The 144,179-nt window shown below is 31.8% G+C and overlaps 5 protein-coding genes across 5 annotated transcripts; all 5 read left to right on the forward strand.

Annotated features, from left to right (window-relative positions):
* Positions 1-4,139: 4,139 nt before the first annotated feature.
* On the forward strand, positions 4,140-10,384 carry LOC134696300 (uncharacterized). The gene is made up of 4 exons (XM_063558014.1): positions 4,140-4,337; positions 5,129-5,295; positions 8,271-8,485; positions 9,451-10,384. Exons 1-4 carry the CDS (start codon positions 4,208-4,210, stop codon positions 9,599-9,601), a joined length of 663 nt encoding a protein of 220 aa, XP_063414084.1. The 5' UTR covers positions 4,140-4,207; the 3' UTR covers positions 9,602-10,384.
* A 4,154-nt stretch (positions 10,385-14,538) lies between these two features.
* On the forward strand, positions 14,539-28,301 carry LOC134697453 (structure-specific endonuclease subunit SLX4-like). Its single transcript, XM_063559731.1, has 13 exons — positions 14,539-14,748; positions 15,623-16,610; positions 17,833-17,984; positions 18,380-18,487; positions 19,029-19,165; positions 19,829-19,900; positions 20,844-20,942; positions 22,928-23,018; positions 23,751-23,834; positions 25,539-25,745; positions 27,289-27,459; positions 27,801-27,959; positions 28,296-28,301. Exons 2-13 carry the CDS (start codon positions 16,010-16,012, stop codon positions 28,299-28,301), a joined length of 1,887 nt encoding a protein of 628 aa, XP_063415801.1. The 5' UTR covers positions 14,539-14,748; positions 15,623-16,009.
* Positions 28,302-28,338: 37 nt separating this feature from the next.
* Positions 28,339-46,786, forward strand: LOC134695903 (uncharacterized). Its single transcript, XM_063557386.1, has 10 exons — positions 28,339-28,471; positions 33,981-36,120; positions 38,200-38,400; positions 38,779-38,898; positions 39,310-39,397; positions 39,916-40,063; positions 40,973-41,030; positions 42,713-42,796; positions 43,928-44,017; positions 45,328-46,786. The coding sequence occupies exons 1-10, from the start codon at positions 28,362-28,364 to the stop codon at positions 45,475-45,477; spliced, it is 3,189 nt and encodes a 1,062-aa protein (XP_063413456.1). The 5' UTR covers positions 28,339-28,361; the 3' UTR covers positions 45,478-46,786.
* Positions 46,787-54,150: 7,364 nt separating this feature from the next.
* Positions 54,151-63,115, forward strand: LOC134695943 (solute carrier family 49 member 4 homolog). Its single transcript, XM_063557433.1, has 12 exons — positions 54,151-54,664; positions 54,904-54,994; positions 56,142-56,305; positions 56,716-56,776; positions 57,308-57,345; positions 57,723-57,773; positions 57,894-58,023; positions 59,834-59,942; positions 60,511-60,578; positions 61,117-61,235; positions 61,792-61,974; positions 62,887-63,115. The coding sequence occupies exons 1-12, from the start codon at positions 54,319-54,321 to the stop codon at positions 63,003-63,005; spliced, it is 1,479 nt and encodes a 492-aa protein (XP_063413503.1). The 5' UTR covers positions 54,151-54,318; the 3' UTR covers positions 63,006-63,115.
* A 5,586-nt stretch (positions 63,116-68,701) lies between these two features.
* Positions 68,702-77,220, forward strand: LOC134696608 (uncharacterized). The gene is made up of 4 exons (XM_063558473.1): positions 68,702-68,895; positions 70,005-70,143; positions 72,397-72,462; positions 73,918-77,220. Exons 1-4 carry the CDS (start codon positions 68,842-68,844, stop codon positions 74,364-74,366), a joined length of 708 nt encoding a protein of 235 aa, XP_063414543.1. The 5' UTR covers positions 68,702-68,841; the 3' UTR covers positions 74,367-77,220.
* The last annotated feature ends 66,959 nt before the right edge of the window (positions 77,221-144,179 follow it).

Below are 144,179 nucleotides of genomic sequence, written 5' to 3' on the forward strand. Positions count from 1 at the left end.
TGAACATGATACACAATAAGTAATACACAAATAATAAATTGATAATATGAGCAATGTAGGATATAATTATGGTAAAAGGCATTGAGTGTAATGAGGCCGATTTAATATTAAAAGAATATGATATAAAGTTTATTAATACGGAAACAAAAAAAAAGTAAACTAAATAGAACTAGGAATATAGTATCTCATTCTGCAGTAGTTCTCCTCATGACCAGTGCACAGCAGTGAGGGACTTTTACATTACAATAATGCAAAGGTCATGAAGGGGAGATCCTCCAGAACTGAGGGCCCTCATGGGGTTTTTGATTATGTGATTACTTGGCCGTTTTTTTTTAATGATTATTTGATTATTAAGCCAAATATTTCATGATTATTTGATTACCTAGGACTGTATTTTTAGTTTATGATTATTTGATTACTAAAGATAAGCAAATATTTAATGATTATGTGATTATATTGGCAAAAAAATGGTGATTATGTGATTACTAGGACCCACCCATGAGGGGCCTCGGAACTAGCTACAGATACATGAAATTACTCCAATAGTAATTATCCTCATGAGTAATGCACATCAGCAACGGTTAACATAGCCACTGGGCAAAATTCATCAAGGGTCGGTTCTCTAGAACTCACTATTATAATAAAGAAAATATAAAGTTCAAATAACAAGTAGTAGAGGGAGATAAACCCCATTAAAACTGTTCATATTTTTTGATGAAAATGCATAATTCTGATAATAAATTCTCATCTTCATTATTCATTAACCATATCAGTTTTTGGTTAGGGTCAAGATTTTTAAAATTCTTGCATCAATTATTTATCATTGTTATCATGTTTTTCCTTTGGTCCGATAAACTATCACAGTTGAAAAGAAAATGTGTTTCATTGTCGACCTCATTATTACAACATCTCTTACATATCTACCTCTCTATATAAGTAAATGGTAAGCAGATATGCGAAATCTTGTTAGACTCCGTCTATCTTCAATTTTTTTTTAACAATATTGAGATATTTTTCACAACCAAAATTTGATTTAAAGGTAACATTTGTACATAGTTTTCCTTCTGAGTGAGTTTTGAGATTTTTCCCCCAATCTTTCAACATGACATTTCTTAGTTTTCTGTTGTCAATTGGTTTAGCCATGTCTGAGGATATTTGATAATTATTGATCAGTGAAAGAAGTTTTTCAGATGACATATACCATGCATACCACGATGGTTTCTTTGACTCGTACAATTTCTTTGATTCTATAAATGCATTATATAACAATGGAAAGTAATTAGTGTCTGATTTTTCTAGTCTGTAATAGTATTTAGTCATTGCTTTAATCATGTTAAAATATATTGGTAGTCTTCCCAACTCAGTTAATACTGCAAAATTGGTGGGTTTTTTTTTTGAGCTCCAAGAATAAATTTACAGAATTTAGTATGAAGTTTTTCAGCAGGTAATCTAGAGTAAATATGGACAAATGAAAAAAAATCCTTTTCTATATTTAAACAACATTGGATTAAAGCAAGGATTCTAGTTCTAACTATACAAATCCTTGATTAAAGGCACCCCATATCTCACAGCTGTATAAAAGGATGGGTTTGATGGTATGATCAAAAACATGCATGCTTGTTTTGACTGAATGATGCAAGGATAAAAAATCTGTAGATAACTTAAAATAGGCTTTTAGTGCCTTTTTATAAATTCATCCTGGGCTACTGTAAAGGAGCCAGATGTACAAAAATGTATACCCAAATATTTATTACATTTAAAGATAAACAGATAGGATCGTTAATTGAATACAAAATCTACAAAAGAAACGAAAAGGATTTGTATTTCCAGTTAAGGGTTCTTATGGACATGTTCATTTGTTAGTGACATTTAAACTTAATTATTGAAGTCGAAAATGAACTGACAACGCCATGGGGAAAAAGACTACTTAGACCAGCAGACAATAAATTTGAGGACAGAAAGACAAGGACTAAGCATACGTCCCGCTTGACAAAGACAACATAACAAACTATGCAGTAGATCTCATTGGGGTCTAAGTGTGGCAAAGGACCCGTATTGCCAATCGATTTTTGTTGTTGTAAGACACGTGAAAAGTCAATTTTTTGTGCCGTGAAAACGGGGAATAAGGTCTATCAGGACACGGGAAACTACCAAAAAAAATGAGATTTGCTTACGTACATAGATCTACATAATGTAAGCGGGATACTATCAGGTCATTCAATCCATCTTGTATGGGAAGGATTTGTATATCGACTGCCTTTTGTCCAATTCCTTTGTTTAAATATATATTTGATATTTGAACAGCATAATATTTTGAATTGTAAATTGAATCATGTGAATTGAACTGTACGTGGCAGATACGTGAATATGACAAAACAGTAGGCGCGCGGGATCCGGGATAAGTACCCCCAATGATACCCCTTAATGACTGATCAACACGAACCCAACAAAGACTAGGAGTTCTCTTAGTTGCACCAGAAGGTTTTAAGCAGATCCTGCTCTGCATGTGGCACCCGTCGTGTTGCTCGTGTTAATACAATTCGGTAATTAGTCTAATTTGGTAGGTCACATTCGGGTAAAATAAACGAAAGAATGGATTTTACTTCACCACTCGAAATACTCAATAAAAACAGTGATAAGTTTTTGTTTAGGTTATTTTGCAATAATTTAAACACTTAAAACATGTAAGATATTAGAAAAAAAAAGATGAATATAATCATACCAAAAGATATTCAAACTCTTAAACGGGCACTAGCTAGCTGTCAAATTCATGTTCACCAATTTGACTCAAATTCTCATATTTTATTTATAACAAGGTAAAAAATATCCAAATTATCAAAAGTTTTAAAAAAAAAAAAATTTACAGGCCATGGTCTCAATAAGATTTAGCTTCGTTTCGTGTGATTTTTTTCCAATGACGCCATCTTATTAAATTTCGAGTTGACATTCTATGACCATATTTATATATAAGCGATGTAAACATAATTTTTTTAAACGTAGATATGAATATATAAAGCAACTCGTGCAGTTAGATTTTTATAAGTCTACTGGCTAAATTTTGATTACAAATTTATGTTTATCGTCGTTTTTTTCCTAATGATAAGAATGATTTTTTGTGGATCGAATCAGTCAATCAAATTATTTACTTTTGTTTCACTTTCAATGTTTATATTCTTTTCCTTTAAATAACCGTACATTAATATTATTTCACTATTAAACTTTCATTAATGATTGAACAAAAAAATCATACTTTAGATGTTTTATATATATCTCGTAGCTAGTGCCTCTTTAATATTGAAAATAGTGTGAACTATTGCGATTAAACCATGTTCATAATATTTATCACTACCATTGTCCTTATTATAAGTATACAAATTTCACAAAGGTGAGACATCTTCATCGTCATTCCACCCGAAATAGTGAATATGTAACTTCTGGGTTCCACCCGTAAAGAGTCAACAAAAACGTATGTGTTTTTATAGCAATTTAAACAACATGTAATTAGGAAAAAGTTTCTCTTGAATTATTATTTTTAATAAAACAAAATTATGATTTCAAAAGTTGTGAAATCAGGAAAAATCTACAGCAAGTAGGAACTAAAGTTGCTTCTCTTGAAATATAGATTGTTTCATATTTAATAAAAAAAAAAAAAAAAAAAAAAAGATTTAAAAAAAAATTTAGCAGTTAGAAGAATCTAAATAATTTAATTTTCTTTGCATCATGCATACAAGGATTTGTATGGTTAGAACTCTACAACTCATACAAATTCATGATGCAACACACAAAACGTTTAATAAAACAGAAAAAAAACAAGTTTTTCCTTTTAACCTGAAAATGTGTACTAAGGCAAACTGGAATTAATTTCATATCGTAATTTTGACAGTCAAGGCGAAATGAGAATAAGCCATACATACATACACATTTGTGTAATAGTTATGAAACATCATTTTACTGCATAATTTACAAATCGCCACAGGACACAAAGATAACAAACAACATTATGTAGATTGTCAATGTACCCAAATATATAGCTGTCATTTGTTGTGATTGTAATTTTGTCTTTGTTTTTTGTTTATTGAGATGACGAAGTAAATGCTAATTAATCAGCATTTAAGGACATAAAACTGTCTGAAAAAACAAATGATTCATTGACACCATATAAAAACTTTCCTCACATGTGTATACCTGTTCACTTCAAAATATCAACATGAAGGCTTTAATTTTACTTTGTTCTTGTTTTGTCGTTTCTAATGCTTCTCTGTGGGATTTACTTACCAAAATAACGGGAACCAAAGGCCAATGCAGTACTGCTCCAAGCTTCAAAGATCCCTTGATTGGTAAGTATTGATTGGTCACATGCAACTTGAAAGGTTGATATGCTGAAAGTTATATATTTAAACGTGAAAAGTTTTAATGCTGAAAGTTATACATTTAAAACTATAACTTGCTTGGGTGGGTCCTCGCGCTAAGAGTGCAGAACGATGCCGGTACCGGACCGGATCAACTAACAGTAGTGGTGCATATGGAGCTTGCTGTTTAAATCCGACTCTGTATCTGTGTATAATACAAAGATTGGTATTTGCATACCTCATTTACATGCTATCGTTCTGAATGCGCATGTAATATTTGCCAATTGGACACTGAACAGTTAAATATCAATACAACTAATATAAGCTACATGTATGTAGAAGATGCTGTCGGAACTTCCTTGGTTTGCTGAAACTAGGCGACAGAGTAATATTTTTTCGATGATACTATACAGACCAAATATTTGGTAATTTAAATAATTTAAATAGTATGTTTTAAGACCCATGGCTAGTGTTATCAAATCATCAAATCACAAATGATAATCGAAATGATTTTCATTGTGGCTACAAACCTTATGTTTGATAATCGAAATAACTGAAATGTTTTCGTTGTTCATAGCTACAAAAATGTCCCTAAAATATATTTTTGAAAAAATGTGTTTTTATATGAAATAATAGCAAAAAAATGCAGGTGACGAATACTTTTGGCCAGGTACTGTATATGCCAAATTTGTGATAATCAAAATTTATGTTTTCTAGGTAGCTATACATGTTTTATATTGAATACGTAATAATCCAAATCGTGTGTTTTAATGTTACAGCTACAGATCCTATGTGTGAGGCCAAAGCAGATTTGGGAGACTGTACTTTCTATGATTGTTTCGAAGACAGATATTCCTGTGGTCTATGTGGCTTTCCTAAAACATATGACCTATACAACTGTGAAAAAATGCATATGCCTTTGTATTTAGATAGTTTTACTCCACAGGTTAGTCAATAGAATTAATTTACAATATTAAAACTTTACTTTAAGAATACTTGGTTGTGTACAATCAAACCAGGCTTAATAGGAAATTATTTGCTTGTTCAATTTTTATTGGCGTTAGATTATTTGAAATTTGCAGTTTTCTTTTTTCATGGATCCGAATCTAATATCTGAGACTACTATAACACATGTGTTATAGTAGTCTCAGCTTATATAGAGACCATTTTAAGCGTACGGAAAATAATTATTTCAGTTTTTAAGAATTTCATCATCCGTGTATTCCTTTTATGGGCAATTAAAAGTCCTTATTTTCAATTAGGTGTCGATTTTTGTCATCATTTTTCGCAAAAGAAATTTGATCTCCTTTTCCAATTACTGTCTGTTTATATTTATAGCGAACCCTATTGAACCTTTCTATAGATTCACCTGCAAGTTACCTGTCCATTTAAATTTTTGTAAGTTCTATTGTCCCATCTAACAAATACAACAGGTATTGTTCTCTGTATAGTTTATTCACCAGGACCTTTAAATTTCTTCTAAGAGAAATATATCACTCATTGATTAATTTACCTGAGTAAACAATTTATCTGCTAAATTAGATGGAAATATACGGACGCGTATTAGCGCCACACATTTTTTTTTTTTTTTTTTCTTCCTATGTTTGCGTTATAACGCAAACCTTTGCGTTATAACGCAAACATTTGCGTTTTAACGCAAACCTTTGCGTTATAACGCAAACCTTTGCGTTATAACGCAAACCTTTTGCGTTATAACGCAAACCTTTGCGATATAACGCAAACCTTTGCGTTATAACGCAAACCTTTTGCGTTATAACGCAAACCTTTGCGATATAACGCAAACCTTTGCGTTATAACGCAAACCTTTGCGATATAACGCAAACCTTTGCGTTATAACGCAAACCTTTGCGTTATAACGCAAACCTTTGCGTTATAACGCAAACCTTTGCGTTATAACGCAAACCTTTGCGTTATAACGCAAACCTTTGCGTTATAACGCAAACATCTTTATTTCAATTATTCATTAAGTTTTGTATATATGTCCGTCTGTCATTCATTTCGGATGTGATTTACTAGTAGATAGAAAAAGAAACATACATACAAGGCCAAATCATTATAATAAATATGCATAGGAATAATGGAATGATTGAAGTGCAATTATACATAAATTAAGACTGATTTGTGCATCAGAAAAGTATATAATTTAACAAGAAAATAGATATAGTATATAGTCATATTAAAATTGAAAGATCAAGAATAATGTCATACAATTGTGAAACCTCCAAGTCAAATAGACAAAATGATCTTTCTGCTTTAAAATGAATTATTAATAAGTTAACATTTTTTTTAAATCTCAGAATATGATCAAGATTCTTTGATAGAAAGTCATTGAATTTTCATTTCAATATAATGAAGTATTTTTAAGATGCTTGGGTAGCAATTTGAATAGAGAGAACATAATTTTATTAATGAAACATCTTCATTCTATACATTTATTGCCAAAGGGTAGCTTGTTTGAATGTAACCTACTTTACACAGTTCTCAAACGAGAGCTTACTTTGGAAGTATATTTATATTCGGTTATAGCTATATTAGCAGGGTTGATTTTTTTCTTAGTTATAACCTCAATTTACTCAATTTTCTTTGTAATATATAAACTAGTAGTAACTTGGATATCGTTTTTGGGGACCTTATAGTTTGTTGTTTAGTGTGAGCCAATGCTCCGTGTTGAAGACCGTAATTCGGCCTATGATGGTTTACTTTTACGAATAGTGACTTAGATGGAGAGTTTTCTTATTGGCACTCATACCACATCTTCTTATATTATTATGCTCATTATTAGTCATTGATATGATCTAATTATTCAAGTAGTTTACTTTGCAATTACTACAAAGGTGATAAATTTTATAATATTTAGCCTCCTCCATTAATAACTACTGTTTCCTTTGAATCTTAAATAAGAAATAAGATAAAACAAATGTTTGCGTTATATCGCAAAGGTTTGCGTTATAACGCAAACATAGGAAGAAAAATAAAAAAAAAAATGTGTGGCGCTAATACGCTTCCGTAGAAATAACATGTGTACTATTTATAAAAAAACTGTATATGAGTTTGAATGTATTATATTTTCAATCTGTTGAATGTAAACACTGATTCAAACATAAATAAAAGTTGATTCCTAAAAAAAATAACATTATTCCTATTTCCAAAAACAAATTGATAAAAAAAAAAACTAAAAATGTTGATGTTTACATATTAAGGCCTTCTTAAAAGTATTCTATAACTAAACAAAAACTAAAAAATGCAAATTTTCATACGAACAATACTTTTTATTTTAAAAACAAACTGCTATTTTGAACATATTGAAAAAAATATTATAAGTGTTTAATAAACACGAAATCACAGGCATTTTTTTTATGTGAAACATGTAATTTCTATCAATTTAGCAGATAAATTTTCTACTGAGGTAGATTAATCAATGAGTGATATATTTCTCTTAGAAGAAATTTAAAGGTCTGAGTGAATAAACTATACAGAGAACAATACCTGTTGTATTTGTTAGATAGGACAATAGAACTGCCAAAAGTTTAAATGGACAAGTAACTTGCAGGTGAATCCATAGAAAGGTTCAATAGGGTTCGCTATAACATCTTAAGATTTTTTAACTCTCGTTGCAAGTTAATATTTTTCCTGGGATAATGAGATGACTGTTTTTCATAAGAAACATAATCTTTTGCGATAGATTTCAAATCAAACTTTTGGTCGTTACTCGTGTCGGTAAGTATATGTCTTATGCGCTAGATCAATATGGGTTACTTGGGTCTACATGTACTAAATGTATGTCAAAGTTTCCTTATACACAAGTAGTTCGTTAAATTTTCTCATGTTGTTTAAAACGATAAAATATTACTGATTTGAAGTTTTGTTGTAAAATCTGTAACATAAAATGTTGTATTTTAGGGACAGCAGTTTGTATTAGACGCTGGTAAATGTCTGACACTATTTATGAAATCTTTATACCGATTGGACAGACTAAGTTGTGATGTGGTCAAACATCAAATGGAGGAAAAAGTAACAGAATGTTTCATCAGCAGTGGTTTTTGTGATATTTTGATGGAGAACAGAAACGCATTGTGGGCTGTCTACAATGTTAAGAAAATCCTCAAAAATCCAAAGTGAGTATGCGTGCACGTATCTTGTCGCGTGTTTGTTTCAAAGTAAATGTTGATTTGCCTGTTACTTTCAAATTTACTGTATTGGAATTTTGTACACAAGTTACATTGGTTATGCACAAGATGGGTTTTTTTTCTGAGGGGACTGTTTGTGACATTAATGTACTAGCATGAGATCTGTTTTTAGGTGTGGATTTAGGATTTTGAAAAAAAGAGGGGACTTGTGAGACATTGTTTTGAGTGGGGACTGGGAATAATTCTATGTATATTTATCATATATTGAGGTCCACATGATGGGACTAACATTAATAGTCTATAATTTTAAGAGTGTATTGAAAAGTTACAAATCGATCAATTGTTATTAAAGCAGTTTTCAGTAAGATGAACTAATGCGCTGTTCGCCTCTCGTTTCGTTTCTATAGTTCCGTTGTCCGTGAATGATGAAGATTCCATTATCCGTGAATGATGAACATGTTTTCTTTTTGTCTTTCTTTCCCATGCTATAGAATTGATGAACTTCACATTGTCCGTAAATGACATCATATGTTCTGTTCGACTTTTATACTATATAGTCCAGCAAGTTTCATTGTCTGTGATTGAGGTTTTTTTATTTGTATCTAACAGAATATCTTCTGTATACAGCTACTATAAAATAAGCTCTCATGCAGCTAGTTATTACTCGGGATAATTATTGTTTATTTAGTATAAACTGAATATTCTATACTTTGTATGTGAGAAAAATCATTTCCAACGACACAAGATAAAAATAAATAACAACAAATGTAATGAGAGTTTTCTGATCTTCATTGAAGACCTTTACTTTAAATACTGGTGAATTATTAAAAGGGAGTGCTTCTTTATGCAGTTTTACTGGGACTCGAAGAAAACTGAGATTATAAGCTATAGCTAACAATAAAGTATTACTTATTTGATCGTATTATAATAATTTATGTTTTTTCTTTTACTAGAATTGTCGGAGAAGTCATGGAAATTTCAAAGAACTGCAGTTCGCAGATTGCCACGTGGGCATTTGGACATGCACAAACTAATCTTACCAAAACACAGACAAATATTAATGCTGGTTTATCTCAATTAATTAATGCATTTGGCAAGAAGTGAATATGTATTTTTTAATTTAATTTTTTAGTATAGTATTATTGTTTTTTTTCCCCATTTTTTTCTAATAAAAATATAAAAGTGGAAAAAAAATATTCTTGAAACATGAATATGTTTTCTTTAAAAAAAATCAGTTGTCTCTAAACGAGAGTTGTTTCGTTGACGCAGGACTGTAAATGGACGTTTTTCAATAAAAGTGTGACTTTCAGACCTAAAAAATGGAAAATCAACTTGTCTAGAATTTTATTTCAAGAGTTATTTTGAATACCTCTGTGTATGTTGGCTCTAACCTTAAGTAAAAATAACATTTATTTCTACCTCTTTTTTTACGATATTTTAGAGTACGAATGTTGAACAGGTGGTCTAGGGACATGCCATTTTGGTTGTTTTGGACCATTCAGGAATATATCTTATTAATCCTCTAAAAAATAAAATAAATGCAAAAAAATATGTTCCATATTCTGCAACCAAGGTATGGTATAAATTACGATTCACAATAAAAAGTTAAAAAAAATGTCGCAAGAATCTGTTAAAAAATGTAAAAATATTTTCTTTAAAACTATATATAAATTATGTAAATTAAAAACTTTTTCTTTTATGGTGACAATTTGAAAACTTTATTAATTGTTGCCATTTAAATGTTAAAAAGATTGGTTTGTGTGTATAAATACATTGTCTTTTGATGTATGAGTGTTTACCGTATATGTGTATTTTGTTTGAGGGCCCAATGGAAATTAGACTAGTTCTAATTGAGTTACCCTCATTAAATAAATAATTTATTATGATTTTATGTTTTTGTTATACTTTGTTTTCATGAGATGAATTTGCCTCGAAAACAATATTATCAAATCGATTTTTCATTCAAATTCTTTTCGAAATGAAATAATTTGTCGCAAGAACGTTTAACAAGCTTTTTTACCATTTTAAACTAGTAACCTGGTATTCATATCTTTTGTAATAATTTGTTCCATTCTCAGCACTTAAATCAAGATCAGCAAAACAAGATTTACAAATTCGTCAATAAGATTGTAATTGTCGAACAACCTTTATTTGAGTTATCTACCCATTAATGACGATCTTCAGCTAATATGGCCCAATGTGCCAAATCTAACCAAACTTGTCCACAATCGAGGATTGGGGTAGCTATATTTTTATGTGTCCAATGACTGTTCCTTCCAACAAACATGGGCACCATGGCTAAAAATATAACAAAGGGATAAAATGCAAGTTTTGTTTATTATCTTGAAAACCGCTATGATTAGTGAAATCTAGAAGGGGCAAGACAAGATCAACAATTAACTTAGCCATAATGGTTGAAACCTTCATTCGACTCGTTATTTGAAGTTTGCCATTTAATGATAATTCTTAAGTATTTTTATGGATTTTAATTTTCGCCTGTTATATTGATAACATGACTGAAATTGTCAGTTACATCTTTGCCATTGTTGAATATGCAGTTGAGCGACACAGGCTCTTTAGAAGATTGGAGCTGTTTATTTTCTTCTTGATAATATTAATGTACGTTTCGGCAATAAAGTTTACCGACAGGTTGTAGGTTTTCCTCAAGATTTCAAGATTCAAAAATTTTATTGTAAAGCAACGCTCAGACACATAAATGTGTAACATGAGGGTCATATATACAATGGTAAACATGATTTATAATACAAAGGTAACATTAAAAAATAAAAAATAATAAAATTAAAAAAAAAAAAAAAAAAAAAAATAAAAAAAAAATAAGACAAATTAATATACATATCACAATAAGTTATTCAGCTTTTTGATAAAGGATGCCACCTGTCTATATAACTTAACATTACAGTAAGATAACAATACAGATAATTTCTGTTTACTTGGATGCTTCGTATAATAACTAGGGATATGTTGTTCTCTAAAAGTAATCAGTTGAGGAGACTTGCATATAAAAAGATAGTGAAATTCGTCTCCTACACTTTCTTTACATATGTGACATTTTCGGTCCCCCGCCGGAATATTGTACCAACGCCCAGTTTCAATGGGAATTTTTATATCTTTTATATATTTTTATCCTATGGGCATCAATTGCACCTCTTTATTTGCAAACTTCATTGTTTTTGTACTATTATAAATCACAGTTTATGACCCGGCAAACTCAGCAAAGACACTTCTTCTTTAAGGTGTGAAGCCGATTTATTGAAGATTATTCGTCAGACGTCGACTATACGATTTGTTTTTAACTTACAAGGAAACTAGAAAAAAGAAACTAAATCAAACATCAAATAATTTATGTTAGTTTGAAAATACAACAACATTTAAATAAAAGTTTTAAATTTTATACATTTAATAACAATAATATAGCTAGGAATAGAAAATAGGGATGCAAGCAGATTCTGAGATCATACTCTTGTACTGCACGACACTATTTGTTATGGCACATGTTTCCAATCCAAAACTGTACGTGGATAAAATGAATATGTATAAGTGTCTTAAGAAGTTTGTTTTTGTCTAAAAAAGTGTAGATTGCTTTGTCTGGTTCAATTGTCTAGTGTGATAATAAGGCAATCTAATCGAAAACCGATCTCTCATCGCTCCCGTTTTCTGATATTGTCTAGTGCGATAATAATGTAAAATGTAGGAACAGCAACAATGCTGTATATAATTTTGTAAAAGAACAAAACAAGTCTGTACCTTAAACGCCTAATTTCAAGTGGGTATCAATTTAAGCCTGTCATCATTTCAGTAACTGAGCATGTGTTATGGAAGCAGTTACATGTGAAGCGGGCTGCTCTTTTGGAACTTTGAATTTGTGAAATTTGATGCGGATCCCAAATAGTTTTTTTTTCTTCAAATGCTTGATATTTAACTATATGTGAGGCTATTTCAAGGTTTCTACGAATAAACCCAAGAGACTGCATGGTGTGTTTAGTTTGATGTCATATTGTCAAGAGTTAAATCGTAATTTTTTGTAGAGTCAACTTTTTCGAGAGAGTGATTGTGTAATTTGTTGGAGAAGTCTAAGAGTTTTCGTTTTTGTATTACACTGAGAATTTGCATTTATTAGGGTAAAAATGCATGAGCCAGTACCGCTCTCATCTGTCGGCCGCTCCCAAGTAAGACTGCTTTTTTAATCGTTACAGCACTGAGCTTTCTTAATATAATATTAAAGTCATATGAAGCGAGTGATCGGTAAAAAATAATTATATTCCAATTCTTGAACCAATGCATACAAACATCATAAACTAAGTAATCTGTGCACAATTTTATCTTTCTTTTTCGAATAAATTTCGTATACAATCGTCAATTTTTTTTTCAATCGGTCAGGATTGTTGTGAAAATATGACAGGTAATTTAAGTTCGTGTTTTGAAGCCGATGTATAACGATTGTCAACTGTTTGTCAACATTCAACAAACAAGCATGGATATCGATCATGTGTTTAACATGTACAATCAAATAATAGTTTATTTTAAGGACATCCATGTGTATTGCGATAACCAGTTTTTTCGAGATGGGTCACACTGAACTAGTCATGTGCCCCCGGGCATAATAAGGACTAGGTAGGTAGGTAGGAGGTCACTTTGCATACGGAAAATATGTCGGGGGAAAATTATATATAAAGTAGAAGAAATTACTAAAAGAAAGTAAACTTCTTCTAAATATGAACAAATTAAAGAAAAAAAGTAATTGTACATAAGTTTTATCAAGGATTTGTATAGTTAGTCTAACTTACAAATCCTTGGTTTTATAATGAAAACTATCCTTTGAGTTATAAAAAAACATATGCATTATTTTTTTTAATTTGAGGTTTCTTATGACTTTTGAATCTACAATTAGACCTCTTATTAAACACCGTGACAATGTCGTAAATATGGTAGATCACTGTTTAACAATACATGGTTTCCATCCACACCCGGCTCTTGTTACAGAAAAAAAATCCTATATATCTTAATATAACAATATATAAAGGTATAAAGGAAAAAAAATTCTGAGACAAGTGCCTGTGTTTCCACCTCATCATCTCAATAGAGTGCTAGGTAGCCCTTCCGGAGGACATGATATCATTCCTAGTTTTTTGTTGGGTTCGTGTTGCTTATACTTTAGTTTTATATGTTGTGTCATGTGTTCTATAATATTGTTTGTCCGTTTGTCTTCTTTCATTTTTAGCCAGGCGTTGTCAGTTTATTTTCGATTTATGAGTTTGACTGTCCCTCTGGTATCTTTCTTCCCTCTTTTAGGTGTATGATATCTTCCCAATCCCATAAAAAATTTCAAAGCCTTAATTATGTTTAGCGGCAGCATTTATGCATGACTGTGACATTCCATAGTACACTAATTGAGGCACCATAGTCAATCACAGACCATACAATTGAATTGATGACAGAGCTTGTTATTTTACAGTCAAAATCTGCCATGAAGTACTTTTTAAGAGAAAGTGTATTTTATACTGACTCGTGATAAGTGTATGATATAATAATATAATGTTGTTTGCTTTTTTGTGTAATTGTTTTTAATATAATAGTGTTTAATTATCCTGTGTGTTTTACAGTCTCTCATCACTCTTTTTACAGTGGCTCTTTTATGAATTATATCTGTTAATCATGTTAATATTTGATTGTGTTTTATATCAAAGGTTTTAAAGATGTGAGACTCTAATAAATTATATGTTGTTGTATCAATCGATTGTCGAATACCATACCTGAATGAGTATTTCAAAGCTATATTATACATACATGTATATGATAAACTTGAAACAAATTGGCGCAAATGACCATATGAGATTTTCAGGTATCCCTCCTTATCAAAATGTCAGAGTCTTTTTATCTTTTAAATTAACATTATAGTTTGTCTTTCTTTACATTTTAACATTTGAGTGTAATGCTTTTATTCATTCCTGAATATTTTAGATGGCCCCAACTCGTAGATAATTTGCTTGAATCTTGAATCAAAGATTGGTCCGAGATGTCGTTGGTCCGAATTGTCTTAATTCCGCAGGTAACGACCTTTCAAAGATGGCAGCCTCCACAAAAACATGAAAATTATAAAATTAGTGCATTGATATGGACGGGCAAGAAATAAAGCGATCAAATTATATGCGGGGGACAGCAGCTTATAAATTTCGAAACAGATTCGTATTCGGACTTGTTGCTTTTGGCCTGGGATTAGGAGCTGTAATGAAGTGAGAAATCAAACATATTCACATCTAAAATTTTAAAAAGATTAGATATCATATGATAGCCATTGCGATAACATAAAGTTTTCCACTAGAGACCAAAACGACAAAGAATTTTTAAACAACTTAAGGTCCCTGTACGTCCTTCAACAATGAACAAAGCCCTAGCGCCTACTCATCTTTAAAAAGTCGTAAATACGGTCATACCCCAACATGGCTGTTCGCCCTAATTACATGTTCGCCCTGGGTACGTTCGCCCTGAGTTTGTTCGCCCAGAGAGTCCGTTCCCCTACTAAAAAATATTGATATTCAGGGCATTGAAGTTGAAAAAACTTATTCAGATATGTCTATGGTATATATTCTTGAAATTTATGGAAACAGGGAAATATTTATAAGTTTATGGCTTGTTTAGGATAGTTAATTGTTCAATGACAAAATAATTCGGATCACTGATTATTGTGATACTTGTCTTTTAATAATTTACTAATAAAAAATCAAACGTTTTGTTTATGATGAAATATTCAGCTTGAAATTAATAAACACAATGATGTACAAACTGTAAATCACGAAACGGATTCCGCTCGACCTTAAACATTTAAAAACATGTTTGGGAAAACTACATCTACATATTTCACATTCCGCTCGACCTTTTAAAACATTTACAGGGAAACTACATGCTACATATTTCACATTCCGCTCGACCTTAAAAACATGTTTGGAAAAACTACATTACATATTTCACATTCCGTTCGACCTTTTAAAACATGTTTTCGGGAAAACTACATGCTACATATTTCACAGGGTTATTGTCTTATATCATCATTTCATTTCTCACTCCCAAAGAATGGTAATGCATTGTAATTATGTTTATCCATTTCAGTTATTTTGTGGATGTAAAAAAATCTAGGCTGTTTGTTCAGATAAAGAAAAACCAGGAATGGAGAGATGAAACACTAAGAAGACAACAACAAATAAGTCAGTTAAAAGCTCTTGAGAAAGCAAGGGATAAAAAAACAATCAAATCTGTTTAAAATCATACAGATATTGTGTTGATTAGTGAACAAACTTTTGACTTACATTTGACTTTCATTATCTATCTATAGAGATTGTAATGGATGATTATATGAATTGTTTTTGTTAGTTTATATTTTGTAGTAGGTGTGGATGATAAGAAAAACATTTAACACTTGTGTGTCTTACTTTTCTTGATATGTGAAATTTTGTTATTTGAAAAAATAAAAATTAGCACACTATCTATCTTTTAACAATGAGTTCCTTTGGTGAAATTTCAAAAAACCAGAAAACCAAACTTTCTCTTCAGAGGAAGGTTATAAAACCATGCACAGATCTTGTAGACATTATAAAACAACCCTCTTTGAATGAAACATGTGAATTCAGATCTGTAGAAAAGATGCAAAAGTTCTTTAGCAGTAGTGAATCTCAAAGTAAGGAAGATGGGATGAGAAAAGGAAAGTCAACTAGGAGAAATTTAATCAATAAAAATTCTTCCAAAGCCCCCAAAAATGAAAAATCTAAAAAGAAAGTTCAGATCAAAACTGAAATGTTAAAAGATACTGAGAGCACTAATGCGGTGCTTTTAAATCAACCTTCTTGTTCAAAGTTAAATAACAAAGGTACAGAGGACTTGGAGGATACTGTAAAAATTGAAAATAAGACTGAGAAAACTAAAAACCAAAATGAGGCTGATGAATCAAATGTAATTGAGATAGATTGTGAAGAGGATGACAAAGCAGGAAGTAAAGGGAAATGTTTGGCGTGTGGTAAAGACGACATAGATTCACTAGAAATGGCTACCCATCTACAGACTTGTCTCAAATCAAGGTTTCAAAGAGGAAAAACTCAAACAGGTACATTATCATGATTATTTAAACTAAGGGTTCAGTGTTGACTAACCATGCTTGTGCATGTATGCATGTTTGACCAATCACACAGGTACATCTAGTGTAAAAACTTAGTTAGTGAGATGGGGAGGTTATACACAAGTTTACAGTACATTCATATAAAAATATTATAGTACATGTACTTCATATATCACATGTACTACATGTAGTAGTTTTGGTGTATATTAAAAGTTGCTTGTCAGAACAGAAAAAAAATATCATCTTTTAAAGCAGTTTAAACAGGCCACTTGTACACTAAATTATATTAATTTAGAAACTGAAACATATAAAAAACTAGAATATAAAATGGAGATTGGAAACTGGGAATGTGTCATAGAGACAACCTGACCAAAGAGCAGATAACAGACAAAGGCCACCAATAAGTATTCAATGCTTCGTGAAAATCCCACAAAAAATAGACGCATGGTTGTATAAATGACTAAATCACTGGTGAAATGCTTTGGAATAGCTGTAATGATGACAATAGCTCATACTCAAAACTTTAAACACATTCAAGTACACTTTAAGAAGGTTTTTTTTTTGGCTTACATTTATTATGTTGCTTATAGCATTCATCAATCTGTTAAAGAGACCATATAACAGGCTATTATTTGAACTTGGAATTATTATCAATTATGGAATTTACATAATTTCTTGGTTTGATATTTTTTCAATAAATTCCATGTTTATTATATACTTTAATGTTCTGTGCTGTGAACAACACTTTCTATTACAAAGAAGATAGTGAATTTTCAATAGAATGTACTGTGCCGTGCACAATACTATCTATACAAAATACATTGTATGGAAAGTGTTATGAACAGCTCAAAACATTATAATACCAAATAAACATGGAATTTATTAAAAATTTCAAGCATTAAAATTTATGCAAATTCCATAATTAAAAATAAATCCAAGTTCAAATGATAACCTGTTATATGCTAGTAATGAGAAAACGTGTGTTTTTAAGTGAAATGTGATAATATTTTGCATTAAAAAAGGTGAATCAAGTTCTATGGATCATCTAGGATTTTAAACAGAATAGCTGTTACAGAATGATTTGATATACTATTAAAGTAAATAATAATTTTTAATAGAAAATATTTATATATAGTTTTGTTATGTTGGTAATTCAGTGATGTTGGAAGGTCTTTATAAAAGATAATAATTTATCTTATTTGCTTTAAAGAATCAGAAAACAAGGTTGCTGGACAGGAAGTAAAACTAGCTGATCCTAAAGTAGAAAAAGTGGAATGTTTCTTTTGTCAGATATGTCAAAAAGATTTGTCTAGGATGAATTCACATAGACGCACCCAGCATCTAAATAGGTGTATTGATAAGGTAAGAAATAACTACATTCATGGGGCAGGGTTTTGACTTGTTTAAGGAGATTAGTTGTAGGTGATATGATATTTAGAGGGGTTTTCAGGGGGCCCAGAGTCTGGACTAGCAAATATGACCGTTTCTGGACCCTTGGCCCAGACCCCTCTTTTCTGGGAAAAAAATGGTTGATTAGATAGGGAATCATGACTGAAGATGGTCCCCTCTGAGGCAGATAGTGGACCCTAATTCTGGATCCGCCACTGGAATTTGATAGACAGCAAAGATTATCTCCCAAAATACTTTCAAAATTTCAAACAAAATTACAGTTGAAGAAAAAAAGTAATTGTAAAACAAGAGAATCACTATTCATACAGTCTGAATATATAGTAAATTTTGTCTATTTTATATTCTAGGATGAAGAGGAACAGAATATAAAAGATTTAGAGAAAAAAGCTTTAGAACATGCTAAAACTGCAGTACTGGATTGTCCTATGTGTGGTAAACCTTGTAAAACTGATAATGTAAGTCTAATGTAAGAGAAAATGAGATGATGGATATTCATACATAGCTATAGTGAAATGAATATGATTTGGTGGTTTATATCCAGTGACAAATATTACATGCATATCAAGACTAAGGACATGTATATGTGATTTAAATATGAATCTTCTTTTTTCTAGTCCTATTTTCCAACAAAAATGAAGATTTGTCATAAATCTCCAACAATCATGTGGACTATCAAACCACTCATTTTCTAAAACCAACAAAATTAGACTGCTTCACAAACACAACTTTATCTTCAGCATTTCTTTTGGAATGTTTTAATTATTCATTTTGGGTATAGTATACACAAATTGATATAATCTGAAGATACATCTCTGGTTTTGAATTTTCAAAATCGGAGGGACAATATCTGAACATGATTGTGAATAGACAATTTCAGTATCAGGTGAACTGTAAGGGTGTACTTTAAAAAAAACTATTCAAAGGATTTTGAATGATGTCATGATTAATTCTGTATATTTATCATGTTTATCTCATGGCGACAATATTTTTCAACAGGCCAGAAAAGTACACGTAAAGAAATGTGGTCAAGAACTGAAAGTATCAACAGATCAGGTGTTAAAACTAATGAAAAAACAAGAGGAGGAACACCAGATGTTAATAGCAGCTGGTATCCTGCCCAAATCTATGCTCAGGTAATTGCTCTATAAGGTGGCTATTAATAACGACACCAGATTTTGAAAGCAGCTGGTATCCTGTTGAAATCTCATCCAATGTAATTCTACTATGAAATTAATGTGGACACCAGATGCTACTATTGACTTGCCATGGTATATTACCTAATGTTAAAATATGAAGAATATGTATAATTGTGAATGAGACAATTATCTGCTAGAGACCAAACCATGTAGATGTAAGCAACTACATGTATACGCTTTCAACATGAGCAAAACCCTTCTCAATAGTAAGCTGTACAAGAACTTCCACACAAAATTGTTAAAATCAAAAAAAAACAAACCCAATGGCCTAAAATGTATGTACAAAAACAATAAAACCAAAAACCAGATATGAGAGACAGCCAAATATGAAAACTAATGAACTCCTGACTTGAAGTTCACTCAGAAATAAATATTAATAGAAGTACCAAGAGGCACTAGATTTTTGTCTCATGAAAACCAACTGTTGATGAGCAAAACAAGGATTCTCATGAATTGCTGATTCCATGTTGCAATCAAATTTTGCATGTTATCTTAATTAAAGAATTAGACTGATGTGGACTAATAATAAACAGATTAATTAGTGACAAACTAATATTTTCAGATACATATAAATAACACACTGTATGTTGTATATTTCAGTAAACTGAAGGGTAAAGAAAGATCAAGTTCAGTTTCAACTAAAACTAAAAAAGCTCCAAAAGAGCCTAAAAGGTATGATTATCATATGATAAGTTTGATGTGGGAAATAATATGTGTTGGACAAGGTTGTTACAGAATTTGATTATAGGGGTTGGTTGCCAGATAGCATATAAATTAACATTTGGTTTACGGTTCTAATTAAAGATAGATAGCCTGAGAAATTGTAACAAATTATCAACCAAAGCTTTTTATGTGACAAGGTAAAAAAAGTGCATAAGATGTCATACATTTATTCCTTGATCAACACTTAGTGTCTTGAGCTGAACCATTTTTTTTTTAATATTACCTTTTAAGGTATTAAAAAAAGACCCAATTATGTCATGAAAAAATGTTCTTTCAAATTGTACTCACAGGTATAACTACAATTATTAAGCAAATGAATTTTAAGAGGCCATCCATACAACAATATTATTTGTTGTTCCAAGTTTATGTTGTTTTTACATACATCCTTGAGAAAATTGTCTGTTTTAATTCTGATTTGTCATTGCACTTCAAAGTTTAAATTTGCATGAGGAAAACTAATATTACATGCATAGGATATGTACTTACTATCCAAAAAGAAAGCAGATTTGCAATTAAGATTTAAGACATTATTTACAGCTTTTGTCAGCTATTATCATTCAACCTAATATGTTTTATCTGGGACAAGTTATGCCATACATACTTCTCAAACATGTCAAAATGAAAATGCTTAACTTTCTATAAAACAAATTATTGAAATTCTAAAATTATTGCAAATTTTACATGAATTATAATGGTTATTGCAAATCACTGATAACTGATAAACATACTAGATCTAATTAATGCAATTGCAACAAATTTGTGAAGAAAAATCATTACTTATATTAGGACTGCTAGTTTCTAATTTAACGGACCTAATACTGTCCCATATTTGGCAATAACAAAAACATCACAATAGTTTTCTTATTGAAAGTTTAACATTTTCTATTTTTAGCCAGTTTGATGCAGACCTACAAATGGCCATGGCTATATCAATATCAGAAAGTAAACCTGTTGACAAACCAGAACCAAAGAAAAGCAAGAAAAAGAAAGGGTTGGTACATATATCATGTTTAGGTTCAAAGCTATTACTGTGGATTCATTTATTTTCATGGGTACCAATTTTTCGTGGATTCATGAAAACTGACATGTTTGGTAGGTATCTGATTTTGTTTTGGCGAATGTCTACATACAAGCTTATTGTAAATTTTCCATTTGTTGAATATTTAATTTCGTGATTCACCTTTATCCATGACATACATGAAAATTGATATCCAATGAGTAATAATGAATCAAAGTAGTTTTATGTCTATAGAAATCCTGTAAAAGTAAAGAACTGCAAGCTATGAAACGTATCATTTAAAACAATTGTAAATGAAATTCTATGAATTATGAAATTTAGGCAAAATTTTTATAATTGTAAAAAAAATGACAGTATATATATATAGGGCCACGGTTTTTTAATTTGTTGGTTTACGGATTTTCTCCATGAAAAAGTCGGGTCGGTCGGCCGGGGAAAAAAAGAAAAAAAAAAGATCTTTCAAGACAGAAAACTGATATGCAAAATAAAAATATATTTCACCTTTCTAATAATATGTTTGTCATACTATTTTGTCATCGTTCTTAAATTTTAGTTTGATGAAATATTATTGCTCAGCTGTAAACATCGCATTACATTGTCTAATAATTTCCCTTAAAAAAAGGGGGGTACACTGACAAAGACGAAATTAAATCGTCATTTCACAAACAAGAAAAACAGATTCACGTCAGTTATTTGACTTAGCTTTTAATCAAAACTTGGTGAAAAATAATAAGCACGAAAACTGATAAAAAAAAGAAGTAAAAACGTCGTACGAAAATAAGTTTCAACACACGTGTCAAAAACGTAATAGACTTGTCCACTGGAAAAGCGAGAATATCAGGTTAAATAATCTGTTGTCATGCATTCCCGTTTTTTATCCAAATGGACGAAATTTTTTTATTATCTATAAAACAAGAAAATATCAAATGATTTGTTAAAATTCAGTATTTTAACTTGATGTCTTGAACTTCCACCTGTCCACATTTGGACAAGTCTATTTATATGAGTACATGCATCTTACGGACTGGTGACAAATAAGGGAAACGAACTTACTGTGTAATTGGTTTTAAACACAGGTTTCGTTCTGCAAAATTATTTGCGCAAACGACATTTCAAGGTCATTAATAATGGATTTGTCTATTTTTAGAAACTGTGGTAAAGTCCAACTAAACGTAAACTGAAAGTTTCATTTTTCACAACAGAAAGTGTCATCACTTCGAGACTGTTAGTGATTAATGCATTTCATTTCATAAAAAAGGATATTTTAATTATTTTTCAGGGATAATGCATTTGTTAGGGTCGGCGAGAATAAAAAAAAGCCTGAAAATTCGATTTTATTTTTATTTTGGAAATCGGCAAAATCGGGTCGGCGGATCCGTAAACCAACAAATTAAAAAATCCTGGCCTAGGCATCACAGGAGGGAAAACATGCATTTTTATACACTAATTAATACTTAGAAATTGTATCAATGCTATGTATATCATGTAGAGGGGTCTTTACAACACAATTCACATAATAGTGCAACAAATTTGTAATTAAAATTGTATGCATATATATATATGGGATCTTGGTGAAAACTGTGCTTTCAAATTCCCACTACTCATTTAATTAATACATGTAATATGGAATATGCCTTCAAAAATAATTTAAATCTTGCCTTTGACATTCAAAAGCCATATATAATAAGTACACATAATAATATCTGAATATAAAATATGTATCAATATAGATATGTATCAATATAAATATGTATCAACATAAAATATGTATAAATATAGAATCTGTATCAATATAAATATGTATAAATATATAAAAAAAACTATGTGTAAATAGATATTCATGTTCATATAAGTTTAAAGTGTCCAAATCTAATTTAATATACTTAGGTAGAATATTTCATAACTTCAGTGGAATTTATGTACAATTTACCTGTTTTTTTATCAATGACCTTTTCCAGACCAGGAGATCCGACGATGTTAGTCGCAATGACCAAGGAGGAGAAGAAAAGAAGATTGTCTATGAGAGTTACTAATATGTTAGTTCCTGAGGTACTTGTTTATGTACTGTATATTCAAAAACTTATGAAAACGTTATTATTGATCTCAAAACTACAGTTATTATTGCAAACTAAATACTATCTCCTTTTTTGCATTAATAAAAAACACCACAATAATTTCTGAATTTCTAGGATGTAGTAGTGTAATTGGAATGCATCTGAACTTAAGGACTGTTCAAAAGTGGAATTTAGGCTAGAAGTCTAATTTTAGTATTGTTATTAAACATAGTCATATTCTGTGAAATTTGAACTACTGTGGATTCATTATTATTCTTTGGATTTCCTTGGTACAGGTGAACAACAAATTTAAATGCTCCACAAATAACAAATTTTCAATAGGCGAAAAATAAATGAATCCACAGTATTCAGAGTCCACATAATTTCTATTTTGATATTAAGCACCTAACGGCCAAAATAAGACTAAAATGTTACAATTTTGGTATGATCATGCATTACAGAAGTTTGTTAAACAGTATTATTTATTACCATGATTAGCAAGTGAAACTAGTGGAAAAATAGAAGAATAAGATATTCAAGTTAAGTGTCCCAATAGAATATACTAGTAAAATTTAGAGCATATAAGGCTCTTTGTTTTGAAAGTAATACTTTGACCTTTAATGGATTGTTTGTACACATTGTGACTTGGATGGAAGAGTTGTCTCATTGACACTCTTACCACATCTTCCTATATTTTCTTTAATACACTATGTTTATCTCTATATAGGAAGAGGAATGTAGTGACATTGATCTAACACCAGAGTTTGCCAGGAGTGGTATAGAAGATAAATATCTTTCACAGACAGAACAGGTAGAAGGTTAAACATGGGTAATGTAACATTGTCCATGTTTTGTATTAGATTTAGAGAAATAGGCCAATCAATGTATACTCTATTTAAGTTTATAGTGATCTGTTTAAGTTTAGTTGTTACTTCAATCTTGTTTCCAGTGCATGTCAAAACATTGAGAATATTATGATAGTCTATATTTTTTAATGGCCTCAATTTTTTTTTCTGTTTGATTTTACTGTAAATTCAGAAATTATTGCGTGCATTTATTATTGCGATTTTGTCATTTTACACTTGAATGCGATTTTAATTTTTAAGATTTTGAGAAAAGTCATGCTTAATTCAGTTAAAATATTACAAAATGCGAGTTTTAATTATTGCGTTTACAACTCAGTCGCATTATTCGCAATAATAAAAACCTCGCAATAATTTCTGAATTTACAGTAATTAAAAGTTTATGCTGAATTGAAAACATATATGTTCAGTAGTTGATGTTTGTTGATGTGTTTCATAAGTGTTTTTTTTTCTCGTTTCTTATATAGATTATACTTGGTTTTCCCGTTTGAATGGTTTTACACTCATCATTTTCCAGGCCCTTTATAGCTTGCTGTTTAGTGTGAGCTCTGTGTTGAAGACCCTACTTTAACCTATAATGGTTTACTCTTATAAATTGTGACTTGAATGGATAGTTGTCTATTGGCACTCATACCATATCTTCTTATATCTATATGGATTTAAAGAAAATCTTACATCTTTTTGTGTATATCAATCTTGGAAAGTGTAAGGATATCATATTTACTGGAAGTGGTGCGGCCTAGTAAAAACAGCAAACAGAAAGTAGGAAAAAAAAAAGTTTTGACATCAGGGTTAGGCCACACTTAAAAATATTTTGTTTTGCCCAAACCCTACCCAAAGGTTGAGACAGTGGGTAGGTAGGTAGGCATTTTCTTTTCTTTTTTTTCAAAAAAAGAAATTGAAGTATCAGATGTTTATCAGTCTTATGCCTATTTGATTAAAAAAAATTCTTCAAATTAGGACAATAAAAGAATTTGAGTAGGCAGCTTTTTTCTGGGTAGGTAGCTTTTGGGCAAACAAACCTATTATTTATTATGGCCTTACAAAACTTTTTATTCTTCCTGACATGACCAACTTTTTTTTCGATTAAATCACAAATTCACATTATTACATACATGATATGAACATGAAATGCGAAATTGAGCATTTTTATTATTTTATTTTCAAAGATCATCTGTTTTGCATGTAGGACTATGGAGCAGTCAATTACAAGACTGCAACCAGAAGGCTTTTATTAATTATAATTCATGAATCGATATATGTCATCAGTTGTGTTAACAAACAATTATAATGGTAAAAACAAAGAATTCAGTCTTTGGATCTCAATAAAAATTGTTGCCATGGTTACATAGGCTAGTCAAGTGTTGCCCAAGTCCAATTGACATTATATTTTAAATGCTCTGATTTGAATTTAATGAAATGTAGATAATTTAGAAATGAGACAGCAATCCATCTTGAAGTCAGTATTCAGTATTGCGACATTCTACAGAATCAATGAAAATACTTTACAGAGCCTTTAGATTACAGTAACATAGAGATATTACCAAAGTTTCCTTAATAGTTTATATTGCTAAAAATAGGAATTTGCACACATATACTAAAAGGAGACAACTTTGAAATATAAAATATAATATATTATTTATTAATTCCAGATACCAAGCTTATGGAACAAATGTAGTTTACAATCAGAAAATAAAGAAAATTGGAAAAAAGAAACTTATTATGTTGATTGTTTAGTCCCTCCTTTAGAGGTCAGCAAGGTCATAGCAGGTTCAAAGCTCAAAAGAATGTCTGAAATTCCAGGCAGGGATACTTCATTTATAAGACCAAAGACTCCATTAAAAGCACCAGTTGCAAGGGTAAGTTAGTTGTATCAGCTGGGATGATATGGAAATCAGCTATTTTCCACATAAAAAAAAGACAGAGAAAACCTATATTACTATAAGTAATAATAATATTGAAATATCAAAATGGGAAGAAAACCCTAAACAATTCTAAATCCATCAAATAGAATTCATTTACGGAGAAAATGAAAATAACACTTTATAAATTTCATGCAACCAGAAGAGCGATATGCACTAACTGCTGAACTTATAATACCAGAAAAGACTAACACTCCAACAGTAATAGTAAAAACTTGTTTATGATTAAGAAAATAAACCAAAATAAATAGAGTGGGGTGCTCATTTTCGCCATATCTTTCCATGTTTTCTTCAGTTTATGTTCAGGTCTTTATGTTTTTGAAGCATACTAATATTTCTATATGAAGATAACTTTATATGCCAAATATTTTAGCTTTAAAACGTGTTTGTTTGAAAAAAAAATCATCTGAAAAGTTCGATTAAAGGGTGCTTGAATTTTCCTGATGTTTTGTCAAAGGGGGACACATATTCACCGTTTTCACACATCTATTTAAAACCAAATAACTGCAACTTTAAACAATATTTATCAAACCAATTTTATTAAAGATGAATAGCAGACATTTTAAAGGTGAAAAGAACTGAAAGTTAGGGCAATCAGTCAAAAGAATTACTAAGAAATATCTTTGAAATTGTGTTTTTCATTATCAGGAAAATCGTTGTCCATTTTTTTTGGTCCTTTGCAGTAAGTGCCAAAATTTTGTTTCAATTTAAAGAATAAACAGATTTGTTATGAAAATTTAATTAACCAGCATATTTCTTCCATTTCAACCATCCTTTGAATATTTTATCCCCCAAAATCATAAAACGATGAAAATGTTTTCCCGGCGGATATGTGCGTCCCACTCTATATTCTCAGATATTTTAAACATTAAGTATTCATGATCAATTTTCACTGAAATTGTGAAGGGATAATATTCCTTAAATGCAAAAAAAACAATGTTATTTAAGATAAATTTGAGTCTTAAAAAGTGTATTTATTAAATTGATGTCTATTTGCTGAAGAAGTTGATGTGGATTTTTCAAGCCTCCAGCATCTGTATATGCTTAAGTGTTCACATATATTTCTCAATTTACATCTATGTTCTGTTCTTAGATATAAAGAAAATTTAGATTATTTCTTGGAGTGAAAGTGTTGGAAAATAATTTCTGACAAATTGATTTTGTTTTGTTTATACATTTGCACATTAAGAGATAACTGTATTGTATTTTAAGCTCTGACAGCATGAATAGGTGAGTTGAAGGTCGTAAAGAAAGTTAACTGGAGATGCGTCAAATCAGCAATTGATGCCGTCATAGCTTTAGATACAATATTGTTATATCCATTCTAAAAATACTGATCGAAAACAATATCAAATCATATTCAAAATCTGTCATATGTTGCCTGCGCTTGAATCTTTACATTATCCAATAAAAAAGAATGTTTCAAACAGTGTTGCAATAGAAATTGTCTTTAAATGCTGAAATAATCCTTTTTTTTTAGATATCAAGAAACAACACTATATCAGAATCTAGGGACACCCAGGAGGAAATTTTAGTGGCATCTACACAAACAGCTGTAGTACTGGCAGAGCTAGCAGCTGATTCTTCACAGTTATCTGTCCCTAATTTTGATTGTAGTGGGTTCTGTCCAGAACAGCCAATCAATATACAGGTTAATCAAGGACTATTACTGCACTGTTAAATAGCTATTAATATAATGACTATGTCTCTGATTTTACTTGTATTATATAATACAAATATACATCCTCTTTTTGGGGATATTACAATTTCAAAAAATAAAAGTAATTGGAGAGCATGCCAAAATGTTTTAGATTTTCTACTTTGAGTTCAATATATCAAAAAATGTTTTATGCTATAAAATTGAACTTAGTGATTTATCCAGTGTACTTAAAAAGCTGGTTTTGTTTTACATAACTTGCATTTTTATGTTTATCCAATGAACAAACATTTTTGATAATATTAGATAAACACAATTCCCTGTCTTTTCCACAGCCTATACAGAACACAGACTTGTTAGGAGGTTTACAGAAATCTATGTTGTCCTTAGTAAACATGTCTAGCCATGCTGATGTACAGATCCACACAATAGGGGGAGATATAGTTTTTTGTCATAAAGTCATACTTACCTGTAGATGTTTGAGCATTCTGAAGGTATTTACTGTAAAAGTGGGGTTACCAAATTTTCTACAAATGTATGTATTGACAAGACATGGCAGTTTAAGTTTCAGCACTTATGGAAACATTTCGTTGGTCATAAATATTTCAAGAAAACATTTTCTGCAAAACCTAAGTAGACATGTGCTTTATTTGTAAATAATCAATAGACTATATCTAGTAGAGAAGTACTTGTTTGAGAACTTTAAAGAGAACCAAGATATTCTGGTAGAAAGCAAACTTGAATTAGGTCAAATCTCTTTTACTATTGCTTAAAAAACAACTTAAAAACTTAACTGCTTTGATGGGAGTAGGCAATTTTTTATTTATCAGTCTTGATTTATAATTACTTGAACATATACATTGTAATTACAGTATGAGGAAGGTGGCCATATTTACATGGAGGACATGGCCAGTGATGCTGTGATCAGTATAATGAAATATATCTATGGTGGACTTGTATCTGTGACACAGAGCTGCTTGTCTGATGTTGTTAAGCTAGCTGATAGGTATGCAAAAGGTTATAATTGTGGCAAATGTGACAATAATCGCAATAATTTTAATTCGCATTTTAGGCAGTTAAGCTGCCTTATGCAAGCACCCTGCATTTGTGTGCTACCTAATAAGTGCTGAAATACGTGCCATTGTTATTATCTAGCTGTCTACTATATTATTTATAACTTATTGGACAGTTTTATCATACTTTTCATTCTGGATTACAAAAAATATTACCAGAAAAACCTTAAATGATCGTCGATTTTCCCAAAAGTTTTGAAGTTGCACATAGGAAGTAGAGCACATTAGGAATCCTTATGTAGTGTATTATCTCCTGAGCTTTTGGCTAAGATGTCAAAGAACAAATGTATGAAATATTTAATCGCCGAAAATCTCTGAAGACAAGTAGTTAAGATTTCCCAAATTGCAAAACTCGTAGGAATATCGTTTGTCGTCAATACGTAGTCCGACAACTATGTATATATTAAGTTCAACTGATCACGCTCTTGGCGGCAATTTTGAAGTAGAAGACGAAATTTTCGTATCTTTTTAATTTGAATGCAGGGGTTCAAACTATCGGTGGTCAGGGTCTGTGACCCTCCACTTTTGCAGTCAGACTTTCTACTTAATTACTAGCTACGCTCGACGGACCTTGAAAGAAAATTAAAAAAATAACTTTGCAAACATTTTTACCTAAGTTTCCTAAAAAACGATCTCAAACTTATTTTCATCATTACTATTCATGACAGCAATGGTCAATTTGTTTAACCACTAGCTTTATACAGAAAATCGCCGATAAATAATGTGTTAATCCGAATAAAATCGTATACATACTTTCTGTCAAAAACAACATTGTAAACAAAATGGCTGCCGCGAGATTACATTATCGGATCCGATTCGGGAAGTGGATAAGGGTAATCCCGGGTTTTGGGGCTATCCAGACAGGTGACAAAATACAGCTATGCATGGTAAATAGATATAAACACTAGAATTGAAAACCAATATTGTTTAAAAGAAAGAAAAAGCAGAAAATATTTTGTACACCAATTTTAATGTCAAAATCCAATACAAGTGACAGCTGGGAACAGTTTATTTAACAATATATATGTTCCTGGTAACAGTATAATTGTTTTTATCAGTGATAAATGTTGGTAATACATGTTAAATGCTTTTCAAGTTAAACATATTACTGCAATTTCAAAGGGTATTTTTTTCTTCTCAATTTTGATAGGTCAGTAAAAATAGATAGAAGTTTCTTATATGAAAAGAAAAGATGTGGTATGATTGCCAATGAGACAACTATCCACAAGAAACCAAAATGACCAAAACTTTGTCACAGTCAAGATCCCCACCCCTAAACAATATATATTCATGTATGGGACAATATAACAAATCATATGAAATATAGGTGGAGTTTGTGGGGCCACTCTACCCCTTTCTGTTTTAAAATTTATAACAGTCGAGATCCACAATCTTAAACAATATATTTATATTTATGTATGGGACAATATTACAAATCAAATAAATTATAAGGGGGTCCCTATGGTCACTGTACACCTTCATGTTTGAGAACTTGGAAACATTCGAGATCATCACCCCTTAACCATATATACTGTAAATTCAGAAATTAATGCGAGGTTTTTATTATTGCGAAAAAATGCGACTAGTTATAAACGCAATAATTAAAACTCGCATTTTGAAATATTTTATATGAATTTACCAGGATTTTTCTGAAAATCGTAAAAATTTAAATCGCATTTAAATCTAAAATGACAAAATCGCAATAATAAATGCATGCAATAATTTCTGAATTTACAGTACTCATGTATAAGACTATATAACAAATCAAATGAAATAAAGGGGAAGTCCATGCGGTCACCCTACCCCTCATGTTTAAGAACTTTGAAACAGTTGGGATCCCCAACTCTAAATTTAATGAAATATAGGGTGAGTCCCTGCAGTCATCTAATTGAAAAATTGGAAACAGTCGAGATCCCCGCCTTTGAATTAAACCATATATATTCATGTATGAGAACTAATCAAATGAAATATAGGGAGAGTCCTTAGGGTCACCCTATCCACTCCTGTTTGATACTTAGAAACAGATGAAATCCCCACCCCTCAACCATGTATATTCATGTATTGGACAATATAACAAATCAAATGAAATATAGGGAGAGTCACTGGGGTCCCCCACCCCTCCTGTTTGAAAACTTGATAACGGTCGAGATCCCCACCCATAAACCATATATATTCATGTATGGGACAAGATAAAAAATCAAATGAAAAATAGGGGTAGTCCCTAGGGTCACCCGGTGTGGGTTTTGAGAACTTGTAAAAGATTAAGATACCAACGCCTAAACCATATTCATTCCTGTTTTTCATTTCAAAAAGATTGAATGACATACAAGGTCAATCTCATAGGCGACACATATGCATTTCACTTTGCTAGACCCTAACACCTGTCATTTTATTCCAAACTATAGACATCATGGACTTGGGGTGAAGGTGGGAGTCATTTACATTTACTATGGACAGGTCAGTCAGACCTCACCATTGATCCCTGTAGTAGAAAACATTTGTCTGATTTGTGTCTCATAACTTTTGTACTGTAAAACACAAACTCAGTTTTCTTTCCAGGGAAGCAAGTCCATTCATACTTTTACAAGCTCATACTAAAGTCAACTTGAACTACTTACAGTCAACTAATACGAACAATTACGCTCAACTAGAAGAACTGCAATCATTGCAAATTTGTACCACTGCTGACTCATGAAAGACTCATGACAATTCGTGGCCATGTGCGTTGCTATTGAAAACCTTGATAAAATATAAATTATTTGCCTTAATGTTTAATTCATTAAATGAACATAAATGCACAATTATATATATATATATATATATGTGTGAATGTTTAATGTTTGTTCTTTTAAATCTTTAAAAAAAAAAGTTGAAGCAACATTGCCAGTTTTCATAATTATGTTTGCCTTGGTTTTTGGTTAACTGCCTACAGTGCTTACAGCGCTTCGATTTTTATCTAAATATCGCAAAAATTAAAATAGCATTTTAGTCTGAAATGACAGAATCGATATATTGAATGACTCCATTCAAACAGGAAAACTAGTGGAGAAATCTGTACAAGAAAAGAAAAAAAACTTATGAACCACATTAACAAACAACAACCACTGAACATCAGGTTCCTGACTTAGGACAGGCTCAATCAAATGCAGCTTATTTAAATGTTTTGATAGGTACCAACCATCACCCTTACCTGAAACAACAGTGTAACATCACACCATACATGCCATAGAAAGATACACTATAAAATATTAATTAAAATGGTTTAACTTAATCAAAAGACACATAAACACAGGTGAACATACATGGAAGGAAAAAAATTGTTCCATGACAAAATTTAAATAGAAATTCAGATAAATAAGTGAGATGTTAAACAATTTCAGAAAGACAACCATTTCTTGAACAAAATGCCCCAAAAACAATAATGTACACAGGTAAATGAAAATAATTTTGTTGTAAGGTATACAATATACATCCGGTTCCTATATTTATGTCGACTTGCATTTCAACTGTCCAAGATTCTATTGGTGAAATCTCATGCAAAAATAGGAGTTTTTCTATGTAAAGCAGTATATCTATGTCTAAGAGAAGAAAAAAATAATTAAGTTAAATTTGAATAGTGACAAAAAAATTGGAAAGTATCAGTATGACAGGTCGTAGTAAAATTGTTAATCTTTGGATATTTTGGGTCTAGATAACTAAGTGATCTAAGAAGTTAATGTACAGTAATTATTTTGTATTAATTATTCTGTTTTTTTTATAAGATATGTTTTTGACGAGTCTTCAACTTTAGTAACAAAAAACAGGACATAGCAATCCTACATTCCGTCGGCGTCATCATAGTTGTCTGCTGCAGCGTCCACAAATATTCACTCTGTGGTTAACATTTTTGAAATTTAAATAACTTTCTTAAACTATCCTGGATTTCTACCGAACTTGGACAGAAGCTTGTTAATGATGATAAGATATTATCCAGAAGTAAAATTTGTAAAAATAAAATTCCATTTTATCGGTATTTTACTAATAAATGAACCTCAAAATCTTCTTTTTGTCTATATTGAAACCATTTTGAAGCGTACGAAAGGTAGAAAGACGTTTAGTATTCATGTTTGACAACCAGAGCATACATATGACGTCACATTGTTTAAATGCTAAAGACGATGCAACAGTTTCACAGTCTTTTTCATTTATGGCATTTTCAAGCCAAAATATTTATTAAACTTGATTTAACTGTCACAAATATCCGTTTACCTATCTCCTCTCCGCGTCGCTAGGTAAACTCAATTTGCGACAGTAAAATCGACGTTTTACGAAGGCCAAGCTTAAAATACAATAAAGTTATCTCCTAATTCACTCTATGGTTAAAGTTTTTTAAACTTTTTTTAAAAACTATCCTGGATTTCTACTATACTTGGACAGAAGCATTTTGCTAAGATAGTATCCAGAAGTAAATTTTGTAAAAAAAAATCTGTTTTTTGTCTCGCCTTGACGGAGTCAAAAAGCGAGACATAGGTATGCTGTTTCCGGCCTCGGCGACAGCGATGGCGTCAACAATGTATTAGTTTGTGATTAGCTCAGTTTTATGGGGAACCACTAGTGGTATGTCAATGATAATTGGTATGCAGATGTATTACCATTGCCACATCTTATTGCCATGGAGATTATTTGGCTCCGCCCCCTCAGTCATGGTTTATTGACTTTGAAGGGTTTTCTTACTTTACATGTATTAGTTTGTGATTAGGTCAGTTTATGGAGATCCACTTGTGGTACATCAATGATAATTGGTATGCAGATGTATTACCATTGCCACATCTCATTACCATGGAGATTTTTTGGCTCCGCCCCCTCAGTCATGGTCTATTGACTTTGAATGGTTTGCTTACTTTACATGTATTAGTTTGTGATTAGGTCAGTTTATGGAGATCCACTTGTGGTACATCAATGATAATTGGTATGCAGATGTATTAGCATTGTCACATCTCATTGCCATGGAGATTATTTGGCTCCGCCCCCTCAGTCATGGTCTATTGACTTTGATTGGTTTGCTTACATTACATGTATTGGTTTGTGATTAAAATTACAAAAAGGCGAGACATATCTCTGTGATAACAGTTTATTTTCGTATTTTACTTATAAATGAACTTTTCTTCCAGTTAACATTACATAAAGTCTGCAGATAAAGTTTTTAAAACATTTATAAGATTCATTAATTATCCTGGATTTTTACCAAACTTGGACCAAAGCTTCTTACAATTGAAAGATAGTATCGAGAGCAATATTTATATTGATTTTTTTCCTCATTTTTGTTGAGTCTGCGATTTACAGCAAAAGTAGGTGAGACACTGAGTTCCTCAGAACAAATACAAATTTTCACTTTTAAAAATTTATTAAAAAAGTATTATCAAAACAGAAATAATGATAAAATTGATTTTATATAATTCACAGATTTAAGATAACAGAATTACAAGAAATCCTTAAAGAGGTACATTGCAGTCGGCATTCAACTGAGGCTTACAGTCCAATTAAGTCAGAGACTACTTCACCAAATAAAACATCTGTCGAGAGCTTGCTGAAACAGCTGTGGAGTGATTCTGATGATGAGGAAGATGATGGTCAAAGTCACAGGAAGTCAGGAGAGGATTCTGGGATGGAACAAGAACCTGTCTGCTCCCAGAGTTCTAATAGTGAAAAACAGAAATCCCCTGTAAAGTCAGGTCAAAGGTCAGATGGAATTAAACATACTCATTTGAATCAGATTACTAGATATGAGAATAAAACAAATATTGAAAATCTAGAAACTAAATCAGCATTAAATTCACCTTTGAAATATGTGCAGGAAAATTGTGATTATAGTCCCAGTAAATCAAGAGCTAAAAATGTTAAAAATACATCATTGATATTTGAGAATGATGAACTAGAAGTGTACAGTAATGTGAGTTCTTCATTTGAAAAATCACCAGAGAAAAATCATCCTATAAAAGATATGAAATGTGAAAATTCTAAAGAAAACAGTCCACAAAAAAGATCAATTAGTCCTCCAGTAATAGTAGACAATGATCAGGCATTTTCACCAGAAATCCCTTTTATTCACAGCTCTCAGAACATCACAGAAAAGTCAGATCAGGAGAAATCTCTTTCTGCAGTCTCTGATAATTGTCATGTGACTAAACACATACGAAAGAATGATAATGATTGTGTGAACTCTGAAGATTTACCAGATGATCTACCTCTAATAGAAAGTCCACGAAAATCAAGACTTTCAAGACAAGCAAGAGAAAAAAGTTTTAAAGATATTGATTCAGATATTCAGAGTCAGACAATGGCTACAGAAGAAAGAAATATTTCAAATAAAACTAGCAACATTTTGAAGGAAAAAGTAATAAAAAATAGTAATGAAAAGGATGCTGATAAAAATGGAACGGCAAGTTTTCCTAAGAACGAAAATGCTGTAACTGACAAAGTCATTGACCTTAAATATGGAAACAAACCCCTTTTGTTGGAAAAAAGTAAAAATTTGAATAAAACTACACATGATAGTTTTGATGACAGTAATGATAGTTTAATTGTTGTTGATACAGAGGATAGTAACCATAGTAACAATGATTTGAAATTTGCCCTGACCAATGAAACTTTTAGAGATGTCACTCTTGATCAAAGCTACAAAGACAAAGAAAAAAGTTTAAATTCTAGTTTGAATATTTCTGGTGGTGATTTGTTTGCCAGTCCTTCTCCGACTATCCAGAGAAAAAAAACATGCCAAAGTAAAATGTCGTTATCTCAGGAGGTGCTTAATGTCCAGGGTGAGACTACTCTGACTATCCAGGGAACTAAAACATGTAAAAGTAAACTGACTTTATCTCAGGAGGTGCTGGAAGATGAGGGTGAGACTAGTTCTGCAATTACAAATTCAGATTTGGAAACAATGACGTCTCCTTCTTTTAGAAAATCCAAAAGAAAAACTACAGAAATGGAAACCCCGACAAAGAAATCCCCATTAACCAAAAAGATTAGAACCAACATGGAGGATAATGATGTTTCAATTATTGGAGATAATTTTGACCAATTATCTTCTCAGGAATCAGAATCTCCAAAATTTAAAGCAAGAGAGAAGAAATGGAAATTTAGTTCAAGGTCAAATTTTATGAAAAGTCAAGACATAACTTTTTCTGGTCCAGTTAAACGTAATGATATCTCAGAAAATTGTGAAAAATTATCAAATAAGCAAGACTTGAATATCAGTTCTTTTGCACAGTATCCCACAACAGTAGAAGTAACTAATACTACTGATAATTTGAATGATAGTGGATTTGAAATGAATTTAACCCAATCTCAATTCCATGGGGAGATGGATATAAAGCATAAATCCTCTGATGAGAATGAGGATGAAGTGAGTCTTATCACCGGTGGAGAATCTGACCTTGAGAGAAAGGATACTAATGTGACCTTGGAATATGATATGAATGTTGCCTTAGAAACAGATGGTGTGTTATGTGACGATGTTTGGGAAGATTTTGATGACTGTGGTGGGGACGATTTTGATGGCATCATAGCATGTAAAACACCATGTAAACCTGTCACTGATCAGGTATGGAGGGGAAGCTATTTTTCATTTGATGGTCTTATAAACATTGTTCAATTGATGCAAAATTATACTGTAAATTTAGAAATTGTGAAGATGTTTTCGTTATTGCGATGGGATAGGTTTTGTAAAACATTTTGAGAGAAATGGGATTTATATGCTGCAATTTTTGAAATTGCAATAATCAATCTTGCATTTTTAGTGGAAGAAGACGTCAAGTCTTCTGAAGACTTAAGGGGCCGACCCTTGGCATTGAGTCTCCGTATGCCGCATTCATTTCGTGTATTACAATTTCAAAACAACTTAAGATTCCTGACACCGATTTTTACACATGATTAGGCATCTGAATCATTAAATTTGTAAATTATGATTGTAAAACAATCACTATCGTAAATATGACCCTTTTATTTATGTAAATTATTAGATTTCATCTCTTCCACATGAACGTTATTTGTTTACTTGTAACAGGATGTTTTAACTGTAGATATTTGTATTACGCATGCATGAATTTGGTATCGGGACAACTCGCCCTGTTTACAAGTTCGCCCTTGAAGTTACGAATTTGCAATCCTGCAGACAAGAAGATTTTGTTAAAGGATATATAAAGTGTTGTCTTTATTCATGGTTTTCCTTTGTCATGTGAATTAGATGCCCTTCGTAACATACATGTGAACCTCCCGACGGGAGTACAAACTCCCGTTTTCAGGGGCCTCCTCCCGTCCTCCAGTTTAGGAGAAAAAACTCTCGTGTATGAAATATTTCATGAATGAAAATTTTCAGACGCCATACTTGATCATTTCTTACTACTGTACGGGTGTAATTGACACCTGAGTTAAATTTTACCTGAACATCAAAGAAGATGTATAATTATATGGCTTCACTTGACAGCTTGGGTGTCAAACATACTAGTAATCAACGATGTTTACCTCCGGCTTACTGCCGTTGTGTTATCAAAACGATGTGTATTGGGAATATTGAAATACTTTTTTGTTACTTCCCTTTGTTTTATCCTGTTTTCAGTTATTTTGCTTTTAAAAATGTAAATTGTAAAAAGACTATAAATGATTAATATTTTAATCAAATAATCATAAAAGGAGGTTGATTAAATGAATTTAAATGATTTTGGACAAATAAAAAAATAAAAATTTATAAATTATTTTAGCAATCTAGACCTCCTTTCAAGGATTAAATTGAAGTTTATATAATAAATTTGTTTATCACTGTAAAGTAATCAACATACAATATGTGCTACTAGACTAATAACAGGTATCCTTGTCTAGATTGCTAAAATAATTTATAAATTTTTATTTTTTTATAGTCTTCTAGAATTACTATACAGATGGGAAATCTATGTACTTATGACCTTTTCTTGTTTGAAGAAAAAAAATACATTTTAACGATTATGGAACAAAGCAGCCTGGGTAAGTGGGGCTGCTTTTATGGTAATTCAAGTTACCTTTTATTCACCTTCTTCCACTTCAGAGCTATCAGCTCTTTGATTATATCTTGTTGGAAAATTGACATAATGAATGCACACAAAATTTCTAAATATTGCAGTATGGATAACCAGAATAATTGTGGAATCCAAATTAAAATAAGAGGATATGTTATGATTGCCAATGTTACAACTATTCATTAAAGATCAAACAATCATAAAAGGAAACTAACAACTGTATAATGAACTTCTAATTTAAGACAGACACATGGAAGGTGTAACATGCTAGAGTCAGAGCACTCTTCACTTTGTTATACATTTTTCAGGCTGATTTTTTCTGTCAAGTCAAAGGTTTCTAAATTGAAATATCAGGTTTTTTTTGGCAATTTGATATACCAAATCTAAAATGAAAAAAAAGAATTTGGACCTATTTCGCTCAATTAAAATTTTTTTTTCATCTTTTGCTGTTCTTTTACATTTTAATTGGAAAATTATATTTCATAAGGTTATGAAAGATCTTTTGATTTCAAGTGTGTTTATGGGTTGTAATTTAAAATTGCAAGGAAGTACAGTCCCTTTTATTTCTTGTATTCGTATAAATACAGTTGTGTTTGTGGATATAAAATTTGTATTAAAATCTTTTAAAACAGCTAAAGGAAAATCTACCAAGTGCGAATGCAATAGGAAATGAAAGTTCTGCCATGTCTGACAGAAACAAACATCAAGAAGACCATGATCAGAATAAACACTTTGAAGAGCCAGTTGATCAGCTGGAAGATACAGAAAACCTGACTTTTTGCGATGAAAGTTTTGCAATAGATGAGAACCCATCCACATCTACATCAGTACAGGTACTTTTCTATTGTTATTGGTATGATACTGTTTTATTATGTTTACTTTTTTAACATGTGCATGCTTGATCCAAGGGCACCAGACAACTTTTTAGATTGTGAATGCTAAAGACAACACACAAAACAATACTTTTTTATGTATAATAATAAAAATGTGCATAAAGTAAATGATGCAGAGTTTCCAGATTAAGAAAACAATGTACTCAAGAACACTTTCTTGCTATAAAGTGAGTGTCTATGCAATTATATTGATTTTATTACCGTATACAGATATTTTTAATTTGTGATATTCAATTATTATATTAATAAGATATACTTTCAATTTCAAAAGAATATATGATTTTGATTTCTGAAAATCCTAATGTTATTAACTTTCAGCGCTCTTTCAAGACCCCAGTTATGAGTAAAGAAAGACAAAGAACAAAACAAACATGGAAGGAGCCATCACCATTTACTCCTATGCCAAATTATGATGCAATGGCAACGCCTCATATAAAGGTAAGTTATTCATACTCTAACATGTATAATCCTACTAATTATCTTGACATTGGTTTTAAATTTTTTAAGTCCCAATTTTCTTAAATGCATTTAGGAGAGTATTTTAAAAAGTGTAAAAACTAATTCTTTTGTCTATTTGTTCATGTAAATTAAGTTTATATATATTAAAAATCTTCAAAATTTTGATATTTAAGTTTTTTTAACATAATGATTTTTAACTTGTAAATCTCTCTCCACACATTTCCTAGGCTTCACAGATTGTCTCAATAATTGTACTGGAGATTTAATTTTGCAAATATACTGATATATCTGACTTGTGAAAAATTAAAAGCTAAAATCACAAAAATACTAAATTCTGAGGAAAATTTTAAACAGAAAGTCATTGTATTAGTTTATCTGTTGCTGTTATAGAAAAAAGTACAAAATTATGGAGTAAAACCTGTTGGAAAGAAGAGAATGATAAAATTACTAAAGGATATCTACCACAAAACACATCAATGTAAGTATACTGTATAAATGTAAACAACATAAATATGCTTGATCACTGTTTAAATTACTGCTATGTTAAAGTGCACAAATGACTTTAATACATGTGTAAGAGTTTATCCATATACCAGGTTGCGTTCAATATCATAGCAGCTACATAGTGCTACATAGATTTTGGCCTAACTGCTATCAATATCTATTTAGAAGCTAAAGGCTAGCTAGATGTTCAATAGTCATAAATCTAAGTAGCCCTATGTAGCCGCTACCATATTGAACGCAACCCAGGTCTAATGTTAAAATAAAGGACATCTACTGTCAAACGCACCAATGAAAAAATACTGTAAAAAAAATTATCTACCACAAAACACACCATTATAGGTATAATGCTACAAAAAAAGAATATCTCTTAAAATCAAATTATTCAAAGTTCCCCTTGCAGATTATATAGGGATAACCCACAATAGTTTGATTAGAAATATGAAAAAAATTATTATGTAGGTCCAATTTATAAAGTTTTATTGTAATAATTAGACGAAACAGACAGTGAATTTGAAGATGAGGTTGATGAAAATACTGATGTTAGAAAGGCTGACACTGATGTAGATGATGATGATGATGATGACGACCAGGAGGATGAATTAGAAGACAGTTTAAATGACAGCCAGGAATCACAGAACAGGTATATATATGATATTACAGGAACAAACTATATTGTTCTAATCTATATTGCTATCAATTTCTGTCATTCTCTGGTTTTATTACCAATTGTCATGCCCCTGACTGAGTAGAAGGGGCATTAAGTTTTTACCTTTGTTTGTCTCTCCATCCTTACATACATCCCAAGATTAGTTTCTGTTCTGTAACTTAAGTTTGCCTTCATTAAATGTTTTGAAACTTGTACACAAAGCTTATTACCATTAATCACAGATCAAGTTTGAATGGTGGTGTCAATTTTGCTGTTTTCTAGTTCTGTCCTGTTTTAACCTGATATGCTAAAGGGAGACACATTCTTCAATTTTATGCCTCACATACAATAGTAGAGGGTGCATTATGGTTTTTTTGGTCTGCAACCGTCTATTCCTCGGTTTGTCTGTCTGTCCCTCTTAAGGTTAAAGTTTTTGGTCAAGGTAGTTATTGATCGAGTTGAATTCCAATCAACATAAAACTTTGTACACATTCTGGATTCTTCTAAAAACAATAAAATATACATATAATTATTAATGTACTAATGAACTCAAAATAATTAAAAACATTATTTCTAACTTTTTTATTTTCCCGTATTTGCGCAGAAATTTCTTTCTTTCCTCCAGTCTGGTTTGTGGTGAGACTTTGAGTATAACATCAGGAACAACATCCGAAACATTATGGTATTTCCATTTCTTTTTGAACATTAAAATGTTAGAATTAAAAAACAAATTATTGATACGGACTTCGTTCTTACGAGTATCGCCTGCCTCATCTTATATAAGTGGCAATGACAGTTTATTCTCTGATAGTAATCAATATTTCTGATTTTTAAATAACATGCAGAATTTAGATGGCAATTAATATCTGGAAAGAACTATCAAACGTTTCATAAATATTTCAGTGATTTAGTAGAGGAGAGTATAATGGTTTGTACAGAAGAAGACACTCAACCTCTAAAGGTATTAAAATAATAAAAACATAACTTAAAACATCCAACATATAAATTGATTTAATTCCTTTTTACTTTCTCCCATGTACTATTTTACATTAAAGAGGAATTTTAATTAATCTGTATGCTGTTGATTTATTACTTTTCATGAGTACTAATTGTTTTGGATTGAGGGAAAGTTGTATTTTTATGGATACTTGTTTTTGTAGTTTAGACAATTCTGTCTACATTCCTAACGTAACGGTACCCAAATTGCAACGAGTACCCAAATTGCACCTATTTGGCAAAAATAGCAGTGGAAATCTTACAAGATTTCCTTGAGACTAAACACGTTGTAATTTTATGATCCGATAGTATGCACGTCTTTCAACATAGGTAAATATATTTAGATATACACAAAAGGCTTACAGTATTTATCAACAGATGAAGTGTTTACTGAAAAAGCAAAATGTACTGAAACGTCGCCATGCGACATCATCAAAACGTCATCTTTTTAAAATTAGCAAATACAATATATGTTTCAAGTATCCATTTCTTAAAAAAAGAAGAGTAAGCATGGACAAATATCCAATTGTTCAAAATATTTGAAAAAAATAAACAAAAGCTCTGTTATTCGACTTTTGAAGATGCAAATTTCAGCATGAATGCAATTTGGGTACTCATCAATACAGAATCATTGATGGTTTGGAGGTTAGTTCAGACCAATTTTTCTATGATTCCATATAAATTGAAAATCAAATTGGTGTACTTTTATAATAAAGAAGGATATGGCTACAAAATAAACACACAATGGAAATGTTTGTCTTGATCATAAAAAAACGTAGCTGAAAAAACTGTCGAAATAAGTGCAATTAAAATATTTGGGTACCGTCACGTTAGAGGGTATTAATATTTCTTTGAATGTTTAAATTTGCAATCCACCTTCACCCACACAATCCACTAAAAATAATATCCCACAAATAATAATAAATTGAAATATTAAAAGAAAGGTATTTATAGAAATTTAAAATCATTATATTATGAAGCAGCATCAGCAGTATGGTCTTTTCTGTCTGCCATTATATTTAATAATGATGTGCAGAACAGTGTCAACATGGTATTGTATGTTATTCAAATTTGATCTCATATTCCCTTTAAGTGTTTTTATCCCCTGAGGAGATGGTGCATCTACATACAGGGACTTTGAACCCTTATCTTATGTAAAGCTAGAATAAAAACTATATAATACAAGAGTGTTCTGATTTGACATAAACTGCTATGCTTATAGATTATCGTTTTTTATCTAAATAAGATTGCTTTTCTTACTTGAGCAGAAACGGCCAAAGGGAAGAAAAGCAATTGAGTTGATGACAAATGATAATCTGTTCATCGCTATTTTACCTATGACGATGTTGTTTATTTCATTGACAACCAGCACGTGCACCCTTAGTTTCTATCGATAATTTTTCATATCACTCAACTCCGCTGAGAAAGGAAATTATCAGTCAGCAAGATCAAAGGAAAATTTCCTTAAACAGCAATAATGATCTTTACTATTGTTCACAGGGTATATGGACTCATATACTCTGTCAAAATAACCAGTCGCAGGAACCAGATATTAAACTCAAGCATAACAATTGATTTTATGTTGTTAGATTTAAAAGTTCACATAAATACACTTTTTACACATAATACATACACTTTGTGTTTCAGCCTGGGGAGAAGAGTTTAAATGACAAATTGATGGAATTTATCAGAAAACAACCCGACATACAAGTCAGAATTCTTATGTATGAGGTAATTATTGTATTTATACCAACACTTACTGCACTGGGTAATGAAGTACCATTATATACATTCACTTTTGCAGCAGCACTTTTGTCTAAATCAGGAACTGAATTTAATGAAACTCTCTTAGATCTTTTGATAGTTTTATAATTGTATTTTGCACCTTCTGTATTATTTGTTGTTATTAGTTCAAACGGTTTTCATACACCCTTTTACATGTTGTTATGGTATACCATTGTCCATTCATCTTACTCTTGGAAACTAAACTTCTAAAGTGCTGACGTGGTTTAACCAAATTATCGTAGATATGTGCTATATAATGTTATTTTGTCTCATTCTATTTTTTTATTCAAATAATCTTCAGATCTGTAAAGGAAAAACAGAACAAAATTTAAAACAAGTCAAACAAAGCCTGATTAATGAACAAAACAATAAAAGAGAAATGAATTTGATATACAGTAACAAAAGACCACTACTAAAATGTAAAATATCAACTAAACTCTAAGGAAAACGGAGAGTCTGTAATAAAATGGCAAAATCAAAAGATCAGGGACAACAAAGGAATGGGTAACAGTCATATTCCTGACGCTGTACAGGCCTTTTCTTATGTACAAAATGGTGGATTAAACCTGGTTTTATAGCTAGCTAAACCTCTCACTTATATGACATTGCATCAAATTACAGGCTTTTGACTATGGACAATTTCATTCAGAAAATGGCTGGGTTAAAAATGATTGTTGGGAGCCATAACTTGTGAAATTGGTGTAACAAAAGACACAAGAACAAACTAAAAAAAATTAAAAAAAAGGGTGACTTGAACAAGTTGTAAAATTTAAGATTTGGAAACCTTTTACAATATTTATCCATTTGTATTAAAGAAACTTCACAAACAACACAAAATAAAGGGTTCTTTTTCAGAAAGAATATATTTCGAAAATGAAATTGATTGTAAGTTATATATATATACTTACCAGTAGTTTTTCTCTGGAGAATTTATAGTGAAATTGATTGTTTAATTTGTACATAGATTTGTATTCAGTCTTAAATTCAATATTACTCAGTGATATTTTTATTGTTAATGGGATTTTGTATATTGAATGTTTTACGTAAAAAGATATACAATGTTTATTCTATTTATAGCCCTTAGAGTTGGATGTATTGAAACAGAAGATAACAGAGGCAGAGATAAAGTGTTCTATGGAAAAGCTAAAAGAATTCTTAGATGATAAGGTTAGACGTTTAATTTAGAATTGACATTTTCATGAAGGTCATAAGATATCTAACTGGAGTGTTTTGCTTAAGACAATATAGAAAAGTTTGCTTAAGACAATATAGAAAAGTTTGCTTAAAAGATAAGAAAACTTTATTTTGATTCGGCATGAGTACAAATAAGCAACACAAGCTCTAAGGAGCTTTTGACCGAATATAAAAACATATAAATAACATAAAAACAGTGCATTTTGACATATAAAACAACCTGTAATACAAAGTTGAAATCTCACATACATAGCATGCAATAAAAATAATCAACAAATTTTAGAATGAAGTAAAAACATGATTGACCAGAGCAACCAAAAGCAGCATAAATAATAATCCAGTTTAAGAATTATCTGCAAGCAGAACAGTGACATTCCAAACCGTTCCAGGACTGAACAAGACTTTTAAAATGTGAAAAACAGTTTTCAGTCCTGAAATGGTTTGGAAGACTGTTCAAGTAGCAGCAGCAAATTTGAACGATTTTTTACCGTAACGGGTTGACTTTACCTGTGGAATTTCAAGAATATTTACATACCTGAAAGAATATTTAGATTTTTTGACATTCACCAAATTTTGTAAGCACACAGGAGCGATGTTGTTTATAATTTTAAAAGTTTCTAGAGCCATTGTTCTTATCCGTCTGATCTGCAAGGAAGGCACCTAAGCTTTAAGTAAGAGGTCCTCGTAGGACCATGAATTATATGTACAAAAGAGGGACGAAAGATACCAAAGGGACAGTCAAACTCATAAATCTAAAACAAACTGACAATGCCATGATATACAACATGTCTTTAGAATGGGATTAAGAAAAGATTTATATATTTTATAATTTTGACCTTTATGAAAGTATTTTATAATCAGGATGAATGTAGCTTGATTTTGTTTGTTGTCTTCTCATAGCACATGTAAAGTTAAGCTTCCATGCAAACATAAAGTGAAAATTTTAACTATTTAATTGTCCAGATTCATAAATAGACAATATGCAGTTGGTTCTTGGAACAGAGTAGCATTGAAAAATATACTGGTTACAGTGTTTGAATTAATCATGGTCTCTTTTGTAGAAATACATATTTGCTTGATTTCAAAGGCTTTTAGAGATTGTGGCATATGAAAGTCTAACTGATTTTAAATGAAGTCACAGACATGTACAATATTCAAGATTTATTTCTGTCCAGAGGTTTTCTGTTGTTCACAATTTAGTTTAAAATAAGGTATTAAAATTACCTGAAAAATTGAAATGTAAAATAATCAATGTATTACAAATGTTGTTTCCTCCATTTCAGTGCATTACCTTTACAATGAAGAACATGAGAAAAAGTCCAAGGAAGAAAAGACGAAGCCCAAAGAAAAGGAAGGCCACTGAAAACAGTCCAAAGAAAAGTAGTCCCGTCAAAGGTCAAGGAAGAGGGAGAAAGAAACTGAATCCATCTTAAAATTTTGTTGTTAACATACGGATAGAATTGATTTGTACAAATGTATAGATACACAGGTCTAACAATTACCTGACAAGTTTAGACTCTTTCATCTCCTACTCAGTTGTAAATATATGATGTTAATTTATGAGGATTTTTAAACTACAATGTAAATGAAGTTAGAGATTTTACATATATTGACTAAACAAGCATTGTTGTATATGATGTACTGAAGTTATTTAACAATGAAATATCAAATCCTAATGCCACTGGAATTTAAGTAACAAAGAGTCAATCAATCAAATCTGAATAAGTTGTGAAGTGTTTGTTAATGGTTTAACATTTTCTGAGATACTCTATGCTATATGTTATTTTCTACTCGTTAAATTGTATTCAATGAACCTAAAATTTATTTTTCCATTTCAAGTTTAAGGTATTTGTACATGTATTTTTGACTACAGGATATGTGTATTTTTTTAAAATAAAATAGAAATGATATTAAATAACATTTAATTACATAATATTTTTGTCATGTTGAAACATTTTAAAAGCCTGTTTTTGGTAAAAGATTTGTCAAACTTCAGTAAAAGATAAGCTACACCTTCCTGTGCAGATTCTTCTTTCAATCCATATCAAAATCATCTGACATTATAAAAAAGAAATATAAAGAATGTATGCACCTATTAGAATTGAAATATTCAAAACATATGTTCTGTCTTGCTAAACAAAAATGGATGCCTTTGGTTTTTAAATGTATGCTGAAGTGAATGGACCTAACTTAATTTATACACATGTATTTAAATTCATCATAGATGTATACAGTTATCAACATCTTCAACTCTACAAACATTGAACATTAAAACAAATAATATTGCTGTTAATGTGCTGTCATCAAACACCATAGCTATAGATATGCTATATCTCATAGTGTCCTGATTATTAAAGACCTTAGCTGACACTAAAAATACTTACATTAAGCTGTAAACCTTATAAGATTATATGATAGTCAATAGGTTACTTTATACTTTAACTACATTAAACAAAGTTTTATTATTTCATACTTATTTCACTGACAGACTAAAGGTAATATATAACCAGAGCTCAATCCCTAGGTTATTGGTAGACAACATTATATTTTGTATAGATAAATCAAAAGTGCATGTGAAAGAACAGACCCAACTTATTGTAAGCTATATGATGATATAAAATTTGTTGTTATGCCATTTTTATGTGGTTGCTGTTTGTTTGATATACAAATTAAAACTTATTTTATTTTTATTGATGATATATTATATTTTGGGAGGTGAGTGAAAAAACACATGATGACAGATTGGGCCATTTATTTCATTGACAGAAAAATAATAAAATGTGTATTCAAATTTGTTGGTTTTATTTTAAAATCAGATATATTTTGATGACTCCAGAGACTTTAAGCATTATTCTGGGCTTATAAAAATGGGAAACATGTCTAAGAGACATCACCCCAACCAAAGATAAGATTTCTATCCCTTTTAATGCTTCATCTTCTCCCAAAGTAGTGGAAAAGCCTCAACTTAATTATGTGTGAAACATAGTGAAATATGAAAGTCCTTTTTATAATGTCTATTGGTGAATTCTGTTGAATGACAATTTTGTTCACACAAAACCTATTTTTGATTGTTGAATTTCATTTCTGGTAAAAATTACATGCGAGTTTACGTTGCATTGAGACTTTTGTATATTCTAGAAAATCATTAATCCAAACTATGCAAGAATGATACATTGAGTATCCTCAATGTCAGTTTTTTATTGTGTCCAATTAAAATTGAAATATCTCATAGTTCCTAAGTCATTGATTAATTTCAAATAGTTTTAAGTTACCCTAGCTTGTTCAAATTTGAGCTGCTGTCAGTTATCCTCCAATTGATACAGACAATAACGATGATCTCTTCTTAAACCATAGCTACTAGATGCATCATGCAAATTTAATTGTTCATTTTAAAAAAATCTATAAGGCCTAAAAAATATGGAATTTCCTGTGTGAATGATCCTCATTTGATGTTATTTTTGGCAAAGAGATTTACAAGAGAAAATCAAAGAGATTTCTAAGAGAAAATCACATTTCCTTCTTTTTGAATAGTTATCAAAGGTACTAGGATTATAAATTGAAAAAATAGAATATTTATGGTCTTATTTCAGCTACAACAGAGAACGCATTTGGTTGGAGAGATTCAGATATATCATTGCTTACGGCATGGGGACCAATAGCGTATTTAATAACAACCTTTCAATTCGCTTGGCTGATAGAAACGAAAGGTAAACAAAAACTTAATTTTCATAAATACTGTTATAAATCATTGCACACACATGCATAAATGTACATGATCTGTTTTACTGTCATGGTTTAATTACTCTTGACTACCTACTGACTGTGACGATGATTCCCCTTCAATAGTTAACTCGTTTTATTTGCTTTCTGTTTTATAAATTTGTAGCATTTTCCTGCTGTTTGGGCGGTTTGAATGAAATGTTGGTGTCGATAACAATATAATGATGAATGGAAGGACACAAATACCGGAGAAGATCAACGAATTTCAAATCAAAACGAACAAAGTATCTTATATAAAAAGAAGATGTGGTATGATTACCAATGAGACAACCTTCCACAAGAGACCAAATGACACCTTTATTTATTATTTGTCAGAAGTTTTCGCTGTAAAATGTACATGTAATGTATGGCAAACAGGAATAATAATTCTAAAACATATCATACTAACGTTACTTCGATCAAAGACGTCATAAATGTAAAAATATGAGAATATATACAACGAACGCAGATACATCTTATTTGGTCTCAGCACAGCACAAGACAGACTCAGTGAACGTTAATGCATGTGACATTTTAGGGATCCATGTTGCCTCTTTAACAGCAACATTTCTGACTCTCATGGGGGCAGTTGCGAGATGTATTACAACAGATCCAGCATACGTCACGTGGTAATTATAAATATTCAAATTTTCTATAATGATGATGATGATGTTTTTTTAAAAACAAAATATGTAATAATAGATACATTCAAACTAAAAGATCGAAAATAAACATGGCTTCAAAAAGAAAAAGACATGAGAAAAGGAGTACACATGACACAACATAGAAAACTAAAGAATAAACAACACGAACCCCACTAAAAACTAGGGGTGATCTCATGTGCTCCGGAAGGGTAAGCAGATCTTGCTCCACATGTGGCACCCGTCGTGTTGCTTATGTGATAATCAATCCGGTAAATAGTCTAAATCGGTAGTTCACATTCATGTAAGGGAAGGGTATTGTAGTTACGACGTAAGGAACATATCCGATATCATTTGTGAAATGGTTATTCCATAACGGTCAACCAACTCGTGATGGCGTCCGTAAAATTTACGAAGGAATGATTTCAACTTCACCATTTGGAACTCTTGGTTTAATAGCTTCCTTGTGAGCAGCAACCCTTTATCAAGACAATCATGAAAGGAAATGCAAGAACGGGAGTATGGTATTAATTTGGAGATACATAACCCGTATGCAGGTGCTGCTGGAATGTTGCTACTTAGAAATGGAAAGTTCACAATTGGAAAGCTGAAATCATCTCTTTTGTCGTAAAGTTTTGTTTTCAACCGACCCTCATTGTTAATTTCTAGATGTAAGTCAAGATATAAGGCCGACTTAACTGTATCTGTAGTATCCTTTATCTCCAATTCGATGGGATAGATGCGATCCACATAGGCACCCAATTTTGAATTGTTTAGTGAAAGAACGTCATCTATATAGCGGAAAGTAGAGTTAAAGGATATTGCTAACTTCTTATCCTTCTTCCTAAGAAGTTCCTGCATGAAGTCAGCCTCATAATAATAAAGAAACAAGTCAGCAAGTAGAGGGGCACATTTTATAATGGTCATATTTCAGAATAGCATGATATATTTGAAATTTAATCTTTGGTGTATCTGATAGTACAGTAAAATTAAAGTATGTTATTCCAAGGATTTGTATAGTGGTTCACTTTTATTAATTGTTTTCTGGATGGAGAGTGGTCTCATTGGCACTCACACCACATCTTCTTATATCTATTTATACAGGGTTCTTACTAAGGAATTTTGAAGGGACTCATAATTCAGACAACCTTTCATTTATTTGAGTGTTTTTCAGTTTGAATTCATGCAAAGTTACTACTGAGACTGCACTGTTTGGGAATAATTTTAAGTAATTTTTTTTCTCAAATTGGGATTCTTCTCCATGGGAAAAAGCCTTTATTCTCCCCTTATTTAAGGCAGACAATATCACTGACTGTTATAAATTAAGATTACATATTTGGCATGATTGTCTATATGCGATATGTAAATAAAAATAAATTTCCTGTCTGAACATAATATGAAAAAATACGGCGTGAAAAATACAAATAAATATTTATTTTACATTCAATGAATGTAAAAGAAGGTAAATGTCCTCTCAAAATTACCATACATTGTACCGTACGTACAAGTATTGTGCTCCTCTGAAGTATAAGAAATTATCTAGGCATTTTACACCTTTAACATGTCTGACCATTTTGAATAGTGGGCCCTTAAATTATGTTTTTGTAAAAGTTATATATTTTCACAGAAATCACACCATGCACACCATATGCAATCTTTTCAACAGTTGTACAGTAATCCTTTATTCTTCACTGTCTGTATTAAATGTTGTATTTGTGTTTGCTTGACCCATATGGGTGTATTTTTGCAAATAAAATTATTATTATAAAAAAAGACCAATACCAAGGATTTGTATAGTGATATACAAATCCTTGCCAATACTAAATGTTTGAAAAACATATATATATTTACACTTTTGGTTATCCCAAAGTAGTTTCTAAATTTATTCAGACAATTAAAGTTTTAACTGTAAACTTGTAAACAGATGGATTTACTTACATACATACATGCAAACTCTTAACATGTATACAAAAACATGTACATACTGAACATTTAAATCAAATAGTTATAGGAAGATGTGGTGTGAGTGCCAATGAGACAACTCTCCATCCAAATAACAATTTAAAAATTAAACCATTATAGGTTAAAGTACGGCCTTCAACACGGAGCCTTGGCTCACACCGAACAACAAGCTATAAAGGGCCCCAAAATTACTAGTTTAAAACCATTCAAACGGGAAAACCAACGTTCTAATCTATATAAACAAAACGAGAAACACGTATATATATTACATAAACAAACGACAACTACTGTATATCAGATTCCTGACTTAGGACAGGTGCAAACATATATGTAACAATTGAACAGCAACTTGAGACAAACTTAAAATTTGCAGACTGTCCTTTCTGTTATTTACATCAGCTTGTGATTTTGTATAGACCAAAGATTTGGATAAAATGTCATATAAAATGTAAATAACAACAGACAAAACATGAGCATGAGCCAGTGGCGGATCCAGGGGAGAGTTCAGAGGGTTCAGTATTCCCCCATTTTTTTGGGAGGGTCAATGCATTTGAATTGGGACGTATAGTTGGCCCTTGTCCTGGGTTGGGAACCCCTATATCAAATGGCTGGATTTGCCACTATGAGCCGTTTCTGACATCAAAATTATTTTAAGAACATTCTGATTTACCCACCTCCTGAAACCTTAGTAACAGATCATTAATATATAATTCTAGTAGGGTAGAAATTCTCACTATAGTTATAGTAAACACAAAAAGAAGCAATATGAAAAAGGGTAAACAGGTAAATATATGACTGCCAAGTGCTTCTCTCCGACCTCTAGGATACATATGCCAATCTTTATCACTATACAAATCCTTGATATGTCCAAGGATTTGTATATAGTGAGATCTCACAATATGCACAAAAGGTCGTTTTAAAATGCATAATTCTGTTAAGAAATACAGTACCTTTGTTGTTAACACCCAATTTGACACTGTAGCAATTATAGATGTAAACATTTCCATCACGTTTTCTCAGAAAATTCGAGATCAAGGAAGTTAATTTATGTTAATTTGATCCCGCCCATAATGACGACATTTGGATGCATCTGGTGACCGTAGTGGTATTTTAAAACGATGATAATAGCACACGTTATCAATTTACAAGCACTTTTTTTTTTAAAGAACACCAAACAAACTATACTGAAATGAAATAATTACGTTTCATAGCTGAAATCGACTAAATGAGATACTTTATTGATTTTATCTAAGCCCATCCTACTTTGCACTGATGCGGAGCCATTTTGGACACGTCGGCCTGAAACATTCATCAAAATAACAACAACCAAAGCACCTTTCACCATATTATTTGAACTGTTCACGTATTAAACACATTTATTTCATATTATTAAAGTTTTTTCACATAATTTCTCATTTTGAAGGAGGAGATTGAACTCAAAAATGGGGTTCGGACAGCCTTTTTGGGCGGGATTATGGCGATGACCAGGAGATAATTTGCATAGTCAATTTAGCTGCAAATAATGCGTATTGTAACGATTTTAATTGATTTCTTAATCTGAACTGACATAAGGTTACATATAAAAGTATCATTAGCATGCAAATATTTATATTATACTTACAATAGGCTGACTTTAATCTTGATGCGACACGAATTTAACTGTTAATGGATGACATAAAACGACAAACGAGATGCATCACGGTTAATCTCGCCAAAATCTCGTATACGCAACTTTTTATATACAGCCAATGCAAACTGCTCGCGAGATTCCAATCCTTCTCACTATACAAATCCTTGGTTATTCCATTAAAAGCATTAATTTGTTTATGAAAACCTTGAATTTGTTGAATTTCCACCAAACTTGATCGTGAAAGATCAAGCAACGTATTATTTCGATCGTGAAAGAAAATGCGTTACCAGACTTAACTGTATCTGTAGTATCCTTTATCTCTAGTTCAATGGGATAGATGCGTTACACATAGTTACCGAATTTTGAATTGTTCAATGAAAGAACATCATCTATATAGCGGAAAGTAGAGTTAAAGAATATTGATAACTTCTTATCCTTCTTCCTAAGAAGTTCCTGCATGAAGTCAGCATATAAAATGGTAGCGTGATCATCTTGAGTGATGGAAACCGGGTCAAACTAACGACTTTATTATTTGTAATTCCTGATTCTCTATTACGCAGCAGCATTGTGGAGAAATGGAGGATTGTCGGCTTGGATTCGAATTAATGTGTCAATGAGTAATGAGGTATTTCACGGGATATAGCAAACATACCTATTTCTCTTTTGAGATTCTCTAGATAATATAGTTGTTCCTTTGTCCAAATTCCATCAGAGCTATTTTCGCAAAACACAAAGTTGACAAGCAGCAATAATAGGAAAAGACTGTTCTTAACTTTTGGTGCCATATCTGTTACGTATTGACCGAAATGACGATAAGATAAAAGAGGGTATGGAAAAGATTACTGAATATAGAATAAAGAATCAAATCTACACACACTTAAAAATGAAAATAATGGAGACAAATATGATTATTATGAGATAATGAAATATAAGGAATAGAGAAGAAAGAACGAAAAATACCAAGAATAGAGAAATTATGCCTCAATTAGAACATTGCAATGAAAGACCCCAAACCAGACCCTTACAAGATTTCGGAAATGCATTGGACTTCTTGAGGAACATAAAACTACATGCTCAAAACAAATATCAGATATCAACAAACTTGAAGGCCGTACTTTAACCTATAATGGTTTAATTTTTAAATTGTTATTTGGATGGAGAGTTGTCTCATTGGCACTCACACCACATCTTCCTATATCTATGGAAATAAAAAAAAACATGATTTCATTATAATATAGTTTTTTGAATTACTTGTTTATTCTTTTATCATCAAATAAACTCATGAATGACTGCGGGAAAGAAATGCGGCATCTTATGTCTTCCATTCGGCAGTTTAACCCCGGCCGTACGAGATGTACAAGTTCGCAGCCACGACCAGTCAGATTTGGGACAACAAGGAGTAGGTTCGATAAGGCCCTAAAATTACCCCTTTTTTAGCCTAAATTTTAAAATTGGGATTTATTGACCAATATCACAATAAATGATAGATTATACCGTGACTAGAAAGGAACTTAGTCTTTGTTGCAAATTAATGTTCCAGCGTTTTATTCATGACGTCACAAATGGTATCCATTTTGATTTCCACAACAAAACAGTGAAAATGGGTTAATTTCCATTGAATATTTGGAAGGAAACAAAGAGCGCATACGTCGACAAAAAATATCTTTGACAATAATGTTTGTAATTACATTTTACACGTTTAACTTGGATATTTAGGTTGTCGGCGGTTGCGCTCTATGCTTCCTGATCTGGCTGATGTTTCGTGTAGAGAGACTATTGTCTCGCCTTTGCACGTTAAGAAACTTGCAATAACTTTATGAAGGGCCCGTAGACGGCATGTTGCAAGGCAAAATTGCTGTTAGTATTACAGGACCTGCCTATTGCTTTTGTCGGTAATTTATTACGGTCCTTGACATTCAAGAAATATTTGCCACTGGATATTAAGTTTCTCAAACTTAACCATTCACAATAAATGTGGTTTAGTCCGCTTCTAGTTAGAAATGTATACTGAATGATACGGGATATATGTTTATCAAACATGTACACACACACTGCAGGTGTAATATGGAAATGATAACTTTATCGTCTTTATCATGTTTATGCAGTAAAACATTTACATTTGTATATACATTTATAAAGTTAAACTCTTTACATTTGTGTATAAATATATTCGAATCGATGTAATACACAAATGTCCTATAAATGAAGAGCATTACAAACAACATCAATAAGTAAATGCGTCAGGATCATATGATGGTATGACAAAGTAAGTGTTAGACACCATGGAACATGAACGTGAGCCGCTTCTATGTGATAGTGATAATACTGGTGCGTTTAACACAGAAACAGTTACTGTTATTGACGACAAATGCAATCAAAATGTTGTAATAAACACAGACGAGGCGACGCCGAGAACCAAACTTTATAAACGTCGTTGGTACGTTCTTGTAGTATTCTCTCTGTGTGCTATGTCTCAAGGTGGATCATGGAACATTTATGGACCAATTTCAGCAACAACAGAGGACGCATTCGATTGGAAAGACTCAGATATAGCTTTGCTTACAGCATGGGGACCCATTTCATCGATTCTATCAACCCTCCCATTTATTTGGCTGATAGAAAAGAAAGGTACATCTTTATTTGCTTTACTGTATAACGATATACAATTGTAAAATATTATTAATGTTATATGTTTTAAGGGCATTCCCAGATTGATAGGAATAACAGGTGTTTGGTCTATACGCTTATTAGTATATTTTTCTTACTACATAATAGTTCTCTTATACCTTAGATGTGATACATTTTAGAAACATAACGAAAACGTTTTACATACAGTGATGACTCTATAATATTTGATTACTTTTCAGGTATTCGAGTTGCATCTTTGCTAGCTACATTTCTGGTACTTCTTGGTGCTGCTGTACGATGTTTCACAACCGATCCGTCTTATGTCACGTGGTAATTATAAATAGCAGTTTATTATAAAAGTACTTTATAAGATGTAATAGGTTTACTTTAGAGGCGAGTTGAATGTTTCAATTGCTCTGAAATTCGATTTGTTTCATTTTATAAGTCACATGATAAAAAAGAATTTGTATGTCACGATATCTCTTTGAGTTTGTTATATTGATGTGTACTTACATCACCAGTTCTACTGGATAAGGTACTCATACATTAGTTTTGTATGCAACTGTTGGCGGCAAACCAATTTACGATATACCACTTTTTGAAAACCTTTTTTCTTATTAAAATAATAAAAAGAATTACATATTTTGATGTCTTCAAATTAATGGAAGTTATAAGCGTCGCTGGGCTTCTAAAATGTTGTAAATTACAAATTTTTCAAGACAAAAATGTCTCATAAATAGGATTAATAATTTTTGACAAATGCATGTTTCCAAAATGTCGTATGTGAACTTGAACATTTTTGTAGATAGCAGTGGAATAAAAACTTTGACATTTCAGGATTATCCGAGAAATTAAATTATTTTCACAGAAATAAAGAAATGTACAATTATTTCATTCCAAAAGCCATTATTCAACTATTTTCAAACTTTCATACAATATTTTGGAAGCAAACTTTACAAACAACTGACATTGGGAATTTTGTAATATGTCTTATTTCAAACGTTTAGACTGGTCTAACTGTATGCTATTTTGTAATACCAAAGATTTCCTCCCGCCCAGACCATTTGTGTCAAAAAGTATTTTTAGCCAAACAAGTCTTATACAACATTTTAGAATCCCAGCGACGACATGATAAAAAGACATTTTAGTATGTCACGATATCTCTATGAGTTTGTTATATTGGATAACAGAGAAGTGTTTCCACCTATAGACTTGCAACAAAAGGCAAAGTCAACCTGATATGTACTTGCATCATCAGTTCAAATATTTTACTAAGCAGATTCATAAAATTTACTCTCCGGAAAATGAACAAATTCTTGCTACAAGACAATAAGCAAACAATTCATGGAATAATCGATTCTGACCTTTCGTTTATTTCTACTCATGCAAATGTAGTAGCATCATTATACTTATAACGTAAATCAATTTTAAGTGAATCAAATATATGTTGAGGTAAAACTGTATTGTAATTTTTTAGGACAAGCAATATTGGGCAGTTTCTAAATGGTTTAGGTGGACCAATAGCTTTTGGTGCTCCACCTGTTCTGTCAGCCCTATGGTTTCCTGCTAACGAAAGAACTACTGCCACTGCACTGAATTCTGTATTAAGTAGTTTAGGACCGGGTCTAGCATTTATACTGGGTATGTGAATTTATATTTTTATTTATTCATTTATTCATTTGTTGTGTTGCAACTTTAAATTGTCCGCAGTTGATATACTAGATAAGTTGAAATTAATATCAGCCTAGATATTTACAACATTAAGGAATGACATTTGTTCATACAGCTTTTATGATTTATTAAACAGTACAAGATGTGTTGGTTGAAACGCAATCTAAGATTAATTTCTTTGAGAATATATAACGAAAGGTATGCGTTTTAAACTCAGTTTGTTGGGACAGTGACGTATGATGAAGAACGTTGAAAAAATATGTATACTGTAAACAGTCAAAGTATTGTTAAGATCTACAACGATATGTAATTTAATGATTTTGTCCAAATGTGTTCATGTACAATTTATATCTATATTTTAACCTTTAAATCTATTGTAGGGCCTTATTTCGTTCCATTAAGAGATTGTCATGACAACAAGACTGTACACAAGAGAAGCAGGTGAGTGTTGTTTAGTCTTTAGTTTTCTTTATCGTGTCATGTGTACCATTGTTTGTATGTTTGTCTTTTTTTTAGCCATGGCGTTGTCAGTTTAGTTTCGATTTATGAGTTTGACTGTCCTTCTGGTATCTTTCGTCCCTATTTTATTTGTGTTTCTATTATATATTTTCTTCTTTTCATAATCATAATGATAATTTTAAATCTTAATTATAGTACTAACGGTTCATATTATCTAATAGTTATATTAGGTACCAGGATTAGAATTTAGTACGCCAGACGCGCGTTTCGTCTACACAAGACTCATCAGTGCGCTCATATCAAAATTTGTATAAAGCCAAACAATTACAAAGTTGCAATTGTGACCAAAATGAGTCATCATAAGGTCTTCAACATTGAAAAAAAACCCCGTATTAAACAGACTATAAAAGATTTAAATTCAGATGAAGTACATCTTTTGTTTCTTTATATACATAAACATCGACCTTTTTGATATAAAAAGAGGAAAACAATTTCTTTCAATTATATTTGCAGCATTTTCATTGGAAACATCATGCACAACTGCACTAATCGTAAGTTTTGTAAATTACTTGCTTTCTCCTTGTAGTAACAATATTTTTTTTAAGCCAATCTGATTTCAAATGAGTTGCTCTATTATTGCGTGTTGTTTGCATCGGAAATAAGCTCTATTGATGAATTGTTTTTAGCAACGGACTAAAATTGAAGAATCAACCTTATTCAATCTCAATATCATTGTAATAATCAAATACAATCCCATTCTCTAAAATTACTTTGCTTTGGTACAGTAAGTATTTGTCAAGATGATGTATACAATTAACTCTTTTAAAATTTTAAGAAACGTTTACCAGTTAGGTTGTCAAATAAGTGAAAGCTTTGCTTAAAAACCTGTTTACTTTTCACAATGTATATTTTTGTGTGTATTTTTCAGAAACCGAGATAACATCTGAACGTAAAGATATCCACAGTTACATGATGTACTGTAAGTACAAAAACCTTAATTATAAACAAAGCAATGTACAATTTCATGAAAATCAATTAATGAGTTTTGCCGTTTTTTCCCTTGTTATCTTACCATTGCGTTGTGTTATTTTTCTTTCAGATTTGTGTTTTGTCGGTGCTGCTTTTGTATTGATGTTAGTATATTATCCGACAAAGCCGAAACTACCACCCACGTTATCAGCGTCGGTAGGACGTTTAGATTTCAGTTCTGGTATTACAGTTCTATTAAGGTAGGTTGTCAGAAATAATCAGTGGTTTCCATTTCTTTGTTATAACCTACCTTAAGGATTATGCGCTTCTTACTCAGATATTTTCTATTAAATATTTGCTGACAAAACCTCAGACCCATGTTTACCAGTTAAGGGGAATTCAAAAATATATTTTCATGACAAATAAAACAGGTATACCTCTTTTGACAAAATGGTTTGCAACTTTCCGTTTGCAATTGATTCTCAGCTTTAAGATAAAATAGCCAAGTATGATGACCTCAAGTTGTCTTATGGATTCTTACTCCACTACCGTCTTAGCGATTTATCTATAGTTCCTAAGATCGAAATGAGGAGATGAGGTATGATTGAACATGAAACAACTATCAACAAAAAGAAACAAATGACGTGGATTTGAAGAATTATTATGCTAGTATGTCACAATATTGCTTTCAACAATTATCTAAACCAATATTGTATAGCAGGCTTTATTAAAACGACTCCTGCATGACCAAATATGCAAATTAGAGAAACTTAAATTTATGATAAAAGAGATGATTTTTCATTTCTTATCGTTTATTATTCATTTTAAGATATCACCAGCTTATGGTGTTTATGTATCTCAACTTGCACGATTCGCTCGTGTATGTGTTACAACCGTCAACGTTTTAGATTTTAGCGAGATAAATTTATGTATAACTGAAAAATTATTACACTAGGGTTTTCGATATCACAAACTATTCAAAACATTTACTAAATTTTATCAGCGGTACACGAAAATAATTCGTAAGTATAACTCAACATGCAGACATCTTATACGTTCATGTATTTCACAATCTTTTATGGTAATACTCTTTACAAAGCATAAAAATGTCAGTATTCACCTCATAAGCTTACAAAACCTTTAAACAGACTTATTAAGAAGGGACATAGTTACGATATTGTTGTCCGGTCATTAAAGATAGCATATGTTGGCTTTAATATTGATTCACTTATAGGGTCTTTGCATCGGAACTAAACACAAGTTATCTTTTAAAAAAACAGTTGTTGGCATGACACGGGTTATGTTCTTCTCATATATGTTATGTTAGTATGATACATAAGCCCTTACGGGAGAGATTGTGCCTGATATTCATATGATGAAGACATAATCTGTCAATCAGTTTAATTGGAGTCTGGAGCTGGCATGTCAGTTGACTGCTAGAAGTCAGACTTCATAAACATGTTTAACCTCGCCTTAAGTTTGCGCCTGTCCCAAGTCAGGAGCCTCTGCCCTTTGTTAGTCTTGTGTAATTTTAATTTTAGTTTCTTGTGTATAATTCGGAGTTTAGTATGACGTCCATTATCACTGTTCTAGTATACATTTTTCAAGGGGCCAGCTGAAGGACGCCTCCGGTGCGGGAGTTTCTTGCTACACTGAAGACCCATTGGTGGCCTTCGGCTGTGTTCTGCTCTATGGTCGGGTTGTTGATGCTTTGCCACATTCCCCATTTCGTTTCTCAATTTTATTACATTGTATATAATATAAATCATAACAAATATAGCATACAGCAACAAACCATAACTGCACTGAATTACAGGCTTATAAATTAGGAAGGCAAATGAAAGTATGGCGATGTTGAATATTTTTTGAGTGGAAGTATTACCTAACCATATGAGAACGTACCGTAAAAATCAGTTGGAAATGCTCGACTCAGATCGACATATGACTAACAAAACCCAAAACAATAAATTACATTTAGTGTATTTATCCAACAGATATAAACGTGATCTTCATATACTTTCCATTATACCCAGTTTTATATGTTTTTATGAAAAAAACTACATTTTCCAGAAATGTGAAATTCTGGTTGATTTTTGTGACGTTTGGTCTTTCTCAAGGTGTTTTTGGTTGTTGGCGAGGAGTGTTAGATGTTATCTTAAAGCCACACAATATTTCAGAGGTATCTATACAATATATATGACCAGCATTAAAAACAGTGTTAAAGTAATTTAAAGTCATGAATATGACAGTCGTGTTCTCTTTGTTTGATGTGGTTGAGCTGTTTTGAATTTTCCTTGCAGTTCGATATTTTGTTATTTTACTTTTTATCGATGAAGCACTCAGACTAAAAGAATCCGAAAACAAAGTATTAGAGTAAAAAATATTTGCGTTCAATGCAACGAAGACCAATTTAAGAATTTCATACAAAGGTCATTTTAAATTGAACACATGGTAAACTTTATTTACTGACAAAATGGTCAACTCGCTTAAGTCTTATCGCTTTATGGTCAATTTTTGTTGAAATAAGTTAACTGATGAAATTAATTGTTGAAATAAGTTAAATGATGAATAAATGTTTCTTTTGCAAGCAGTCACCGCATTTTCAATTTCTTACCAATTGCCTGAATATGAAATTACAAAAATAATTACGTTTGTCAAAGTACACTCTACTTATTTTGTTATATAGACCAATAAACATATCGAGTACGTACCTTGGAATATAACAATTATTATCAGAATTTTTATAGAATGAAGCTGGGTGGCTTGGATTTTATTCATTAATCGCAGGATGTCTTGCGTCACTCGTTTTTGCTAAGTAAGTAAAAATAATTTCTACACAAAACCAATAAAACTAAATATGAACATTAATCAAATTTATCAGCACAATTGTTTTCACATCTTTATATTTAGCGTCATTGGAAAGTTTTTGTAATATCAGGTGCGTATACCAAGGAGGCAGTTAAAAACAAAAAGTCGAATAGAACAGCATTGTGAAACACAATGAACTGAATAGGTTAAGGGTTGATGAATTTGAACCCCATCAGAAACGTACTGCAGTTGAACTCGGGTGATTCGGAAGTTCCTTTTTACAAAAGAAATAAAAAAAAATATTCTTTAAGCCATAAACATTTCAGTATAACTTATGGTCAATTATGGTCCATCGTCCTGAATTTGCATGAAATATTTGCCACAGGATGTTAAGCAACCATCAACAAATCTATCAATTATTGACGTCAGATATTTTTATTTCAAAAAGTGCCCCTCCTAAACTTATGTATTTAAAACATTGGTATGAAAACGTCAGAAATCAGATTATGATTTTGTTCTACAATTCTAACTTTGGTGTATTTCAGATTTTCTGATATATTTACTCGCCACATGAGATTACTGTTGTTATTTCTATACATATGTTCATCCGGGTGTTTTGTATGGTTTATATTCCTCGTTGAAGGTGTTATTCACAGTTCTACATGTAAGTTTGTATCATTATTTAATGAAATAATAGATAAATAAACTCCTAATAGGTTCTGACATTAATGTTTGTACGACAGATTCGCGTTTCATCTACATAGACTCATCGGTGACGCTATAATAAAAACCGTTAAGAATGCTTGTTGTAGAGCATAAATTAAAATTAAAGTTTCGATTTCTCCATACGCAAGCCCTTCTAAAATAAGTAAGTTACAAAAACATTATGATAAACTATTTATTGCGCTGGTGCTTTCAAACATGACAAGATACAGTCCATATACAGACATACAAGTAAATTCCGGACACTTTTTTTTTAAACTGAAATACTTTCATTCAGATTTGAATTTTACATTGCCGTACACAAATATCTTACTGCACAACTTTAAAAATGAAGATGCCATAAAGTATGAATAAAAAAGGCAACAGTAGTACACCGCTGTTCAAAAGTCATAAACCGATTTACAAACTAAAACAGAGGGACACACATTAGCAACACGGAACAACAGCAACACTGAAACTTCACGTTGTTACTTTTCGTATAATCAGTCTTTTCATAGTTATGTTATATGCATCCATAATAATGGGAACAATGTTCCTGACATCAACCTTGCCACTGTTCTTTGAGATGGCGTGTGAAGCAGCATATCCGGTTCCGGAGGGCACCACTAACCTGGTGATGACATGTGGTTGCAATGTTGGTGGAGTTATATTCCTAGCCATACAAATGATTCCAAATATTGGTTAGTACGTTTGATCTAGAGCTGGATGCAATAATTAATATTTATTCAACTAACAAATTCCTAGGACAGGTATCCTAGTCACAATAATGTCATGTAGGAATAAACAAAGCATAATTATTATACATCATGTGATTTACTTGATATTCATTTAGTTCGTCAAGCTCCATTTGTATGTATATTTTACGGACGCCATCACGAGTTGGTTGACCGTTATGGAATAACCGTTTCACAAATGATATCGGATATGTTCCTTACGTCGTAACTACAATCCCCTTCCCTTTCATGAATTTGACCTACCGAATTAGACTATTTACCGGATTTGTAATCACATAAGCAACACGACGGGTGCCGCATGTGGAGCAGGATCTGCTTACCCTTCCGGAGCACCTGAGATCACCCCCAGTTTTTGGTGGGGTTCGTGTTGTTTATTCTTTAGTTTTCTATGTTGTGTCATGTGTACTATTGTTTTTCTGTTTGTCTTTTTCATTTTTAGCCATGGCGTTGTCAGTTTGTTTTAGATTTACGAGTTTGACTGTCCCTTTGGTGTCTTTCGTCCCCCTTTTTGTATGTATAATTTTGCATCCTCTGTGACATTTCACACGAATGGGTGTACATTGTACGATGCAATGAGTTGTCAGAAAGAATTTTGTACTACTTACTCTAAGGAACGTCATTAATTAAAGGTGGTTATTTTTTTTTATTTTTTTAAGAAACTTTCATCAAGGAGAAGGAAAAAATTCTGATTGAGAGGGTTTTCCCTGAATCCAAAGTTGAATTTATTTTGGATGTTGGAAGTTTTGTAATATTTTTTTGATATATTTCTTTATTGTTAATACTCTGCTAAACCTCTCTCCTTGATGAAAGTCTTGCAATATTTGATATAGCATTATGTTTTTTTTTATATAATTTTAGGTACAAAATGGGCCACGTGGTGTATGATGGGCTGTATAGTATCATGTATACCAGTATTAGCTTTTCTTAAAGAACGTTACAATCGTTTAGAAGTCGACGAAATAGCAAAAGACAGTTGACAGAGCGACATATAAAATTTACTTTATTGTCTCATTATTTACGGGTGTATTGCTCACCAAATACTATAACGTTATACTTATATTTATCAGAATAAATTGTAGAAAAACAATTATTCTTTTCAGGTTTCAGTTTGTTTTTGTTAAGTTATAATAAGCTTGTGATTGTTTGTTTCTTTTTTTTTAGAGACAAGAGTATTAATCGTTCAAGATCACATGGGGGCCTGTAATGCTTTTTATACGACCGCAAAATTTGAAAAAAATTTCGTCGTATATTGCTATCACGTTGGCGTCGTCGTCTGCGTCGTCGTCGTCGTCGTCGTCTGCGTCGTCGTCGTCGTCGTCGTCTGCGTCGTCGTCGTCGTCGTCGTCTGCGTCGTCGTCGTCGTCGTCGTCTGCGTCGTCGTCGTCGTCGTCTGCGTCGTCGTCGTCGTCGTCTGCGTCGTCGTCGTCGTCTGCGTCGTCGTCGTCGTCTGCGTCGTCGTCGTCGTCGTCGTCGTCGTCGTCGTCGTCGTCCGAATACTTTTAGTTTTCGCACTCTAACTTTAGTAAAAGTGAATAGAAATTTATGAAATTTTAACACAAGGTTTATGACCACTATAGGAAGGTTGGTATTGATTTTGGGAGTTTTGGTCCCAACATTTTAGGAATTAGGGGCCAAAAAGGGCCCAAATAAGCATTTTCTTGGTTTTCGCACAGTAACTTTAGTTTAAGTAAATAGAAATCTATGAAATTTTGACACAAGGTTTATGACCACAAAAGGCAGGTTGGGATTGTTTTTGTGAGTTTTTTTCTAACTGTTTAGGAATAAGGGGCCAAAAAAAGGGCCCAAATAAGCATTATTCTTGTTTTTTTCACAATAACTGTAGTATAAATGAATAGAAATCAATGAAATGTATACACAAGAATATGAACACAAAAGGAAGGTTGGGATTGATTTTGGGAGTTGAGATCCCAACAGTTTAGGAATAAGTGGCCAAAAAGGGGCCCAAATAAGCATTTTTCTTGGTTTTCACACCATCACTTAAGAATAAGTCAATAGAAATCTATGAAATTTAAACATAAAGTTTATGAACATAAAAGGAAGATTGGGATTGATTTTGGAAGTTTTTGTCCTAACAGTTTGGAAATAAGGGTCCAAAACTAAACTTTGTTTGATTTCATCAAAAATGAAATAATTGGGGTTCTTTCATATGCCGAATCTAACTGTGTTTGTAGATTCTTAATTTTTGGTCCCGTTTTCAAATTGGTCTACATTAGGGTCCAAAGGGTCCAAAATTAAACTTGGTTTGTTTTTAACAAAAATTGAATACTTGGTGTTCTTTGATATGCTGATTCTAAACATGTACTTGGATTTTTGATTATGGGCAAAGTTTTCAATTTGGTCCAAATCAGGATTCAAAATTATTATATTAAGTATTGTGCAATAGCAAGAAATTTTCAATTGCACAGTATTGTGCAATAGCACAAAATTTTCAATTGCACAGTATTGTTCAATAGCAAGAAATCTTCAATTGACAGTATTGCGCAATAGGAAGAAATATCTAATTGCATAATATTGTGCAATAGCAATCAATTTTCAATTGGAGTTATCTTTCTTTGTCCAGAATAGATATTTGTGCAATAGCAAGATATTTTCAATATTCTGTGAACATTTGTGTTATCTTTCTTTGTCCAGAATAGTAGTTGAATTAACTTGAATCATTGTTTTATACTCTATACAATGTATTTTCACTTTTACTAATAACTGATAAATTAAAACAATCTTTACCATTCAGATTTAAATAAGCAGTTATTTTTGCAAACTCCATTAGAAATTTGAATTGAGGTCAGTTTTGGAATAAGGGAAAGGGGGATGTGAAATCAAAAAATGGGGGGGGGGGGGGTCAATTTTTTTAAGTTCATTAATAAGACCACATTCGTTCTGTGTAAGAAACCTATGCTGTGTCAACTATTTAATCACAATCCAAATTTAGAGCTGAATCCAGCTTGAATGTTGTGTCCATACTTTCCCCAACCGTTCAGGGTTCAACCTCTGCGGTCGTATAAAGCTGCGCCCTGCGGAGCACCTGGTTAGATAATGTGTGCCTGTGTGCGCATTAAAATTGGCTCGGTTTTCGAATTATGATCCTTTAAATTAGTTCTCATTTTAAACGTATCTTCATAGAGAGTGTTGATAAAAAACGTTTCAACAATTTGTGACAGGTCTCCATTGCAGATCAACACATATGATTCAATATGTTAGTTTCCGTTTTAACAAATACTATATTAAACAAAATCCATTTACTCTTTATAACTTATAAGTCAATGCTGACGAGTAATTTTTATCGTTAGTGTTTAAGTGAAGACATCTAGAGCACTTTTTAGGGGTTGGTTTTCTCTTATTTTTGTACTAGAAGAATCCCCTCTTCCCTGCGTACAGAAACACTCAGAACCAGAGATGTATTGAAAGGAATCAGTCGATATCAAAATCAAATTATAGAATAACACAAACGGTACCATTTTGTCCGCAATAGATGCGTATTCCGACGATCAATGTTTCTTCAGTGATGCTCGAGTCCGAAATATTAAAAAAAAACTTAGTACGTATTTTCATGTTAGTAACAAAGTACTGGCTACTGTACCTTTGCGGACTTACAATCCACCCGCAGAGGCATCCACCCAGTGGTGGTAATAAGATATACGGTACCTATGCTTCTACACCATATGCGCATTTCTACAATCAATGTCTTTTCATTGATGATCGAGGCCAAACTATTTGAAAATCCAAAAGTTATTAAAATATAAAGAACTATGAATTAATGTTATTTAAATTAACTTTCATTGAAACAACAGCAATAGTCATTATAAGGGACAAGATAGGTTCAGCGCATGTTGTCCATGACTTACTGAAAATTATACAATTTAGTCAATAATTTCCTTATTAGGCATTGTGAAAAATCATTAAGTATTCATGTTTTCTTGATTAGAAGGTTGCCCTTCAAACTTAATTTTGTATGCTGACCTTCAGAGATATGGATGACATACATTGATATAGCTTTTAAATAACCAGGTTTCATGAATCGAAACAGAAAATAAAATACTCTGTTTACAAAAAAACTTGTTGATGAACTATATCCTGTATATGTCATCATTACACAAAACTATAAAGAAAAACCTTTAAAAAATAGTTGGTTATTTTGTTATCCATTTATTCCATTTTTTGTTCTCGTATTTTTTGTCTACCCTTGACCTTATTTTTACTTCAAAACCACCAAAATGAGCTATTCGTTAAAACATTTTCTTTTTTCTTTATCTGTACAGAAGTCCACTTTTGGTTCAAAGTACAAACCGCAATTTCCGCATGTTCCCACTGAATATGATATTTTCTAATGGTGCAGTACTTACCGAACAGATCAAGCGTTGATTCTAAATCGAGCAAATTATACTATTGGTTTATTGGTGAAATGTAAAGCTCTCTCTTTACGTCTGACTTACTAAGTTATAATCCTGGTACCTTTGATAACTATTTATACCACTGGGTCCATGCCACTGCTAGCTGACGTACTAAATTATAATCCTGGTACCTTTGATAACTATTTACACCACTGGGTCGATGCCACTGCTGGTGGAATTGTCGTCCCCTAGGGAATCACCAGCCCAGTAGTCAACACTTCGGTGTTGACATGAATATCAATAATGTGGTCATGTTTATAAATTTCCTGTTTACAAACATTAAATTTTCCAAAAAAAGAAGGGAATTTCTTATACATGTATCAGGCAAAGATTACCTTAGTCGTATTTGGCACAAAGTTTTGGAAATTTTGGATCCTCAATGCTCTTCAACATTGTACTTGTTTGGCTTTAGAACATTTTTGATTTGACTGTCACTGATGAGTCTTATGAAGACGAAATGCGCGTCTGGCGTACTGAATTATAATCCTGGTACCTTAGATAACTATTTACACCACTGGGTCCATGCCACTGCTGGTGGACGTTTCGTCCCCAAGGGTAGTACCAGCCCAGTAGTCAACACTTCGGTGTTGACATGAATATCAATAATGTGGTCATTTTTATAAATGTCCTGTTTGCAAACATTGAATTTTTCGAAAAACTAAGGATTTTCTTATCCCACGAAAAGATTTCCTTAGCCAAATTTGGCACAACTTTTTGAGAAATTTAATTTAAATCCTCAATGCTCTTCAACTTTGTACTTGTTTGGCTTTATTAATATTTTGATATGATCGTCACTGATGAGTCTTATGAAGACGAAACGTGTACTAAGTTATAATTCTGGTACCTTTACTATTTACTATTTACACCACTGGGTCGATGCCACTGCCGGAGGACATTAACATCAATAATGTGGTCATTTTTAGAAATTCGAGAAACTAAGGATTTTCTTATCCGAGGCAAAGATTACCTTAGCCGTATTTGGCACAATTTTTTTGGAATTTTGGATCGTCAATGCTTTTGGCTTTATAGATATTTTGATATGAGCGTCACTAATGAGTCTTATGAAGACGAAATGCGCGTCTGGCGTACTAAATCATAATCATTGTACCTTTGATAAGTCTTTAATTCGTTAACCATCAGTTTTGGGATTATCTGAGTTATATCGATGTTTTGATGAATTCGGATATTTTAAAGTAATTGTTATCTCCCAATCAAAATGATGGCGTTTAGTTATGAACATCTATGAAATGCAAATATATTAACTCATTGATTTAATCAATATTTGTAAATATGCATGAGCTTCATAAAAAGCGATACATGTTTGGCTAACTGTTAGTACATTGTGTATTTGAATAAACATTGCTAAATTGTGTCTGCCCGACGACAGTACGGAGTATAACGTGTTGGATCTTTTTGTGTATGTGTAAATCCGTCCGTCCGTTTGTCTGTCCTTATTTAGGAAGACATTTGGATTTGTGTTAGTTTAACATTTTAAATGCTAGGACATGTAGTCTTGTTTACATCAATGTGAAAGAGTAGAAAAACAGGGGCAGATCCAAAATTTTTGAAAAGGAGGCAGGCGTAATTGCATAAATGGATGAGATACCACTGTGCGAAGCATTGTGAAAAATATAATTGGACGATTTGATACAAAAACATTATATAAATCTTGAAAAAATCAAATATTTTTGAAAAATATACATGTTTAAGTTAAGGTTTTTATTCAGAGTGTGTACTATGCTGAACACATAGATGCACTATGTAAATTGTTTTAGTTAATATTGTTTATCATAAATTGGTGTTATATCCGCTTGCAACTTCCAATGTTTCTTTTTTTATATATGAAAAATTACGATTGTTACCTTATTTGCATTAAACTAACAAAACGATTAACGTTTTTGTACCTTGGTTAGTTGCAAAAATTTACTAGAAACGTGTAACTGTAAATTTAACATAATTATACCTTTGTAGTATCGTTTTGAAGGTTTTCCGAAATCTTTATTTGTGCTTTTACTTTTCAGAAAATCTAGTTAACAAAAGCATGTAATCAAAAACAACATATTTGATAACCGATGTCTATTTTAAATGACTGCAATACTATACTTCAAGTTAAATAATTAGAAGGTTACAACTGAGTTATCACAATCAAAACTGAAACTGAAAATAAAAATACATTTTTGAAAAATTGCGTTAATAGAACAATACATTTTTGAAAAATTGCGTAAATAGAACAATACATTTTTGAAAATTGCGTGAATAGAACACTATATATTGTATAGCTTTGTCAATAAATGATTAAAGTCATCATTTCGATAATACGATATGTACGTTTTATTCATTCAGAGTACATCTCTTTAATTTAATTGAAATTTGCGATTATATATAAACAAATTAAACCGCATAGATGGATTCCAATCGTCATGATGGTGACAAATCAACAATTAAAAAAGCCCACAAGGTAAATTGTATCATGTATGAGTAAATATCCAAATTTTTGCAATATCTATTTGGTGTTGTATATTTACGTTTATCTTATCATTTATTCGGAATGCAATGTTTTCCTTTGAAAATATAGCATTGAAAAATCATATTTATTTCATGATAAATTCATTTGAGTATCCAAACTTTACAATATTGCTGTATGTTTTTATTCACCATTGGCTAGATGTATATGGGGAGGGTTGATATCTTCCAAAATTGTTTTACCCCGGTGTATTTTTGCGTCTCTCCTAAGCCAGGAGTATCTGAGCATTGTAAGTCTTGTATTTTTAATTTCAGTTTTGTTCATTTATATGTTTTGAAATTTAGTATATTGTACAAATTTACTGAACTAGTGCCTATTTTTGTGTAGAGGCCAACTGAAGCCCGCCTCCGGGTGCAGGATTTTCTCACTGTTGATATAAATGTCCTTTGTTTTTGTGAGTCTTTGCTTACTTCTTGGTTTTGGATGTTATTGTCTTACAAACCTGATTTTGAACTATATCAAACGTTAAGGAATGAGTCCTTTCATGTAAAGTTGTCATTTTAGTGTAATGTTTAACATTGCCATAAGATCGGGAGTTTCGGCTAGCAGCAATAAAGGCAACAGTAGTATACCGCTGTTCAAAACTCATAAATCCATGGACAAAAAACAAAATCGGGGTAAAAACCAAAACCGAGCGAAACGCATTAAATATAAGAGGAGAACAACGACACAACACCGAAACGCAGCACACACAGAAACTGACCAATCATCAGACAAAACACCACGAGAATAACAAATATAACATGATACCAGGTTCAACCCATCATTTTTCCTAAAATATCCTGTACCAAGCAAAATTAATGACAGTTGTTATCTTAATATAGTTAGTTTCTGTGTGTGTAGGAATGTCGTTTTGGTTTTTTGTTGTTTCTGTTGTTTCATTGTTTTCCTTTTAAAGATGATGTGTTTACCTCAATTTTAGCTTGTACCCAGATATGCTTTCTTTCAATCGATTTATGAGCTTCGAACAGAAATCTACTGCTATTGCCTTTAATTAAATATGAAGGTTATTAGTGATAACGATATAGTTGTTTTATTTACAGAGAAAACATAAAAAGCTTTCACCAGAACCCAGTCCATCTAAAAGTAGTAAGCATGATATTCACAACGAGGACAAGAAAACAGACAGCGAGATTATTTATAAACGTGAGACAGACGTTCCAGTAGTGCCCAAAATAAAAAGTAAGTGGCGTCGTCGTCGTGGTCTGCGTCGTCCGAAGACATTTGGATTCCGGACATTAACTTAAGTATACTAATTTGATCCATGTACGGGGGCTCATTTGTTTCTATGAGGTTGGAACCGTTTTTGTATTGGACTTTGAATAGATGAGAAAAGTTTGCGGTCATAAATTAGTATCACGTCGTTGTTGTCGTCTGCGTCGTCCGAAGACATTTGGTCTCCGGGCAAAAACTTTCGTATAAGTAAAAAGATATCTTTGAAATTTAAATACAAGCTTTGTAACCACTAACGGAAGGTTTGGATTGATTTTGGGGACTATGGTTCTAACAGTGAAGGAATAAGGGATAAAAAAGGGTCAACAACATTTTTCTTGTTTCTTGACAATAACTTGTCAAACTGTTTAGGAATAGGGACAAACAGGGGAAACAAGGGCACCCTGGTTCATGGACAATTTGAAAGCAGTTTAAGGGAGGTCATTCATACACATTCAAAGTACTATGTCGTGTATGTTATATCTGGGCGTCACTGGTAAGTCTTGTGTGGACTAGGCGCGTTTCTGTCGTATTGAATTTTAAACCTGGTGCCTTATGTTAGCTATTATTTAGGTCTTTCTTTGTCTACTATGTTCTCCTATTTATTTGTATTGTAGTCCTGTAATATGATGCTGTCATTTTGATGTTATATTTAACATTGCCATTTTAGTGCGAGGTTTTGGCATGGCACAAACCAGGTTCAATCCACTTTTTTTCTTTAAAAATGTCCTGTACTAAGTCAGGAATATGACTATTGTTATATTATAGTTCCGATCTGTGTCTGTTACATTTAACCGTTGTGTCATTTGTTTTCTCCTATACTTGAGTGTAAATTCAAATTGCTATAAGACATGACACGGTACTTTTCTATTCCAAATTTATGTATTAGGTTTTGATGTTATATTTGTTATTCTCATCGGATTTTGTCGTTTCTGTGTGTGTTACATTTTAATGTTGTGTCGTTGTTCTCCTCTTATATTTAATGCGTTTCCCTTAGTTTTAGTTTGTTACCCCGGTTTAGTTTTTTTGTCCATGGATTTACGAGTTTTGAACATCGGTATGCAACTGTTGCCTTTATTTGGATTATCTTCCTTACAGTGCTTTTAAATATGTATTTAAAAAAAAAAATATCTTGTCTTGAAGTGATTAGATGTCAATTTATTTGTAGAAGTTACTATTATAGGAATATTAATTTTAGCCATAATTTATCGGTATGCAACTGTTGCCTTTATTTGGATTATCTTCCTTACAGTGCTTTTAAATATGTATTTAAAAAAAAAATATCTTGTCTTGAAGTGATTAGATGTCAATTTATTTGTAGAAGTTACTATTATAGAAATATTAATTTTAGCCATAATTATGTATGTCATTTTCTATTTTAACACTTTTATGATGTATTAAAATTTGTAATTATGGTTGCAAAATCTATTGGAAATTTGAAATGAGATGATGATTTTTTTTTAAACAATTTGGGAAGGGGTAAAAATAAATTTGGGGGGAGGAGGGCTAATTCAGACTTGTATCAGGCGCGAATATTGTGTAAATTTTTGTCCCAAATGTTCAGGGTTGGCCCTCTGCGGTGGTAAATAGCTGCGATCAGCGCAACATTTGATTAAAACTAGAATACATTTTCTGCTACCAGTTTAATTTGACTCTAATTTGGGTAAGTGTCGCATTCTTTTCGTTATTAAGTATTCAATATAATTGAGTCCAATTACTAACTGTGGCATTTTTGAGCGTGGATTAGAATATAAGAATGGCAAAGGATGTATGCATACCAGGAGACGGTAACTCTGTAGACGTACCTGTGTTCATTAGTTGCTCTCGAAGAAACTGGATCTAATATGTTTGAGATTGCTCTTATATTCATCATGAGAAAATTGTTAAAACCAAATTAGTACAATGTAAACAGATTTTAAAGAAAACAATTTTTGTTGAGTTATGTAGTTCTTAATGATATTACTAGTATTCTTATGTCTTTAGGTAATAACAAACACAAAATACTCCCCATTTATTCGCAGTCAAGCAATTTTAAATTGCATATAATTTTCGGCATTGTATATGTTAGAATCTTCAATGTTTTTGAAGTCATATGATTTTAACATATACAGTGTATTCCTCTGTTAACTCGTTTTTTGTTATATTTTTATGATACAGGACAATTCAAACACCACTTCCATGTATGATAGTCAGTTTATAATTTAATATAATTTTTCATAAAAGAAAAGAAAATCAAGAAAGACGAAACACCAATCGTTGTGTACTTTGATCTTGAAACAACAGGGTTAGGTATGTATTTTCTTACATTTTAATATGCATTCTGATTAACACTGCCATTCGATATTTACCAAACGAGAATGAATGAATACTTTATTGCAAAAAGCAAATATATGCTATAGCAACGAAACACATATTTACAACATGACAAATGATAAACAGTAGAGATCAATACATATAAATCATTATAAGAAAGCCAATAACATTAAGTGACAATATGTGATCTGATTGACCACACAGATTTTATGAAATTACACATTTTTTTAATATGTAAAACAGACTGTAATTTAAATAGATACTGTCATTCGGTAAGGTTTGGCCAATAACAATAGAATTTTGGAAAATATATAGACCTAATTGATCCATAGGCAGGGCATACTAATAAAAAGTGGTATTCGTTTTCAACACACTGCATATTACAACATTTACATAAACGTAATTCTTTAACCATGCCAGTATATCTTCCTGTTTCAATGTTCAGTTTTAGTGTACCACTTCGCAATTTAGTTACAAAGTATGAACTATAACAGCAATCTAAATAGTGTACAAACCTAAATTCTAACTTTATATCCTTATATATAAATACTAAGTTTTTCGCTCTTTTCTACATTTGCTAACCAGCTTTGTATATACTGATCTTTAATTCTATTCTTAATTCCATCAATAAATCCAATAGTATGTACTTTTGATTGTTGAACTAATATATAATTGAAACCACTTTCAAATAGAAACTCGCGTACATTAAAAGCCGAGGTTATAGAAAGATAATAGGATAAAAAGTTGTGAAATACAAAAGGCAAACATCAAAGTAATACAATAAAGAAAAAAAAAAGATATAAAAAAGAATAGAAAAAGTCTATGAAATGAATAACCAAATAATCCACTGAGCTGAAATGATACTGATGATGAACTATCTTGAAGAAATTTAAAAATAAGACAACCCAGTTCAATATGACACTGACACTGAATAAACACACGTCAATAATTTCGAAGATGATAACAAATTATTACGGAAGGTCGGATTGACCTACCGGATAACGATATGAAATTATTGAGCTCCTCTTCAATTATCTGCGTTACTGATGAGTCTTATGAAGACGAAACTCACGTCTGGGGATTTAAATTATAAGCCTGGGACCTTTGATAACTATATAGCAAATCTACCAAACGACATTTACATAATCCAGGAAAGGAAGTTAATCACACTTTATTTTAAAATTAAATTAGTATATATCACTTCAAAAGAAATATATTTCGTCCTATCTACTTCACACATTAAAAAATGACAACATCTTAAGTTATCCTTTTTGGGAAAAAATAATAAGATAAGATGCAAGCGCAGTGAACTTAAAGTGTCTAATTTAGTCAGGATGATTGTAAAACCCGTATTGCATTGGATTATTATTAATATTTTGCTTTCTCTATGTTTATTGTAAATGGTTTTACTTTTTGTATTTTCTATAATAGACGTCGTAAAAGAATCGTTGACCCAGATTGCAGCTCAATTTGACGACCAAACATTTAGTGTATATATAAGGCCTAGAGGTCCAATTGGACAGTGGGCTTTGAAAAACACCCATCTTACTTATGACAGAAAATCATTAACCTTATACTATAAAGGTGAAAAGGTTACCAGTAAGGAGCCACAGGACGCATTGAAAGATTTCGTGGACTTTTTGAAGTCTTTCAGCCGACCAATAATTTTAGCGGCACACTTCTGTCATCAATTTGATGCGCAGATTTTGTACAAGCAGTTAGTTGATCACCATCTTTGGGAAGACTTCTCGTCTATTGTAAATGGTTTTGCGGACACTTGTCTGATGTTTCAAAAACCCTACTCTAAAATATCACAAGTTAGACGCACTCGCTTCAAAATTTTTACCAGACGAAAGATTTTCACTGCACAATGCCGTTGATGATACTAGAATTTTGAAGTCACTTGTAGAAAAACAAGGAAAGGTAGATATGTTGCGGAATGAATTTTTCCAAACCTGTCTTCAAACTAAGCAATACTTTCCAAAAGGCAGAGCCGTATTAAGGTTCAGGTGAATTGTTTAACAGTAAATATATTATTCATTACGCAATATTGATAACATTGTATATATATATATAGTTGAACGCAAACCATCAAACATTTCTAGATAGATATAAGAGATTAACATGCTATGGAACCAATGAGTTAAATAATAAAATCAATTGCTTCGATTCGGAGAAGTGTCGAAATTCTGCAAACTGAAGCTCTGTGTTCTTTAAAAACAGTATTTCAGTGTTCTAACATTCATTACTGTCTCTCCGATACTGTTTGATACCAATCTTCATGGATTTCGTGGGTACAAGTGAACCACGAAATAAACTGTTCAATGAATATGTAGGCTTTTCCTAATACACGAACATTGTTAACCACTCAAATAAATGAATCCACAGTAGATCGATTATTCATATTAGCTTCATTAACATATCTTGTATATTGTAATGGTATTTGACGATATTGAAGTATTTGACAAAATATATTAACCCTTTGTCTATAGGTTATTTGTGTTTCCCTTTTTTATGATTTTGTTTTATACAATTTATATTTGTACTGCGTTTCTATTGTATGACCCTTTTTTTCACCGAATAAAAGAATAGAACTATGTAGAATGAATATTACGAACATTACTTTACTCTCTTACAATTCAAACATATTATTATGAGATCCGTATCTATGTATTTGTGCTTTTTGTTTAATTCAGAACATTTATTTTAAAAAATTACACAACAGTAATATCATTAATAAAATCTACAATAACCACTTCTGAAACTCAATGAATTATAAATGCTGTTCATCACGGTAATTACTCATCACATATTTATTCTGATTGGTTGTTTATGATGCGGCTGAGATATTGCAACAGCTATTGGCATGAGAAAAAGAAACACAGACTTTTCTCGTCCCAGGATAAGACATCAAATGCCGGAAAATTAACTACGTGTATTTCAGATTCGATCAACTGTCATTAATTCATGTTCGTTTTATCATAAATATTGCACACTGAAATTAAGCATTGAAGTATCAAATATCAATAAGTAGTAAGTAGCTTTCTTAGTCTGCAATATGCACGATTTGTTTTGCTAAACAATGTACCTATACAATTTTTGCAAAAATGCATTATCTGTATTCTATAACTTCTAACAATCTAGGCACACCTCCAGAGTAGTGTTAATTTTCATAAAAAAAATCTTTTTTTTTAAAGCATGGATATATAACGTAAACTAAACCCTAAACATGCTAAATCCTTTTTATATCAGTCAATATCTGAAAGTACCACAACTCCAATACTTAACCAAAACCACATGAACAAATATTACTTTAACTTTTGATAGAGCGAAGCAGGAAACTTCTTTTCGATGAAAGTCAAATTATTCAAAGCTCAGTATGGGGGGATCTGTGGATCTCGGTAGTATATACACCGTGTTCGATAGAAAAATATTACTGTAAAGAGAAATAAAATCAACAAAGCATAACATAGAAAAACAAATAATAAAAGTACAATGTATACGAGACAAAAAACAACACTGATTCTCTAAAATGATGACCCCTTGTTATCCCCAATGGAACCAAAATACAAAAGGTAATTAATACTCGCTAGAAAATATCCGCGAAATATATCTTGGTTCATAATAAGATGTTTTATAATTTTTGTGTAAGGCGTTATAAAGATCCTAGATTTCTTTAACGCGTGTCACAAACGAAATACCATCATGCAATATGAAACCCCCAAAAAATAGTCCCATGAAAGAAACTATATACTACTGTTTGGAAATATATTGTGTTGATGGACCCACAGGAAAAAACATTGAACGATAAAAATTCCGATGCGAATAATAAACCCAGTCCCACCTTACGGAAAATCAAATGACAGCACAATATTTTTTGCCCTCCCGCCTAACATTAAATCCTCGACCCACACCTCATTGCTGGTGTTTCCGTGATGAGAACCATCCCCATATATGAGTTGTTTGAAGATTTTATCTTTAATATATGAATTAAAAGGGCCACGTTCCAGCCGGACTTCGGTACCCATTTTTCAATGAAACCTGGTGTAACCCCACCATGTGTTGTATTGATGCGGTTCACCGGAAGGAAAAAAACTTGAGATGTAAAATAATGTTGTTAAATTGCTGAGAGCGTCAAGAGAATTAGCATCACAAAACATTTCAGTGTAAGGTCAATACCGTATTTGCTACTAAATCATTGGACATTTAATTTTGTCTGGCAGACATGCCAGACGACACGAGTCCAACGTCGTGAAGGACGGTCGATCCGAACTAGCTTAAACTCATAAACTCATCAGAGACACCATGATTAAATTTTGTATGTACGCTAAACGTGAGTTTCTCCTACAACAGACTCATCAGTGACGTTCAAATCCAAAAAAAAGAAGGAAAAAAGCAAAATAAAGTACGGAGTTTCAGAGCATTTAGGACCAAAACTTCTAAAAGTTTTGCCAAATTCAGCTAAGTTAATCTGTTACTGAGGTAGAAAAGCCATTGTAATTCAAAAAATTCAAAGTTTTGTTAACGGTTGATTTATAAATATGACCATATCAATGATAATTGATGTCAGCCCAAGACACAGACGTTCTGACTACTGTTCTGGTGATACTCTCGGGGAATTAATTTCAACTCTTTCCATTTTATATTTTATAATTTTATATAAGGTACATTAAAAATGGAGATTTATGTTTATGATCAACACATGATTTTTTATATATCTAGCGATTACTGTGCTTATAATGTCATCTTTTTTTTATTATTGTATTCCCTTCTCAAAGGTCTTTGATAATAAAAAAAAGTTCTTTTAGTGTTTTGTTTATACAACCCATTTTTTTTTATTGAAATGCTCTGTATCAACTCAAGAATATGGCTGTTGTTATTAAATAGTACGTTTCTATATATGTTGACGTTTGTTTTTGTAGCAGGTCAGATTTCTGTTGTACTGTTGTTTTCCTCTTATATGTGATTTTGTTTTCTATGGTTTGGTTTGTGACCTGGATGTATTCAGTTAAATCGATTCATGACTGAACAGCGATATACTACTGTTTGCTTATTTAGTGGTATTTTACCTGTGTCAGTGTTTCTGACGTACACATATATATATATATATATATATATATAAATACAAGGATTATAAGGTTAAATGTTTGACATTGTAAAAAACCACAAGTAAACAAAAAGGATATACGTATCTATCAAATTTGTTTCCTTTATCATTATAAACGTGATCATGGATGACTCTTTCAAAAACAACACTTCCTTTTAATGTCCTTATGTATTTCATTTATCTATCTAAATAACTATATTTTTTTTACGATTTATAACTGAAAGTTTAATCAGAATGACAAACGAAACCTTTGCTGGCAGTACTTTGCAAGACTTTAACAACGAATATCTTATGAGTATGATAGCACCAGTTGTTTTTCTTATAATTTGTTTATTACTAGGAGTTTTTGGAAATTTAACTGTTTTATTAATCTACGGTCGAAAGTATTCCGCAAGTGTATACAGATCAATTATATGGAATTTGGCGTTGGCTGATTTGATGTTTTGTTTTTTTGGAATTACATTTGATATAGCTCGAATTTTTAATTATTACACATTTAAAAGTCAGTGGATATGTTCCATGTGTGTTAGTCTTCTCGTATTGGGAATATTTTATTCATCACATTTGCTAATACTTCTGTCAGTGCATCGTTTTAGACAAGTGTGCATGTCTTTAGGATCACAGGTTACTCAACAGACAGTAAAGTTCTGGATCATTGGCTGCTTTGTGGCTGCAATAATTATAACATCTCCAAAGCCTGCATTACAGTTCTATGAAGCAGTAAAATTTAGAAACAATATAACAGGACACATGTGTCCTATTTCATCATCGAATCCCTCCACCAATGCCGTCATCTATAGCTATTTTTCACTTGCTTTATTTGCATTTTACACTGTTATTCTATTTCTCATCTATTTGATTATCGGCAGAAGAATATATAAGCAGCATAAAGATAAACAGAGAAAAAGTGAAAGTACTACTGAAGAAAAGATTTTCAGTAAAATGACAAAAATTACTTTGACTGTCTCCGTAATATTTGCGCTGAGCTATTTTCCAGTTTTTCTACTACAGATAACTTTAAAATCGATACACGAAGACCAGTTAAGCTCTTTTGAGAAAGCGTGTTTGCGTATAGTTGAACGGTGTTATGTTATCAATCACGTAGCAAATCCTTTTATATACAGCGTTTTCGATAGCCGTTTTAGAGGGCACTTTAAGAAGCTTTTGTCACTGAAGTTGAGGAAACCCATTGAGACTAAGACCACTGTTTCAGCTACTTGCGACACATCAACATCTGCAGTTTTAGAATGAATAGTTTGAACTCAAACATAAAAGCACACAATTCTACTTCTTTTTTGTTCCGTTGTAGTTTGATTACTGTCGTATGATGTTAACCAAACATATGTTTATAAGGTTCATTAAATAAAGGCAACAGTAGTATACCGCTGTTCAAAACTCATAAATCCATGGACAAAAAACAAAATCGGGGCAACAAACCAAAACTGATGGAAACGCATTAAATATAAGAGGAGAACAACGACACAACACCGAAACGCAACAGCACACAGAAACGGACCAAGCAACAGACAATACACCACGAGAATAACAAATATAACATCAAAACCAAATACATGAATATGGGATAGACAAGTACCGTGCCACGTCTTCTGATAATGCACATTGACTTTTTCAAATACAAAACGACTTTTCCTTTACAAATGACCTTTTTAGAATGACCTATTTCAAAATTACTTTTTTCAGAAACTTTTAATGAATAAATGATTTTAAAAGAAACCCTTTGTTTAAATTAGCATCTTAATTAACAGATTTTCTCAAACAACGGGTTTGGCTACTGACATTTATGAGAATATCTACTTCTGTTTTTGACTTTAACATATTTGACTTTTTTTAAATTTTGTCTCTGTTTCTGAGCTTTTGTGATAAAGGTTTATTAAGCACGACATAATCGTTTACAGTTATCTTATATTTGAAAAACCGTTAATTTTCTAGCTATATAACTTCAGTTTATTTGCCTATGTAAATTTTAAAATTGTTTGTATGCACATTGAACGTCAAATTTATGTGATATATAATTTTTCTGACGTCAGACACTCAAATCAATCCATGTGTTCGTAGATAGTAGATGTTTTTGTGTCCTGTTAAATTGTTCCTTTTAAAAAGTTTTGGATTCTCATAAATTCTATGTATAACTTTTGGACTAGTTTGAATCTCGGTCTATTTCTGTAATTTATTCTTACATACTTTTGATTTTTTAACCCTGTATGCGTACATTGCCTATGTAAATTTCAAAATTGTTTGTATGCACATTGAACGACAAATTTATGTGACGTATATAATTTTTCTCACGTCAGACACTCAAATCAATCCATGTGTTCGTAGATAGTAGATGTTTTTGTGTCCTGTTAAATTGTTCCTTTTTAAAATTGTTATACGATGATGACTGACGTACCCATATTTTGACTATTTTATTAATTGTGACTGTTTATTTAACGCATCATGTAAATGTAGCGGAATTTGATGAGACTGTTATTAAAGTGAGAGGGTTAGCGCTATAGAACCAGGTTTAATCCACCATTTTCTACATTTGAAAATGCCTGTACCAAGTCAGGAATATGACAGTTCTTGTCCATTCGTTTTTGATGCGTTGTGTTTTTTGATTTTGCCATGTGATTGTGGACTTTCCAAATTGATTTTCCTCTGAGTTCGGTATTTTTGTGATTTTACTTTTTATGGATTGATAAATTTTGTTTTTTTGTTTTTTTTTGTTTTTAGCTTTTATTTCAATGTTCATACACCCAATTACAATTTGACCTTAAGGTGGTATGGGTGTCTTCCTCCATCTTTGATTGTAAAAAACAGAGAATCAAAGGTCCATATTTAGCAAAATTTGATGCAGGAATGCAGATATCTAATGTGAATCTTCATTTAAAAAAAACAATTTATAAGATTATAACTTATAAATATTAATATGTTTGCAAATGTTGATTATTTTTTGTTGTTTTAAAAAAAAAATTGTAAATTGGAATTTAAAGGGGAGGTAACTCTTAAACCGTGCATTTTTGAAGGATTCTACATGAAGTTTTCTAATTTGTACTTTAGCCGGAAAAAACGTACGGTGACCCTATCTTTTCTTTTAATATTCTCAAAACATTGTCTGAAAAGCTATCTTTTCCTCAAGTATTTAACAATTCTATAATTTTGTTTAGTTTCTAATCACAAAATGGTGTTTTTTCCTGTATAATCCATACACAATTTGTCATTTTGTCATGTCCTATAGCTTAATAAAATGGTGACCTATCTTTTTTTTTAATGATTTTGAACATATATCAATAGATACTAAGTTTTGGCAAAGTATGAACAAATTCTATCATTTTTATTTTAGACTCCCATACCACCATAAAGAGGTCTAGATTAAAACAATCAGGCACTGGTCTTTTTATGATAAGTCCCCATTAATTTTAATTTCTAAGGCTTAATCAATTCTTTATTATTGAAGCTTCAAAGGATTATGGATTTCAGAAGTTACAGAACAAAAATATATTCATATATCCTGTACCTCTGAATTTGATATGAAATCTTAACAGGAAGATGATATGAAATCTTAACAGGAAACAACGTTAAAAACACGATTAAGGGACGAATACTACACGATTAAATATTCAATGCACACATATCTACTTTAAATTTTTTATTTAATATATAGATAAGACCGTTGGTTTTTCTCATTTGAATAGATTTAGACTAGTATTTTGGTGACCTTTATAGCTTTCTGTTCGGTGTAAGCCAAGACTCCGTGGTGAAGGCCGTACCTTTATCTATAATGGTTCACTTTTATAAATTGTGACTTGGATTGAGAGTTGTCTTGTTGGCTCTCATACCACATCTTCTTATATCTAATTAGGTCAATATATATTTTAAGAATTCGTTTTAATTGCAGATCAGTGATTGTTTTTGTTACATTCATGGGCAAATGTTATAGAAATGGGAAGATTTGGAGCTTAACATCTGTGTGTTGTGTATACGTCTGTCTATAATAAAAGCATATGAACCCAACATCTTGTTCCGTGAATTCAAAACAGAAATCTAATCATTGAGCATAACGATCTCTACCGAAAACCATCAATGCAAGTGTATTTCACAGTGGTCAACCAATATATGATAGCGTAATTATTTTTTAGCCATGGCGTTGTCATTTTTTTTTTTATCTTTGAGTATGAATGTCACGCTGGTAACTTTCATCCCTCATTTAAAATTTGATAGAAGATGACTAGAAGTTAACCACTGGGAATTCTTGTTTTTGTGATTTATTTTTATGGTAAATAAAAACTTCAATAACAAAATTTAATTGAAAAAACATCATTTCATTATTTTATTTCTCCTCATATATCAGATACCCTGAATTTACAAAACTTTCCACACTAGTCGATGTCGAGAACATCAGTGCAGTGAAATGACTTTTTTGAATACATAGGCCAAGTAATGTAGTAAACGGCTTTGGTGAGGTTGTTGTCATTAACACATTGTCTAAAAGTTATTAGGGAGAATATCAACAGACAGACATTTCATAATAAAACGTTCATACCAAATATTTTTCCTAAATGTGATCAATATAAAACAAACACGCAATTTTCTTCTTGCTTTCTAATTTTGTGTAATGGTCTTTCTAATAAATGATTTGTAGGTTGACATCTGGTGCCATCTGGTTAATCGGTTACTGATTCACTGATATGTATCACAACATTTTTCAAACTTGCTTTTTTACTTTTGATGGTTAGATTTTGTTAATGAATTATTATAGAAAACTACGGCTGATATTGTTTCGGAAACGATTTGTATGCTATAATATCTCTGACTTGTCTATCAAACCTCGTTAATTATTCTTCGGATGGATTATGGAATGTTTTTTTTTTAATTTTGTATACAGTAAACTATGGAAATATTCATCAATCTTATTTTTAAAACAAATTGAAATTTGATTGTAATTTCATAGTAAATACTTCACAAAAAAAATTACATGTTCTTAAGACATTTGATGTTAAGACATTGGTATATATACATTTGAACTACGTATATATATATATATATTTTCAATGGTGGTGCTTATACAAAATATAATGCGAAAACAACTGCCTTTATGTTTTAGATAATTGCAAGAGCTAAATATGATATGCCATCATTTTATTATCATTTTGTTTAAAAGTACAATATCTATCTACAAACTGATATAAATAATATGATTCAAATTGTTAATTGAAAATAGATACATGAGTCAGCAGTCGATCAACACCGAGTAACAGAAGGGACATTTGAGTCCAAAAATACGATATACAACATTAAACACGCGTTTGAGAAGATGTCAAACTTTAAATTACCAATAATATAGACAAAGAGCGAATGTTTGAAAAATGAAATATTTAAGACCTGCTACATGTATCAATGTAAAATTTCATTTCCTTCCCATAATTTAATTTCGATCACATGAATATTTAGGGGAAAAATGCAGGATGTTCAATAAAATCAGATCAGGAAAAAGCTCTAACCTGAACAATAGCGCAAGTGGGAGCAAAACAATAATGAATAATAATTAACTCGGAACATTCATACAAATTGCACCAGACATTTCCTGTGCAATATCCTCCATATATTAGTTATTAATTCAGCAAATTAATCATTTATTACCTCATGTTATTTGGAGTTGGCAATTAAAAAAAATGTCCAACACAACTTTTGATGACAAAACTTTGCAAGACTTTAATGACGACTTCATTCAGCAACGGATCGGACCAGTCGTGTTTCTTGCAATTTGTTTATTTTTTGGGGTACCTGGGAATGTAATTGTTCTTGTTATCTACGGTCGTAGGTATGCTAGGAATGTATACAGATCAATAATATGGAACTTAGCTTTGGCTGATCTGATGTTTTTTTCCTTTGGAATAACCTTTGACATAGCTCGCATTTTCAAGTACTATTCATTTACAAAACGGTGGATATGTTCAATGGGTGTCAGTATGTTGGTATTTGGAATGATTTATTCATCGCACCTGCTTATTTTGCTTTCTGTCCATCGATTGAGACAAGTGTGTATGTCATTGAGACCACACATGACAAAACAATCGGTAAAATACTGGATTATTGGTTGCTTTTTGGCTGCAATAATTTTTACATCTCCAAAGCCCGAATTACAGTTCCACGAACAGATAAACGTTAGAAATAACATAACTGGACATATTTGCCCTATTTCATCCACCAAGCCGTCCAGATATGCCGTCATCTACAGTTATTTTTCACTTTTATTGTTTGCATCATATGCCATTATCCTGGTCATAATCTACCTGACCATTGGCATACGAATGTACATACATTACCAAGATAAACGGAAGAAAAGTGTAAATACTATTGAAGAAAATATTTCCAGTAAAATGACCAAAATAACATTAACCGTATCCATAATTTTTACACTGAGTTATCTACCGGTGTTTGTGCTTCAGATCACGTTACCGTCGATACAAGAGGACCAATTAAACTATATTCAGAAAGCCATTTTGCGCATACTTGAACAGTGTTACGTCATTAACCATGTAGCTAATCCTTTTATTTGCAGCATTTTCGATGAATGCTTTCGGAAAAAGTTCATCCGGCTAGTATCATGTAATTTCGTTTAACCAAAAAAGACGAAAATCAATGTTTCAGAATCTGCCGTAACAGCATCATCTGTAGTTTTAGAGTCAATGATATAGCATGGCATTTTCTTTTTCGTTTTATACTGCAGGTACAACTCAACAAAAAACTTTTGAATATAAAATCTTATTCAAAGCATTGTGCAAATATGATTTGTTATGTATACAATTTTAGATTTAGCAAAACTCATTGCAAATGTATTTTGTTTCAAAAATGTTGATTATGTAATAGAAAGACAACCATTTTGAATTTGATTTTCAAATGGCTAAATGTGTACTATACTAGCATGTATTTATATCATTAAGAATAAATATTACATGAAAAATATATATGAAAATTCTGGAATGCTTTCTTCATTGCACCTACTAATTTTTAGCGTAATCAAGTACCTATAAATCATTAATAATATTTGATTTAACTACAGAATACACTTTGATGCGTTATCCTCTTTGCATGACAAATATGTCGTTGTTCCGGCAGATAAAGCCTCCAATAATATTGTCTTCATATGTAAAAAACATTATTTGCAATGTCTCACTACAGAGCTTGGAATTGATCAAACTACTGGTAATCCTACATATTCTTTAACATCATTTACCAAGGATGAAATTTTACAAAATCATAAATCTGTCCTCCTTTCTTTTGGTATCAACATCAAAGAAAACGAAGAAAACTTGCCCTCATTATACTGGATACCTAAATTACACAAAACTCCATATAAAGAACGATACATAGCTGGGTCTTCAAAATGTTCGACTAAACATCTTTCTAAAATATTGACTTCTATTCTTTCTACAGTTAAAGATGGGCTTCAAAAATATTGTGAGGAGATAAATTCTACCAGTAGTGTTAACCAGATGTGGATTCTCAAAAATTCGAAAGATCTACTGCTTAACCTTCGATCACAATCTTTGCAATTTTGCAGCAACATAAAAACTTTTGATTTTTCTACGCTATATACTAATATTCCCCATGCTCAGTTGAAAGATCGACTTCACCAACCCATAAAACAGAGCTTTTTCTATAAAAATGGGAAACGTAGATACAAATTTCTTGTTTTGGGATACAATAATTCATATTTTGTGAAGAATCACACTGAATCTTCCAGAAAATATACTGAAGATGATATTATTAAAATGCTGGACTTTTTGATCGACAATATATTTGTTGAGTTTGGAGGATTTATATTTCAACAGACAGTCGGTATTCCAATGGGTACTAATTGTGCACCCCTGCTAGCTGATTTGTTTTTGTATTCGTATGAAGCAGAATTTATTCAGAACCTTCTAAAAGACAAAAAGAAAAAGCACCTTGCTAAATTCTTTAATTTTACTTTCCGATATATTGATGATGTTTTATCATTGAACAACCCATACTTCAGCCAATACTTACATCTCATATATCCCAGTGAACTTGAAATTAAGGATACTACTGATACTAGAAGGACTGCTTCATACCTTGATCTTTTCCTCAATATTGACGTAGATGGACGACTTCACACAAAAATCTATGATAAACGGGACGATTTCAACTTCCCAATTATCAATTTCCCATTTCTCAGCAGTAACATACCCTCTGCCCCTTCGTATGGTGTTTACATATTACAATTGATCCGTTATTCACGTGCTTGTTCACACTATACGGACTTCATATACAGGAGTGTGCTCCTTACGCAGAAACTGCTCCAACAAAGTTATGAGGAGGACAGATTAAAATTGACACTCCGTAAATTTTATGGACACCATCACGAATTGGTGGATCCATATGATGTCTCTTTAACTAAACTAGCTAAGGACATTTTTACCACATGGTAGATTATGGTTTGTCATTATGTCGTCTAATCTTTTAATTACCAAACGTGACTTATTCCCGATTGTGACTGTTTTGCTAAATGTGAATTCGCATTACTATAAGACGTGTTTCTGTACTTGTTTATCCCAAATTCATGTATGTAGTTTACATGTTTAATGTTATATTTGTAATTCTCATTAGATTTTGTCAAATGTGTTGACGTCTTCTTATGATATATTTAGGTGTGACGTATAGAAAAATTTATCACCTCCTCTTTATTAATTATATTAAATTTTGTACGTTTATTTACGTTTGAAGTTGGATTCATAACAAACTGGAAATATATATATTACAGTTAAGGTGGTATGGGAGTCTAAAATAAAAATGATAGAATTTGTTCATACTTTGCCAAAACGTAGTATCTATTGATATATGTTCAAAAATATAATAAAAATGATAGGTCACCGCGCATTTTCACAAGCTACAGGACGTGAGAAAATGACACATTTTGTATGGATTATACAGGAAAAAACACCATTTTATGAATAGAAACTTAACAAAATGAAAGAATTGATAAAAACTCAAGGAAAAGATGGCTTTCAGACAATGTTTTGAGAATATCAAAAGAAAAGACATGGTCACCGTACGTTTTTTCCGGCTAAAATACAAAATAGGAAAATTTCATGTAGAATCCTTCAGAAAATGCACTGTTTTAGAGTTACCTCCCCTTAAAGTTCCAATTTAAAAAAAAATATAAAAACAACCCAAAATAATCAACATTTGCAAAAATATTAATATTTATAAGTTATAATATTATAAATTGGTTCTTTGAAATGAAAATTCACATCAAATATCTGCATTCCTGCATCAAACTTTGCTAGCTTGATAGAAAATATGGACCCTTGATTTTCTGTTTTTTACAATCCAAGATGGAGGAATACACCCATACCACCTTAACTACTATTAATAAGTATTGCAATATGCATTTTGTTTAAATAAATTATCAGTATTTAGTTCTAAATCAATCCTAATTCTATCTCATTTTTGAATGATAGTTTTTCATATGTGACGTCATGCTGTTTCTAAATTTCATAAATTCAAATGTGGCATAACGTTTCTGCCTTTTCGCCATCGTATGTGACGTCACATTTTTTAAATTACGTTGACGCCTGAACTGATTCGGATGTGTGTCTATTTTGTGATAAACTTGGGTTAAGTTTTCTGTAATTAGTTAATATTTCATTTTTTCATATTCATTTGTTAAAATTTACTGGTTGCAATAGCATTAAGTGTTCTATATTATAAGGATGTTCTTATCCCGTGCATAAAAACAATGCCGTGTTTGTCAAAACCTTTTCAACTTTTGATCTCCAGTGCTGTACAACTTTGTACCTTTTTCACGTTCGATCTTTTATATCTAGGCGTTATGTATTCAGGTTTAGTTTTCTGTAATTTTTAATACTTCAGTTTCTTTATGTATATCTCTTTCATATTCATTTGATAAAATTTACTGTTTGCAATAGCATGAATTGTTCTATATAATAAGAATGTTCTTATCCCGGGCATAAAAACAGTGCCGTATTTGGCGAAACCTTTTCAACTTTTGATCTTCAGTGCTGTACAACTTTGTACTTTTTTCACTTCCGATCTTTTATATCTGGGCGTAACTGGTGAGTCTTGTGTGGACAAGGCGCGTTTTTGGCGTATTGAATTTTAAACCTGATGCTTTTTGTTCTCTATTAATCATGTTTTTCGTTGTCTAATATGTTCTCCTATTTATTTGTATTGTAGTCCTGTAATATTATGTTGTCATTTCAATATTATATTTAAATTTGCCATTAAAGTGCGAGGTTTGGCATGCCATAAAACCAGGTTTAACCCACCACTTTTATTCCCCTTTAAAAGTGTCCTGTACCAAGTCAGGAAGATGGTCATTGTTATAATATTGTTCGTTTCTCTTTGTGTTGCATTTTAACGTTGAGTCGTTTGTGTTTTCTCTTATTTTTGAGATATTGAGATAAGACGTGGCACGGTACTTGTCTATCCCAAATTCATGTATTTGGTTTTCATGTTTCATGTTACATTTGTTATTCTCGTGGTGTTTTGTCTGATGATTGGTCTGTTTCTGTGTGTATTGCGTTTCGGTGTTGTGTCGTTGTTCTCCTCTTATATTTAATGCGTTTCGCTCGGTTTTGGTTTGTTACCCCGATTTTGTTTTTTGTCCATGGATTTATGAGTTTTGAACAGCGGTATACTACTGTTGCCTTTATTTGATATGCAATTTTAAACGTATTTTAATTGGAAAAATGTCTTTCAACCGGTTTTAGCTAAGTCACATGTTCATTACTCATGGACACAACTATAAGTACATACCAATTTAAGTTTATGTCATTACATTGTATCGATATCGTGTTTGACATCAACCTTACGTAATTATGGTGCTGATGACCACACTTGTAAATATATGTAAAGCCTATCCCAGCTGTATTAATTTCACACAAATGTAAACAACAAACAAATACAACAAAACCTAGTTTGAAGATCAAAAGTGAGGATAAAAAGAAAAATAACAAAAATACCATTCTCCAAGGAAATTTCAAATGGCAAAATTTTAAAAATCTTAAACGCATCATACGAACAGGAAAATAACTATCATATTTCTGACTCGGTATACAATGGTGGCCTTAACCTGGTTTTATTTAGCTCGCTAAACCTAAGACAATCTCATAAAAAACCTCATGAAAAACAAGATTTACATGAAGGACAAAAATATCATTACAGCAAAATTTTATTCGACTGCACACATCAAATTTGAAAGTAGATCTGGATTTTGGATTTATGAAATCATATATCAAAAACCTAAAGCGATTATTAGTCCAAAAAAACCCAATAAAAAACAAAAACAAAACAAAGAAAAATACATTAAAGACAAAACACATGTTCACTAAGGAATACAAATCTGCATAAATCATTGTATATCCTGTACATCTGAGCTTGATATGAAAAATAGGCGAAAGATACCAAAACGACAGACAAACTCATAGATCAAAAATAAACTGACAATGCATGGTTAAAAAAGAAAATATAGGTTTTATGCATGTTCTTTACCTGTTAAATTCTAAATATGAAAATATTACAAACAGACAAATAATAGTACGCAACAAAGCAAACTAAGTACTAAGCAACACAAACCCCACCGTAAACTTGGGGTGATCCCAGGTGCTCAGGAAGTACTAGTAGTATTCATACTTGCTCTTTTTCCTTTCATTGAAGATTTTTAAAAATTAATTATTATATAAAGCTACGAATAATGTTGTAACTATTGTATTGCTTATTTGGGTATTTCTCTGTTCTGAATGTTCTTGCATTTATTTGTACTGTATTTTTTTTAAAATTCAATCTTGTCATAAAAGCTTGAGGTTTGGCTAGCCAAAAAACCAAATTCAACCCACCATTTATTCTTAAAATACCCTGTATCAAGTCAAGAAAATGGCAGTTGTTATCTTATAGTTTGTCTCTATGTGTGCTTTGTCGTTTTTTTTACACATTAATGTTTCTATTGTTTCGTTGACTTTCTCTTATAGTTGATGTGTTTCCCTCGATTTTTTGTTTCTTACCCGGATTTGTTTAATCTCTATCGATTTATGACTTTCGAACAGCGGTATACAACTGCTTTTATTTAAAGTGACAATTTTCATGTTATAATTTCTCTGATGTTTCAATCAAGGCTCGTTACTTATTCTTTTAATTGATTTCATTATAGAAATTTATTTTTTTGAAATTTTGTAGCCAATGGACTATGGACACATTCATCTATCTTATTGTTGAAATGCATAAAAGTTTGATCGTGATTAAGTTGTGAATAATACACGAGGAAATCTATGAAAGGATATATGCTTGGATATCAAGAGAAATATTAGATAAGGCCAATTTCAAAAAATGAAAACAAAAACCATTATATGTCAAACTAAAACAATAATACTCTTCACGTGTTAATGATAGTAATCAAAGGTACCAGGATTATAATTTAGTACGACAGACGCGCGTTTCGTCTACATAAGACTCATCAGTGACGCTCATATCGAAATATTCATAAAGCCAAACAAGTACAAAGTTGAACAGCATTGAGGATTCAAATTTCCAAAAAGTTGTGCCAAATACGGCTTAGGTAATCTATGCCTGGGATAACAAAATCTATAGTTTTTCGAAAAAATTATAGTTTTGTAAACAGGAAATTTATAAAAATGACCACATTATTGATATTCTTGTCAACACCGAAATGTTGACTGCCGGGCTGGTGATACCCTCGGGGACGAAACGTCCACCTTTTGTATAAGACATTTGTCAGTATATATACTTTTCAATTACGTCTTGTATGTTTTGATTGGTGCTCCCAACAAATAATATTGCGAAAAAAAGCTATAGATAGTTAATTAACATTCAAAACTATAAAGTATTTGTTTCTTGAAATAATCGAAATGAGCGAATTTGACGTGCCATCTTTTTATTTATTTTTTGTTCATTAGTATTGGCAGTATCAACAAAAATAATATCAACTATATGAATCGAACCATAATATGAATTAAAGGAGCCAGCACCCGATCAATACGAAGCACCAAATAGAAATTTGAGTCCAACATACGATCTTCAACTTCTACATAGCATGTGTTGCTTTTTCACATTGCTAATTTTAGCTCTTGAAAATGTTTCTGACCTAGACAGTAATACAGCAAGATAAGTAAATTCACTCACAATATCTATTATATTATCATACTTAAAAAAATAAATTCTGCGGTAGTCTACCTTGTGAAAAAATTACAATCTTACCTTTTTTCACATTTACTCTTAGTTTCCATAATTCACAACATTCATATAAGGAGTTCAGTTGTCTTTGTAAATCTATCTCAGAATCTGCCATTATGACAGTATCGTCAGCATGTAAAATGACAAACAATGTTAAGTAAACATTTTACGATACTGTTGTCAGGTCATTAAATATTGCATATTTTGGCGTTAATATTGATTCACTTATAGGGTCTTTGCATCGGAACTAAACACATTTATTTAGAAAAAACATGGCATGACACTGGTTATGTTCTTCTCAAATATGTTATGATGGTATGATACTGAATCCCTAACGGGAAGGATTTTGCCTGATGTTCATATGATGAAATCATAATTTTTCAGTCAGTTTAATTGAAGTCTGGAGCTGGCATGTCAGTTAACTGCTAGTAGTCTGTTGTTATTTGTGTATTATTGCCATTTTGTTTATTTTCTTAGGTTACATCTTCTTACATCAGACTCGGACTTCTCTTGAACTGACTTTTTATGTGCGTATTTTTATGCGTATACTTTTCTACATTGGCTACAGGTATCGGGAGAGGGTTGAAATCTCACAAACATGTTTAACCCCGCCGCATTATTGCGCCTGTCCCAAGTCAGGAGGCTCTGGCCTTTGTTAGTCTTGTATTATTTTAATTTTAGTTTCTTGTGTACAATTTGGAAATTAGTATGGCGTTCGTTATCACTGAACTAGTATATATTTGTTTAGGGGCCAGCTGAAGGACGCCTCCGGGTTCGGGAATTTCTCGCTACATTGAAGACCTGTTGGTGACCTTCTGCTGTTGTTTTTTTCTATGGTCGGGTTGTTGTCTCTTTGACACATTCCCCATTTCCATTCTCAATTTTATTTAACTCTATCTTTAACTCATCAGAGATAGTGCACAAACCTTCTATATCATTTTGTAAAAACAATTCCAGGTCGTTAAGATAAATTGAAAATTGCAAAGGAGAGAGTTTCTCGAGGGAAACACAAATGGAACAAGGGGAAAATCTGACCCAAAGTGAATACGTGACTTGATATTATTGTACATGTTGACAATAACGGTATACATCTTTCCGTTAAACGAATGTTTTATACGTTTTAACCAGAGACACGACCGCCAAACAGTATCAAAAGCTTTCACAAAGTCAACGAAAGCACAATATAGTAACTTCTTTTTTATCTTTAGCAACTCAAATAATATGCTTATAACAAACATATTGTCTACTGTTGAATAACCTTTTCTGAAGCCAGTCTGATTTTCATTTGATAATAAACAATCCTCTTAAAAAGCACTCAATTTATAATTTAAAACTGATGCGAAAAGTTGTCCTAGGCAGCTGAGTATAGTAATTGGTCTATAATACTGGGGATCAGATTGGTCACCCTTGTTTTTATAAAAAGGTATAACATTTCGCATAAGCCATATTTCGGGCAAAGTACCAGAATCAAAAAATCATATGAAAACGTTTCACATAAACAGGAATGAAAATGTGTGATGTGCTTTTAATGAATTCATCTCCCAATCTAAAATAGTTGAGGACATTTGTTTGAAATATTTATATATTGTTGGGTACAAGAATTAAAACCAATTAGCAAATATTTTTATTTGTACTGCTGAAAGATTATTTGTTCATGTTGATATTTTCTCTTTCATACTACGCTTCTATGTTATGTTATCAAAATGGAAGCATTTAAATGGTTCATTCTAAAATTTGATATCGGCCTACAATGTCAAATGCTGTCAAATACTATATGACGTTTTATAAAAAAGATTGGTTAAAAGAAAACAACAACAAACGTAATAACCATATAATGAATGGAATATATAAAATGTATTCAATAATGAAGGAAAGTTTTTTTTTATTAATATATTAAGAAAAAATATTCTATTTTTTTACACAAAAGACATATATGTCCTTCCGCAGTAAGCCAAGGGAAGGATAGGTATATGTCCCTGCCGCAATAAGAGGGTTAACTGTGTATGGTGGACTGTCTTGACAAAAAAAATAGACGTTTTTTCGTACATTTTATCTTTGATTTTTAAATATGTTCCGCAAAATATATTTTTGTATATTTTTATTATGTTCTTTTTCAAATACAACACACTGATTAACAATAAGAAAATCTTGTGTTGCAATAAGTTTGAGGTTAATTTTCACATCGAATAGTTTATAATCTGATACATTCAGTAAAACCTTCATATAACAGACTTTCAAAACAAGTTCCATCACGATAACTTTAGCAGGTGTGACATTTCAGCTTGTTCATTCGTGTTACTGTATTTTTTTTTATAGATACAATCCATGTAAGCTCATTGGTCCTTAGAAAAAACTGCATATCCAAAATGATATTAATTTAACATCGTAGTATGATCTTTGAATTTTATTTTTACCGGTATTGACATTGATTTAAATTGTTTTGGAGAAATAAAACATTATCTACTTAGTTTGTAATGCTACATATTTATTATAAACTCGAGGTCTTTCATCCTGTCGGATATTAGATGTGTACTAATTGAGAGTTACGTCTAGTGATCATTAACCTCGAGTTCTTTTAGATCATGACTTTTGGTCTTTCGTCTATTTTTCATTAGATGTTTTTTGTCCTTCATGCCAATCGATTGAGCCAAGTCATTTCAAATTATTTTACAGTTCGATCTTATGTTGTGTCGTTACATTACTGTCCCAGGTTAAGAGGGATGGAGAGCTCACAAATATTCTAACCCCGCCAGTTTCTGTATGTGCCTGTCCCAAGTCAGAATCTGTTATTTAGAAATTGTTGTAGGGTAATATTAGTCAAGATGCTTTAAGTTTATTATTTTATGTATGTGAAGTTAGTAGCCAGTTCGTTATTCGTAAGTCTTTACTCATTATTCGATATTCAACTTCCAACAAGCTGCTAGCACTCGGTTTGACATTCAAATTTCTTAGTTGAAAATAATAAAAATCTTAATATTCGATATCATTTAAAATATGACAGTCATAGAAAAAGAAGTAAAAAGATATGTAGGAAATCAGTTTAAATATAACCCCTCTAAGCTGTCGCAAATTTCCATTGTTCCCAAATGTAAACCCGTATGAAAATTGCACCATTGTCTTTATGAAATATAGATTTTTATCAATAAAATGCAATCAGTAGTACTTTTGTACACGTGTTTCTAGAAACAAAAAACGATCATTTTGGTAACTTTTAAAAACCAAAACGAATTTGGGTAATCTTTTCAAACTGTCACTTTGAGCCCTCCGTATAAATAGAAAACAAGAATGTGTCAGAACTCCTTTTGATGTCATGTGTATCTTCATATTTTTTTTTGTTTAGTATTAAATTTATATTAAGATCCATTTTGTTACATCTTGTGATCAATTTTATTTGGCAATCGCTAATGGCAGTCAGCAGGGTTAAAAAACATCAGTTGTTTGACCTGTTAGTCAAATGCGTTTTGTTTAAATATACTTTTTTTACATTTTTGGTCTTTTGGAAAATGTTGTTTGTGCTGTTTTTATACCCTTCTACAACGAAATTTGTTTTACATGCACACGTATAAAAATTGCGGATTTTATCCAACGCAATCATAGATTGAACGTAGTTTTCAATTTAGACTCGTTTATATTTTTTCGTTTGGGCTTGTATCATATTTTCCCTCCAGTTTATATAATCCGTTCATCCTATATTGACTCTTAAAATTCAAGAGTCTTTCTAAAAATGAGGGTACTTTTTCTAAAAATTAGGGTACTTTTTCTAAAAATGAGGGTACCTTTTTTTTAAATTAGGGTACTTTTTATATGGCCTTCCAAGTACCGTTTCGAATCCAAGATTGAGGATTCACAGTTGCTGGCCAACGCCCTGGGTCTTTAACCTAATTTTTTTTGAATATTAAACCAATCGGCTTTTGATATTTAGTTGTTTCTATCTATATTTTCATTTGTTACAATATTGTCTGTTTGTTTTTGTTTCTTCAAATACCAACTTCTTAAAGTACATCTTTGATTGTATTTTATTGACAAAAATCTATATTTCATAAAAAGTGATATGCGATTTACATATTAAGGAATTTTTTTAAGACAACAATAATTTACGATAACTTGAAGGAGTCACAAAACAATTCCCTTAATATCTTTTTACTGCTACTTTTTAATATGAATGTCATGCTTCTAATAATTTTCCATTACTGGGAAATAGTAGGGACTCCGCTCCAGCATTTCAGAGAAATGGACAAGTAGTTGGATTTCTTTAGAACTTAAATCCATATATATATGTATGAAAAACAAATGTGAGGAAACCGTTAATAAGACCTCAGCATAACGACTCAAAATTCAATCAACGTCAACAGATGTCTTCCACAACTGAGTCTTTTTCGTTTCTTAAAATGTTTAATTTAGAAAAAGATGAATATAGTTATAAGAGACTATCAAAAATATGACAATGCTATCCTATTATCTTATGAACTAGTACCGTTAGATAGAACGAAAGGTTGCTCAGGTTGAGACAGTCATCATTGATATTGTTACTAAGTAAAACATTCATGTGTAGTCCTTGTAAAATAAGAATTGCATACCCTTCCGCTGTTTTGCAGTTAATCACAGTTTTCATAGAGATTCGTGTTGGTCATTAGTTTCTGTTAAATGTTTGTATGGAAAAAAATGAAATAAGCTGTTTTCCAATTCCCGCGTTGATTTCTTGCTAGCGTGTTCATCCAGAGTACAGAATGTAAAAGGTGCCCTAAATTATTTATTCATTTATTTTTTATTTAAATTATTTATTTAGTTACTATTTGGAATGCATCTATATTCCAATGAACTTGAAATAAAGGATACACAAGATAAAGTTAAGTCTCGTATCTGGGCTAACATTGTAAAGGAGGTCGTTTAAAAACAAATACTTTCAACGATTCAAATGATTTATTGATTTCAGCTTCCCAATTGTGAACTTGTCATTTGTATGAAGTAACATTCCATCAGCCTCCATATGGAGTATTTATATCCAAGTTGATACGATACTAGTATATCAAAACTTATGTATTCGATCATGATTTCTTTGATAGAGTGGGGAAGTTCGAATCATCATCCCTTCGAGAATATAACGGAAGCAATCACAAGTTGGATTACCGTTATGGAATATCTGTTTTATAGATGACGACATATATGTCCCTAATGTCGAAACCACAATTCCGTCATCTTTTCTTAGAATGTGACCTACCAAATTATACTTACCACCGGGTTTGTACTAACAGGAGCAAGAATGACGGGTGCCACATGTGGAGCAGGATTTTTGAGGGGAAAGGGTTTGTATTGTTTAGTTTTTATGTTGTGCTTTGTGTACCATTTTTTGCTTTTCAGTGTTTTTGTTCGTTTTTTCACATGTCATGGTAAGTATGTTTTTCGATTTATGAGTTTGAATATTACTTTAGTTTCTTCAAGAAGATTAATAATTGTACAGGAACAACAATCGCTTATATCTACGGTTTTCTTGGAAATAAACTTTACTTTAATCGAATCTCAGATGATTCATAAATATTTATGCATATTAATGGTGTATACTGTGTTCATGTTAAAAAAAAATTTCGACATTATTTAGGGTCTATATACTTGCTAGATTTACCTCTGAAGTCCTTATAAAGAATAATTAGGCTTTAGAAACGCAAACTTGTGAGGACAATCAGTAGGTGATAGAGCTATGTTTTGAGTCTTTACGTTGTTGAAACCTTCATTCAGTTCGGGATCTTTTCCTTGTAAGAATTTGGATTGGTTAATATTACCCCTTTTTTGAATAATGAACATGATGACAATTCCTTTAATTGTTTTTTATGAAGAAAGATAGACCGACGTTGTTTTTTATCCTTCGATGTCAGGTCCAGTTAATACGGATCAGAATTCACCTAGGTTGTGGAATGATACAAGACACAATAAGTTTGTATTGGAATCCCAATGAGTACCAATTGCGTTTCTCTACTTGCAGATTTGTTTTTGTATTCCTATGAATCAGAATTTATCCAAGGGCTTGTTCAGAAAGGAGAAAATAAATTAACACTTTCTTTTGATTTCAACTTTTGGTATATTGATGATGTACTGTCCCTTAATAATAATAATAATAATAGATTCAGTGAGCACTTACATTTAATATATGCAAGTGAACTTGAAATTAAAGATACTACCGACACAGATAAATCTGCTTCATATTTAGACCATTTTCTTGAAATGACTACTGATGGTAGGTTGAATACCAAAATTTACGACAAACGCGATGATTCTAATTTTCAAAGTCAACTTTCAATTTCTGTGTAGCAACATTCCAGCGGCACCAGCATATGGAGTATATGTGTCTCAACTGATACGTTACTTTAGAGCAAGTCAAAGTGCGTTGATTTTGTTGATCAAGGAATACTGTTTTCTCAAAAGTTGCTAAGAAAGGGCTGTGAATCAATCAAAATAAGGTCACCACTCTAGATATTTTACGGTCGCCAACATCAGCTGATTGGCCATTATGACAAAAGTGTGTCAGAAATCATATCTGATATTCTTCCTCAGTCATAAAAACCTTCCATCATTACCGAACTGAACAAAGAAATAACACGACGGGTGCCGTATACGGTGCAGGAAATGCCTACTTTTCCGGAGCATCTGATTTCACTCCCGTGTTTTAGTTGAGTTCTTGTTGTTTCTTATTTATAATTTATAACTGTTGATGTAAATGTCCTTGGTGTTTTTAGTCTTTGTTTACTCCTTGGTTTTGATTGTTAATGTCTTGATACAGATAAAGATAGATACTGAATTTGCCATTGACGTTACATGAATGATTTTCTTCACTATAGTGAACAGTTAAAGTCAATTCCAAGTTGTTTCATACAATCCCTCATTTCTGTTCCTGTGATTTACAATTACATGAATATTATTTTCTGGAAACGGGTCGTGGCTTCTTATCCTACTTCTATACCTACGAACGCATGTTATGCATACAAAGACACAAATAAAGCCTGCTATACCAGCTGAGAATACGATAACTTCTTTTTTTGAAAGTCCTGTAAAGTTATACACAGATATATAAAGAACAGTTGCATATATATTAATCTTAGATTTACCAATACCATAGACATTTTACCAGAAATTATATTAGTTTAAAAAACCGATTGTTAGTAATTGACGCATATTTCTCGATTCGTTTGAAATAGTAAATCCTAGAACCGAAGTTGAAAGATTCATGTAAAGAAATATAAGCATGGTGAACCATGCATCTTGGAGTTGTAGCCTTAGTTTTTGATTGATGTTACAAAATTGTAAAATTGAAAATTAAAGGAAACATACCTAATATATACTACAAAAAGCCTTAACATTTTGACTAATTGTTGGTTGGTATTCTTATATGATTTATGTCTCGTAAAACAAAGAATTTCCCTCGTCTGCAGTATAGAGAAAGATATTGAATCTATTCACTTTAATGCCGGGGCGATAGTTTACATTTATTTGTAGAGACATAAAACCAGACAGGACCTAAACAAAATGTGACTGAAACTGGAAAGAACTGAATTACATTATTTGATAAAAACAGTGGAGCAAATTCAACATTCTGCATTCTCGTTCATTGGTTCCTGTTCCTGTAACGGAAATTTTTGAATTGTCGTAACAATTTTCTAGTCCTCTTTTCCTCGATTGTGACAGCATCAATTGATTTTTATCGTCGATTTTTTCTAAACCTGGGAACCTGACGGTTGCCACTAATGCAGCAGGATCTGCTAACCCTTCAGGGGCACATCTCATCACACCAATATTTAGGTGAGTTACTTGCCGCTCAGACCTTAGTTTTCTGTGTAATGTTATTTTTTGGACTAGCTTGTCTTTTCATCGTTCTCCATTTTATTGTGTGCCATGAAGCTGCCTGCTTCTTTTTGCCTTTTGAGTTTTGAGTGTCCTATAAGTATATTACTTTTGTTTCTTTATAGATAGTTCACGATTGATAAATCAGAATATTTCTATCGCAATCTAGATCACATGAAAGCTATTATGATAATATGTCGCAGAATTATCCCAATCATAGTTATATTACATAGGCTAAGTTTGAAAGCAAAAATCCTACTTTTGTAGGTAATCGATTATGTGTTGCTTATGTCATACCAAAGTGATATAAACCAATATCAGACGATCCTACATTTCTGTTATTAGTAGTTCTGGTCGTGTCAAGTGTAGAGTGGTCATATTTAGTTTGATTTATTGCATCTGAAAAATAAGACAAATAATAATTAGATATACAAATACATATTCATGATAATAATATGGATAACAAATTTAATAAAGTTATAGGAATATTGTAGAACAAATAAAAACTTTTGTACTGGTCAATTTCAAGGATCATTAACTTCAATAATTATAACTAGAACAATTTTACGTTAACGCAAGGGTACACAAATTGCACCGAGTACCCAAATTGCACCTATTTAGAAAAAATTGCAACGGAAATCTTGTATTTTTATGATTTGATACTATGCACGTCTTTCAACATAGGTAAACATATTTAGATATACACAAAACGTTCACAGTACTTATCAACAGATGGACTGTTTACTGAAAAAGCAAAATGTACGAAAACGTCACCATGCGACGTCATCAAAACGTCATCTTTTTAAAATTTGCAAATACAATATATTATAAGTATCCATTTCGTAAAATATGAAGAGTAAACATGGACTCATATCCAATTGTTCAAAATATTTGAAGAAATTAAACAAAAGTTCGGTTATTAGACTTTTGACGATGTGAATTTAAACATGGATACTATTTGGGTACTCATCATTACAGAATCATGGATAGTTTGGAGGTTGATTCAAACGCATTTTTTTATGACTCAATATGGATTAAAAATTAAATTGGTGTAAATATACAATAAAGAAGGATAGGGCTACAAAATAAACACAGTATGGACATTTTTTTCTTGGTCATAAAACAACGTGATGAAAAAAATGTCCAAATAGGTGCAATTTGGGTACCGTCACGTTAGACAGTATTATATTTTTCTGACGCAGTCAGTACAATTTCAGTTTGTGACCCATTTATAACGGACGTTTCACTTTGGTATCGGCATGCACAATGTCACAAATCTGTGATCTGATTGGACGTACTTACGGAATTGAACAAAAACCAACAAAAAAAGATATACGCTACAATATAAGGAAACATTACGGACATCAAATCAAAATTTAAAATATTGTCCAGATAAATAAAAATAAATTCAATTAAAGAACGTGTCATTATCAACAATGTCAAATTGTTTGGATTCTGTACGCTTAGCCTATAATGTATGATAAGTTAAATATCATTGACAGGTTCATTAGATCTACCAGGTCAATTACGCTAGCTAAGTGATTTGAATTATATCTTATCTACTAAAACTTCCAAGGCGTGATAATAATCTCAAAGAGTACAAAATATCATGCATACTTAAACTATCAATATACATATATTGTAAAGTTAATTTAAAAAGCTGTATTATGTCATCTCTCTTTTGCTGCAAAGTAACAAAATGATAAACATGTATAATTAAATCAAATAATCAAAGATGGGGTTACGTTCGCCCATCAAGGATGGGACTACATTCGAATATAACACTTACATCTTGTATAACGTAGTACAAATAAGTATGTGCCTTAATAATTAAAATGGATCAATTTCAAAATGATTGCAAAATAATTTGTTAAAATCAATCATCCAGGAAGGGAATTTTTTTGAGGGGGGGGGGGGGGGTATAATTTCAATTGCCAAATTGTTCTGCCACTTTCAATATACAACTGAAGCGCCTTCTGAAATCAGATAACAACATGCAGGGGGAGGAAGTAACTATGTACCGGCTGTTGTTTGCTTTATGGAAGGGTTATTGTCGCTTTGACACATTCCCCATTTCTTTTCTCATTTGTATTAAACATTTCTCCAGAATACATTTAAAGAGTTATGCTGCTTTCTATAGTACCGCCTAGTTTGCCTATAGAAAATGGCATATTTTTCAATAAAGTCAGGAATATGACAGTTGGTATCCATTCGTTGGATGTGTTTTGACTTTTGATTTTGGACTTTCGTTTTTAAATTTTCCTCGGAGTTCAGTATTTTTGTGTTTTTACTTTTTGATGGGATAAAGAAATGACAAACAAACACCTGAATGAATTGAAAACTGTCATTTTTTTTAATTCAAAATGACGAAATAAAATGAAAAACACGTATAATTAAATCAGTAAATCATATTTATAAACAACATATATGTTTATAAGGACTAAACCCGATCAAAGATTGGGTTACATTCGCCATCATATTGTTACAAAATAGTTATCAAAAGTACCACGATTATAACTTAGTACGCCAGACGCGCGTTTCGTCTACATAAGACTCATCAGTGACGCTGATATCAAACTATTTATAAAGCCAAACAAGTACGAAGTTGAAGAGCATTGAGGATCCAAAATTCCAAAAAGCTGTGCCAAATATGGCTAAGGTAATCTATTCCTGGGATAAGAAAATCCTTAGTTGTCACAATATCCCCTATCCAAGCCAGTGACACAAATTATTCGTTTTGATTGCGCTTATTGATGGAGATACGATACCTTCAAAAGAGTTGATTAGAGTGCGGAGAGTTGATCATTAAACTTGATGTGATACCAAACTTTTATGACAAAAGGTTCGTAAAGAGTTCATATTACAGTCGTCTGCAATGGCAGAGTGGGATAGGATAATTCATTACTTTTGTTTGTATAATCTCTCTCAAAATCGGGTTAAAAAAGTGTAAAATATTGAAAACAACACGTTATTAATTTCTTGCATCCGAAGCGCTTTTCTGGATTAACCTTCATCAGGAACGCTCAAAGCCAAACATTTGAAATCCGAAGATGTATAAGTACCGAAACCGTTGAAGAGCTATATATAAAAAATACCTAAAATAAATAGCCAAATTCATCTAAGACCAACTGTGCCTGAGGGAGTTGAAACCTTAGTTTCTTAATAATTTATAAATTTATAAACGGACAATTTTAGTAAAGTTTGTTAAATCATGTCAGTACCGAAATACTGACTACTGAGCTGATGATACCCTCGGGGACTGATAGTCCACCAGCAGAGGTATCGACCCAGTGATGTAAAATATTGAAAACAACACGTTAATAATTTCTTACGTCCGAAGCGCTTTTCTGGATTTACCTTCATCAGGAACGCTCAAAGCCAAACATTTGAAATCCGAAGATGTATAAGTACCGAAACCGTTGAAGAGCTGTATATAAAAAATACCTAAAATAAATAGCCAAATTCATCTAAGACCAACTTTGCCTGAGGGAGTTGAAACCTTAGTTTCTTAATAATTTATAAATTTATAAATGGACAATTTTAGTAAAGTTTGTTAAATCATGTCAGTACCGAAATACTGACTACTGAGCTGATGATACCCTCGGGGACTGATAGTCCACCAGCAGAGGTATCGACCCAGTGATGTAAAATATTGAAAACAACACGTTATTAATTTCTTACGTCCGAAGCGCTTTTATGGATTTACCTTCATCAGGAACGCTCAAAGCCAAACATTTGAAATCCGAAAATGTATAAGTACCGAAACCGTTGAAGAGCTATATATAAAAAAATAACATAAAATAAATAGCCAAATTCATCTAAGACCAACTTTGCCTGAGGGAGTTGAAACCTTAGTTTCTTAATAATTTATAAATTTATAAACGGACAATTTTAGTAGAGTTTGTTAAATCATGTCAGTACCGAAATACTGACTACTGAGCTGATGATACCCTCGGGGACTGATAGTCCACCAGCAGAGGTATCGACCCAGTGATGTTAAATATTGAAAACAACACGTTATTAATTTCTTGCGTCCGAAGCGCTTTTCTGGATTTACCTTCACCAGGAACGGTCAAAGCCAAACATTTGAAATCCGAAGATGTATAAGTACCGAAACCGTTGAAGAGCTATATATAAAAAATACCTAAAATAAATAGCCAAATTCATCTAAGACCAACTTTGTAAAGCTGCTTAAGCGTTAAATTATCACCGAAAACAATGTTTTAAAATAGTGATAGAAAATGATTGTACATATTGTAAATAACATAACATAGCAGTCAGGATTCTACTTCGTCAAAAAATTATTTCCCCATTACGCCAATTCATTTTCACAATCGTAGAAATGGAAGCTATTGCAGGGATGACGCGCTGCCAATTTTGCCCTTAAAAACCGATAACTCTACATAGTACTATTACGATCCTTCTATGTCAGTTGTATTTTAAAACAGCATAGTTTGAGGTTAAAATTAGTCAATTTGATGATATGACTTTTTTAGGGACATTGAACCCTAAATAAAACGACGCGTACCATTGTGTCTGACATCTTCCAGTTGCGACATGTCGAGATTAACAATTTGGTTAAATATGTTTTGTTAATATTTAAACTCATTCTTAATAGAAGATCGTAGAAGCCAAATGGCGAAAACGTCAAAATTAAGAACATGACGGTGACCTATGACGTTTACCTCATTTACTTTCTGATGAACAACCAGGACCTCAAATCAAAAGAGTCCATGTCTCTATCAATAATTGAGATTTACCAGTTACAAAATGATATCACTTATATCAAATACATAAGGGGAAATTACTCTCATTTGAAGTCTTCGGATCGCTTAGGTCAAAATTTTTCCACATCCTGAAAATGTAACCATAAATTTGGTCCAATGATTTTGTTGGTTTCTTTGACGGTTGCAAAGGAGTAACAATAATAAGAAAACGGTTTTTGGGGAGATAACTCTTACAAGGAAAGTAAGCGTATGTCAGTTTTAAAAACCTTTAAAATGTTCGATATCTATCATTTCTTCGTAAATTCCTCCACATCGATATGGTAATAAATTAAAACAAAAACACCTTATCTTTAGAATATTAAATTTATTTCAAAGGAAAAGGTGGTAAGGGGATATATATTTATAGCAAGCCATTATTTATCTTTTTATTATACGTTAAAGAGACATTAGTTATGTTAAGATTCTTTAAAACAATGCTAAAGTACAAGCAAAAGTAAAATATGTGCTCAAACATTTACAGTCTGCATATTTACATCAGTAGATTTAATCGCATTAATTACATGAATATAGTAACTTATAAAATTTAAAAGTAACTCAAACCCTAAAATTATCATGATTAGATCTAAACATTAGTAACTTCTGCAAGTGTATACATGATACATGTGTTAGTGTCCTCAACCTGTGGTACTAATCTTAACTAAGATTCTCAACTATTTTTTTTAATTCAATTTCAATATAAGTTAAAATTGAAAAAAATAAATAAAACATCCAGCCAGAAGAATTTGTGCCCATTGGGTTAGCATCACTTTATATAGTCTGATTCTTCATTTGCATAAATATTGAGTATGGAATCCATTGCAAAGATCTCTGCTGAGGTTTTCGATTTGATTTTTTCTCTCATGGCTAAAATTCATTTTTTTAGCTGATGTTTTGTAGTCTATAATTATTTGGATAATTAATGTCTGGTTCCCTTTGAAAATTTTTATTTCATTTGTTGTATCCTACAGAATGTATGTTGAGGGTGTTTTTTAAGCTATAAGATAATTTTTTGCCTTTTTGATTCTGAGCTGTGCATCTTAGAAAAAAGGATACTACAGTTTGTATTTCCAAATGACAAAGAGTACAATGTGTTCTTTCTTTTTCTCTTTTGAATTCTGTATGTCACTTATTAAAATTATGTACCGGTAATTAATCTAGATTTGATTTGTGCCTTTTTGTTTACCGTGTTTGTCACTGACGGTAAGGAATTCCATACCGAGTGAGTCGGATGTATTTTGATCTGCTCTGTTTTATTGCAGAATGTAAAAATGTTTTTTTTTCTTTCCTTTCGGCTTGTATATAACTTGTCCATTTATCGGCTATGGCTGTGTCAAATTGCTTCATCCATTGAAATTGTGTTAGGAGGCTTCTTATCACCTCGTAAATCGGCATTAGATTGTAATATTGTCGAATTTCTTGTACCCTTGGGAAGAAACTTTCTGAATTTTTGAGTTGACAATCAGCTGTTTTTCCATTCAAGTTTTTTTAGTTAAGTGTTTTCACTTTCTAGGATAAAATATGGCAGGCTAAGTTGTCTCTTTTGAAGTTCCGCTTCAATTGGTATGTCGCCAATTATTATTAGGTTTATATACCACAGCTGTTGAAGTTCGTATTGGAAGAGTTTGGAAGCATCCAATAGTTTTGACTTAATTCTCCTATTTGTGTTAAATTCAGAGTTAGTATTGTAGGCCATATAGTAGCCGTTAAAGAACGTACGATTGATAGATATTACATGTTGTTTTTGGGTTAAGACCTTCTTTTCCATTTAGTCCCACTATAATTAAAGAATACAGAGACTTTCTTGCAACACTTATATGTTCTTGTACATTTATTCTTGGTTCGTTTTTGGCTGCTCGTATGATTCCTAACTGTGTTGCTTGGTTGTCAGTTTATATTGCTGCATTGCCTTGTTTGATAATTTGTTATTGATATTTTGACTTGATCCTTTCCGTCTTTATAAGATTGCTTTTTTTGCGGATTGATATTGTACCTGTGTTTACAGGAGTATTTATATGCTACATGTATATCAAGCATTGTTTGAATCTCTGTTTCGTCTGTTGACATAATTACAATATCATCTGCACATAATGTACTGCTACAATATTCAATTCCTATTGTAATTCATTGGGCCCTTATCTCTAGTTCTTTTGGCAAGTCATCAACTGGTAAAAAATGATTGGATAGAACACCTCCTTGTTTTGTAGGAAATCTTTTAATGATGTTAAAACGTATAAACCCGCTGCATTTTTATGCACCTGTCTAAAATCAGGAGCCTGTTGTTTAGAAGTTGTCGTTTGTTGGTGTGCATGGTTCATAATTGTTGTCGTTTCTCGACTTTTATATAGATTAGACCGTTGGATTTCCTGTTTGAATTGTTATACACTAGTAATTGTTGGGCTCTTTATAGCTTGCGGTTCGGTGTGAGCCACGGCTCCGTGTTGAAGTCATTCTTTGACGTATAATGGTTAACTTTTTATGCATTGTAACTCAGATGGAGAGTTGTTTTATTGGAACTCATACCAGATATATATTAGTATTTGTACTTATAGAATGTGTAAGAAATGTTTTAGTTTCCATTTTTAATGAATATTTATTCGTAATTAAAAATCAAAGGAATCCTTTAATTTAAATATTATTGAATGTTAAATGTTTTTTTTTTTGTATATTTCAGTATTTTTGTCTTTCTGATCGGGATATTAAATCTGAATTATCGTATAATGTGAGTACAACGCTATTTACACTTTAAAGAACCCTATTGATGGATCAGCCTGAATGGCCAGTTGTTTGGAAAAATGTATTGCACAACTTGTTATATAATCTGAATACGATTAAATATAGGTTTCAGTAAAACATCTGTTATCACTCAGAATAAGGAAATGGTGTTTGATTAAAATGACAACACATTGTTGACAATACAATGGAATTATCTTCGACTGTCATACAAGTGAGAGGTTTAATTGCTTTTTACATAAGGAAATGCCTGTACCAACTCATAAATATAACAGTTGTTTTATTCGTTTGACGTGTTTGAGCTTTTGATTTTGTCATTTGATAAAGGACTTTCCGTTTTTAATTTTCCTTGGAGTTCTGTGTTTTTGTTATTTTACATTTTACTCCAGATCACCTCTTTTTCTGGTTTAGTTTGTTTATGCATTACTATGAACATTAATAATAATTAGAATCAGGAAAAGACCAATTATGGTTGGCTAACCCGGAACCTTCTGACCAGTAGTTGTTAACGTCTCCGATGGGAGACTTTAGAAGAATTGAACGATGGACAGTCTGTGTGCTGAATGCTTCTTTTTACCTGATTGGAAGATATTACTAGACATGAATAATCAAAGTTTATTGGTAAAGACAACCCAAACCTAGTAAATGTCTTTCAATCCTCTCTATTTTAGCAAAAACAATTTGCCTGGTCATTAATCATGCATATTGATGATATTGGTACACAGGTAACGTTTATCTATTAATAGCCGAATCTTCTGAACGATATACGTACTTCTTCATAAAGTGTGACCTGAGGTGTGTGGTAAAATTTGTTGATTGATATGCCAGGCTATTCTGAATGAATTAATATACAAAGCGAGAACAGTTTCCATTTTCATCAGCTAAGAGATGGCTAGCCTTTGTTTTGAAAAGCTACTTGTGGAGTTAAGAGTTGTCATATAAAACGTGTTACAATATTATTAAGTGTATAGCTATTATAAAACACCCTTAGGAATTATATATTTGGTATCGTCTCAAGTAAATGGTATAATCCAATAACTAGTATAAAATATGATGCACTACCAGTTATGGGGTAGGTTGGTAATTGGTCAACACAAACAGATGAAACAAGGAGGTAATTAATAATTGATTTGATAGATCTTGAAAACCAATCTATCTGCATAAGGTCACAGTGGGTCCTAACATGATTTATAACAAACCTTTCTAAATTTATCCGTTTATAATTTTGAACTTATAAAGAAACTAAGGTTTCAACTCCGTCAGGTAAAGTTGACCTAAGATGGATTTGGCTATTTTTTAGGCCCATTTCGGTTTTTCTTTAAATGTTTCGGTTCTCATACATCTTGGTTTTCAAATATTTGGCTTTGAGCGTTCCTGGTGACGGTAAATGTAAAAAGCGCTTCGGGCGCATGATATTCATAACGTGTTTCTATTTCTATTTTTTCAATCAGATAAGAAAAACTCACACGGCACTTTTTAATCCAAACTGAAAATCAATTGTTAGCTGCATTTTTATATACAAATATGATCGTTTTTGATTTCATAAGACAAAAAGTACAAACAAATAAAATCACTACTAATATATTGAATCACAGCTAGATTGAAATAAAGATTGGACAAATGTTAGCGCAGAAAATTACATTTTTTTTCAAATTTATGTTGAAATTATTCTAACCTGATCCAGCAGTAGTTGTTTCGTCTATAATTTCCACACATCCATGGAGATGATGACATCTGAAGGAAATATATTATTGTATTAAATACTCATTAAAGAACAAGTGTGTTATTTTTCATAATAAATATTTGATAAAATTATTTGGACAAAACAGATTTTTTGTGTGTCTTTTACTATCATTTTATATACAAACATCGTGTATTAAGATGCAATCAGGATATAATTTATACATTCATTTTATTTCAATTGTATTCCGCGATTAATTATCGTTCAAGAAAGGCCTAACAGAAAACTACTTTAAACTTCCAAACAATATAATTCCTTTGTAATAGAAATTGCTTCATGTATGTTTCAAATTATCACCAGAGTGTACATGTACAGAAACATTCATGAACAACACAGCGGTGGCCATTAGCGGATCACCTGACTGCAACTGCAACTGTTGATGGATTAGTGTTGCTTGAATCTTTCATTTTGTAAGCAATATGTTTTTGGACTGATATTTGTCTTTTTGCCACTTTCAACATTTGATTTTCAAATTTGCTAAATGCGAACTAGGAAAGTCACAACAACGCCTTTTTAATTTGTTCAACACATTTCGCATCTTCTCAAATACATTGTTGTATATATTCCAAACGAAATTCTTGAATCCTGTGGGAAGCATCCGCGTAGTGTTTCGGTACAGTACATTTTTAACTATATAATTGTCAAAAAAAAGGTATGCAACATCTTTCGACAAAATGTTCATATATGTTTTGGCGCTTTTTTTCGTGTCCATTGTTATTTTTTGTAAGTGGGATTTGAAAAAGATTAACAATCAACAGATCTACAGGACACACCTTTCCTTTCTCGAACAATTACAAAGGTATACACATTTCCGTCCATATAATCCACTTTTACATTGCTGACAAACCTCTCCGGATTCTGATATGTATCCGTCTTTGCATTCTAAAAAGAATTAGCAAAATGCAAACATGATTTTAAAACCAGATTTGTTTTGATAGTTGAAAGATCGACAAAGTTCTGTCAATGGCCGAATTGACAAATTTTGAAAAAATTGTCAGTAAAACTATATGGACATATAAGTTAAAGATAACCTGTATGTATTGATTCATTTAAAAATCGTATTCTAAGTAAAATAAATAAAAGTCTTCTCACCAAAACAGGTTTCATTTATTTCTTCGTGATTATCACAACAGTAATGGTTGATCTCCCCTGTGCTAAAAGTGACATATTCAAACATAAACAAAGTGAAATAGACAAAATGAAAACACCAGGAAAACATTATGCCAATGGATAAAAGTGCTAGATACAATGTACTTTTAAGGTGTTATATTATTAAAACTAACCTCAGATCAGTCAAGCATATTTTAGTATCTGTACAAAAATCACAATAAGCCAACTTTGTATATTTGTTGTTTTCATGTATTAATTATCATGTTTTAATTAAACTTTACTTAAAAATGAAAATAAAAACGCTACCTTAAGATAGCGTTTCTAAGTTTATATTGTAAAAAGTCATACATAGAATTCCTTACAATAGGACGATTATCGGATAAGTAAATTTTTCACTATAAATTATGCTAGGATATTTTTACAATTCGTGTTCATATTTATAAATCTGCTGTTATCTGGGTATCGTAAGTTATTTTTAAGGTAGCTGACTTCGTCCCTGTTTCACTGGTTACACCTACCTCTTATCAGTTCTTATAGGATTTGCCTATCTATAAATACTTGAATCGGATTGGTCCGTTATATTATACCCTTGGTGTAAACTTCAATAGACCATTTTGCCAAAACCACTTTCTTAATCTTCACTTTGATTAATTCATGCATGATACACATGCTTCGGATCCAGAGGTTCCAGATAAATTGAGGCAGAAACAAAACAAAACATATCTGTTATTTCTAATCTTATTGATAAAAAGAGGGGAAAAGTGCATTAAAGCTTGGATTTAAGGTAGATGGGGTGTCTAAATTATAGTCCATATATTTTTGAATAATTTGCCAAAATGTAGTTTATATCATGCTTTTTAAAAAATAATAATAAAAAGAATAGGTCACGGGGCTTTTTTCACGCTACACGGTGTTCAAAATTGATAGATTTTGTATAGATTATGACTATCAGTCCCCGAGGGTATCACCAGCTCGGTAGTCAGTATTTCGGTACTGACATGATTAAACAAACTTTACTAAAATTGTCCGTTTATAAATTTATAAATTATTTAGAAACTAAGGTTTCAACTCCCTCAGGCAAAGTTGGCTTTAGATGAATTTGGCTAATTATTTTAGGTATTTTTTGACATACAGCTCTTCAACGGTTTCGGTACTTATACATCTTCGGATTTCAAATGTTTGGCTTTGAGCGTTCCTGATGAAGGTAAATCCAGAAAAGCGCTTCGGACGCAAGAAATTAATAACGTGTTGTTTTCAATATTTTACATCACTAGTTCGATACCTCTGCTGGTGGACTATCAGTCCCCGAGAGTATCATCAGCTCGGTAGTTAGTATTTCGGTACTGACATGATTTAACAAACTTTTCTAAAATTGTCCGTTTATAAATTTATAAATTATTAAGAAACTTAGGTTTCAACTCCCTCAGGCAAAGTTGGCTTTAGATGAATTTGGCTAATTAGTTTAGGTATTTTTTGACAAACAGCTCTTCGGTACTTATACATCTTCGAATTTCAAATGTTTGGCTTTGAGCGTTCCTGATGAAGGTAAATCCAGAAAAGCGCTTCGGACGCACGAAATTAATAACGTGTTGTTTTCAATATTTTATGCATGGAAAACCCAATTATATGCAATAAGGCGAAAACTACACCATAGAATTTTGAGATAACATATGAGAAGATTGCTTTAGTAGTATGCTTTCAGTTAAGGAAAAGGAAAAATGGGGTCACCGAACCCGTTTTCTTGCTACATAATAAAATAGGTAAATTCCTAACCCATTTTATTGCAAAAGTTCCTTTATCTGAATTATCTGCCCTTGCATTTGAGTAGGCAAAAAATATTTCCTGTTTTTTGTACAATACAGCCATAAATACATGTATGATAAAACATGTAATTTTCTATATTGAAATGAAAGTTCTTGCACATGAATTTTCTACTACTCTTAAAATTCGCACATTATATGAAAGATCTAGACCTTGTTTTCTGGTATTTCCAAATCCAAGATGCAGGGAGACACCCTATCTACCTTAAGGATTTCAGAAAGTCAATATGACGTCAAACTCCTTTATTGCTACTTTATGTCAATTTGATATTTGATGTTAAATAGAAGTCAGTGAACAAAATATTGTTTATAAAAAGTTTGTAAATGTTCGGGTAAAAACTATAAGGATTAACCACAAGAAGAAGTAATTATAACAGGATGCTGTTACGAAGTCTCCCAAACAAAGCTTCTATAATAAGCCATTCCCATGGTCCCATATTTTATTAGATTTGTTTTATTATCCCAAAACAAGAATATATAAAGTTTAGAGGTGGGATTTAATACTGTTTACAACTTTCCAAACAAAAGGGTGTGAGGTGACCCCAAAGACTCCCTTTATATTTGGTTTGATTTGTTTTATCGTCACATACAAGAATATATATGGTTTGGGGGTTGGGATCTCGACTGTTTCCAAGTTCTAAAACAAGAGGGAGTTGGGTGACCCACAGGGACCTCCCTTTTCTTTCATTTCATTTGTTTTATTGTCGGACACAAGAATATTTATATGGTTTAGGGGTTGGTATCTGGACCGTTTACAAGTTTTCAATCAAAAGGGAGCGGGGATTAACACCAGGGACTTTCCTTTTATTTCATTTGATTTGTTGTATTGTCCAATGCAAGAATATATATGGTTTAGGGGTGGGGATCTGGACTGTTTACAAGTTCCCAAAAGAAGAGGGGGTGGGATGACCCCCGGGGACTTCCCTTTTATTTCATTTGATTTGTTTTGTTGTCCAATACAAGAATATATATGGTTTAGGGGTGGGGATCTGGACCGTTTACAAGATAATAGCACATTCTCAAATTGAAGGGGGTTGGGTTTACCCCCGGGGACTCACCCTATTTCATTGTATTTGTTTCATTGTCCTGTGCTCATTTTTGATGACTGTATGTGTTTATGACTTACAGTTTTCAAGTTATAGTCATTTGATTTTTTTTAAAATAAAATCCCATAAGGTTTTTTAGTTAACCCCTCCCCTCTGTATGCCCCTCAAAATACCCCTTAACAGACACCAATGCACAAACGAAAGTTTGATGGCTCCCCTCACAAGTGACTAAAAACAATAAGTCTCCAAACTTTGTTTCGGAGCCTTAATTAATAGAGGTGATTGATGTGTTGAAGTGTACAATTTGAGTTCAATTTCAAGGTGATGATAAATTTTGACCTTTTTTCGACTTCAAAGTGTACTATGACCGTGACTTTGTGACATTTGAAAGGTCAAGTAGTCCCATGTCTCCATTTCTTCCGGTTTTCAAGTTTGTTACTACATCATACCATATATGTAAAATGCAGGTGTAAAATTTCGCGATTTAAGACCAACAAAGTATACGAAAAATTTGGCGGTTTTTGTTTAGGCGGATTCTTTAACCCCAATCAAATATTTTGGCGGATACTTATATGGTTGCAGTTATAAATTTGTAAAAAGTGTCTATTGTTATGGTTAAATGATTGTTTCACCTGCATGTCGTCTTATCTGTTGATTATATTTTGATACAGGTAATCAATAGAATAACGGTACTTAGATATTTGTCACATGTGAACAAACCTCTGGTAAATGTTATAGTTCATTAGTTATGAAATTGACTTGACCTTTGATGTACTAATTAGTTCATTAAATTACCATAAGGAACTCTCAACTCTTATATAATTTGACATTAACATATAAATGAGGATAACATTCCTAACAGAGTACCTTGCACTCTTATATTATTAATTATTTTATTATGTAACCAATATTCCAATAAACACCTGACAGCCATGGAACAATGGCCTTTCACATTTATGTTTTTTTAAATTAACAAATCATTCTTGATCCGACGAACGGGAAAAGATAAATAGTTTACAAAACGCTAAATAGTTATAAAAAATGTACAGAAAACGTATTCATAATTTTCGGGGATTTAAATTTCACGATTTGCCCTTACCCGCGAAAATATGCGAAAATAAATACGCCGCGAAATAACCCTCTATACGGTATATTTGAGTATTCATTGTGACCTTGGTGAACTTTGGAATTGTCCCATTCTTTTGTAACAGTGTTGTCCCTTTACTGCAGATTATTTTTCACTTAGAAGATTTGAGATATCTGTTGTCGTTTTGGAGGTAATGAAGTTTGAAATTTTGCTAGCGAGGGCATGAATCAACAACAGCTAGCCATCTGAAATTTTCAGAAATTGAAGAGTTTACCATGGTTATATGTTTGACTAATTACAAAAAACAGCAAATAAAAGGAAAAAAAAAAAAAAATATCACTGACATTTTCTTTTTTTTTACGATTGATATTGCGTCACTTTTTGGACTTTGCCAAATGTGGGTATTTTTTTTTATATCAAATCAAACGTCGAAATAAGTTCTCCTAAAAATGAAAATGTTAAAAACCCTTTTCATCCCAGTGATAAAAGTGGGGTCATTTAGTGAAAAAAAAAACTGATTATGTTGTTGCATATCAAATGAAAGTCCATAAAGCGTACATTTCAAATATCAAATTTACGTCCCCCAAAAATTGGTTGGTTAGGGTCATTCAGTGCAAAAAAATAGATTGTCTTCTAAAGTAAGATTGTTGAATATCAAATGAAATCAAATCATAATGTGTACATTTCAAATATCAAATTCCTGTCCTTCAAAAATGAGTTGAATGGGCTTATTAAGTGCAAAAATCAAACTTTATAGAAGATGGTGTTGTGGCACATCAAATGAAAGGTCATCAAGTCTACCTTAACAAATATCATACTTTCGATCTTGCAAATGAAGGTGGATAGGGTCATTAAGTACGAACAGTGAAAGTAAACGAAGGTATGCTCGTAGCATATAAAATGAAAGGTCGTAAAGAGTGCATTACAAATATCAGACTTCAAAGGGAAAGACCTTTCAATTGATTTACAAACAATTGAGAAATTGTTTTACAAACAATTGATATACTAGTTTCAATAACTCGTTTCAAAAATAGTAAAATGTACATTGATGCCGTAATTCAATTCAATTCAAATATAATTAAGAATGAGGCTCGTCAAGATGGACGGATGTCGCGGATAGATATATAAACAATGTAAGTAGTATTGGTGTATATGAACTGTCAGTGGTACTTCAAAGTTTTGCTACATAGATTAGGAAAGTATACACATATTCCACACTCGCGAAATATATGCTTATTTTCAGCGGATTGATAAGAGTCTCGCAGAATTTAAACGATTCGCTAGATAATTTACAGAAATAACAATTATATATAGACAAGTAAAATAAAACGTCTGCGTTTCTTATGGCATAGTGCCTTATGCCTGGTGCCAAAGTATTATCTGTCCATTACTTAAAAAGGGAAAAGACTATCGTAATTCATTAAGTTACAGGTGTATAAGTCTTATGTCATTTGTTGCCAAAGTCTTCAGTCAAATACTAAATGGAAGACTGATGAAGTATTATGAAAACAATAGACTATTAAGCGAGGAACAAAATGGATTCCGACGTCTCAAATCCTGCATTGACCTCATTTATTCTTTATGTACTATACTGAGGAACAGAAGATTAATGAACCTCAACACATATTTATGTTTTGTTGATCTTAGTAAGGCATTCGATTTAGTTAACAACGCTGTTTCATGGAACAAACTGTCAAGTGCGGGAATTCACGGTAACATGTTCAAAGTTATAAAATGTCTTTACTCAAATTTGAAAAGTGCTATTAGACTTTCACCAATAATGTTCACAGACTGGTTTTCGGTAGATTCCGGGGTACAAAATCTTGCACCTACGCTGTTTGTGATATTCATTGACGATTATGTACCGCTTATCAAAGGGTTTTCACAAGGAGTATGTGTTGAAAACGACATGATTAGTTGTTTATTCTACGCGGATGACATCGTTCTCAACTCAACGTTCATCATGATTGGACACAGAAAAATCTTCTGAATGTACACATTGAAAAAAAAGCCAAACCCATGCATGTTCGTTAGGCATGTGCCAGTAGATTAGATGTTGTGTTTAGATTCGGACAAAGGGAACTAGATTGCGAGGGAAAGTACCGTTATTTAGGCCGGACACTATCCGAAAACATTCACTTTAAGGTTTCTGTTAATCAGCTGTCAACAGCAGCTATCAGACCTTAGGGTCGTTAACATCCAAATTCTTGCATAATGGAAGCATATGACAACACGGTCACCCCGGTTATGGATTATGCGTTTGGAATATGGGATATCTAACGCTGTGATTCACTTGAGAGTCAATACAATTGCAATACAGAGCAATAAGGACATTCCTTGACATTAGCAAATGTGCTCCGATTCCTGCTGTCTTAGGGGGATGATTATATTCATACACAGTGCAACGCCTCATGAAAACGCCAGACTATCGACTTTGTCGTAAAGTATTCCGTTGGGACGTTGACACCTTTACACGCTACAAAAATACCTAGTTTTACAGTATTTAGACTATTTTAAACACTTGTAATCTTACGCATTTGATTGACTACAGTGGCGAGAATATTTCTACAAACTACGTTATACAAACAGTCAAAAGTAAATGTGTAGATTACTTCAAAAGCAGATGGATAACTGTAGTGCGTACAATGCCAAAACTGTGAACGTATAAAACTTTAAGTCCGAATTCTCAACGGAACCATATGTAAAAAGACACTTATCAAGAGTGCAACGTTCAGAAATTGCAAGGATTTGCCCTGGAACTTTTCCATTAGAAACTGAACAAGATCGTTACAGAATCATTCCACTTAATCTACGTGGGGACGTTGACACCTTTACCCGCTACAAAAATACCTCATTTTACAGTATTTAGACTATTTTAAACACTTGTAATCTTACGCATTTGATTAATAACTTCAGTGGCGAGAATATTTCTACAAACTACGTTATACAAACAGCCAAATTAAATGTGTAGATTACTTCAAAGAAAGATGGATAACTGTAATTGCAAGGATTTGCTCTTGAACGTTTCCATTAGAAATTGAACAAGATCGTTACAGAATCATTCCACTTAATCTACGTTTATGTAAATTGTGTGATTAAGGTTTGGTTGAAGACGAAACACATTTCCTCACCTATTGTGACCGAAACTGTTAGGAGAGTTATCATTTATTCACCATGTAAACATTGATGAACTATCTCCAATCGAAACCATTACAGCACTGTTTAATGTCAAAAGCAAAAGTGTAGCAAACTTTATTTTAGAATGCTTCAACATAAGACATGAATATCTATTTCTGTTTACGCTGTCTGTTGTAAATATAAAAGTAAAGACAATGTCTACATGTTTAAATGTTATAATTTTGACCTCATTTTCTTATATCTGTTATATTTAAAGCTAAAACATGATAGTGCATCATTTATATATATATCCTCTTTCGCTGGTTGGATCATTATATTATGTTAATACTCAATGTACATTATGTTGTATATATTCAGGTTGCATTCTAATAAACTATTTATCCATTCATTCATTAATTCAAATAATATGTATTCTTTACGCACACCAAAAAAGAATTGAAGAGTTACCCTTCTTATTATGACAATAAAAATAATTGCTTATCTGTATATGGTTAAAATTTTTATCATCTCTCAAAATAGTATTTTGATTTGTGATCAATTGTATTGTAAAATATGGTTTCTATATATTAAAAGGTTCTGCGTTCGTACTGATCGACAAAGCAGTCAACAAATGTGAACGTTATATACTAGTATGACATAAATACTACACGGAAGTTCTTGAAATATTTAACCAAATAGAATTTAATATACAACAGAAACATCTAAAACTTGAAGTTTCAGGATTAAACTATCCAAAAATTAATTGTCGTTAAGTGTATCTACAATTTCAAAAAAAATCTTATTTAATCAAGGGCAGATGATTATATTGCAATTGATAGGACAATTGGTGTTTTAATGGATTAAAAAAAAAGTTCCTGTGACCGTTTTTTTTTATTAGATATTGATGCATTTTTATAAAAAGGTATTCTCTCATTAAATTTTAATAAATTCTATCGTTTTATGTTTCCTAAAAAAGGAAACATTAAATTTCCCCGATATAACCCATATAAATAAACTAACAAATTTCATTCAATGCGGTTTTACATTTTACCAAGATAACAGCGTTTTTTTTTATATAGAAATTTGAAAGTTCATTAACCACAAATTCGTTTACAGAAGTTTAAGAAAGAAGTATAAAACTATCGTAGAAAATTTAGACATCAAAGCTGAAATTATAAATTCTTTTACATTCAAGATGGTACGCTCAATAGAGAGTCATATAGTCAATTTTCTCTCTACAACCATATTTCTGAACAATTGAAGGCCCTTACTACGCATTTGCTACCTACATTACTCACTAAAACCCCATCAAATATCATTTCGCCTGCTATTTAGTACTCTGCTACTAATTTCTATTTGATTTTACCAAGTTTCCTTATTAAAATGAAGGAAATTGTTATTATCCTGTCTGTAATTTGATACTTCATATTAAAATAAAAAGGTTGAATATGATTTATATACTCGACTGACTTAGTTTTCTATGAAATGCGTGTACTTGAATTTCCTGATAAAAGAAAATCCTATATCCTATAAAAATCATTAGAAATGTACTGCTTTTGAAATTAATGTCTTAAATTACTCCCATTCAGCTTCCCGTATGCATTGACCCGAACCACGATACATCTCGATAAAATTACGGCAACCACACAGCACAAGTGCGAGCGACTAAAGAACATTTAAATATTTCAATATAGAAATGACATGTTTTATCATATTTATGATTGTATTTTACAAAAAAGCAGAAAAGTTTTGTTTGATTATTTTTTTTAAATTTGCCACATATGGGGAGGCAACTCAAAGGTAAGGGCTGATAATATACATTTACAATAGAATGTGTTAGGAATTTTTCTATTTTATTATGTAGCAAGAAACCGGGTTTGGTGGCTCATTTTTTCTTTTTCTTATCTGAACGCATACTATTAAAGCTATCTTCTCATATTTAATCTCATAATTCTATGGTGCAGTTTTCGTTTTATGGCAGAAAATTTGGGTTTCCATGCATACTCTAAACAAAATCTGTCAATTTGGAACAACCTTCATCATGAAAATAAGCCCCGTGACCCATACTTTTTTTTAAAAGCTTGAAATAAACTATATTTTGGCAAATTGTTTAAAAATTCTATAAATTATCATTTAGAAAACCCCTCTACCTTAATCATTAAACAACTGTTATGAAAAGATTTAATTATCAAATGAATGGAAACTCACGGCAACTTAAAAAAATGGATAGACATCGCTATATTATAATAATCATCTCATTTATTCTTCACGTGCTCCATGATTATTTGTTGATTGTTAATTAGAGGAACGATCGGTAAACTTCGACAACAAAACCCGAAATTTAATAAAAAAACACTAAATTGAATTTTCTGTATGGATTATACGTATTGAATCGTTACAAAAACAATTAGTTTAGTATATATGTTAGACTCAGATCAACGTCCGGTCTCTAATCGACGTCCGTTCTTCAAATCGACGTCCGTTTCTCAATTCGACGCTTAAATCTGACGTCACATTCTCAAATCGACGTCCAATATTTTTATACTCTAATCTGCGTCCAATGTGACGGCATTACTTGCCAAACCTACACCCGATTGATTGTTGTCGTCGTAAATCAATGTCCAATAACAAAAAAATAATAAATTATTGGTCACATATAAGGCTTATTGTTTATTCGTTTGAATTGTTTTACACTGTCATTTCGGGCCTTTTATAGCTGACTATGCGGTATTGGCTTTGTGCATTGTTGAAGGTCGTATGGTGACCTATAATTGTGGAGAGTTGTCTCATTGGCAATCATACCACATCTTCTTTTTATATAAATTGTTACTACTTATACATGTACATATTTCTATCCGAAATAGGTATCATGCATATTAAAGTTTATCTTGATAAAAAGTTAATCCAATTGATCCACACCGTGTGTTATTCCTATTCATAATAATAAATTACAAGCATGTAAATATAAGCAATTAGTAATGCAATTCAGCGACAAAGAAAACCAAACGACATCTAGGAGCTTTAGTCAGTCTTCATCAATAGACAAAATAAAGGAGCACAGCCAAGTGGTTTGAGAGTATTATAATCGGGTTTTTATTTTGACAAATTTCTATGTTGTACACCAGGAGTGAAACGTAAACGCAAGATAATTGGCATTATGTTTTTATGTTATGCTTTTACACCACTGTTCTAGGTTGAGTGCTCACACAAATATGTAACCCCAGCATATTATGTATGGGCCAGCAGTACATTGGTTTCTATGGTTTATGTCTGTCATATTTGTTTTTCCAGATTGTTTTTAAAATAAGACCGTTAATTTTCTTATTTGAATTGTTTACATTATTTATGTAATGTCCTTTTATAGCCTTTGTGGTATGGGTTTTTATCATTTTGAAAGACGTATGGTTTATAATTGCTCACATCCATTTTATTTGAACTCTGGTGTATAGTTGTCCCTTTGAAAATCATACCAATCTTTGAAAAATTGAAATCACAACCTGTTTAAATACTTAGTCTAGTGTAATAATTAAAAAAAAAACTGATTTATTCCGTATTTTACTTATAACTGGACTTAGTTTTTCTGCTATATTTTGTTTGTCTCACTCTCAAATAATATGATATGTTTAAAGGTCTAAATGTTTCAGCTGCTTTCGGTTCAGGTTAGTTTTATATTCTGTGTCTCAAACGGCTCAAAAAACGTCAACTAAAAAATGCCCAAAAAAAAATGGACGACGATAAGACACCCATAAAATTAGCTGTCGATTTGAAATGTTATTTTATTGTGACGTCAAATTTGGTAGTCGTTTGATGAATGGACGTCAATTAGAGACCGGACGTCGATAAGAGTCTTACATATATGCATACATTGGTTCAATTATATCCTCAGCATTAGAATTTCAATACACTTCCGTCTGCTGCAAATCATTTGAGGCTTTCATATTACGGTAAATATGCCAGATATACTTGCTGAAACAGTGATGAGATGATTTAAGCTGTAAATTTTCTCCTTGGCAACATCTTTGTTCGTTTTGGCAAAAAAGGATTAGTGTTTATGTTGTAGGTATTTCTATAGGCACCAATTAATGCCCTTTACTAGCAGACTTTTTACTGTATTGTTATGAACCACAGTTTATGGTCAAATTCTGTAAAGATCCGTCATTATAATTCCATTTAATTGGAAAGTTTTATAATGCTTACCTTTACTTAAATAGATTTTTGTCTTTAAATCATTAAGAATTCTATAATTATACTGCGGAAATTTACCCAAGGGAACTAAGTTTAGCAGATCAATTATTAACAGCAAGCAATAATTGTCCTTTGCTAGATTTTGAAATTTCAGTTTCAAACGGGGAATTAAAACAAAATGTTACGACAATAGGGAAAAACTTTCATTCCCTATCGTTAGTTTGTCTCTTTTGGAGGATGTTCCTTCGTTCCCCTTTTACGCGGTGAAATTTTCACTCGTTCGCTTTGCTCGTGTCTAGTGAGGTTTTATATTCAAATGAATTCTATCATGTTTAACTGGTAACTTACTATGCCACAACAAATGGAAGTGTTTATCGATCTTGACTGGCTATACAGGCCTCGCACGGTCGGCTTACTATGCTATGTATCTCGTTAACACAAATTACTCAAGCACTTTTACAATTATATTTCAGAGGTACAAAGCTTTTTTTTACGGTAATACATTCGAAGCAATTGGGGCACTATATTTGGTATATTGCATAATTGTAAGGTGTACATATCAGTCTTGCAGGTTTCATACATGTATTACCTTGAACTAATTTTCATGGTTCATTCTTCAATGTTAAGTTTTCAGTGTTTTATCGGTTAATCAGATACCTTAAGCAATAGATCAACTATTATATATTCGTTCTATTGAATGATTTCGTACATGTTTATTTGATACATTCAGTAAAACCTTCATATTACAGACTTTCAAAATAAGTTCAATCATGATCACTAGAGCATGCGCGACATTTCAGCATGTTCAATAGTGTTACAGTATTTTTTTTATATAGAGCTTGTTAGCTTCGATACAATCCATGTAAGCTCATCGGTCCTTTGAAAAAACCTATTCAGAAAAAGTATCAATTTAACACCGAAGTATGATCTTTATAATTTTATTTTACCGGTATTCACATTTATTTAATTTGTTTTGGAGAAATAAAACAACATCTACTTAGTTTGTAATGCTACATATCTATTATAAACTTGAGGTCTTTCATCCTGTCGGATACTGTGTACTTTTTTTTTGGCATTGCACAACATCATGGTTTTTTGTCAGACTAATTATGATGTCTTTATCTAAATCGTTTGGATGTGTACTGATTGATACTTAAGTCTGGTTATCAATAACTTCGAGTAATCTTAGATCAGTACTTTGGGTCTTTCCTCTATTTTTTGTTTATGGTTTTTTGTCCATCATGCCAATCTGATGAGCCAAGCCATTTCAATTTTTTTTACATTTTGATCTTATGTTGTGCCGTTATATATCTGTCCCTGGTTAGGAGAAATTGAGCGCTCACAAACATTTAAACCATGCAAGTTTCTATATGTGCCTGTCCCAAGTCAGAATCTGTCATTTAGCGATTGTTGTTGACTTATATTAGTTAAGATTGTTAACGTTTATTGTTTTTGTCATAAATCAGGACATTCATTTGTTTTCGTTTCATTTTTTTCAATTTTTTTCTTTTCGGGACTGTTTTGATAGTTGTCTCATTTGGCAAGGATACCACTCTCCTTGTTTTATGTAAGCGATCATTTGTCATTCATCAACCGTGAATAGTGTTATTTATTGATATAGGATTGTATAACTTCTGGCATACCTTAGCATACATTTACGATATAAAATACCTCTTTTTTCTCTCACATCTTCGTCCATTAATTCCTTTTTCTAAGAATACAGTCACAAATATTAACAGTGCCTTTGTTATTGGTGTGTTCATTTTAAAAATAAATCTCAATACGGAAATAGTTATTATACCAATACATTTAGACTGAAGTGGGTCACACGTCCAATTCCTTTTTCCAGTAATTTCTAAAACGATGTTTAATTTTCCGAAATTGAAATTAGATACAGTTGGAATGAACTACAACATCAATAACAACAATACTTCATTTTAAGAGGATTACACAGTTTGAATATATGAATGAAATCATGAATGAATGCATGAATGAATGAATGAATGAATGAATGAATGAATGAATGAACGAATGAATGAATGAATGAATGAATGCATGAATGAATGAATGAATGAATGAATGCATGCATGAATGCATGCATGAATGAATGAATGAATGAATGAATGGATGAATGAATGAATGAATGAATGAATGAATGAATGAATGAATGAATGAATGAATGAATGAATGAATGAATGAATGAATGAATGCATTAATGAAATAATGAATGAATGGAAGAATACATTGATGAATGAATGAATGCATTAATGAATGAATGAATGCATTAATGAATGAATGACTGCATTAATGAATAAATGAATGCATTAATGAATGAATGAATGCATTGATGAATGAATGAATGCATTTATGAATGAATTAATGCATTAATGAATGAATGAATGAGTGCATGCATGTATCAGTGCATGAATGTATGAATGAATGCATGAATGAACGAATAAACAAATGCATCTATTTTAAGCTCCTATGGCATCAATTGGTGAATGATGACGTCGGAGCTCAAAATACAATACATTTATCTCCTATTGATACTTGACGTTTATACTAATGAATGTCATGCTTATGTTTCCATTATAGGTTTTTGACGATTTTTTGTTTTATCCTTTTCAATAACGAGGGCCTAGGGGAAGATTAGTTATATAGCTAGCTATGTGGTCCTCTTAAAATGAAGTAGTGTTATTGTTATTGTTGTTGATTCCAACTGTTTTGATGATTAAACATCGTTTTACAAATTACAGGAAAAAGGAAATGGACGTGTCATCCACATAAGTATATACATATATATTTGTAAAGTAATTATTTCCGTATTGAGAAAAAATGAACACAACAATATCAAAGGCACTGTTAATACTGGTGACTGTATTCTTAGAAAAAGGAATTAATGGACGAAGATGTGAGAGAAAAAAGAGGTATTTTATATCGTAAATGTATGCTAAGGTATGCCAGAAGTTATACAATCCTATATCAATAAATAACACTATTCACGGTTGATGAATGACAAATGATCGCTAATATAAAATGCTTGTCAAATGAAACAACTATCAACAAAAAAAAGTAAAAACACAAAAATACTGAACTCCGAGGAAAATTCACAAAGGAAAGTCCAAAATCAAAGGCAAAATCAAAAGTCCAAACACATTAAACGAATGGATAACAACTGTCACATTCCTGACTTGGTACAGGCATTTTCTAATGTAGAAAATGGTGGATTGAAACTGGTTTTATAGCTAGGAAACCTCTCACTTTTATGACAGTCGCATCAAATTCCATTACATTGTCAACGATGCGTAAACAAAACAAACATACTCAAAGAGTAAAAATGTCAAAAATAGGATTACAGCAGTCAACATTGTGTTATCATCTTAATCACTATAAAAACAACAAATGTAACGAAGAAGCACAAAAAAAGGCATACATCAAATTTAACATCCTCATTTTGCTTATCTTATACGATTTTATTAATCTATGTTAAGTCTACCTGTAAAGGATGGAAAATGTTCAGTACTGGTGTAAAATGACGCGTTTGAAATTTGCTCAGGTAGACATAAAATAATTTTGTCGTTCAAAGTATGACGACATACATAAATGCAGAGTCACGTAAAGTATGTAAAAACAGACTAAACAGTAAAAGTAATAATAATAAATAAAATGATTGTGTGGTTTAAAGTATGACGGGATACCTAAGTACAGAGTCACGTCAAATGTATATCATAAAAAAAGACTTAACAGAAAAAAGTAGTATTAATGAATAAAATAGTTTTGTCATTCAAAAAGTATGACTAGATCCATAAGTAAAAGTATTATCAATTAATGGAATAATTTTGTCGTTCAAAGTATGATGTTTTACATAAGCACAGAGTCACGTTTAATGAATATCTCAAAAACCTGACTTAACAGTAAAAGTAATATTTATAAAGACAAACAAAAGAATATTATAACACGTTATTAATATGATAACCAACGTCAGTACGCAAAATCTATACTTCAAGACCATCTTGTATTATTTGTGAAGTTGATACGGAATATTTATCAACAAGTTCTTGGTACCTTCCGATGAACTTTTTAGAAACAGGACGAGACGTTCTTAGGCATAGCCCTGGTCAAAGCGGTCATATCGGTTATTAACAGCAAGCAATAATTGTCCTTTGCTAGATTTTGAAATTAGTTTCAAACGGGGAATTTAAACATAATGTTTCGACAATAGAGAAAAACTTTCATTTCCTATCGTTAGTTTTTCTCTTTTGGAGGATGTTCCTTTGGTCCCCTCTTACGCGGTAAAAATTTCACAACTCGTTCGCTTTGCTCGTGTCTAGTGAGGTTTTATATTCAAATGAATTATATCATGTTTAACTGGTAACTTACTATGCCACAACAAATGGAAGTGTTTATCGATCTTGACTGGCTATACAGGCCTCGCACGGTCGGCTTACTATGCTATGTATCTCGTTAACACAAATTACTCAAGCACTTTTACAATTATATTTCAGAGGTACAAAGCTTTTTTTTACGGTAATACATTCGAAGCAATTGGGGCACTATATTTGGTATATTGCATAATTGTAAGGTGTACATATCAGTCTTGCAGGTTTCATACATGTATTACCTTGACCTAATTCTCATGGTTTATTCTTCAATGTTAAGTTTTCAGTGTTTTATCGGTTAATCAGATACCTTAAGCAATAGATCAACTATTATATATTCGTTCTATTGAATGATTTCGTACATGTTTATTTGATACATTCAGTAAAACCTTCATATTACAGACTTTCAAAATAAGTTCAATCATGATCACTAGAGCAGGCGCGACATTTCAGCATGTTCAATAGTTTTACAGTATTTTTTTTATATAGAGCTTGTTAGCTTCGATACAATCCATGTAAGCTCATCGGTCCTTTGAAAAAACCTATTCAGAAAAAGTATCAATTTAACACCGAAGTATGATCTTTATAATTTTATTTTACCGGTATTCACATTTATTTAATTTGTTTTGGAAAACAGTAAAAGTAATAATAATAAATAAAATGATTGTGTGGTTTAAAGTATGACGGGATACCTAAGTACAGAGTCACGTCAAATGTATATCATAAAAAAAGACTTAACAGAAAAAAGTAGTATTAATGAATAAAATAGTTTTGTCATTCAAAAAGTATGACTAGATCCATAAGTAAAAGTATTATTAATTAATGAAATAATTTTGTCGTTCAAAGTATGATGTTTTACATAAGCACAGAGACACGTTTAATGAATATCTCAAAAACCTGACTTAACAGTAAAAGTAATATTTATAAAGACAAACAAAAGAATACTATTACACGTTATTAATATGATAACCAACGTCAGTACGCAAAATCTATACTTCAAGACCATCTTGTATTATTTGTGAAGTTGATACGGAATATTTATCAACAAGTTCTTGGTACCTTCCGATGAACTTTTTAGAAACAGGACGAGACGTTCTTAGGCATAGCCCTGGTCAAAGCGGTCATATCATGAAAAAATGTGAAACAACTGAAATGAAAAAATAAATCAACGACTTTCTTTATGACAAAACAATTTCTATTTGTAAGAGTGTTTAAGTAATTTGAGTTAACGAAATTCATGGTATAGTAATTTACGAGTTATACATGATAGAAAAAGTTCAATTATAAAACTTCACTAGACACGAGCAAAGCGAACGAGTTGCGAAATTTTCACCGCGTTAGACGGGGCCAAAGGAACATCCTCCAAAAGAGACAAACTAACGGAACGAAAACTTTTCTCTATTGTCGTAACATTTTGTTTTAATTCCCCGTTTGAAACTGAAATTTCAAAATCTAGTAAAGGACAATTACTGCTAGTAATATTTGATATATTCAAACTAAGTTTCCTTGGGTACATTTCCGCAGTATAATTATAGAATTCTTAATGATTTAAAGCAAAAATATTATTCAAGTAAAGGTAAGCATTATCAAATTTTCCAATGAAATGGAATTATAATGACGGATCTTTACAGAATTTGACCGTAAACTGTGGATCATAAAAATGCAGTAAAAAATCTGCTTTTAAAGGGCATTAATTGGTGCCTATACAAATACCTACAACCTAAACACTAAACTTTTGTTTTCCAAAACGAACATAGATGTTGTCAAGGAGAAAATTTACAGCTTAAATCATTTCATCATAGTTTTAGCAAGTATATCTAGCATATGTACCGTAAAATGAAAGCTTCAAATGAGTTGCAGTAGATGGCAGTGTATTGTTGAGTGTCGAACAATCATAACTGTTAACGGAAGTCATAGTAAACGAATTACCTGCAATTTTAATGCTGATGAAATTATTGAACCCAATGCATGCATATATACTAAACTAAGTTTTTTTTTATTATAACGATTGAATACGTATAATCTATACAGAAAATCAAATTAAGTGATTTTTATTATAATTCGTGTTTTGTTGTCTAAGCTTACCGATAACTCTTTAATTAACAATCAACAACGAATCATGGATCACGTGAAAAATAAATGAGATGATTATTATAAAATAGCGATGTTTCTCGTTTCTCGTTTTGTTTATATAGATTAGACCGTGGGTTTCCCGTTTGAATGGTTTTACACTTTTTATTTTGGGGCCCTTTATAGCTTGTTGTTCGGTGTGAGCCAAGGCTCCGTGTTGAAGGCCGTACTTTAACCTATAATGGTTTAATTTTTGAATTGTTGTTTGGATGGAGAGTTGTCTCATTGGCACTCACACCACATCTTCCTATATCTATGTCTATCCATTTTTTAAAGTTGCCATGTGTTTCCATTGTGATAATTAAACCTTTTCATAATCATGATAATCGTTGTTCAATGATTAAGTGTGATTGTTTTTTTCAAAACAAATTGACACTAACTACCTTCCAGCGCACGCCTGTTTACATTTTCTTTAATAACTCGCACATGCGCTGTGTGATCGCCGCTGTTTTATAAATACATATATATAATTTAGTAGCCTCCTATTGGAGAATATGTAACAAAGCAAAGAAAATTACAATGAATCATATACAAACAACACGAGTTATGATATACACAGATGCAGCCATAAAGACGGGATCACGACGAAAAGTTCAATTATTTACATATGTTCTGTACAGTTTGAAGATAATTTATGTAGTTTTTTTGTGCTACTAGCAGCAGTTGCGGTTCTCTAACAATTTACAACAATTGTAAATAAAGTTCACACACATGAAGTTAAACTGTTCACGTTCTTCATTCTCTAGACTAAAATCGGTGTCACTGGCAAGAATACAATTAAGCAATTTATTGTCAGTCATATGTCCTAAGTGAACACTAAATGTAATCGGGTTTATGTCTATAGCACTCCTCCAAAATTGATCTCGAGCATCAACTGTATAATCACATGATAGTAATGCATGAGTACAAAGATCATAAAAAGGTTTACCACATTTATCGCATAATATTCTGTTGTTTTGTAAGTTCTCACCTATAAGACAGCACGTTGATGTTACATAATTGGCCTGCCTGCGCATCAGTGGGTAAAGTAGCGCTATTCTCCACGCCGAATGCAGTAATACACACAACAAGTGAATGTCTTTAAGATCAACAAAATCGGGATTCACTGCCATACGTTGATGCCACTTTACTACCTCAACCTGATACATTGACGACTTGACTATCGTGGTTCAAGCCAATGCATACGGGAAGCTATCAGTGAATGAGAGTACAGCATGACATTAATTAAATAACAATACATTTCTAATAATTAGGCCACACCAATTTGATTCCTTGTTCGACGGACCCGCCCGCACCTATTTTTTTCAAAACAGATTATTTTTATTTTTATTATATTCCCGCTTCCCGCATCCGGAAATGAAATCATGTCCATTTCCCGCACCGTTTTTTTGTAAATATTATATCAAGATCTCAACATTTGTTTTTTAAAATCACAGTCTAGCCTTTATATAACGATTTTAAACCTATCAGCACCCCACAACACTGTAAATATCTGCGAGAATATTTGTTTCAGCATGATTCCAAGCGGGAGTGCTCCGATATAAATAGAAATACCAGTACAGAACAAAACGTTGGTTTCTTTCCCCCTAACTTATATTCCCTTTAAATAAATGTTCGTTGTTAAAATAAAGTACAAAGAACTTCTGAAGGATTTGCCTTCAACTGCAATTATAATGTATGGTTACGGTCATACCCGCTGCAGGTTTGTGCACCTGTCATTGTTGATTCACGGACCTGTCGTTCAGCAGTTATCGTTTGTTGATGTGGTTCATTGGTATTTTCCCGGTTGGAAATATAATTTAGATCATTGGTTTTCCTGTTCGAATTGTGTACAATACTAAGTTGTGATCCCTTATAGCTTGCTGGTTGGTCTTGATCAAAGCTCTGTGTAAAAGGCCGGACTTTGACCTATGTTTGTTATTATCAGGTTGGGACCAACCCTCCCTCAGACAAGGGCATTGAAGGGGTCATTTTACCATGTTTACTGTTGTAGAAAAGAAAATAGAAATACTAAGGATTTGTACAGTGCTACTATACAAAACCTTTGACAACTTAGAATTTTTTACTCAAAAAGAGGAGAAATACATTATATTTTAAACAACTTTTCTGAAGGAGGGATGGGTCCACTTATTTTGAATAATATTAAACTGTTAAAGTAAATGTGTTAACATGGTTAAAGTCCAGGAATATTACAAAATTCTTGGACATGTTTTGACCATTTAATACCAAATATTATAGTTCTTTGGGAAAATATAAGCCCTTTTGTACTTGAAGTGTTTTTACCAAAAAAATATATTATAACTTAATTTGACCCCTCATAAAAGGGATATTCATAACATTAAGGGGTTGTTCTGAACCTGATTATGACTTGGATGGAGAATTTTCTAATTGTCAGTCACACATACATAGACCAGATTTAATTCTTCAATTATTTCTTGTTGAACAGGGAAAAAATACTTCATAAATTAAAGAAATGTCAAGGTACAAGTGATAAATCAAGTTTTAATATAGTCAAAACCTACTTTTTATGTTTACAAAAAAAAATTATAATCGCTCGCCTTTACTTTTTAAGCTTCGCCTCAAAAATTTGCATATGAAATATTTTTTTATTAAAATTTTCAAATCGCTCGCTCGCCCCAATTTTTGGAGTCCAAAAATCCGTAGAACAAGAAATTAAATTGGTGTGGCCTTACTATAAGATTAAATATTTTCTTTTATCAGAAAATTCAAGTACACGCATTATATAGAAAACTAAGTTATTCGAGTCTATAAAGCATATTCAACCTTTTTCATTTTAATATGAAGTATCATACTCAATATGATAACAATTTCCTTAATTTTGATAAGGAAACTAGGTAAAATCACATACAGGTAGTAGCAAAGTACTAAATAGCAGCCGAAATAAATGATATTTGATGAGGTTTTAGTGAGTAGTGTAGGTAGCCAATGCATATTCTAATGCAATTAATTTGTAACAATTGTTCTGATTGGATGACAGCAAGCGTTAAATTCTCTATCTCCTTGTCTGTAACTAAGGAACCCGACATTTTAAATTTCGGAATGTATCGACATGTTATTTCTACAATAATAAACATAAAAAGCTCACTTGTTGCGCCTACAATTCTTCTTTTTATTAAATTTTATTACATTCTGAAGCGGCACAGAAGCCAGAAAACGCCCGGTGTTTATGTTTGACGCCGGAAGCATACCTATGACGTCACCTAGTGTAGGTACCAAAGATACCATCTTTTCGCGGAATTTTCTTCAATGAAGATTTTACACTAAAATAATGACTGAAATTTAATTATGAACTTGTTTTGCATTAGAATAGAGATAACTGTATTGTATTTGAAGCTTTGCGGACGTCCATCGGTAGTTTTACTGTCGCAAATACCCGTTTACCTGTCTCCGCTCCGCGTCGCCAGGTAAACTAAATTTGCGACAGTAAAACTACCGATGGACGTCCTTAAAGCTTCAAATACAATACAGTTATCTCTTAAGTAAGGGCCTTCAAATGTTCAGAAATAAGGCTGTAGAAGGGCCATATTACTCTCTTTTCAGCGAACCATCTTGCATGTAGAAGAATTCATTATTTCAGCTTGGGCGTCTAAATTTTCTACGATAGTTTTATTCTTCTGTAACCGATTTTGTGGTAAATGTACTTTCAAATTTCAATATACGAACAACGCTGTAAATCTTGGTAAAATGAAAACAGCAGTTGTACAAGTAAGTTTTGTTTAATTGTTTAAATAAAATCTGGGGGTCATGAACTTGTGTTTTCTTTAAAATACATTGAAATTAATTACAGTTTATTAATATACGTTATATCGGGGAAACTTAATGTTTCCTTTTTTAGGAAACATTAAACGATAGAATTGATTGACATTTAATGAGGGAATACCTTTTCATAAATAATCTATCAATATCAAATAAAATTGGCGTTCACGGTTTTTTTTTAATCCATAAAAACACCAACTGTCCTATCAATTGCAATACAATCATCTGCCCTTGATTATAAAAGATGTTTTTGAAAATTTTGCGTACACTTAACAACACTTTATTTTTTGATAGTTTATACCTTTAAATTCAAGTTTAAGATATTTCCGTTGTATATTGAATGATAATTGGTTAAATATTTGAAGAACTTCCGTGAAGTATTTATGTCATATGTAACGTTCACCTTATTGGCTGCTTTGTAGGTCAGTGCGAACCTAGAACGTTTTATATAGAAATCCTATCTTATAATATAATGGATCACAAATCAAAATACTATTATGAGAGATGAGAGAAACTTTAACCATATGCTAATGAGCATTTTAATTTCATAATCAAATGGGTCACCTTTCCGTTTAGTTTATTGTGTGCGTAAATAAAACATATTATATTTGAAGTGAATTACAGCATCAATTTACATTTTACTATTTTTGAAACGAGAAATTAAAACTTGTATCTCAATTTTTTGTAAAACAATTTCTCAATTGATTGTAAAACAATTTCTCAATTGATTGTAAATCAATTGAAAAGGGATTCCCTTTAAAGTCTGATATTTGTATTGCACTCCTTACGACCTTTCATTTTATATGCTACGAGCATACCTTCGTAAACTTTTTGCTTTTTGTTCTTAATGACCCTATCCACCTTAATTTGTGTGATCAGAGTTATGGTATTTGTAAATGATGACCTTTCATTTGATATGCCACAACACCATCTTCAAGAGAAAAAAAAATTGGCACTAAATGACCCCACCCTTCTTACTGGGATGAAAAGGGGGTTTTACATTTTCATTTTTGACTAGAGCTTGTTTAGACGTTAAATTTGATGTACCAAATGATCCCATTTGGGCAAAGTCCAAAAAATGATACAATATCAATTGTATAATTAAACTTATTTAACATAAAAAGTCATTGCAAAACATGATCATTTCAGTCGGTTTTTTTTTTTGGTAATGAGTTAAACATATAAGCATTGTAAACTCTTCAATTTCTGAAAATTTCAGGTGGCTAGCTGTTGTTGATTCAGAAATATATGAACCCGCTCGCAAAATTACAAACTCCATTACCTCTAAAACGACAACAGATATTTCAATCTTCCAAGTAAAAAAGTATCTGCAGTTCAAGTACAACAATGTTACAAATAAATTGGACAATTCATCAAGTTCATCAAGGTCACAATAAATAATCAAATATATGATGTAATGCCTAACTTGAAAACCGGAAGTAATGGAGACATGGGACTACCACCATTCGACCCAAGACCCCTTGACCTTTCAAATATCACACGGTCAAGGTCATAATATTCTTTGAAAGTCGAAGGTCAAATTTCATCATGACCTTGACATTGACCTCAAATTGACCCGCGTTTGCAGCCATATTGACTTTCTGTAATCCTTAAATCCAAGCTTTAATGCATTTCCCCTCTTTTTATCAATAAGAATAGAAATGACAGATATGTATTTGTTTTTTCTGCCTCAATTTATCTGAAACCTCTGGATCCGAAGCATGTGTACAGATCAAAGTGAAGGTAAAGCAAACAGTTTTGGCAAAATGGTCTATTGAAGTTTAAACTAAGGGTATAATCTAACGGACCAATCCGATTCAAGTATTTATAGATATGCAAATCCTAAAAGAACTAATTTGAGGCAGGTGTTACCACGATACCCCGATAACAGCAGATTTATGAATATGAATACGTATTGTAAAAAAATCCTAGCATAATTTATGGTGAAAAAATAACTTATCCGATAATCCTCCTATTGAAAGGAATTCTATGTATGACTTTTTACAATATAAACTTAGAAACGCTATCTTCAGGTGGCGTTTTTATTTTCGTTTTAAAGTATAGTTTAATTAAAAACATAATAATTAATACATGAAAACAACAAATATACAAAGTCGGCTTATTGTGATCTTTGTACAGTTACTAAATTATGCTTGATTGATCTGAGGTTAGTTTTAATTAAAAGTACATTGTATCTAGCACTTTTATCCATTGGCATAATGTTTTCCTGGTGTTTTCATTTTGTCTATTTCACTTTGTTTATGTTTGAATATGTCACTTTTAGCACAGGGGAGATCAACCATTACTGTTGTGATAATCACGAAGAAATAAATGAAACCTGTTTTGGTGAGAAGACTTTTACTTATTTTACTTAGAATATGATTTTTAATGAATCAATACATACAAGTTTCTTTAACTAATTATATACATATAGTTTTACTGACAATTTTTCAAAATTTTTCATTTCGGCCATTGACAGAACTTTGTCGATATTTCAACTATCAAATAAATCTGGTTTTAAAATCATGTATGCATTTTGCTAATTCTTTTTAGAATGCAAAGACGGATACATATCAGAATCCGGAGAGGTTTGTCAGCAATGTAAAAGTGGATTATATGGACGGAGATGTGTATACCTTTGTAATTGTCCAGGAAAGGAAAGGTGTGTTCTGAAGATCTGTTGATAGTTATTCTTTTTCAAAAACCCCTGGACACGAAAAAAAGCGCCAACACATATAATAACATTTTGTCCCAAGATGTTGCATACCTTTTTTTGGACAATTATATAGTTGAAAATGTACTGACAAATTTGACTATTTAAACCTGCCTAATAATGATAATGACCACTACTGTGCTGTACATGAATGTTTTTTTTATACATGTACACTCGGTGATAATTTGTGACATACATGACGCAATTTTTTTTAATTTTTTTTTTCAACTTTAAATATTTTATTTCATTCCTGGTTGTGAACAATGTCCCTTAGCGCTACAACAATGACGCTAAGGTTCATCCCTGTGTTATTAATTGCTAATGAAACCAGGGGATTTGATTAGCAAAATATATCTTATATTTATATCGTGTGTTAGTTGCATTTTACAAAGTATTCATACGAGCACACAATACATACATATTATTCAGTGATCCTATATATAAACAATCATATAAGAAAGAAATTATAAAAAAGAAACCCAAAAAGACGGATTTTTTTGTCCGTCATTTGTTTTGCTTTTATAAAACTAGTTTAACCAAAAGTAGAATGATCAAGCATGGTTGACCTCATAGCCCTCATGGCTTGACAAATAATTTCATGAAGTGGTGAGTAATTTATTGCAGTCATTAAGTCACTTATCAAATGTCTTTTAAACTTATAATAATAAAAAAATTCTGGTAAGTAATAATGAAATATGTTGAAGAGACGCAATTTCTATCACAAAGGAATTAGATTGTTTTTGAAGTTTAAAATAGTTTTCTGTAACGCCATTCTTGGAACGATAACCAATCGCCGATTACAATTGAACCAAAATGAATGTATATAAATTGTATCCTGATTGCATCTTAAATACACGACGTTTGTATATAAAATGATAGCAAAAGACACACAAAAAATCTGTTTTGTCCAAATAATTTTATCAAATATTTATTATGAAAAATAACACACTTGTTCTTTAATGAGTATTTAATACAATAATATATTTCCTTCAGATGTCATCATCTCCATGGATGTGTGGAAATTATAGACGAAACAACTACTGCTGGATCAGGTTAGAATAATTTCAACATTGTTCAATCTTTATTTCAATCTAGCTGTTATTCAATATATTAGCAGTGATTTTATATGTTTTACATTTGGTATGAAGAATTTAAAAATAGTGCATTATTTTAGTCTTGTCATGGGAACACTTCTATCTGTGTTTGATTAAAAAGTGTCGTGTAGATTTATTTTCACATGATTTAAATATTTTTAGAAACAACACGTTATGAACTTCATTCGCTCGAAGCGGTTTTAGGATTTACATTCATCAAGAACGCCCAAAGACTATATTTGAAAGGGAAGATGTATAAGAACCGAATAATTTGAAGAGTTTTATCGCCGAAAAGGGCCTAACAAAAAGCAAAACTTTGCCTGAGGGAATTGAAACCCTAGTTTCTTTCTAAATTCAAAATTCTAAACTGATGATTTTAGAAAGGTTTGTTATAAATCATGTTAGGACCCACTGTAACCTTATTTAGATAGATTCGTCTCCAAGATCAATCAAATCAATTATTAATTACCTCCTTGTTTCATCTGTTTGTGTTGACCAATTACCAACCTACCCCGTAACTGACAGTGCTTCATATTATAAACTAGTTATTGAACTATACCATTTACCTAAGTCGATACCAAATTTCTAATTCCTAAGGTTGTTTTTATAATAGCTATAACAAATATTGTAACACGTTTTACATGACGACTCTTAACTCCACAACTTCTGATCAGAATGTCCCGGGTTAGCCAACCATAATTGGTCTTTTCCTGATTCTAATTATTTTTAATATTCATAGTAATGCATTAACAAACCGAACCAGAAAAAAGAGGTAATGTGTAGTAAAAAGTGAAATAACATAAAAACAGAACTCCAAGAAATATTCAAAACGCCAAGTACATTATCAAATGGCACAATCAAAAGCTTAAGCACGTCAAACGACTGGAAAACAATTGTTATATTTAGGAGTTGTTACAGACGTTTTCTTGTGTAGATAACGGTGGATTAAACCTGGTTTTATAGCGAGTTTAGCATTTAACTTGTATGACAGTCGAAGAGAATTCCATTGTATTGGCAAAAATGTGTTGACATTTTAATCAAACACCATTTCTTTATTCTGGGTGTTAACAGATATTTTACTGAAACCTATATTTAATCTAATTCAGATTATATAACAACTTCGTGCAATAAATTTTACCAAACACCTTGACACTCAGGCTAATCCACCAAGAGGGTTCTTTTACGTGTAAAGAGCGTTGTACTTTCTTAACACGATACTTCAGATTTTATATCCCGATCTGACAGACACAAATATTGAAATATATAACAAGATAACATTTAACATTTAATAATACCTAAGATAAACGATTTCTTTGGTTTTTAATTACGAATAAAACATTCTTTCGAACTGGAAACTAAAACATTTCTTACACATTCTATAAGTATAAATAGGAAGATTTGGTATAAGTGCCAACGAGACAACTCTCAATTCAAGTCACAACGTAAAAAAATTAACAATTATAGGTCAAAGTATGGCCATCAGCACGGAGTCTTGGCTCTAATCGAAAAGCAAGCTATAAGGGGCCCAACAATGACTATTGTAAAACAATTCAAACAGGAACACAAACGGTCTAATCTATATAAAAATCCAGAAACAATTATGAACAACTGAACAACAGGCTCCTTTCTTATGACAGGTTAAAACGTTTAAACAGGCGCCAACCTTCGCCCTAACCTGAGACAGAAGTGTAACATTGCAATATAAAAAACCCTCTCCAGTGGATAACTGACTAATAGTTTGTATTTAAAGATCTTCCCATTATCCTACTTCACTTTCTGATACAAGGATGCAAACATTGTCTAGAAATTACCGTTCGCGTGATTATGGGATATCTTGTCCGTCCACAATAACCTTTACCAGGAGGGAACACTCGATATTGGTACACTCAATACTTGAGTCGAAATTGTTATAATTGTCGAGATCGGTCTCGGTACGATTCGCGTATCTGTCCAGACTGTACTGAGTACACAAAAGTTCCTTATGTGAGTTTTTCACTAGCTTGTCGACAGATACGGAACAAGCACTGTAACTGACGATTGAAGCTAAAGCTGCGGATACAGTGCACGACAATCTATGAATCGACTGTGATGGATTTCCTCAGCATGTCTTTAAAATCCGACTTCCTTTTTGGGGTCACGACCAGGTTGGTTTTGGTCGCTTTGCGCACTGTTTGTGCCTTTTCGGGTGTCTCAAGATTGTTTGACAATTTGCCTGGATTCTAATTTATCAAGCATGATTCTCCTAGATATTTTTCAGGACTATGCACTCGTTTCCGATCTCTTTTTAAATCCTGCTTTTTTGCCGATGCATACTGGCATCCAGACTCTGAACACCGACAATTGTAATAGTCTCGCTCGTCCCTCGGTATTGCACACTCACAATACCTATCTACATATAACGTAAGCCTTACCATGCCTACCACAGTTAAAAAAGTAATTGACATGCCAGAATAATTTGTGTACTTGATAAGACCTCGCCGATATAATTTGGAAGAATGACCTGTTTTAAGAAAAAGAGAGAACACATATTATAAGTTAAACTTTACTGCTCCGGTTTAATTGTTTCTTATAATACCTTGTCTGTTGGAACATGCCCCAGGAAGTTAACGTTGTTTCAAATAGTGTATACATTTTGGACTTAAGCGAATGACCAGCTCCCTTAAGCCGATCAAATACCGAACGGAGATTCTGGACCAATCTCTTCAAAGGACTTGCTATCCTATATGTTTTCCTACAGAGTGGTGGGTTTCCTCATAAGCCCATTTGTTGTTTTTTTCTTCTTCTAATTCCCAGGTACCTCGAACAAAAGATCCCAAGGTGTGGCAAAATCACGCGGTTAGGCATTCACCTATTGGTCTGATATTGAGCTAACTTATAGGACACTATAGCATATGGCAGTAGCATCACCATCACCGTGTAACATTTTTGTCATGGTGTCAATAAATCTGTCGACAATTTCGTACCGCTGCATATTATAGGGCGTGGTTCCAGTCTTGTTGATCTTTAGTAGATGACAAATTTCATGAAAAAGAGTTGCTCTCAAGCAGGCGCGTTGTGGTCATAATGAACTGCAGTAGACACGCCGAAACGCGTGATAACCTCTGTTATTAGGATATTAGCTACAGTTGACGCAAACATGTTCGGAATTGCTAAACTTTTAGTGCATTTGCTGTGATAATCGCTTTTGACGAAGATATACTTTGGTCCTTTTCTGCAGTAGCCTTTAGAGCTCCTTGTCGTATATTTGGATATTTTCTTTTAGCATTAATCTTTACAACTGGCTTAATAGGTCACTGCCTTATGTCCAGTAGAACCGATCTTTCAAAAAATGTATTGTTTTCCTGATGTTTAGGCGACATAACATTACCATGGCACTGCTTACGTATTTGACGTCTTTCTGTAAGGGGTGCTACCGGTTAACACTTCATTCTGAATCTTCATGTCATTAAAAGGTAAGTTTGTCACATTTCTAACTCGGTTGGAGTGTAATTTCCATGTCGTCTTTTATGTCACCCTCACCTTCATCTGACTTGAGTCACTATATAGACAATTTGTTGTGTCTTGCAACATAGGCTGTATTTCCACTGCCTATAAGGTGAGAAACAATGCATCATATTCTATAAATCTTTTGCAATAGATTCCCTTCTTCCTTTTGGGTCAACGACCAGGTTAATTCTGGTCAGTTTGCGCATTGTTTCTGACTCTTTGGCGTCCAAAGATTATTAGACAGTTAGGGATTAGTTAAAGGAGGAACACGACGGGTCTCATATGTGGAGCACGATCTACTTACCCGTCCGGGGCATCTGAGATCGCCCCAGTTTTTGGTCGGGTTCGCGTTGATTAGTCTTCAGTTTTCTATGTCATGTTTTGTGTATTGTTTTTTTTTCTTTTTCTTTTTTAGCAACGGCGTTGTCAGTTAATTTTCGACATTTATGCTTGAATGTCCCTCTTTTTTTGTTCTTTGTCTCTTAAATTATTTATCAAAAGTACCAGGATTATAAAAACTATGCTTTCTTGCCGAGGCATAGTGACATTCAGAGTCTGAGCGCCGACAATGTTTATTGTCGCGCTCCTCATAAAGCCTTTTGAACGAGTGTTTGTCACATCTAGCTGCAGTCTTGCAATCTTTATTGCAGAAATGACAACTTCAATTTTCTTTTTTCTTATGTTTTACTTAAGTCTTCACAATTGGAGCGCATTTTGTTCTCATTAACTGGAATGGGCCAATCCTTTATGATTTAAACTTTTCTAGATCCGTGTCTACCCATGCCTCCGTCGAAACATGCCCCAGGAAGTTAACGTTGTTTCAAATAGTGTATACATTTGGACTTAAGCGAATGACCAGCTCCCTTAAGCCGATCAAATACCGAACGGAGATTCTGGACCATCTCATCAAAGGAATTTCCAATTACAGTTATATTGTCTGAAATACTCTCTGTAGTCCCGCCAATACTCTTTTCATCAATATGTCAAAGGTTTCTGGTGCACAAGCCAGATCAAATATGATCTGTAAAAATTGAAACAGTTCACTTTGGTTGGTTAATGCAAAAGTCAACAGTATTGTTGTCATTTATATTATACAATCAATCGTGAGTTACCTGAGATACCGCTACTTAATTTTTATAATCAAGTGCGAATTTTGTCAGTTTTGGTTGAAGTGGTCACACTATTTTTGTTATACGAACAATCCTTAATAAAATTAATAAAACTACTGATTTTAGCAATAGTTCAGTTTGTTTGGTTTTTTTTTTTTATCGAAAAGAGAAAATATTGGCACTCTAAAATGATGCGGACAAAATTTTGCAGTCAGTGTGTACCAATGTTCCTTCATTTTTAATATTTAATCTATCATGAGTTAACAAAGTTACTGATTTATGATACCACTACCTAATATTTATAATCTAGTACAAATATGAACAGTTTTTATTGATGAAGGCAAATACTTTTATCATACAAACTATCCTGAGATATTGAAACTACTAATATTCAATGACGGTAAATTTTGTTGATTAAAACAGGACATGGAGGCACTCTACATTAAAGCCGACCATAATAGTAACTGTACAGTAATATTGCATTTATTAATCATGTTTATTTTATACAATATATGTAAGACAACAAATGCTAAATTATATCTTTTATTATATACAAGATAATAAATTCAAAATTTTAAGATGGAAATTTGTGCACTACATTTTACCAACCAAACAATTACTTTTCTCTTGGAAAATAACTAAAACTCCGCTATGTAATATTTGTGATGTCATCGAAGATTATGAGCACTACTTTTTAACATGCAAATTTCTGAAATCATTTTGGGATCAAATAAAACTATTACTTGATAAACTTAAAATAGGACATCATATCATATCAATTAGATCACTTTTGTACGGATACAACATAAACGATACAAGTTACTACAGTATTAATGATTTAATAACAATTATTCGTGTTACTGTATACAAAGGATACTATATATCCGAACAAAAAACAAAACAAATTAATATGTTTGAAATTTTCAAAAAAGAATATTTTCATTATCATGAAATAATGATAAATAAAGAAGGCAAATATGAAAAAATCTGGTTGCAGCAAAAATTAAATTAATTTCATAAATTATATTTCGAATTTATTATACATCATTTTATCATATTTCTATTCAGTTACATACATGTCAGTATTACTATATATACATATTGTGCACTAACAAGGACTAACTTATCAATAAAATGATATATACTAACGTTAACGAGGCCGGGATAAGGTACCGGTACTTCATGTATCTCTAACAAATGTAAAATTCAAATAAAATATTATAACACTTAAAAAAATTTAAAAAAAAACCCAACAATATATGTACCCAGAGTTTTGCCATTGTTAATCGATGATATCTGAGAACCAAATTATATGCTTAGAAATGTACAAGGACTGCTACTACACGTTGACACGGATCAGAACTTAAAAAAAAATATATAAAATGTAAATGACTTGAAAAAAAGTATATTTATTAAACTATACAATGTGCTGTTTATTTTAACTGGGTTTTGATTTGATAAAAGTCAGATAACTGAGATATTTTTCAATCAAAGTAGAATGCGTTAGGTAATAATTTAAACTGTATTGTTATACAAAGAAACAAACACATTTCAAAATGTCTTATCAAGAAGACTCGAACGATTCAAAGGGCCATTCATATTTATTAGTCGAAAAAAATGATTATCTTATTTCAAAAAGCAAAAAATATCAAAAGACAAACAACGGCATGCAAAACACAACATAGAAAACCAAAGACTGAGCAACACGAGTCCAAGCAAAAAACCGGGGGTGATCTCAGATGCTCCGGAATTTGGGAAACAGATATTCAATAATAGTCAACCAACTCGTGATGGCGTTAGTTAAATTTTTGAAGGGATGATTTCAACTTCACCATTTGATTCTTTTGGTTTAATTTCTTCCTTGTAACAGCAACCCTCTATCAAAAAATCATAATAGGAAATGCAAGCTCTGGAATGTCTATCTATGTAAAGCAGTCCTGGTCATAAACTAACTTAGTGTTGAGAAGTCGACCACCCAAATATCTGGTTCAATTGGAGTAGTCATGGTCAATGTTAACTTATAGCAGGACTGGTTTGGAAGTTAAATTCAGTTGCTTGTTCACTTTTTTGACAGTCATCAAAACAGTCATTGGCCAAACACTGCCTTTTTAAGTTTACTTGATTATGATCCTACGACCGGTCGATTCAGTCCTAAACTCTATCGCTGGTTAACTTTGTCTAGTCTTCGGCTATGACTGCAGACATATAAACTGTTTCTGAGGCTTTCAGTAGATTTGCATGTTACGTCATTATAAATCTTTACTTTAAGCCATAACCGAAATAGAACACAATCGACTAACCTTGGTTTCGGTTTTTGTATCGGTCTCTGTTTTCATTTCAGTTTTGACTTATGGTGATAATGTGTATTAAATAGCTTGTCTTTGTTATGAATTTTTAACATGGTTCAATGGCTCATTGGCTCAATTTGATATTTTTTAACGGATAATCGTTTATGCGACCTTGAACCAAAGCTTCTGTATTTGACTGCACGCATGCATCTTTAGCTACTGAACCTCTATGGCAACCAAGCTCACCAATGAAGATCGGCTGTATCGTCTTCATACGGCAAATCATACGTTCATCCTGTAAATTAATCAGGCATCAATTTTCCCTGCGGACGTCTTACCCAATTATATTCTAGAGCAAGATATGATACTACGGTTCTGTAAAATAATTGCTTTCTTTTTGTTCAATCCGAAGGTGCAAACTTTTTTCCAGCAACGTTTAGTTCCGTTCATTTTGATGACACATTAATCCGAAGTACTTAATGTAGTTCATAAGTAAAGACTTTTTGAGACATAATTTTCTTATAATTTGCCAAAATGAAGATTTTACTATTTTTTTCAAAAATATAATAAAAAGTATGGGTCACCAAGTTATTTTTCATGCTATAAGACGTTGACAATTGTCTTAATTTGGTTAGATTGTTAATGAACAAACTCATTTGTGTGCATAAAAAAAATTCTATAAGATAGAAATTTTGAAATAAATGGTAAGAAGATATATAAGGTTTCATTATATGTTTTAAGAAAATATAAAGAAAAAATGGTGTCACCTCACTTGTTTTCTTGCAACAAGTAAAAATAAAAAATTGCCCTATTAGTTCAGTATAATTTTTTTACTAAAAGAGTTACCTCCCCATAAATTGCTCATTTGAAAAAATACTTCTTTAAACAAAAATAGATGATATTTGTTTAAATATTTAAAATTATACAATAAATCACCAAGTTTTCTTTATATGAATAAACAGTATAACCATTAAATTGCAAATCTTTCTCCAAATTTGCAGATTTGGGCAAATAACTAAACCGATTTTGTACTGTGATTGTGCAATCCAAGATGGCGGTAAACCATGAATCCATCTTTACACATCAAAATATCTAATAGTTTATGTGATATAAATAAACTCATCATAGATACCAGGACTAAATTTAGTATATACGCCAGACGCGTAAGAGTGACATTAGATCCTTTGATAACGATACTTTTCATTATACCTATGTCAGTGTCTATATATTCCCCTGCTTCCTTCGTAGATTTAATGTTCCAGATCGGCATTCCTTTACCATATTAACCCGATCAACTAAATTCATAATAAGGTTTTCCAGAAGTTTGTCTTTTCTCTGTTATTGAATGTTTCATGCTCTAATGCACCATCTTACGGCGTTTATATATCACAACTCGTTCGCTAAGTCAGGGATTTTGTAACTTCAAATTACTTTTTCTAAATTCTTCCATAGATATAAAGATTTGGTTTTGAAGTTTGATTGTACCTCAAACGGGATAGTACATCCTCATTTTTACGGAGAAATTGTTTCCGTGTCCGGAAATTTAGAATCAATCCTGGTAAACTTATCGATCCTTTAAATAAATTTATTCTGAAAGGTTACCAATTCAACTCTGTATCCTTTGAATATTGTTTTTATTGCTATCAATATCGATGCTGTTATCAGTAAATTAAAAGCAAACTAAATATTATTGTTATATACATATACGTAATAATGACTCTATAATCTGTCGAAACCTGTAACTTGGCATAGCACAAGGTCATGTTTTTTCTAACTGTTAAACTTTATGACGTCTTTTGTGTACTTATTGATAATTTAGTCTTAGATGCATGCTTTTTATTATTAGTTGTGAGTGGCTTTGAAATAGCTCTCAGTGTATTTCTATTTGCATCCATCTGATGAGTTAAGCCCTTTTTAAATGATTGTATAGTTTGTTTTTATGTTGTACTGTTACTCCAATGTCCTAGGTTAAGGGAGGATTGGCGCTTTCAAACAAGTTTAACCCCGCGATATTCTGTATGTGCCTGTCCTTAGTCAGGAACATGTAATTCAGTGATTGTCGTTTGTTGCTGTGTAACATATTTGCGTTTCGTTCCTTATTTAGTACATAAATAGGGCGTTAGTTTGTTCGTTTGAATTATTTTACATTTGTCATTTCGGGGCCTTTTATCCGTTGTAGCTGACTATACGGTATGGGCTTTGTTCATTGATGAAGGTCGCACGGTGACAAATAGTTGTTAATTTCTGTGGCATTTGGTCTTTTGTGAAGAGTTGTCTTATTAACAATTATACCACATCTTCTTTCTTATATCTAAAGCTAAGCAAATTGCTTGACTCAAGTTTTGTGGTCTATAATTAATTATATACTATTTAATCTTTATTCTCATCTCGGTATTGTCTAATGTATCTAAGAAACGATCCTTCCATAATGTTTTTTTTTATTGTAATAGGAACAAGAGGATATGCTTGGTTTCCTCTGGCCTTCCTGTTAACTGAATTATGAACAGGTCTTTATGGTTAGGAGGGGGGAATGTTCTTTTAATGCTTTCATTAAGGTCTCATAATTCATTATCTTTTCAAATGTCAATGTCTGTGCATGTCCGTGAAGCAAGATCAAACCTTTTTTGTTCCTTTTTCATCCCAATTATAAATGAGATAACTACCATCAAAAAATAAACTAACAAAAATACCACACTTTAAGAAAGTTCAAAACGGGAAGTCCCATATCAAATGGCAAAATCAAAAGCTCAAACACATCAAACGAATTAAAAACATATCTCATATTCCTGACTTAGTACAGGTATTTCCCTATGTGGAAGATGGTGGATTCAATCTGGTTTTATAGCTAGCTAAACCTCAAATTGTATGACAGTCGAATAAAATTCCATTATATTGACAACAATTTTTGAGATTTCAAATCAAATAATTTACCAGACCCATCGTAT

This window comes from Mytilus trossulus, chromosome 14 (assembly GCF_036588685.1).
Source record: "Mytilus trossulus isolate FHL-02 chromosome 14, PNRI_Mtr1.1.1.hap1, whole genome shotgun sequence".
Lineage (NCBI taxonomy): Eukaryota > Metazoa > Mollusca > Bivalvia > Mytilida > Mytilidae > Mytilus > Mytilus trossulus.

Excerpts from the sequence above, each read along its gene's own strand:
- LOC134696300 (XM_063558014.1), top strand. The coding sequence starts at position 4,208 with ATGAAGGCTTTAATTTTACTTTGTTCTTGTTTTGTCGTTTCTAATGCT. Across the intron at positions 4,338-5,128 it reads CTTCAAAGATCCCTTGATTG|CTACAGATCCTATGTGTGAG; the intron begins GTAAGTATTGAT and ends TTAATGTTACAG. Across the intron at positions 5,296-8,270 it reads TAGATAGTTTTACTCCACAG|GGACAGCAGTTTGTATTAGA; the intron begins GTTAGTCAATAG and ends GTTGTATTTTAG.
- LOC134697453 (XM_063559731.1), top strand. The coding sequence starts at position 16,010 with ATGAGTTCCTTTGGTGAAATTTCAAAAAACCAGAAAACCAAACTTTCT. Across the intron at positions 16,611-17,832 it reads AAGAGGAAAAACTCAAACAG|AATCAGAAAACAAGGTTGCT; the intron begins GTACATTATCAT and ends TTTGCTTTAAAG. Across the intron at positions 20,943-22,927 it reads AAAAGCAAGAAAAAGAAAGG|ACCAGGAGATCCGACGATGT; the intron begins GTTGGTACATAT and ends GACCTTTTCCAG.
- LOC134695903 (XM_063557386.1), top strand. The coding sequence starts at position 28,362 with ATGGAGGACATGGCCAGTGATGCTGTGATCAGTATAATGAAATATATC. Across the intron at positions 36,121-38,199 it reads GTAAACCTGTCACTGATCAG|CTAAAGGAAAATCTACCAAG; the intron begins GTATGGAGGGGA and ends CTTTTAAAACAG. Across the intron at positions 41,031-42,712 it reads AAGACACTCAACCTCTAAAG|CCTGGGGAGAAGAGTTTAAA; the intron begins GTATTAAAATAA and ends TTTGTGTTTCAG.
- LOC134695943 (XM_063557433.1), top strand. The coding sequence starts at position 54,319 with ATGGAACATGAACGTGAGCCGCTTCTATGTGATAGTGATAATACTGGT. Across the intron at positions 56,777-57,307 it reads ACTGTACACAAGAGAAGCAG|CATTTTCATTGGAAACATCA; the intron begins GTGAGTGTTGTT and ends TTATATTTGCAG. Across the intron at positions 61,975-62,886 it reads ACAAATGATTCCAAATATTG|GTACAAAATGGGCCACGTGG; the intron begins GTTAGTACGTTT and ends ATATAATTTTAG.
- LOC134696608 (XM_063558473.1), top strand. The coding sequence starts at position 68,842 with ATGGATTCCAATCGTCATGATGGTGACAAATCAACAATTAAAAAAGCC. Across the intron at positions 68,896-70,004 it reads CAATTAAAAAAGCCCACAAG|AGAAAACATAAAAAGCTTTC; the intron begins GTAAATTGTATC and ends TTTTATTTACAG. Across the intron at positions 72,463-73,917 it reads TCTTGAAACAACAGGGTTAG|ACGTCGTAAAAGAATCGTTG; the intron begins GTATGTATTTTC and ends TTTCTATAATAG.